This window comes from Felis catus, chromosome B1, assembly GCF_018350175.1.
Source record: "Felis catus isolate Fca126 chromosome B1, F.catus_Fca126_mat1.0, whole genome shotgun sequence".
NCBI classification, from domain to species: domain Eukaryota; kingdom Metazoa; phylum Chordata; class Mammalia; order Carnivora; family Felidae; genus Felis; species Felis catus.
The window spans coordinates 149407526-149551704 of record NC_058371.1 but is presented as its reverse complement, the minus strand read 5'-3'; the positions used below and the strand labels follow the sequence as shown (position 1 = coordinate 149551704).

Below are 144179 nucleotides of genomic sequence, written 5' to 3'. Positions count from 1 at the left end.
TTTAGTTGACACACAATGTTACATTAGCATCAGCTGTACATTATAGAGATTCAACTTCTCTATCATTATGCTGCGCTCGCAACAAGTGTAGCTATAAGATGGTTATTTATAAACAGTGTTTTAAACATGTCAAGGCATGTTTAGCACATAAAGATGGAAACAGTTATAAGTTTGTCTTGCCTTCAAAAAATTAATCAAAATTATGTAATAGAATAATGATCATTCAAATTGAAAAAGGATTAACTTAAAAAATAAACTATTTAATATCCTCCCTAGTGCATTTAAAGCAATTTCGGTTTAAAGCTTGTTTTTTTATATCTTACTAGGTCATTTTCTTACGTGCGACAGTTTACTTCATGATCGTTGACAATTTTGAGTGCACAATGTATGCTACTTATTGCAGAAAAATACCACTGGTACATTTAAAATACCTGTCTAATATTATAGCCATTACCCAACTGTATCAAAATTCACATATTAAAATTAATGGGTGTTATTTATTTCTAAGCAAAATTTTCTACTTTAACAAAGTGAGCCAAATAAGAATAAATACAATAAAATGGTAGGGAATTGTTAAAATAAGTTATCAGGGAAACATTCTGTGAGGAATAGTAAGTTATTTCCAAGGAGCCCATATAGGCATGGCCAATTATTATTAATAATAATTTTTCCTCTTACAGAGTGTTAAATCATGTATCCATTCAGAGATATTTCATACTTTTGGGAAATAGTAAACCTGGGGATAGAGAAACTCTAGCGGTATTTTGAATTTTAGCATTTGATTTACAAACATCACAGGGATATTCTCGAACTTACAGCTGTTCAGAATGTGCTCTGCTTGTGCTTCATTCATACCTGGAAAAAGCAAGATGATTTCTCAGCAGTAGAACAATTATAATTTGGAAATACTATGCCTACATGACATGAATATTTCTGGTTGGGATGAGCTGAGTTAGTCAGGACATTCTTTAATTTTAAGGCAGTAAAATGAAATCCCACCAGAAGAAGAGACCTGGGTATAAATTAAACCCTTCTTCTAACTCTTTATGGACTCTGGGAAAATCCTGGGTTATGATTTTAAAATCATCTGCATAGAGAAGGATATTATTTTACTTGAAGGAAGACTACATATAATTAATTTAGCCATAGTAATTTATTAAAATGCAAGTCAAACAGAAGAGGGTCTAGGACTACTTTTACATGTGTACTGTTATATGGTGGGCACCATTTCCTTCTGTCCTCATTCACACATTAGTGATATGGTAAAGGCACTCAAAGCATCTTAGATGCCTGACATCTCCACAGAGTCTCCCAGTAGAATAAAAGTCCACCAGTGTACTAATGAATCTTCAAAATGTGTTAGTCATTTTATCATAAAGTAAAATAGAAGAAATCATGATCAGTGACTGCTCCCCGAAATTATATGAATTGTTCCTCATGCCAGATAATATAATGAATAATCCAGATCCACAGTTTTGTTAAGTTGAAAACTAGTGTGGAGTTCTGGTAAGCCTGAAAAATTAATGCATCCTTCAGACTCTAAACTCAGATTGAGTTCATCAGCAGGGAACTAAGCTTATGTTTATTACTGTTTATTAGAATAAATCCCTTTGAATTGGTTTTGCTAATAATTCTCTAGTGGCTTCCCTGATCTTTATAACTGAAACTTCCTACCTGGATCTGCATGACATGGTCCCTATTTATGTCTTTGTTGTCATGTTGAACTGTTCTTGCTTTTAGCCATGACTCAGTGGTCACCCTGGCCGTTCTGTTTCTTGGCTGTGCCAAGGTGTTCATACAGTCTTTATTCTAGTTGTCCCCTGCCAGAAATGCTCTTCCCTTGGCCATTTTTATGGTTGGTTCCCTATTGTCATTCAGAAATTAACTTAAAGTCTTCTCCTCAGACAGGCTTTCCATGACAAATCAAAGCAACCTCCCATTCTCTATTCTCTTTATTGAATATGAAAATTCAAATTATTTGATATAACTTTTGTTTACTTATTTTTTAGTGGGCCATTGTCTTTCTTATTCCAATTACGATGTTCTATGAGGAGAGGTAATTTCCTGGCACAAATAGGTTCTTAATAAATACTTGCTAAATGAATAATGAGCAGTTATGATAACTAGTAATTTACTGAGTCCTATCTACTAGGGAGTGTGACAAACATTGCTTATATCCTCCCAATAGCAGTATGAGGCAAAAGTATTAAGGACATAATTTAAATACTTCTTCAGGTATAAAGCTTGTTCTACAACCATTTCCCTGTAAGGTCAATTATAGTCTAGTGTCACCTTCTGTAGGAATGGAACAATGAGAGGAGTGGAATTATGGTCAATTCATGAGTAACTAGTCTGGGCTTATTTCTATCTGCGGCAACTACTGAGGGACTTCAGAGAAGACATGAAATCTCCTAGGTGAACGTTACCCAGAAGATGTGCTCCACCTGCAGGACAAAAGTTGAATAGCTCCAGTTTGGGAACAAGACTGTAGACTCCCTTTTCTCAGCCCTTCTCCTATAACTAAATACAACTAAATATATTGAAAATCATCTAGCAGATAACGGTAAAATAACTCTTAAAGCTGGAAGGAGGAAGGCAAAATGGCTAGAGACTACAGTATTTGAAGGACAGTGTGATGAGCTTCCTAGTTTTGTTTTCATCTCACCTACATTTGGACTGGGGACCAAGAAAGGCCTGCAATCTGAAACCATCCATAGGCATAGACAAAAAAATCCTAAGAAAAGTCTGCTGTCTCTGGCCAAATACTGGGAAAGAAGAAGCACAACAGAGGCCTAGTGAGGAGCCCAAATCTCCTGTTTCACAACACAGGGCTGGCTATCTATTTTACTAGCAGCAGTGGCAGTAATAAGCCCTTGACCATCCCAAACCCCACTTCCCAATCAGGGCACCAGCTTGCAGACTGACAACCACAGGGACAGCATCAACCTTTATCTCCCCTGTGACATAAGTAGGTTCAAGCCCACCACACCCCTACACAGAGGATGGCCAAGGGATACAAGGCAGCTGAGAGAAGCCTGTTTTATTCCCATATATGTTGCTGGCAGCAGGAATTGAGAGGATGTTCCAGAAGACTAGAATAAATACTGCAAGGACTCTGCAAACTAAGTTGTTATTGAAACCACAAAAGTTGGTGAGAATCTATACTCCAAACCTAAACAAGTTGGCTATCTGCCAAAATAAAAGAATTAAATAGGATCAAGAGTCTCCTAACATAAACTGAAATGTTCAGAATACAAACAAGTTACTTGCCATACTGAAACCCAGGAAAACCACACTCTGCATGAGAAAAGAATATCAACAAATACCAATACTGAGATGAATAAGAAGTTGGAAGTATCTGATATGGATTTTAAAGCAGATGCCAGAAAAATAATTCAGCAGTCAATTACAAATTCTTTTGAAACAAGTGAAGGAATGGAAAATCTGAGCGAAGAAATAGAAGTTACAAAAACCAATTGCAAAATTATAGGACTGAAAAGTATAAGTAATAATTATTATTATATTTATACTATTATATTTATATATAATATTTTGTAATATGTAAATATTATTTACAATAATATTCATATTATTATATTTATTATTAATTATTATTGTTATTAACCCTGCTGGGTGGTCTTAATAATGGAGAGTGGACCTGGGGGATAGAGTCAGTAAACTTGAATTAAATTAAATAGTGTTTACTCAGAAGAACAGAGAGAAAAGAGACTGAAAAAAAATCAAGAAAACATCTGAGATTTGTGGGATGATAGCAAAAGATTTAACATTCATATTATCAGAGTTCCAGAAGGAGAAGAAAAAGAGTGTGAGACTGACAAAGGATTGAAGGAAACAATGGTTGAAGACTTCTCAAATTTGGCTAAAGACAGAGATCTGCAGATTCAAGAAGGTGAGAAAATCTCAAATAGGAAAGACTCAAGTCCACACCAAGATCCATTATAATTAAGTTACTAAAAACTAAAGACAATGAAAAATTCTTAAAAACAGAAAAATGATATATTACCTATAAAGTAACACCAATTCAAATAACAGCAGTTTTCTCATTTGAAACTGTGGAAGACAAAAGAAAGTGGCATAGCATTTTTCAAGCTCTGAAAGAAAAAGCTATTAACCACGAATCCTATATCCGCTGAAACTGTATTTAGAAAGGAAGAGGAGATGAAGGTATTCTAGGATGAAGAGAAATTAAAAGAATTTGTTTCTAACAGACCTACTCTTGGAAAAGGGCTAAAGGAAGCTTTCCAAACAAAAAGCAACTGATAATAGAAGGCTAGCACCTTCAGAAAGGAAAGGAAGAGACAGAATGTGTAAACACAGAAATAAACATAATACACTATTTTTCACTTCATGGGTTTCTTTAAACATATTTTATGGCCAAAGTAAAAGATGTGACACCATCTCATGTGCTGAATGTATACAGAAGAAATACTTAAGAAAAATATATCTAAAAAATGGGGAGGGCACAGGCCACATGGAGGTAAAGTTTTTATATTTCATTTGAAATGTTGACATCAGTAGGTTGTGGCTAGTTACATGTGTGCATATTAATACATAAAGCAACCACTAGGACAATTATACATAGTGATAAACTTAAAAACATTACAAATAATCAAAATGGAACTCTAAAAAAATATTGATGTTACCCATAGGGAGGGAGAAAACAAGCAACAGAGACATAAGGCACAGCACAAATAGAAAGCATTTATAATAAAATGAGAGACTTAAGCTCTAACATATCAATAATTACTTTAATGTGTAAATAGTTTAAATACATCAATTAAAAGAGAATGGCAGAGTATAATTAAGAAGAAATGGCTCAACTATTTTCTTTTTACACTGAAATATCTAAATTGAAAATAAAAGGTTGAAAAAAGATATATCACACAAATATGAATCCAAAAAAAACCAGTAGTGGCTTTATTAATTTCAGATAAAGTGGACTTCAGAGAAGAGAAAAATTACTGGGGACATAGAGGGACATTACATAATGATAAAAGGATCAATTTACGAAGAATATGTAGCAACTTTGTGTGTTTACAAATAGCAGAGCTTCAAAATACATCAAGCAATAACCAAAAGAGCTGAAAGAAGGAATAGACAAATTCACAATTATAGTTGGGGCTTCACCATCCTCTAATATCAACAATTGACAGGATTACTAGCCAGAAAATCAGCAAGGATATGGAATTAAACAACATCAACAACAAGACCTAATTGACATTTATAAAAAACTCCATTCAGCAATAACAGAAGGCACATTCCTTGCAAGCAGCATGGAATATTCATTAAACTGGGCCATATCCAGTGTCATAATCTTCTGCATATTAAGAGAATTGAGATCAGATTATGTTCTCTGTTCATGGTGGGGTCAAATTAGAAACCAATAACAGAAAGGCAATGAGAAAATCTCCAAACACGGGATTAAACAGCAGACTACTAAGTAATATGGTCCAAGAAGTCCCAAAGAAAATAAAAACATTACATAGAACTGAGGGAATATGAAAATACAACATACCAAGTATCGTGGGATGCAGATAAAGCATTACAGAGAGGAAAGTTATAGTACTAAATGCTTATGTTAGAAAAGAGAAATAATCTCAAATCAACACTCTGAGTTCCTAACTCAAAAAAACTAGAAAAAGAAGAGCAAAGTAGGCCTAAAGTAAGGTAGAAGAAGGAAATAGTGAAGAAAAAAACTCAATCAAGATCAGAATTTCAATCAAGAGTTAAAACAGAAGAATAATATAAAAAAATCATTGAAACAAAAAACAGTGGTTGTAAGAAAAAAATCAATCGAATTGATAAGCTTCTAGAAGGTTGATAAAGATAAAAATAAAGAAGACAAAAATCACCAATATCAGCAATTAAATGAGGGGATATCACAAAAGAGCCTGCAGCCCTTATAAGTTAATTAAGGAATACTTTGAACAACCTTACATTCATAAGTTTGATAATTTGAAAGAAAAGGATGGATTCCTTGAAAACCATAAACTACTAAAATTCATCAAAGATGGTATGGATAACCTGAACAGTCCTACTGTTAAAGAAACTGAATTTGTAATAAAAGATTAGAAAAGAATCCTTAGGCCCAGATGGCTTCACTGGAGATTTTGGCAAAACATTCAAAGAATTAACACCACTTTTACACAATTCCTTCTAGAAACTATAAGAAATGAGAACATTTCCTAATTTATTTGATATAGCCAGTATTATCCTAATACTGGAACTAGATAAGAAAAGAAAGCACACTAATATCTGTCATGAATTTAGATGCAAAATTCTCAGCAAAATTTTAACCAATTGAATCCAGCAATGTATGTAAAGAATAATATGGAGTGATGAAGTGGGTTTATTCCAGGTACGTAAGGATAGTTCAATATTTGTAAATCAATTAATGCAATCTTCCATACCAACAGACTACAGAACAAAATTATATGATTATGTCAATTGATCTAGAAGATATATTCAACAAAATTTGGCACCTGTCACACCACCACACCCATCTATCATAGTCACAATAAAAACATTTGAAAATAACAAGTGTTGATGAAGACTGGGAAATATTAGAACCTTTATACATTGTGGTGAGAATGTAAAATGATGCAGCCACTGTGGAAAACAGTTTACAGTTCCGTAACAAGTCAAACATAGAGTTACCATATTGCCCAGAAATTCCACTCCTAGGTATATATCCAACAGTATTGAAAACTGATATTCAAATACTATACACCAATATTTATAGCAGTACTATTCACAATAGCCAAACAATGGAAACAGCACAAATGTCCATCAACTGATGAATAGGTAAACAAAATATAATATATGTATAAAGTAAAATATTATTCAGCCATAAAAAGAAATGAAGTATTGATACATCCTAAAACATGGATGAACTCTGAAAATATTATGCTAAGTGAAATAAGCCAGACACAAAAGTAACATATTATATGGACTCATCTATATGAAACATCCTGAATAAGTAAATCCATAAATACATAAAGTTAACTAGTGGTTGTCAGGGGCTGGGGGAAGGGAAAATGAGTGCTTAATTGGTATAGGATTTCCTTTAAGGTCAGGAAAATGTCTTGAAACTAGGTAGAGATAATGGTTGCACAATATTATCAACTTAATGCTACTAAATTGTACACTTTAAAATGGCTAATGGTTAATTTTATGTTACATAAATTTTATCTCAAAAAACCACACCCATTTATGATAAAAACTCTTGGTCCATTAAGAGGTATTTTCTCAACTTCTTTGATGAACATTTACAAAAAACCTATTTCTAACATCATACTTAAAGGTGAAAGATTGAATGCTTTCCCTCTATGATAGGAAATAAGGCAAGAATATCCACTATCATCACTCTTATGTAACATAGTACTGGAAGGTCTAGCCACTGAATAAGATAAGAAAAACAAATAAAAGGCATATGCATTGGATAGAAAAAATGAAAACTCTCTATTTGAAGATGACATAATTGTGTACATAGAAGACTCCAAGGAATCTACCAAAAAAAAAAAAAAAAAAAAACCCACCCACAACAGCCTAGAATTAACAAGTGAATTTAGTAATGTTGCAAAATACAATATCAATACTCAAAAATCAATTGTATTTTTATATGCTGACAATAAGCAAGTAGAAATCAAAATATAAAAACATGTTTACAGTTTCTCCAAAGAAAATGAAATATTCAGTTATAAATGTAACAAAAATGTACAGGATTTGTATGCTGAAAGTTAGAAAATGCTGATACTCGACATAGTAAAAGAGGTCAATTTGCCCCTAATAGATCTATAGGTCTAGCAAAATTTCTATCAAAATCTGTTAGGGGTTTTTTTTGTAGATATATATAAGATTATTCTAAAATTTATTTAAGACCTAAAGTATTTAAAATAATAATGATAAAGAATAATAAAGTGGGAGAATCATCCTTCCCAATGCTAAGCTTGCTATAGAGCTGCAGCATTCAAGAGAGTATGATCCTAGTGGAAGGATAAATCAATGGAATAGAATGGAGAACCCAAAAATAGATCCCCACAAAAATGCCCAATTAATTTTTGATAAAGGAGTCAATGTAATTCAGTGAAAGGTGGGCAGCAAAAAAAAACCTCACAGCTTACACAAAAATGAGCTCAAAATGGATCATAGACTTTAATATAAGATATAATGTAATGTGAAGCCTTCAAATTTTATAGAGATATGTATAAAATGTTAAAAAGTATAAGTGTAAAATTACAAAATTTAGAAAAGAACATAGGAAATAATTGTCAGAGACCCAGGACTAGGGGAAGATTTCTTACCAACAACATAATCCATAAAATGAAAGTTTGGTTGGTTGAATCTCATCAAATGTAAAACATTTCCTATCTGTTTATGGGATGAAAAAGCAAATGTCAGAGTAGTAGGAATTATTTACAAATTACATATCTGGCAAAGACCTTGCATCTAGAATACATTAAAACCTTGCAAAATTTGATATTTAAAAAATAAAAATCAACTCAATTAGAAAAAACTTGCACATTTTGCCAAAGAGGATGTATAGATGACAAGCAATTAAAAGGATTTTTGCTATTATTAGCTATTGGAGAAAATAAAATTAAAGCCATAATAAGATATAACTATACACCTATCAGAAAGGCCAACATGAAAAATAGTGATAACACCAAATTCTGGCAAAGATTCAGAGAAACTGGGTCACTTATACATTGCCAATGGGAATGCAAAATGTACAGCCAGTCTGGAAAGTAGTTTTGTAGTTCCTTTCAAAACTCAAAATGTTTTTATAAACCCAAAAAATATACTCTTGGATGTATCCCAGAAAAATGGAGACTTATTCTTATAGGAACATATATACCAATGTTCATAGCAGCTTCATTGTAATAGCCAAAATCTTGAAACTACCCGAATGTTAGTCAATGGATGAGTGGTTAAACAAACTGTAGAATACAATGGAATACTACTCAGCAATGAAGGAACAAATGATTGATACACACATCAACATGGATGAACCTCAAGAAAATTACACTGAGTGGAAAAGATCAAGTTCAAAATGATACAAAATGTATAGTTTATGTGACATTCTTGAAATAATTATAGAGATGGAGAATAGATTAATGGTTGCCAGAGGCTAGGGATGGGTGGAAGAGATGGGTATAGTTATATCTGTGTCCAGATAACACAAGGACAACACAATAAGGTACAGTTGGATATATTGATGGTGGTAGTGGTTATGCAAGGCTACATATGTGATAAAATGGCATAGAGCTGCACCTACACATACACACACACACAAATGAGCTCATATATAACTATGATACCTGAATAAGCTCTATGGGTTTTATCTATGCCAATTTCTTGCCTTTGATGTTGTGCTATAGTTGTATAAGATGTTAACTTTACCAAAGGCTGGGGGAAGGGCGCAAGAGCATGAGATTTCCCTATAAATTGCTTTGCAACCTCCTGTGAATCTACACTTATTTCAAAATATTTTTAAAAGTCAAGCATCCCAGTGGAAAGTCTGAATTACTTTTCTATTCTTCTTATAGAATATTAAAAACATTGTCATTTGAAGAAGTAATCAGAGAATAAATATGCAGTCAAAAAAATGTACAGGGATAACAGTGAGGTATTACAGAGGCATACCAAGAAACTGATTAATAAAAATAATGTCCTTTTTTTTCTGGATTCTATATGTAGTATATTAGCTTTTTAAAATTTGTGATTTGTGATTTCTTTCTTATTCTAACTAAATATTCACTTTCCTACCTAAAATAAAATTTATTTCAATAATGGGTGAGATATTGGATCTGGTTAAAAAAGATAATATAGTGTTTGATTAGAAACAAGGCATGAAAGGGGTTAAATGAAATATTACTGATAAATCTTCTGGTTAACTTATTATTATGCTAAATAAAACTGCTATGAAATAAATACTAAATTTAGAAGGGAAAAGCCCTACTGGCTGAAAAAATTAAGATCAGAAAACGATTTTAAAATGTTAAAAATTTTTAAATTACACTAGTATGAATGAATAAAAGTGATATCACATGCTATTTGGCTTTGATCTGAGATAATTCACAAAGAGAGGCGAAGTTTATGCATTTTAAAAGCAAGCAAAAAAACCCATAACTGACCTAAATGATTAAAAAAAAAAAAAGACTACCACTTACATCCTCTCCTAGAGTGTGAGGAGCATCAGATTATGCTAGCCCAAAATATGTCACTTTGGTATATGAGTTATTTTGAATCAAAGGTAAGTGAGAAAAAGCAGATACAAGAAATTCCTCTTGCCCTTCCTCTATTTGCCTAAAGGCAGGACGTAAGTTTACAAAGGTGTCCCTCTTCTTCTCTCTACCAGGAAGGAGAAAGGTTAATTCCTAGAGGTAATTTTAGACCCTATCAGCCTGGAGAAGGCACCAGAAGAATCTTTATAACACTTTTACTAACTAGCCCTTATCTCTGTCCTTGAAAGCCTAAAACTGCTCTCCTTTGTTCTCTCATTTCTTCACAAATTTGTTCCTTGATGAAGATGCTATAAAAGCCAAATTCTAAGCCACCTACTCATTTTCCCCTACTTATCTTCCATGTATACATCATGTTAATAAACTTTTGTTTCTTTTTTCTTGTTAATCATCTTTTATTACAGTAGTCTTTTATTATAATCAAGAACTCAGAAGTATGAAGGGAAAATTATTTTTCCTCCCTACAAGTAAATTCCATGAATTTTTCTTTATATTGTATATATTTATATGATGAAAAGAAACAGAAATAGAGGCATAATTAGGGATCATAAAAGAATTAATAATTTCATGAAAGGTTTAGAGTAAAATCAGTGACTAAAAGTACACTTTCTTGAGACACTGGCAATATTAGCTAATTCTCTCTTCCAACTAATTGTTTTCCCTTCCCTCCCTCCCTCCCTTCATTCCTTCCTTCCTTTCTTCCTTTCCTTTCCCTTCCTTTCTCTTCCTTTCCTTTCCTTTCCTTTCCTTTCCTTTCCTTTCCTTTCCTTTCCTTTCCTTTCCTTTCCTTTCCGTTTCTTTCCTTTCCTTTTCTTTTTTCTTTCCTTTTTCCCCCAAAATCTAGTCACTAGAATCACTGGAGAGTATTCTGACTTGTATAAAATGAGAAGAAATTTTCATAAGGCTATAAATTTTAGAAAAAAATTCACCAAATTAGGCATGAGCACTTTAAATTCTGCAATTTTTAAAATGAGATATACATAGATAACTATTTATCAAACTTGTACTTTATTAACTCTGAAAGCTACACTCAAAGCTTCCCCTTGAGCTTTATTGTGATCCTGTATAAATTACTTTTATAAAATTAAACAATATATTTCTGCATTGTTTTTTCTTTGTTGGACTCAAGATATTAGCCAACTAACTCTTCTAATATTTGTGTTTGGGGGCTATGTGTGTGTTTTAGCTTTCCAGATACTCTTTTCAAGAGATAAGTTAATCAATTCCCCAACTTCCTAGGATCAGTGTTGCTAAAGATACCTGAGAAAGTCCATAAAATAATACATTACATTAATATGTTTATACTTTTCAAAGCATTTTAAAGTTTTTCCAAAGGATAAATTTCACAGTTGCTACTATTTTCATTTTGCAAAATAGGAACTGAGACCATTTTAGCAACTTACCCAAGGCTGCACTACCATGGTTATCGCTGGGACACAGGTCTCCTGACTTCTAGTCTAAGGTTCTTCCCACTACCACCTGCAGTGTCTCCTAGAATATATTCCATGCATTTTTCTTTTTACTATATATACTGAAATGATTTCTCTTACCCTATGAAACTTAGCTTTTGTTTTTAAAATTTTTCTGTATTTCCATGCAGTTCTAAAAGTCTATGTGGAAAAAGGAATGATTCCAGTTTCCTCAGTGTTCTGTGGTGATTGTTGACTTTAAGACTGCTTCTGTTTCATGCCCACTTTCAGGAGATTGAGTTAGTTTACACAGTTAAAGATAGAACATTTTACAAATACCAACGTCCTGCCCTATGCTGAGTTCTGTGCTAATCTTGGGTATGTGGTTGTAACTACAGAAGACACATTTCTAATATTCAAGAATGTCAGTCTTTTGCAAAGATAGATGAAATAAAACATGTGCAAATTAATTTCTAAGCACCCTCGGTAAACACAGAAGTCTCAGGATGAATGATGAATCTGAGAAGAGTTTTGCATGGGAATGAGGATTTTCTTAAAAATAACTTGCTTTGATAGGCAACTGAAGATCTGGTGATGGATGGTTCACCAGGAGATCCCTGAATAGACCAATCCCCATCCTGATCCAGCAACACTGCGAAGGACCTAAGTGCCCTAACACCACAAAGTGGGGGTCGGGGTGGGCAGATAGATCCAGAAATGATGGAATTTAAATTTCTAACATTTGGCTTCATGGGAGCTCAAGATTAAGTCACATTTTTTAAAAAGTCAAAATTTCACATGTACCTATATCCTTAACAAAATGTTTTCTGCAAGAAGTCTTGTCTCTGCTATCTAAAGCCCAGCACATTGGATTCAGTCTACTCTGTTCTATGTGCATGATAAACAGAACTGAATGTTGGCCATTACTCACAGAGACTCAAAGTTCTTCAAGCTGTTTTTTTTTTCTTTCTGACTTTTGCCAAACCAAATGCAAGTTTCTCTTCTGTTAGTTTATTATAATGTATCTGCTCTAGTGCTCTGGAACAGTTTGGTGGTGGGGGGGGGGGAATACCAAGGGAATACTTATTAGTAACTTAATTATCTGTCAGCCTTAGAGTCTCGTATCATAGCTTACATAAGTTCTTATAAATATGACAACTTCAAAGTTAATATATATGAGGCTAACAATAGCCTTGGAATTATGATGAGCTTTGTTTAGTCTCATACTCCAAACATTTATCACCTAGTTCCTTATGCCTGTGTTGCAAATGATATGGTGCCTTTATGCCAGAGGCAGGTATCATCAGGGCCTGACATTTTTCTTATTCTGTTTCCTCTATGGCCCTAGGCCAGTCCTATCCTGCATGCTATAGGAAGGCTTATTGTAGTGTCAGAAAAAGAGCCAGGTCTCCTTTCACAGGAGCCCAAATTATGTTTGTGTTCCACATATCATGATTTCTGTGTTCATACCACTCTTACATTCTGGATTCAGATTGAAGAAAATATTGCAACAGAAAGAGCCAGGCACTATAGATTACTGTATCAGTAGCAGAATGTAGGTTTTTATCTCATACATGCTTAATTAATTCAAACAATTCCACCAAGAACTTTAAAAAAATTATATTTGGGTTATAGTATAATTTATGTTTCATAATTATTTCTATACTAACCAAAGGAAGATAATATTTGGTGTCGATTGTGCGGGGATTTGTTTATTATTAAGTAAAGGAGAGATTTAAAAATGAGAAGTGGTTTCATTTTATGGTGAAATAAACTTTTCTCTGTAGTTGAGAATATTGCTAAAATGATAAACTCTAACAAGGGAAGGAAAATGATATTTCTTGCCTCTAAGATGAGGTAATGAAGTATCTGTCTTCAAGAAGCTGTCATTTAATATCAGCTTCTGATGCAAAATGTTGTCAGCTTGCCTTTTTATTGTGTCTGCATTGTTAGAAACAAACTGAAATTTAAGCAATACATCTGTTTTCAAACCATCATTACTTGACCTGAAAAAGAAAAACACCACAATGAGTGAAGTCATAGCAATAATTGTGATTATTTTATACTTTAGTATTTAAATATTAGTTATATCTTCAAGAAAATCAACATAAATATTTTATGTATTTTATTCTCATGGATTTTTCCTCCTTCCTGTGTCATATAGGTGTTAATACCTGAATTATTCCCTCCTTGTGTAACTTGATCATATTCAGAGAAAGCTGAGTATCTGAGAGTTCTACATTTTTTTTTCTGGAAAAATACATCAAAAAACACTTGTTAAATCCATCAACTTTGTGTATGTTTTCTTGATTTTTAAAAATTCACAATATCTATTTATTGTTAAAAAATAAAGCAAGCAAAACTGAGAAGAGTATTTAAGGATTGTAAGTATTTTTAACTAAAATGCAAGTCTTTAAGAGGACAACCAGTAGAATATATTGTATCAATACCCAAACTAAGAAATTCTCTCCCTATAGGTACTCTATACAGAAAGAATAACAATTAAATGTAATAATATTAAAAAATTTGTGCTCTTGTTAAGTCTGAGATTTTTAGATCCTGTCCACAAATGGAACAATTGAAAAATAACTAAATAATACAAATTGTTTTTTCATTATAAAAATTAATTAGTTGTGATTACCTGAGAGTGACAACATGAGACTTGATGTAATAATGATTTAAACTGGATCTTCGAAATATCTGATCTATCTGAAAAAAGAAAAAAAAAACAACAGTAAAGAACTTTTAAAATATGAATTCACACATTTCAATATATCACAAAAATGCCTGTGTAAAATCTGCAGTTATAGCATTTACTTCTAAGTTTGCAACTATCCTCAGAAAGCTCATTTGGGCAAAATCCTGGTGTCATAAAGGTCATCCTTATAAGTGGATGCTGATTTTTGAACAATTTGTCACATGATCAAGGATGGCTGATATAAAGAGTTGAATTAAGCTAGATATTTCAGTAGCCAATATAAAATATACATAGGGATGCAGGTGCTGAGACTGAATTTCTTTGAAAATTTGATGTGTATAGTCATTATCATTAAAGCTCAGCTATCATCATTGATTGAAGAATCAGTTTTGTAGGCTTTAGTGAAATTTTTAGGCCATGTTTTGATCCTGTGGCAAATGGAGGAGAGGTGCAGAATGTGTATTTATCAGGTACTTCCTAAAAAAATATATTCATCAAGAAAAAATGCATGAAATAATTACTTAGAAAAGACAAGACTACATATGCCATTTGTATGTCATTTTAGACTTTTCTCTGTGGGATAATTTCTCTGTACTATAAATTCCTAGAATAAATTATTTCTTACTAAAACCACAGCTTATTAAAGAATCTATGCTTTTACAAACCTGTTTATTATCATTAACTTGTCAAGTTGGCTTCTTGAAAAAAAAGACTGACCATATGCCAAACCTTAAGTGAACTTGAGTCTCAATAATCAGTTTCCCAAATCAAAGGTGAAGAGCTGCAAATATTGAAACTGGGTCTGTGTTGAACAAATGCTTTTCATGCAGTTAATTTATCAGTTCTTTTCTGGCGAAGTGCCATGCCATATCATATTGGATGGATTAGTGAGCATGTTTATTGAGAAATCAATAGCAAAAAAATGAATGACCATGTGTCTTCCTACTAACTAATTATAAAGGGAAAATTGGTTTTTAAGGAAATATTTTTATAGCATACATACATTTATAGCATACATACATTTGGTTTTTAAGGAAATATTTTTATAGCATACATACATTATTTGAGAAAACAAATACATATTCATTGTAAAAAGTTATAAAAAGCAAGCAATACAGCAAAAAGCATTAAAATAATTTCTAAGTCACCATATAGAGAACCTGCTATTTGTATTTTTGGTTATGTACTTACAGATTTTCTATATACATTAATATGTCTTTATATATGATACTTGCATATCTTATATATAATCATAAATTTTCTGCTTGCCTCCTTCCATTCTCTTTCCAATTTCATTATTTTTTCTTGTTTCTTTTGAAATCACTGCTTTGTGAACCATGTATTACCCATGGTAATTGAGCATATAAACAATTTAGATTATTGAACTCCACAAAAAGTTTCTAAAATTCATTTTAGGCACTGGTTTTAATAATTTCTTTTAGGAAAATATTTCCTAGAACTATAACTCATAGTGTAAATCAGGGGTCAGCAAATTACAGCCTGTAGGAAAAATCTAGACAACCATCTAAGAATGGTCTTCCCATTTTTTGAATAGTTGAAAAAAATCAGAAGAAGAATATTTTGTGACATCTAACAATTTAACAAAATTCCACTTTAAGTGTCCATAAAGAAGTATTACTGGACCATAGCCATACTTATTTGTTGTATTATCTTATGGCTGCTTTTGCACTCCAGTGACAGATTTGAATAGTTGCCAAGAGACCACATAACCTGCAAAACTGAAAATATTTACTATCTGGTAACTTACAGAAAAAAATTGCCAACTTCTGGTCTAAATTACTGTACTTCCCTTAATTATGTTGTCTCCATTCATACTCTAGAGGAGAGGGCCAATTCTAGTGTGTTATTTACTAGTCATCTCCTTGAAGTGTATTTTTATAGTCCTACTACATGACAGGCACTGTTATAGGCACCAGAAATATAAGAATTAGTAGACTTAGCCCCTCACAAATTCAGAAGGACAAAGCCATACAAAATAATAATGTTGTAACAAGGTGATAAGCGCTTTAGCAGAGGTGTATAAAAAGTTCTGTGAGAGCACAGGAAACAGATGCTAACATTTATTTGGACATAACTTTTCATACTTTTTATCACAACATAAACCAGTCTTCAGAATAACTGAGGGAGGTAGGTGAAATTATACCTGTTTTGTAGTTAAAACTTTGACGGGTCAAGGAGGTTTATCAAAGCTGATAGGCTGTCAAAAATTAAAATTTGGATATGAATATCGATGTCCTGACTTCAATGCTTAGACTGTAATTTAATATTTTGCTTCCTATAACAAAATATACCCTGCCCTGATTATTTTTTCTTAATCAAAATTTCCTTATGATATGTTTTTGGAAAGACATGTCAATCCCACTCAGTTGTAACCTTCAACTCATTTCATCAGTTTTTACTTTTGGTTGAAGAAATGAAGAAAGAAATATGTCTAAAGCTGGCAAAATGATCTATCATCTTTGGTCAATGCTAGGCACAATAGAAGCTGTGTACACAACTGAAGTCTTCAGTGGAAGAACTGGTCTGTATGTTTCTGTGGTGTATTTTCAGGAATAAATGTTTAGTATAACTTGCCTGGTGGGAAATGTACGAGGCTCATAAATACATTAGGTGGTTAAAAATTGATACATGGTAATGTTTGTGTCTGAATTATTGAGTTATGTTTCCAGATAACTCTAATAATTTCATTTTTTATGTTTGAGCTATTTATTTTTTCTGTTGGGCTTCTATTATTTAGTCTTTGATGCAATTATTCTTTGTCCACGATATTTTTCCAATTTTCCTGTGAAAATGTCGGTTAGAGTTGCCAGAGTTAGCAAACAAAAATGTGGTTACATTTCAACTTAAGGTATAGGCATGTTTAAAATATTGAATGAAATATATTTTCAGGAGGATATGAAATTAAAATTTAACTGAGCATTCTGTATTTTATCTGGCAATCCCAGTATAGGTTCAATCATCTCTTAACTTTATTTTAACCTTCTTCACAATAGTATTATTGGTAGAAATGATGCCAGACTTACCTCATTATTGACTTTTTGTTTCAGGTCTGTTCTAATTTTTGAGTGCTCAACTGAAAATTCAGGATTATATTCAATACTGGGGATCTGGAAGGAGGTTTGGTAATAGTAATATTTCTGATCTGGAAGGGAGAACAAAAATGGACGTTTTTGCTTTAGTTCATTGAGTTGTATAAATATCAGAAGTAGAGGGGATAACATAGAAAAAAAATCCTATAATTGATGCACTATTGGGAATTAAAAATTCAATAGCTGTGGCCAAAACCTCTCTCTAACCTTTTCTTTTCTTTCTCTTTTTTTTTTTTTGAAGTAAAATTGGCATATAATATTATATTAGTTTCAGGTGTACAAGATGATAATTTGATATTTGTATAAACTCCAAAGTGATCACCACAATGTCTTGTTATCATCTGTCACCATAAAATTGACCCCCTTCACCCTTTTGGCCCATCCCCAACTTCCCCTCTGATAACTTCTTCCTCTCTAGTAACCACTAATCTGTATTATGTATTTATGAGTTTTGTTTTGTGTATTTGGCTTGCTTTTATAGACTGCCCATAAAAGTGAAATCATATAGTATTTATCTTTCTTTGTTTGACTTATTTCACTTAGTATAATGCCCTCAAGGTCCGTCCATATTGTCTCAAATAGCAAGAATTCCTTCTTTTTTATGGCTGAGTAGTAATCCATAGTGTGTGTGTGTGTGTGTGTGTGTGTGTGTGTGTGTGTATCTGTATCTATATAATCACATCTTCTTTATTCATCCATAAATAGACACTAAAGTTTTTTGTGGATTTTGGCTACTGTAAATAATTCAGCAGTGAACTTGGGGGTGCATATATCTTTTTGAATTAATGTTTTTGTTTTTTTCAGATAAATTCCCAGAAGCAGATTAGCTGATTCATATGGTAAATCTATTCTTAATTTTTTGAGGAACTTTCATACTGTCTTCCATAGTGGCTATACCGATTTACACTCTATCAGTGTATGTGGTTTCCCTTTTTCCAAATCTTTGCCAATACTTGTTATTTTATGTCTTTTTATTTTTTTTAATTTATTTTATTAATTTTTGAGAGAGGGTGCAAACAGGGAGGGGCAGAAGGAGAGGGAGAGGAATCTTAAGCAGGTTCAGTGCCCAACACGGAGCCAGACGCAGGGCTCATCTCACGACCGTGAGATCATGACCTGAGACAGAATCAAGAGTCAGATGCTTAACTGACTGAGCCCCCTGGTTACCCCTATTTTTTGTCATTTTTATAATAGTCATGCTAGAGGTGTGAGGTGATATCATGGTTTTGATTGCATTTCCCTGATGATTAGTGATGTTGAGTACCTTTTCATGTGCCTGTTAGCTATGTGTATGTCTTCTTTGGAAAAATGTCTATTCAGGTCTTCTGCCCATTCTTAAATTGGATTGTTTGGCTTCCTGTTTTCGAGTTATTTGAGTTCTTTATATATTTTGGATATTACCCCTTATTGTACATATGAGTTGCAAGTATTTCTAACCTATTTTTAAGATCACACATTCTCAGAGTTATGTGGTTGTCAGTTGTTTCATAATAAAATTATTACCTGTTAGTAATAATTCATACATTTAAGCTGTTAATTAGATACTGACAGAATATAATATATCCTCATAAGTTAACCTTGAAGTCAGAATTGCTACTAAAATAAATTTTACCCTCAGTACATTAAATATTATTAAGCAATATAATAATATGTATTGCATTGTTCAAGAGATAATATTATATGAACCAGTTCAAATTTTAAATGCTAGAAATAATTTTTATACATAAAGGATAATCATTTCCCAAATGTAGATAAGTTTATGCAAATTAATACTGCTTCATACGAAGTATGCATAGATTTATGAAAATTATTGTTGCAATTAAAATTGCACTCTATAATATTAGAAAATACTAGGCTTTGAAATAAACTGAGTGGCTCTTGAAATTTTCAAAATAATACAATGAGGTATATTCTTACCAAATGCCAAAAAATACACAAGGAGACCGATGATTATTGATAGAACCAACACAACAGCTGTGACAATAAGGGCAGTCATCCATGGTTTCAGTGAACTTGTCCTTCTACCCAGTGTTGCTGGCCTTTTGAGAGAGAGTTGTATATTAAAGTCAAATAGAACTTAAGTACTAAAATCTTAGTTTTTCATAGTTTTGATATAGAATTTTTTTTCTCTAGAATTCATGGTTAGCTTATATTACATTTAGTACATTAAATATATTGTTCTATAAAAAATCGAAAAAAATACTAAAATACTGTTAATGAAAAATATAACTGATTGACATTTGACTTTATATTTTGATTTTAGAAAGTCAGAATTTTACTGCAATTGACTACTGTTTCATATACTTCCTGGCCCATCACGCTAGATTTTCTGAAATATGTTTTTCTTTGTTAAATGAACTAAAAACATATTTCACTCATGTGGTTCACATCCAAAAAGCCTCAAATAATGAGAGCATCTGGGTCACTCTTCTGATTCTAGCATAAACCCAACAGAGGCTCAAAGTGGTTACTAAAGGCTCAAAGTTGGATACAATCAATGATATGGTAATAGCAATGTAATGGGACAGATGGTAGCTATACTTGTGGTGAACATAGCAAAATGTATAAACTTGTCAAATTACTAAGTCATATACCTGAAACTAATATAGCACTGTGTGTCAATAATACTCAAATAAATAATAATAATAATAATAATAAAACCTTAAAGTTGGGTGTTGGGGGAACTGGAATTAGGACTTTGGCTTTGGGGGCTTTTTTCAGACCTCTGTACTTAATCCCATAATCCTGATTTATATGACAAGTAACCTGTAATGCATATGAAGAATATCTAGAATAGGACAGGTTGAAGAAAAACAATAGAGCTATAAGGAAGAAACAATAGGTAGATCAAAAAGAGATCATCAATATAATGAACAAATAAATAATTATAGCTCAGGACTTTGGACCCGGGAGCTTCATGGTGTGAGAACCACTGGTTTGATGAATATCTATTTCATAGGGCTTTAAGATTTCAGACCTGTGATTTTTAATAGATGATATTGGATAAAAAAGGCCATATTTACTTGAGTAAATAATCAATTTAAACAAAAATATTAAGACAATAATAGTACCAGTAGTATGCAAATATGGCAAAAAGCATGAAAGTGGTATGCAAATGACTGATATTTCGGAAAAACAGTGTGGAGGCAGAGGGATGTGACAAAATTCTGTCCCTATCCCAGAGTCAGGGCCCAAAATCTAAAGGCTAAATCTGGATAATTACAGAATTGAGACAGTCTGGAATAAAACTGGCATGGCTTGTCCAGGAGCATCTGATTCATGGGAGAACTAGGCAGGAATATGTCTCTGAAGGTTAAAGGTACTGGTTCTTGTTCTGTTAAAATTACACATGTAAAAGCAGAAGAAAGAATTACCTTCCCTGGATCGGTGGATGGTTGTGGTAAAGTGGAAAGTAGATCAGCACTAAATAATTGAAGATATCACCTTGGGGTACCTTTTGGCATCAACAATCTGGAAAAAGTGGGGATATTTCTGTATCCTTGTATCTTCACAAAGAAGTTAGAGGCAGTTTCCTCACCCAAGAACCATCAACTTGAGCTCTAATAAGTATCTCAGGTAGCACTGGTTCTGAGTTTTGTTGTGTTTCTGGAAGGAGCTAAAGTTACTCTGGCTTGCCACTCTTTCTTTGGTTGGTAGCAAGACAAGAGTATTAAAATCTACAAACATCTGGGGCGCCTGGGTGGCTCAGTTGGTTAAGTGTCCGACTTCAGTTCAGGTCACGATCTTGCGGTCCATGAGTTCGAGCCCCACGTCAGGCTCTGGGCTGATGGCTCAGAGCCTGGAGCCTGCTTCCGATTCTGTGTCTCCCTCTCTCTCTGCCCCTCCCCCGTTCATGCTCTGTCTCTTTGTCTCAAAAATAAATAAATGTTAAAAAAAAATTTAAAAAAATCTACAAACATCTGAGGTATCTTTAGAAGAGCTGGGCAAGGAAAGAGCTGATGAAAATATTCACTGCCTTTATTAATAGAAGACCATGGGCAATCATGAAACTCATTCAGTTAACATTTACCAAGTTTCTTCGTGTGCCACTTTCTGCTTGGGATTCAAAAGTGAATAAGCCATAGTCTCATCTTCAAGAATGTGTAACCTAGCAACACATTAAGTAACTACTAAAATACAAGAGATAAATACCATAATGGAATTATGTCCAATAAGCAATGAGAGATGAGTGTATACAAATGGTTTTGCCTTAGAGAACTTATCCTTTGAACAGGGTCTTGGAGGCTGAGGAGGAGGAACTGGTGAGAATGATGTCTACCACAGGCAGAGGGAACAATATAAACAAAGACAAGGATTTCTCAAGGCTATACATGAGAAAGTAGAATTTATGAATGAGAATATAGATATACCTAATTAATGCATGTATTAATGCATGTATTCATTAGTTAACTCAGTGAATATTTATTGAGCATTGTTATGTACAAAACAGGGGAATATAATGAAGAATATTCAATAGATCTTCCTCTCAAGGAACTTATAGTCTTATAGAGAAGGATGGCATTGTACCAAATTGCTCCTAGAGCTGTAGAGTATTTCTAAGACAATTTCAGAGAAGGACTAATGATTTCTCTTTGGAGGAAACAGTGGTTGAAAAATAATTTTTATTTATTTATTTATTTTAACCATGATAATTTTTTAAAGCTTGAAAATGCTGGACCCATCTTTCCCCTCCTCTGAGTCAGATATGGCAAACCATTCATAAGGAGGCAATTTAGTTTCAAAACAAAGTTCTCTTTGAACTGTTTTACTTCTAACACCAGAAACACCACTAAGAATGAATTATAGTCTTACATATGGGTCATATTGAAAAATTGTGTGGGTACATTTTCTTTTTTATTTAGAATTTTTTTTTAACATTTATTCATTTTTGAGAGACAGAGACAGAGCATGAGTGGAGTGGGGGGGTGGGTGCAGAGAGAAGGAGACACAGAATCCAAAGCAGGCTCCAAGCTGTCAGCACAGAGCCCGACACAGGGCTCGAACCCACAAACTGTGAGATCATGATCTGAGTGGAAGTCAGACGCTTAACTGACTGAGCCACTCAGGCACTCTGAGTACATTTTGTTAATTATGTAGACATGCCCTAAAATGTATTCTTAAATGTTTTTTTAAAAAATAAAATAATTTTTCTTCCTGATTTTTTTCAGTACTAATCTGATTTTAACTTAAAAATTGATGAAATATCACTGGCTGTTCTAGATTGGTGGAGTTTGTACCTCATAGGTACTTGGCAAATATTCGTCTACTAAACAAAATTATGTGTCATAAAAAAGCAGGCAGCCCTAAACTATTTGTGACAAAAAAAAAAAAAAAAAAAAAAAAAAAAAAACCTAAAAAACAAGAAAACACTTTTCAGCAGAAAGTCTTGCAAGCGATTAATTTCTTCAAATATGGTAGGAGGAGAAATGATCTTAAGCATTTATGTGGGGTAGAGATACAATTATAAATTTTGCACTTAAAAATCTCTAAAGGACAGGGGCGCCTGGGTGGCGCAGTCGGTTAAGCGTCCGACTTCAGCCAGGTCACGATCTCGCGGTCCGTGAGTTCGAGCCCCGCGGGCTCTGGGCTGATGGCTCAGAGCCTGGAGCCTGTTTCCGATTCTGTGTCTCCCTCTCTCTTTGCCCCTCCCCTGTTCATGCTCTGTGTCTCTCTGTCCCAAAAATAAATAAACGTTGAAAAAAAAAATTAAAAAAAAAAAATCTCTAAAGGACAATGCTTTCCTTCTCTTGCTTTCCTGGCTTCTCCTTCCCCCTAATCCTTCCAATTCAAAGAATTGAATTTTGGTCAGACTATCCCAGCCAGATGACTAAACAGATTCAATGTAGTGTAGGAAAATCCAGCCTTAGAGAAACCTTTGACATTCAAACAAACAAAAACACTTAAAGTGACCTCACCTTTGAAGTGTTTATGCCAAAGCAAAGATGAGCAGTGACAAAAGTTACTCATTCAACAGGTCAATCACAAAAAGTCAAAGCATTTTTGATACCTCCCCTCCCTTTGGTTACATTCTGAGTGGCTCATTATCCAGACTGTCTCATGGGGAGGTATTTCTTAACCAAAGCTCAGCAGAAGGGAATGAACTCTCCTTGCTCTTATCAGTGTCAGCCATTTTCTTTCAATTTTCTAACAATTTTTTACCAAGGTACATATTCAGGTCCTTCCCTTTAGGTAGCTCTCCTACCATCTACTGTTTTCCTGGAGCTTTTAAACATTTTATATAACCATAATATTGTCCCTCAGTGATTCAAAGATGAGAGATAAAGGGTTTTCTTTCTGCCACAGCCATGGCCACATGACTTGAAGGGTTCATGGTCTCTGAAAGAGGTTATTCATTGTAGTTAAGGATGTGGGCTCTGCAGCCGGCCTACCTGCTTTCTTATCCTGGCTCCTCCTCTGTGGGACCTTGGGCAGTCCTTCGACCTCTTTGTGCCTCAGGTTCCCTTTACCAAATGTAGGTAATGATACCTATCTTGTGAGATTATTGCAAGGATTAAGTGAGTTAATGTACCTAAAGCACTTAGGATAGTAACTAAAACCTAGTGAAGACTTAGGAGTTTTGATTATTTTATTATTTTTATTATCAAAAGCAGCAGACAAAGGATATCAAGCAGATATCCTTGTACATAGATGAGACGGGGTGAACTGGTAGAAAATATGTGCTGGATGGTAGATGTGCCCCTCATGAAGGAAAGAGGTGAGAATTGGTGCCCAGGACCTTGGAATCTGAGTGACAACACTGGCCAGAAACTATGCAGAGACTGGGAAGCCCCTTAGGAGCCTAGAAAAGCCCTGATGATCTCCAGGGAGAGTTCCAGCAGATAAGAGTCTAAGCTTGAGATAAGGGGGGCTACCAGAGCCTTCAAGAGTAATCCCTAGTTTCAGAAGTGGGCATTATCAGATGAACACATTTTGGAGAATCCATAAGGGGAAGAATTACAATAATGGATATGAGAAAATTTCAGACAAGATAATTGAATCACCTGGCTGGGGTTTTAACCCATTGCCTAGGGAAGACAGAACAGTTCTGGAAGAAAGTTGTTGTTGTGTAAGTATCAGGAGGTGATGGTGTTATTATCATAGTAACAGTGGCTTAGCAGTGATGATGATGATTTTAATTGTACCACCAGATATGATGAGACTTGCATAAAATCTGTGATGTGAGTAGAAATACTACAAGTTGTAAAAAAGATTAAATGGAAATATTTGAGCTTTCTTTTATCTTTCGTGTTCTGACAAGCTGTGTGTCTTGTTTCTATAACTCCACATTATGCAAATAAGGTAGACATAATGTCTTATAAGTGAAAAGTTGACTAATGTCATAATTAACTGGTATTTTAGCTGATAAGAGTTCAGAAGGGGATAATTAAGTTCTGTTCATGAATGCAAATTTGCATGAAGTTCTATAAGAAGCTGTTTCTTGAAGGAAATTTTAATTTTTTTAAGTTTATTTGAATTGAGAGAGTGTGTGTGTAAAAGTGAGTGTGTGTGTGTACATGTGTGCATACACGCGCGAGTCGGGTAGGGGCAGAGAGGCAGGGAGAGACACTTCCAAGCAGGCTCCACACTGACAGAGTGCAGAGCCCAACGTGGAAGTCAAACTCACAAACCATGAGACCATGACCTGAGCTGAAATCGAGAGTAAGATGCTTATCAGGCTGAGACACCCAGGTGTCCCCCTTGAAAGAAAATTTAGAGTATTGAGGCAATTAAAACCTGATGAGAACCAAAAAGTTGCATAGGCCATTGGCTTATTGGGTTATTGAAGAGAAGGTGATTGGCCAGAGAAGTACCACACTACTTTGGCCAACACTGGTTCAGTTTTGTTGGTACATTTTCTTGCTCTTATTAATATTTTCAAGTAAGCATCATTTATCCTTAATCATCTCTCTTCCTACTGCTGTTTAATGACAAATTTTGACCTCCACAAGAAGGCAGGGATTGTTTTGAACATTGAAGCATGCACAGATGTATTAGCTACAAATATTTTCTAATGAACAAGTTCTACTGTCACTGTATCTAACCACAGGGAAATATTTGTTTCTAAAAATTAAATTTGAAATGTGAAAAGAAAATGAGGTAAAGCCTTTCTTGAGTCAGAAAGAACTATTGAAAGAAAGGTTTGTTACTGCTAGAGAAGTCACATGAGTGCCAAAAGGGGAGAGTAATGATAGGTAGGTAACTTTGACAGCTTTAGTGAATAACTGTCAGGAGTTTTTACATTTAATCAAAACACACTTTGAGCTGCCAGAGCCTTTTGATGCCTTCCTTCCTTCCTTTATTTCTTTAGCAACTTTATTGAGATATAATTCACATACCATACAGTTTACTCATGTAAAGTGTAGAATTCAATGGTTTTCATTATATTCACAAAATTAACTATCACCACAATCAATTTTCAAACCTTGTATTACCCCAAACAGAGACTCTGTACCCATTAGCAGTCCCTCTCTATTTTTTCCTAACTCCCTGACTTTAGGCAATGACTAATCTACTTTCTGTCTCTATTGTTTTGTTTATCCCGGACATTTCATATAAACAGAATCAATCATATAACAAATGTCTTTTGTATTTGTCTTCTTTTGCTTAGCATAATATTTTCAAAAGCTATCAATGTGATGGTATGTATCATTTCCATACCGTTTTCCATAGTGGGAGGTAAGACTTCATTTGTTTTCTTTTGCCAAATAATATTCTATTTTATGGGTATGCTATATTTTATTTGTATATTCATCAGGTGATGGACATTTGGATTTTCCCTACTTTTTGGCTATTATGAATCATGCTTCTCTGAGCATTCATGTTCACATTTTTGTCTGGAAATGTGTTTTCATCTCTTTTGCATGCATAGCTAAGAGTGGAATTTCTCGGTCTTATGATAACTCTATGCTTAACATTTAGAGGAACTGCTAAACTTCCCCAAAGTGCCCACACCATTTTACATTCCTATCAAGAGTGTAAAAATGTTATAATTTCTTCACACATTCACTAATCTTTTCTTTTTTCTCTTTGCTTCTCCATAGTGGTTTTTCTTTCCGTTTTCTTCCTTCTACTCATTTCTTTTGCTTTGTTCTTATTGTATCACCACCCTCTTTTTAGCTAAGTCTGTACATTTATTATTACACTCTTCCTTTACTTCCCTTTACTTTTTTAAATAACGTTTTTAAAAGACAAATATATGTGTTAATAAGATTATTCACAGTTTTCTAGATTACCCACTCTCTGAACCTTGAAATCATAGGACATCTCCCTCTGCACAACTGCTTCACATAATCAGTCTACCTCTGAATTTTCCTTCCCATTTGTCCCCTTCTTTGCATGTCCTTAACATCATCATACTTCAGGCATTCAATGTGTCTCACCTGGACAAACACAGTAGCTATTAATAGATCTCTTCATGCCCAGATAATTTCCCCTCAAATACATTCTACTGTGTTGCTGCCAAAATTATCTTCCAATTATACACTTCTAATAATGTGATTCTGTCATTCAAAAACCCTTGAATATTTCTCATTGTGTGTGCTATAAGCTCTTTGGGTTAGTATTCATTCATTCGTTCAATCATTCATTGAGGATATATTTATAGAGATCCCACTATGTGCTAAAACTGATTCTGCTGCTGGAAAAACTGTGGCAAAGACCGATAAGTTATCTCCTTTTATGGAGCTCACAGGCTAGTGGAAAGAGGCTGAAAATAAGCCAAAGAATAAGTTTCATCTCATGAAAACAAAGTATATTAATGAATAGAGAGTGGATGCCTAACTGAGTAGTAAGGAGTTGTCCCTGCAGAGATGCCATTTCAGCTGAGAGGTGAATTGTGAAGAAACAGCTTCTAGAAACTTTACTTCTGAGTAAAGAACAACTAGGTGGCAGCAAGTTCCTAAAGCTAGAAAAAGAGTGTGAGCTTGTTGAGTTCTTGAAAGAAATCAGGCCAGGGTGCTGGATCATGATCGGTCCCAGAAAGAGTAGAAGAGGTTCAGCCAGAGGGACAAACAAGTATCAAGTCATGGGGCCCCTGAAGGCAATGCCAAAACACTGATAATTCAAAGTGTCATAGGAACCCACTGGACAACTTTAAATATAGGAAGAACATGATATAATTTAGATTTTTAAGAGTCTTTCATTTGGTGTGTCTAGCTTAATTCTGGGTTTTTAGTGGATAGTACTTCTCTTCACATGTGTTATTCTGTTTCTTACATTCACCCATTCCTGTTTTGCTCACAACACTTCCTCTGCCTAAAATATCCTCTCTTCCCCTGTATTTCTAACCTCCTCTTTCCACAGCTGCTAGTATTTCCATTTCTGGAAACCTTTCGATGTGCTACTCCAATGCCTTCTCCCTCCTCTAAGGGCCAGTTCCTTTCACTGCGATCCTACTCCAGTTAGCAGCCACCTTGAAGTTTCCTCTACTGCGTTGTTGCTATTTTGTTGGGTTGGTTGTGTTCTATTTCATGTTCTAGTTATTTGTGTCACTTTGTCCTTCACCCTACCTCAGCTGTCCAGCAAGATTATGTTCTATATCTTGTTATTACCAATAACTTCAATTTCTCCACAATCTAAATTTTAATCAACCAGCTCTGCAACTACCACCACTCTTTTTTTTCCAGCTCATTACCTTCGTACCCTGACTTTACCCCCACTGGTACTTACAATACATGGATCCTACTATCTTTTCACTGTCTCCCATCACCCTCATGGTGACATTGCTCTCTTACTTGGCATAAATCCCCTGGTCTCTAATTATACTCATTCCTGGCATACATCTTTCATCCTGTAATCTTCTCTCTGTCATAATCATCTAACAAAACTCCAACCCTGGTTAAATACAACTTTATACCTACTCTGTGTTTATACAAATATGGCTGGGAAAAAAATACCCAATTTTGCTGATGAGTCTCATTGTAAATGCAGGAGCACTAACCTCAAGTTGGCCTCGGTGCTTCCTTGCCATAATACTCATTTAGTTATTCTTTCTTTCTCCCAGTGTGAGAAATAGATAATTATTCATACCTTGTCTTTTCAAATCTTCAATACCTCCTCCTTCATCCTCACCCTCAGCTAGTGGCCTTAAAACAATTTCACTGAGGAAATAGAAATAATCAGAAGAAAGCATCCACCAACACATCTGCCACCCCTATTGTGCTTTTTTATCTCTTATTTCTGTGCCCATCTGTGTTCTCTGCCTTTCTTCTTGTTATAACAATACTGTTTAACACAGTGTTTGGCCCAAAGTGGGCAATAAATTCTGGTTTATTCATTGAACTGTTCTGTTCAAAACACTGTTCTGTTTTCTGCAGAGACAATGAAATTTAACTGAAGGGCATATGGGATAAGGAGTGAAAACATTGGGTTCTAGTCTTATCCCCCTACAATCTGAGAGAATCACTTGAAAAGATGAAGTCAAGAATTAAGACAATTATCTAGATAATTTCTCCTAATTGCCCAGAGAGTTTTCTCAATATCCCACTCAGCTGTATAATCTGGTCTGTATGTGATCTGTCACATATTTGAAAGTTCTCTGTGTTGCTGTGGACTCATGAGGAAGAAAGAAGCTGACAGTAGCATATTTTTTGGATTGTATCTTAATGCATGTATTGTGCACTATTATGGGTCAGGCTTTTAATAAGATGTTTGAAGACAATACTGTGTTACAATATTTTACACATTTTTACATGATATTCCATCTCTTCTAGATAATTCTGCATGTCTCACACAGTCTTCAACAGAAAACAAGCAATATTTCTCACATTACTTTTTTTTTTTAAGAGATTGCTTTGGTCACAGCAGCCTTACCAGCTTTCTGAAGAGAGGTTGCATGTATGGGGTGGAAAGAGCCCAGGTCGTTTTCAGACAAAATGCCTTTGCTCTCACTAGTCATGTGACCTTGACTCATTTATTACAGCCTGAGTTTATTAATCTGGAAAATGCAGATGACCCCTACAGAGATATAAGAATGAAGAGCTAGTAAATTCTCACTTGATATTAGCTCTTGCTATCAGACTTGGATGAGGAAGACTGGTTGACCCTGCTGAACAAAATGGGATGGCTTAAAAAGTATAAAAAAAAAAAAAAGAAAAGAAAAGAAAAAAGAAAGAATGAAAGAAGAGAAAAATATAAACACTCTGTTCTGACCAAGGCAGTCCAGCCACTGCGTAGAAGTCACACTCATTTGGGAGATTCCTGTCTATGTGATAACTGAGTGTACAGACAGTTCTCTTGTCCCCAGTTTCCTATGACTCATCCTCACATTTCAGTGGCAAAATACCTGCCACAGGGTGACTGTATTACTTCAGTTAAATATAAATGGCATTTGTATATATATGATAAGCTATCTTAATTGTTGGGAGTTCTTTCTGTCTGTGTTTGATAAATTTGCAGTGTAATCAGAGCCTCGTGGGGGTGGTTCTAGAGAGTCTTAGGGCCCCTGAGAAGATAGGGAGTGGTCCTTTAGTCAAGGATGCCCCACCTTATTTCAAACAGGTTTGGGAGAGTGGAGGGTGAGGTAGAGGGTGGAAGGGTGAAGCACAGGTCACCCTAACAATAATAATAATGATAATAGCTTTAATTTATATAGCACTTTATAGTTTTTAAAGAGCTTTATCATACCCCGTAACACTTGATCTGCACCCCCATCCCATAACTTTGTAAAGTTCACATGGTATGATTTGCCTATTTTTCAATTGAGGCTATAAAGATTTACCCAAGAACATAAAAGTACTAACTATTGGAGCCCACCTAAGTTCCTCGTCTTCTACCTATGAACATTTTTCTCTGTGGAACACAGGTTCTAATCCAAAATTACGACAGCAATGACCAGTAGGGTATGTGAGAAAAATAGAAACCTGGGAAAAGGAAGGGAAATTTTGTTGAGCAGAACTGTATGAAAAAAAAAGCAATTTCATTTTCAGCCCAAATCCAAGGATCTGGAAGAACACCAAGACTCAGAAAAATAGTACATGGCAGCACTTAAGAGCTTCTAGTATTTTGCGTAGTAACCAGGGCAACCAAAGCCTTACAGTGGAGCTGTTCAGCAGACCATGTGGGAGAGGCATGCCTTAGTCACATGTCTTACGACAGTGAGGTCACCGACTATCTGGGCTATGACCTTCAGGGAACCCAAAAAAGCAGTAGAGGACAGAAAATGATTTTTCCTGTTGGAGGGAACTAAAATCCTTTGTGGAAGAGACTTAATTTGCTTATAAGTGGGACATTTATTGGCCATTCTATGGAGTCTATTCTCAGAAACCTAAGTAAGAATCTAAGTCAAAGAAGTATAACAACCCCCTAGAAAATCACCTAGTCATTTGTTACACATGTGTGTCTGGCATAAGGGTCATGATCAAATAAATCCTAACACACTAAACTGTCTTCTAATTGGCACCTTCACTGGGGTCCATTAGCAATGATAACCTTTCACATTTGTAATCTTTTGTAGTTTTCATGGTGTTTATCTGAAATATTGGTACAGCAATAAAAACAGGTCTTGTGTATGGTCCAAGGACACATTGCTATTAACTAGAGGAATTTTCATTTAGGTGTCCTGACTCCGAACCCAGTGTTTCTTCCCTGCTATTTGCTCTAAGCTGCTATTTATTTTGTAAGGGGAACATTTCAGTAATCTGGATTTTAATTTATTAGTTCTTCATGAAATAGAGATTATTTAGAGGGCACAAGAATGTTTTGCCAGAGAGTTGGTATTTGAGCTTGAATTGCAAAAATTATAGAAGATTCCATTTGATAAACTTGAAAGGACTGGAAAATTCAGGTAGTTACAATCAAAGCAATATTTAGCCATAGTAATTATAAAAAAGCATCAACCATGAAACTTAAAAATCAAAATTTCCCCTGCTGTGTTTATGATTTTATTTTTATGTATGCTGAAGTATATAAGTAACCTCTATAATAAACCCATAATGAGCATGTGTTTTAAAAAGTAGGGCTTCTGGGGCGCCTGGGTGGCGCAGTCGGTTAAGCGTCTGACTTCAGCCAGGTCACGATCTCGCGGTCCGGGAGTTCGAGCCCCGCGTCGGGCTCTGGGCTGATGGCTCAGAGCCTGGAGCCTGTTTCCCATTCTGTGTCTCCCTCTCTCTCTGCCCCTCCCCCGTTCATGCTCTGTCTCTCTCTGTCCCAAAAATAAATAAACGCTGAAAAAAAAAATTAAAAAAAAAAAAAAGTAGGGCTTCTAATTTGCATTTTCTTGAGGATTTCAATGTGGTCAAAGCTAAAACTTAACACCTATTACATTAACTAAATAAGGAGGCTTTCTGTATTGTGAGTCTAACGACCCCAGTCTACAATTGCCACTTCCCTATGTACATAAAATGTACTCATCTTCAAGAACTCACTCAAGTGCTGTGTTTGCAGTGTTCATATTCTGTCCTGCTTAAAATTCATTGTTCTTTTTTTGAATGATTTTCAAATTTTAGTTGCAATCATCACAATTTTTTTTTGCCATAAGCACTAATATCTCAAGGTAATTTCCTTACATTTTTAAATGAACTCATTTTTAATATAGCCAATCCCTAAGCAATAATATCCACCAAATGCTGAGTTTGATATAGTAGCTTTATCTTCTCTATCATACATTAAAATAAATCCCACCTAAAGTCATTTCATTTGTCACCAGCAGTATGGGTACTGGTCTTTCAGGTAATTTTGCTGAAGTGCATAGATTATACTTGTACTTAACATTTATTCAATTTTAAATTGTATTATATTCATTACTATTTACTGTTCTTCCAATCATCCCCTTACCAGAAATCAGGTTTCCTTTATTCCCCTACCATGTACCCAGTTACAAGTCTTGTCCTTGGTAGGAATTGAGTACATTTATTGTTATTGTTGAAATAAACTAACATTGAGCTCATCTTATTATTACTTAGATCTTTTGTTTGCATAAGAAATTTTCTCAGTATCCACTTACTATGACCCCTGTGTATGAGTCTGAAATTCTATGTGGTTTATTTACCAAAACTGAGGATTAAGCTTGCATTTTAACTCAGTAATATGCCAATATCTAGGAAATTTGGAAGGGTTTTTTTCTTAGATGGCTAATGAACTGGGAAACAGAAAAACTTTGCCGTGAATCTGTGAAATAAGATTAATTGCGGATGGACTGGGCAATAGTACTTTCAGACTACAAACTTCCCTTCCATAAGTCTATAAAATAAAATAATTATTGCACACTACTTATTCCTGTAGGGACATTTAAAATATTGTACTATGCCAACACTGTAAAAAATAATGAATAAAAACCCCCCAAAATAAAAAAAAACCCACTTTGTGTTTTACTTAAATGCCACACCAGGAGGAGAACTCTTCTTTTAAAAACTGCCTTGTTTGTATAAATTGTGTCTTTTTCACTGTTTTAAGTTATTTGATACCAAGCATTGATAAAAACTTGATACCTTTGCTTGCAAAGTTCTTGGAGCTAACAGATTAGATAAATCAGTATCACATGATCTTAGTTTATTTTCATGTTTTGCTTTTGCATTTTTGCATGAGATATTCACTTCCTAAAAATGGCATGTAGACATCATCACAGGAAACACTAAATAATTTGATTACTTTTTTTTAAAGGAGAGGAAAGTGAATAATAATAGATCAAATCTTCTATTTATCAATTTTTCATAAATAAAAGGAAAGTCAAATGGCAAATTTTAAGTTATATGTTCCAAATATGAAAAGGAATAGGTAGGTTGGCTTACAAACATGAATTTAAAACATTCAATATGCATTAGCAGTTTTACTTTACCATTTAAAAATGATTATTAAGTTTATACTTATACCAGGTACTTCTGGTAACTGAGATTATGGCAGTGAACAATCCAGGTACTGTGTCAAATTCATTATTGTACTTTTAGCACATGGAATATGGTAGGTGGTCAATAATTTTCTTAATTGAAATAATAGGAAGAAAGGAAGACTCAGAGGAATCTTAACAAAGACTGACTAACATTTAAGATATGGGCAAAGAATGAAGTCTGAAAACCACAGAGGAAAATAAAGAGGAAAGTAAAGTGTGATATGATGATGAAAGAGGATATTCAAGGAAGGATTGATCCACAGTGGCATACACTGTTGAGAAATCAAGTATGATAAAAATGTAGAAACCCATTGGGTTAAGCAGTAGTGAATCACTGGTGACTATGACAGGAAAAGGAACAGAGTAGTGGCATTATAAACAAAATGTCAGTGGATTTGAGGATAAATTGGGAGTGAGGAGACAGAAAGGCAGATGTAAACGTTTTCCCCCCATGAATTTGACTATGGATGGGGAGATAGTAAGTCATCAAGGCATATGGGTTGCTGGAGGATTTTTTCCCCCTTGTGAATGGGACAGTTTTGAGTATGCTTACAATGGTGTCAACAAGCCAGCAGAGACCCTGAGGTTGGGTGGATATTTGAAGGATCCTGGATTCTAAACTCTTAGGTTCCTACATATAAAATTGCTATTTGTGGAGGTCAAAAGTGTTCATGTATTGACCTTTTCATATGGCTTAACCTAGAATGAAGAATTTGGACACACTGTAGGCATCCAGCTAGAGTATGAATGGATGTAGGTAGGTTTGTTGGTTCAATGTCAGGAAGTTGAAGGAATTCTTTTCTAATTGATAAATCACATTCTCTGTTTGAAGTAGTAGACACATGAGAGGACAGGTGGTGAGAATTGGAAATTGGGAGAGGCTGGAGGAGGTGGAAATAGCAGTGGAAAATGGGAGTACAGACTAAGGGAATGTAGTAGGAATGCTGGAGAGAGCTGAATCCTAGATGAATTGGCACCTCTTGTACATTTGTGAATTTTCTGGTCTGGGCAGGGGTGAGCCACTGTTCAGACAATTATATTCCCCCCTGAATTTATCCAGGTGTGAATGATGAAAGAAAAAAAGGACAATAGAATTTAGTGGAGTTTGCCATCATTAAAAAATTTATTGAAATGATAAATATAAGGATCACAAGCAAAACAAAAACGTGTGTGTGTTTGCACACGCACGTGTGTGTGTTGGGGATGGCAACTAATAGGTATGAAGAATTCACAGATTAGAAGAGCCAATGAATAAAAAAAAACCCTTATGCACTAGAAATAACTAAGACTTTAAGAAGGAAGGTTAGAATAGAAATAGTTGTCCAAAGTTATGATTCAGAAAGGTAATTCCAAGTCATGACCAAGTCTAGGGTGTGGACATGAGAGTAGTATTTGAAGACAATATTCTAGAGATGAGAAGATCGAGGAAATAAATGACCAGGATGTTGCAGATGAAGCACAAAGGTAGTGATGTTACCTAGAGTAAATGTAGGACTTGAAGTAGAGGAAGAGATGGGGAAGCAAGTGCCGGGGTGCCTGGGTGGCTCAGTCAGTTAGTTAAGTGCCTGACTCTTGATTTCAGCTCTGGTCATTATCTCATGGTTTGTGGGTTCAAGCCCAGCGTCAGGCTCCATGCTGACAGCACAGAGCCTGCTTGGGATTCTCTCTCCCCTCTCTCTGCACCTCCCTTGCTTGTGCTGTCTCTTTCTCTCTCTCAAAATAAATACACTTTACAAAAAAAAAAAAAAAAAAAAAAAGGGAAGCAAGTGACAGTCTTCAGTAAAGAGGGGGCATACTCATGGGTCCATAAGGACCATGATGAGAAAAGAAAGAGGGCAGAGAGCAAACTGTGTGAGCCTCAGAAGAAAAAGGCAGTTTTCAAGGGTGTTTACAAGGGTGTGGAGAACTATGGTCTGAGGTGGCAGTAAAGAGTGAGGAGGACCAAGACTAAATCTTCAGTAATAAACCCTTAGTTGAGATGGTTGTAAAAAAATAACGTGTCTTGAGGAAAGAATTATATTTCAGTTTTATAGGGATATAGAGAATACACAGAGAAAAAAGAAGGTTAGGATGTAGAGCAGTTTGTTAATGAAGGGATGGCATTCCAAAAATTGTGAAAATGCACAAGATAACTTATCCTAAGGAAATAATTTCAAATTGTGCAAAAATTATCCAGAAGGATGTTCATTATTACAGTGTTGTTTATGATATGTGTATCCATTTTACTATGACTGAAAAATTAAAAAACAAAAACAAATAGAGGTTTAAATTAGAGATAATGTATCATGACATCATCCTGTAAAAATACTTAGCTATAGAAAAACAGATGTTTGTATCTCATTAAGTCTTATTTTTTAAAAGTGTTGATAAAAAAGAAAATACAAATGTATATCGATGTATAATGTGAGTGTGTTCTGGTAAACCTAATTTAAACTTGGAATTTTGCTACTTCAGATATACTAATTACTCTTACTCAGTTTAGGGGCCATCTGTCTTCTCTCTCTCTCTCTCTCTCTCTCTCTTTTTTTTTTTTTTTTTTTTTTTTTTTTGGTATCTTGTCCTAGCCCTACATTGACAGTCCTGAATTCCTAGAGTCCAAAAGATGAGGCAAATTACAGAAGATAAGGGAAATATGTTGTTTAAATGGCAAGCTTGGTTTCCAAATTAAAAATCACCGGAGGGGAGCCTGGGTGGCTCAGTTGGTTAAGCATCAGACTTCAGCTCAGGTCATGATCTCGCAGTTTGTGAATTCGAGCCCTGCATTGGGCTCTGTGCTGACAGCTCAGAGCCTGGAGCCTGCTTCGGATTCTGTGTCTCCCTCTCTCTCTGCTCCTCCCCTGCTTACACTCTGTCTCTGTCTGTCTGTCTATCTGTCTCTCTCTCTGAAAAATATTTAAAACACAACAACAAACCTTGACAGAGTCTTTTTATGCCTATTGTTATAAAACCCAAACTTGATTTTTTTTTTATTATTATTATTTATTTTTCGGACAGAGAGAGACAGAGCATGAACGGGGGGAGGGGCAGAGAGAGAGGGCGACACAGAATCGGAAACAGGCTCCAGGCTCTGAGCCATCAGCCCAGAGCCCGACGCGGGGCTCGAACTCCCGGACTGGGAGATCGTGACCTGGCTGAAGTCGGACGCTCAACCGACTGCGCCACCCAGGCGCCCCATAAACCCAAACTTGATTTTTACAATCAATGTGGGAAAGAACTTAAAATCCATTGGTGGGTGTTACTACATGAAAAGAGACTCTAGGTGGTTGCCAGAGGCAGTAAGGGAGGGCAGAAGAAATGAATGAAGTTGGTCAAAAGTGGTCAAACTTCCAGTTATAAAATAAATAAGTCATGGAGATGTAATGTATAGCAAGGAGACTATATTGCCTATTTGGAAGGTGCTAAGAGAGTAGATCTTAAAAGTTCTTATCACAAGAAAAAAAATTGTAACTGTATGGTGATGGATGTTTACTAGACTTATTGTGATCATTTCACAATATAGACAAATATCAAATCATTATGTTATACACCTGAAACTAATGTAATATTGTATGTTAATTATGTCTTAATTTAAAAAAAAAGAAGAGACTCATATGTCTGTGAGGCAAAGAGAAATGTAAAATTATTCAGAGCCTCATTGTAGGAATGTGATAATCCAAGGAATCTATTTCATAGTTACTCAGTTTTAGGAAAGAAAATAAGGACTAAAAATTATAAATCTATTTACACCTGTTTATACCACTATATCTAAATACAGAGTGGCTTACTAGAAAAGTAAACAAAATTTTCTGTGTGAAAGAGTCTTTGAAAGTGATATGAAATCCAGCTAAGTCAAATGGAGAAGTTCCAAATAACCAAACCTGATAAGTTGTTAGTCCCATATAAATTTGAAGAACAATCAAACAGCTCATATTACATATTACATGCCAAGCACATATTACATGCCAAGAATTCTACTAAGTGCTAACATGTACAACAAAGAATAGGTATATTTTCTTCACATTACCCACAGGTGACAAAAACTAATAAACATTTACCTGTATATTTCAAATGGAGAAAATCTTCTGAGATTTAACTACACTGAGGCATGGATTTCCAAAGGGAAGAACAGAGATAGTTTTTCAATACCTCCCCCACCCATCCAAACACCCATACCCCTTATTACTCCTGGGAGCCACAAAACTAAGAAAAACCAAAACCAATATGGCAAAAATCTATACAGTAGATATAATCATTTATCTGAATATGGATAGGGGCAATAGAATTTGTAAGGATTTTGGACTTGGAGGGATAATTTTGAAAATCTTAAGAATATACAATAATAGGAATGGAGAGTTCTAAATGGTTTCCTGGTCAATTGATCAGAGGTAGGTCTTCTGCTTTTCCTAGATTTTTACTTCAGCTTGTTGTTCCTGTCTCTATCCCTTTATGTCACTTTCATTTCTTTATGGTAGGTTTCTTTAACCAGCCCTAATACACAATTGACATTTACATAACCCTTAAAAGAAGCAATTAAAACTGTGTGTTTATTCATCCCTATGCCTCTGATGTCCCAAATGGTGACTAGTACATAGTAATTCTTGAATAAATTGAGGACTATTAATTGAATAGCATATTGAAGAGCAAAAAATAATAATAATAATAATTAATTAATTAATTGGATTATCTTTATCATATGGAGTCACCACTTTTCCCCCTACAGAATGGAGAAAATTTTAAGTAAAAATAAAAATAATATTAATAATGATCATCGTCCCACTTCTATTACATTCCATTTAAAAAGTGAATCCTAATGTGTGCCAGTTCTAGAAATAAGATCAATTAAGTGTGAAAAGTTGTTTTTATTCATTTCATGTTGTCTTTTAACAACCTAAAGTTATTAATGTGTAGCTCTATGGGGAGCAGGCAGAAAGATGAACATTTTGAATGACTATTGAAAATTAAATCTGTTGGGAGACTGTGATCCAGAAGTCCATGTGTGCTTAATTGAGTTTTATACACAATATTCAATTATTACCAACAAAGGAAATAGTGCAACTCTAGAAAAACAGTATTAGGAAAGATATTTGTAATTCCCTCATTATTTTGAGTAATTTGTACTAATTGGCTCATATTTGCAAATAAATAATTAATGTTAAAAATATAGAAAAATGCCAAATGGATTAGACAGGGGAGTGGGAACTAAAAAACGTCTAAGATTTATTTTCTATAGACTTCCTTTCAAATCTATTAAATACAAAAATATTAGGATTATTTTTTTGCTCTTATTTTATATTCTTGTGTATACATTAATTTTATATTGTTCATTAACTTTTTATTTTAAAAAGCAAAAAGAGGGGCGCCTGGGTGTCGCAGTCGGTTGAGCGTCCGACTTCAGCCAGGTCACGATCTTGTGGTCCGTGAGTTCGAGCCCCACGTCAGGCTCTGGGCTGATGGCTCAGAGCCTGGAGCCTGTTTACGATTCTGTGTTTCCCTCTCTCTCTGCCCCTCCCCCGTTCATGCTCTGTCTCTCTCTGTCCCAAAAATAAATAAACGTTGAAAAAAAAAATTAAAAAAAAAAAAAGCAAAAAGAAAGTCTCAAAGGACGTTAAGTTTCCTTTTTTTTTTTTTTTTTTGAGTTTCAATGATGATGATCAATTTCAGAATGGGGGTAAAATACAATACTTGCTCTACAACTTGTATATTTCCTGTATCTTCAATGTGTCAACTGAATGCATGATTTGGAAAGATCACAAACAGCATTAGATATTCTAGAGTCTGGATACATGCAAGAATTGCCCCATCCTTTCACTCATACAAATTTACACAATGTTACGCCATACTCTGTTTCTCCTTCCTGTCTCTGTGACTATCTCATTTTCACATTAAAATTTCCAATAAAAATCCAATTTGTTAAACCTTTCAAATCCTAAATATGAAATTGTTAGCATGGTTTCCTGAAATAAAAAAACACTAACACGACCGTATTGTCTTCAACAACAGCCAAGGAAAAGAAAAACCTATTCAATTTCCAGTTCGCGATAATTTTCAGAAGTAGAAACCACAACCTAAAACAAATATGTCAAACATGAAATAAAGTTAAACTTACCGATACATCATACTCTGCTGAGAACACAAACTTCTCCACCTCCGTGTTTCTTAAGATTTCTTCTCAAATGAGTAGCATCCTGGGCATTCTTTCAGACTTGTAAGCTAACTAAAGAAAGAATGCTTAAGGATTTAGAATAAACTAGTTTAACAAGTTGGGATGGGTACATTTTAGCCAATAGTAGGGTTTGAAGTGAAGAATCACTTGATAAGTCTTTGTTGCAGGAAGTAAGAATTTCCTGGCTTTGGCTAATGAAAATAAATGAGAAACAGTATCGCCTACAAAACCTAAGCAACACCCTTGAAAACTTGGAGAAGTTTTGTATTTGTCTTTCAAGAGGTGTCACTCTTCCTTCTGAGTCACTACAGGTCTAGTCCTCAGGCCCTGCTCTTCCTCTCTTTCAGAAGCAATCGTGAAACAAGACCAAAGGTTTTTGTAAAACATTTGATAGCCCTTGACTTTTTTTTTTTTCTCAGTGCGATGGTACCTGTACTCATTATGCCTGGCCCAGTGGTTCATTTGTGTGTATTCTAAAGGGGAATCCAGCTTCAAGGTAGAAAAATGAAAATATATTTGTGCCAACCGCCATTTTAAAAGGCTTCACCAGCTGATCATACTCTCTTTCATATGCTCTTTGTAGCTACGGCTGCATCTGCCTTCTTTGACTTTGAGTTTTCGTTTCTGTTTATCAAGTCCTTTTTTTTTTTTTCCTATTGTGTCTTTGCCCACGTGCCTAAAATATCCTTTCCCTTCTTTCTTGCTCTCAATTCAAAATCCACCTCACTGTAAGATTCAAGTAATTTAATTAGAATCCGTCTACACAGAGTCCCGAGACTTTGAAAGCCTACATTCTCGGATGACTCCTCCAGATTTCCCTGGCTCTCACACTATCTGAGCAACCCCTCACCCATGCTTTCCCTTCAAGCTGGCATCTAGTTTTACTTTTTCTTATTTTCAGGTCTATGGATCCATCTCTCTGTTAAAGAGTGAAACATTTGAGGCTAGGAACTTTGATGTCTTTGAATGCAAATGCACTTATCAGCACCTCTGCAAACACTTGGACATGTGGTACTGTCTTTCTTTTATAACATTGATTTGACAATCCACATTCACTCACATTTCCACCCCTCTTTTGTTTTGAAAAAAAATTTTTTGGCAAGACAGGAACACACAATAATTACAATTGATAAGTGATATATGGACAAAATGTTCAAATTAGCTAATAAATAAAAATTCTATATCTTTGCCAATTTTTATATTAATGAGTAACAAATTCCTATAAACTTAACCACTTAAAACAACAGCCATTTGTTATCTGTTTTTATTCTGCTGATCAGAAGTCTGGGCGAGTTCAACTTTGTTCTCTGCTTTCTGTCTCATAGGTGGAAAGCAAGGTATGAGCTCAGCTAGGTTCTTTTGTGGAAGCTATGGAGGTAAATCATGTTCCGGCTCATTCCAGTCATTGGCAGAATTAAGTTCCTTGCAGAAAGGCTAAGTTCCCTGTTCCTTTGCTGCCTGTCAGCTAAGACTGCTCTGCTCCTAAATGCTATCTGCAATTGATACACAGTTCTTTCCATCTTCAAGCAAGAAATAGTGTGTCTTCTCATACTTAGAATCTCTGACTTTTCTTCTACCAGAAAGAGAAATTCTCTACTTCTAAAAGATTAGATTAAACCTACCTGGAAAACCTCCTTTTTTATTAATTCAAAGTCAACTGATCAGTAATCTTAATCATATCTACAAAGTTCCTTTTGCCATGTAATCTAACATTATCATGGACATGTGTATCTCATTTTATTTACAATGAGATTAGGACAGAAGATCTTGGAGGACCATTTCAGAATTCTGCCTACCTACCACAACATTAAAATAAAATATTATTTTCTATCCTTTAACCTATATGTTTAATAATGTTAGTAGATTTTAGTGAAAATTTAACACCATATACTCTGGGAATATGGTCAGTTGGTAAAACAGTTTCAGAAAGCACACTTGCTAAAATGATGGGGGTGGGGAAGCTTCTATGCAAAAGGGTTCATTTGCGATGCAACATTACAGCCTATTTAAAGGACTAGCGGTACCTTTTTAAAAACTGAAGTGAAGAATGGCAAAAGGAAGAAGCCAAGATGGGAGATTAAAATGGAAAATAGGAAGAGTATAATCATGAAATTTTTTAACATCAAGAAAATGGATTTTGTTTTTTACTCTATAGGTCAAGGTCTCTTAATTTCTTTTAATGCCATATCTATCTTTGGCTGTGGATCCCTTCTCCTAAAAATGTGTGTTTTTTTAGATGCATAAAATAGAATACACAGAATTATAGGGAAACCAATATATAGTAGTATAGTTATGGGAAAATTTTTAAATTTGTGACAGAGTAATAAATATGTTTTTCCATTAACATATTAAATCACAGGATTTAGCAATGTTGAATAACATAGTTTCAAAGCTGCGATGAGCATAAACATATTTTGATAAGTATGTAACAACGTTAAATGTAGTAAAAATATCTATAATCTCTCTTGGTTACGAAGTCACTGATATAACTTATGTTACTATTTTTATTTTTGTTTTTTGGGTTTTTTATGCCTATTTTATAATAGAAAGAAATAGCAAATTTCTGTTAAAAGTTAGTGAAAATAAAGTTAAGATTTTTTTTCTATCCAAGTTGGGCTCTAAATTAAGTAAGTATCTCTTCTGTAGGAGATGGAGAAATTAGAGGTAATTGAAACAGAAGTGCAGGAGAATGGACTAGAGGACATGAAGTTGGAGAAGGAAGATCATTTTGGAGTTCTTCCAAAAATCTAGGCAGGGGATTATGGAGGCGGGGTCATTTGGAAGTTAGAGTCATTTGGATTTATGAGTTCAAAGAATTGAAACTAAGTGTGGATTATCCACTTGGCTGTTGAAATTGACTACAATGAAGACAGAAGTTAGGGAGAGAGATCTATTTTGAACAGACACCTAGTAAGTCAATAATTGTGAGGAGTGATCAAGAGGTTGGCAGTAATTAGGAGGCACAATGTGTGGAATAGTTAGAGGTATGAGCCTATATACTAAAAATATTACATGTTTTATACTAGTGTGTAGCAGTAATTGTTGGAAGGCTACACAAGTATTTAGAAGCTTGTAATTAAGAGTTGGAGGAATTCTGACTGAATAGTACACTCAGAGAAAAAGGACAATCACTTGGAAAGCCTAAAATGAAAGGATATGTTAGATAGGGGCATCCAGATTTTGGTAAGCTGGTGGGGGAGCATTCTGTGAAAAGGTTGAGGGTCTAGGAATATTTTAATAAAAAGAAGCAAGGAAGACTCAGTGGAATCAGCTGAGAAAGAGGGTAGTAAAGAGGTTTTAAACCAAGGAGGGAAGAAAAAGAACAGTATGAGGAGGAAAAGAAACCATAAGCATAATGGGAAAGAAGCAAAGGTGGAAAGGGTAGGTGATTACAGGGCTCTTCATTTGGTGCAGGGCTAGGGGATTCATGGAGTGAGGAAGGGAAGGATGCCTAGGTTATAGCTCATGACCCTAGTATAAAATTTGGTTGACAGTAGACTAACCTGTCATTCTGGGCAAGGTCTGTGTAATGTAACAATTTGATGTAGCAACTCAAAGGTAGCCCTGAAAAAATACTTATACCAAACACGTAGTCATTGAAAAATATATAATGTGATCTCAGAAAAAAACCCATAATTTTATATATGCTTTAACGTCAACTTTGTAAAATATACATAAGGATTAGAAGATAAAAACAGAAATAGTTAAGCCAATACAATTGTGTGCACTCTCTCAAAAAGTATAGTTATAATGTTCCTATAGTATTTTTTCAAGAGATAAATCAATCATCCCTTTACTTTAAAAAAATATTTTATTCAGTAGTCCAACTATTTTTTTTTCTCTGAAACTTTTATTAAGTAGCTGGTACTTAATATTTGTCTTTCCAATGGCTTCCTTTTTACTTTCAGATTCTTTTGATCTCTCCTCTCCATTTTTACATTCTTTTCTCCATAGTGCACTTCAGCGTAAGTTCATTTGGTTTTCTAATTCTCTTTCCCTGAGGATTATCACTTGTAGGACAAACACTAGTGGAGTGAATCCCAGGAGTTCAGTAATCTCCACTTACATCTAAACAAGAGGATACAGGTTTGAGGTTCGGCAAAAAGTGCTTGTTTTGAATACTGTGAAAGATTTCAAAGGTAAAGTAAGCATTGCTAAGAGAGTCATTCAAAATAGGGTTGGGAAGACCCTGAGGAAGCAGTTTATGCATGCCTCTTTCCATTTTTGGAGCGCCACGGATTTTTTACTTTTGTCAGCGGCAACTTGTCCATTACACGTGGACCGCCTTCTGGAACACATCCTGTACTTCGGACTAAAATAGAGATAAGGTCCCATCTATTAGCTAAGTAGCCAATAAGTGTGTTAGATAGTTTAACTCTGTCAGCACCAATCATAATTCCATCGAAACAAGTTGTGTCACCTTGTGGTTTTTGCCTTGGTAACTCTGCACTCCCCGCTTGCACCTCCAGAGCACACTTTTTAATTTCTGTCCACTCTGTCTCCTGGATTGCAATCCTTAAGACCCCAAGTCAACACTTCTGGTTGCTTTACAGCCGCTTTGCCTTGGTTGACAATACAGACAAAGGGGGTTATTAAAACCATTAGGAAGGCAATCCCATGCATTTATGAAATTTCTCTTCCTGGAAATATTTAAAAGGGGGACATCTGAGCATCTCTTACAGACAATACCTAGGTTTGGGGTTGAAAGAGAAGAAAGATCCAATGGGATGATCTCCTTATTTATGAAACTACATTTTTTAAATAAAAGTAGGGATATAGATTCTGACAATGGACCAAAATATATAAAAATAGAACTTCAAGGAAAGCTATGACAACTGGTTAGCTTACTCTTTATTGCATACCTTTGTTAAAGAATTTTTAATAATCCAAATATAGACTAACATATTACAAAGCAGACTCTTTAAAGTATACTTTGTTAAATGCTAATTTTGGAGTGCCTTTGATGTTTTCCACTGTCAACTACACAATAGCTTTTAAAAAGTTCCCAGCAGAGGGGTGCCTGGGTGGCTCAGTTGGTCAAGTGTCCGGCTCTTGATTTTGGTTCAAGTCATGATCTTGAGGTTTGTGAGTCTGAGCCCCTTTCAGGCTCTAAGCTGACAGCGCAGAGCTTGCTTGGGATTCTCTCTGCCTCTCTGCCCCTCTTCCCCTCCCCTGCTCTTTCTCTCTCTCTCTCTCAAAAAGAAAATAAATAAACATTTAAAATCAAAATAAAATAAAATGTTGCCACTAGATTGATTATAGAGTTCTCTAACATGTTATAGTAAAATATGCTTTAAATGAAATGAATTTGGATTATAATCATTCTTAAAGCTATCAAGTGAACAACAATTTAATTTGCCTATTTTTCTTTTTGCAATAAATTAACAATAATAATACACATGAGTTGGATTATATATTATTTCTTTTCAAGAAAATGCTAAAGGGGCACCTGGGTGGCTCAGTTGATTAAGCATCTGACTTTGGCTCAGGTCATGATCTCTGAGTTTGGAGTTTGAGCCCTGCCTTGGGCTCTGTGCTGACAGCTCAGAGCCTGGAGCCTGCTTCAGATTCTGTTTCTCCCTCTCTCTCTCTCTCTGCCTCTCTCTCACTCACATTCTGTCTCTTTCTCTCTCAAAAAGAAATAAAACATTAACAAAAAGAAAATACTAAATATAATTCAACAAAACACTGGCATTTGCAAAATACACAAAGCAACTAGTATTGATAAACGAAAATGGTAACACTGTATAAAAATTTATGACAATCTTAGTGCAAGTTTGGCATCAGCCATGCTGGTATCGGTATCCAGCAATAAACTTTGCACTTTTCAAACAGGTTTTAAATATTCTCTGATTTTTAGATGGTATTATTCAACAGGAAAGTTTCATAAACATCATGAGGTAGGTAGATTAATGTTGCATTTCACAGATTGAAGCCGTTGGAAGCAAAGTTTTTAATTTTTATGACATGATTTTTAATTTTATGACATGATTGCATTTCTTATTAGCCATCTTAAAACTTTAAGGCAAGGAAAATATTGAAATCTGTAGAAGAATGTTTATTGTAAGTATTTACAGAAACAGCTTAGGGCACCTGGGTGGCTCAGTCGGTGGTTTGTCTCTGTGCTGAGTGTGGAGCCTGCTTGGGATTCTCTCTCTCCTCTCTCTGCCCCTCCTCTGCTCATGCGCTCCCTCTCTCTCTCTCAAAAGTAAATAAATAAACATTAAAAAAACCCAACTCAATCAAAAATTTTAATTTGCTGAATTTTAGTGGGCTTTCTGTGTTTTATCTATTCATAAAACAGATTTTCTAATGAGGCAGTGAAAAGAGCAAAGAGAAAGACATTGGTTGTTTTAGTAGAGTTCAAAATCTTTTGCTGCTCGTTATTTAAAAATATAATCTAGATTTTTAATTTATACCATATTAAGGTTTTAAATTTGCTGCCAATTTACCTAGCTCTGAAGCTTTGCCTCGTTAAAATTATCCTCCTTTCCTTAGGTATAGTTGGATATACTTTTGTTGATTGTCTTAACAGTAAAACTGTTTTGGTCCAATGAAATTTTGCTGAATACTATGTGAATTTAATTTTCCTCACTTTTTTTTTTTTTTTTTTTTTTTTTTTTTTTTGCACAAAGAAACATTAGCTGGCAACAATCTAATTCCTGCGACTTCTAGAACTGTAATGTTCCTGGCTAGTGACAGCCACATAACAGATGAGAGTAGTGGGGGAAGACTAGACTGGCCACAAGGGTTCCAGTCATTTGTAACAAGGTTATTTTTCACTCTCATGAGTGCATGAAGGAATGCCTTAAATATATCCCCTCACCCTCAAACAAACATATTAACAAAGTGACAGATTTATTCAGTTGAAGAGGGTAGATTCCCATTGATGTACTTTTACTCTTATTGTTGAATTGTGAATTTCATTGCAAAAATTTTGGTCCATTGTTGTTCTAGCATTAAAAACGAACCCTTTAGTTCTCATGGCACCCCAAATGCCATCAGGATTCCACAGGGATTATGTGCTGTATTGTTTACTGTCAGTTTAGTGGATTTGACCTGTCTTTCAAAACAATATGTCAAGCAAATTTTAGTAGTTTTTGTTTGTTTGTTTTTTTAAGATGAGAGTATTACTATAACATTTACAACACAGGAGGCAAACCCAGGTTTGTTTGTTATTTGTTTTTTTTTTAACCACAATATTTTTGCAAAATTCACAAGGCAATACTATTTATCAGTAAAAATGTGAACACTATTTTAAAAAATACAACCTTTTTTTACAATCTTAATGTATTTGCACCATCATCTGTACTGATATCAGTTTACAATAACACACTTCACATTTGTTTAGCAGGCTTTAAACATTCTTTGACTTTTCAACTTATTATTCAACAGGAAAGCCTCACAACAATCCCATGAGGTAGATAGTTAATGTCCCATTTGGTAGATGGAAAACATGAGGTAAAATACATTGCATGACTCCTATAATACCACTCAACAGATCAGGTATCAAACTAAAAATAGGACATATGAATCCTGTTTTAAAAATCCACTTTTCCATTTCTCGGATTTACTTATGGCCTTTTGTATTTATTGCTCTCATTTGTGTTAAAATGTCACTGAATTGAATTTGAACTGAGCATTGAATCATTTAAATCAGTGTGCAGTTTCACAGGCACTTCTATGCAAAAAAGCTATCAGTCTTATGAAATGTAAATATAGTTACACAAAAGCATATATTCATTGTTAGAGAACTTACACAGTAGAAATTTATTGATTTTGTAGACAGGTTTGTTTTCCTCTTTCTACAAAAGACTATGTTTAGCTTTAATATAAAAAGGTCTATTATGAATCAAATACATCTTAAATATGCTAAATATTCTCTAGGAAGCTTTTGTTTCTCTGCATAGAAGGAAGTATAAACATTCAAGTTTTTACTCTGCTTCTTCTATTGATATTTAGTTATTAGCAGTCATCAACTCAGAAATTTGGTGACATTTTCCTTTTAAAGGAGAGTGTGAGATGACCCTTTTGTATCTCAATATTAAGATGTAAATGATAACTAGGAAAGTTTTTAAGTTATATTTATCTTGTTTACATATATTACAGATAAACATACATACATGTAAATTAACAAAACTTTGTCATTAAAGAAATAGAAAGGCTAGATTTTTCTCTGATATATCAGAACAAGAAATCAAGCACTTTGGTCATACAAGTGAACCCTGAAGATGAATACTGCTGCATCTCTGTAGTCACAACCCCGGTGACTGATGACCACACTCCCTACAACTATGTCTATAACCAGACATAGTCCTAAACATATTGAGATATCAAAACATGATTTTGAAAATCCGGTAGATCCCTTAGGGTTTTTTTTTTGCAGTGTAATTTAAGCATTCTTAAATAAATTACATGATTTTAAAGAAGGGACTGCTTTTAAAAAGTATACTGTTTTATTGAGTCCAAAGCACATTAATAATAATTGAGAGTAGCTAGTTCATATTGAGAGACTACTGTGTGCAGACACTGTTCCAAGTGCTTTACTTTTACTAATGCATTTAATCCTCATAACAACCATGTGAGGTAGGTATTATTTTTATTCTAATTGTAGAGATAAAAGTGCTAATGCACAGAGATGTCAAGAAACCTGCATCAGGACACACAGTTCATACGTGGCAAAGCCAACATTTAGCCTGGGCAGTCTGGTTCCAAAGGCTGTGCTCTCTGCCATTAGACTCTGAGCTGTATTTAAGTCCCAAAGCCATTCACTCATTCGACAAAGTTAATTTATCTTAAAACTCATGGAGGCATTCCTTTCCTCCACATACAGGAAATATCCACATAGTGCTCAATATATGTGAGGCACTGTCCGAAGTGCTTACGCAAATCAATTCTCCCAACCTGATAGATATCTGACCTGGCAGAGAGCTGAAGACTTTACAATTCTATGCTTACAAAAGCACCAGTTACTGTATGCTGCTGTACATATTTCTAAATAAATAATTGGATAGCTCATTCCACCGAAAATCTAAGGTGTGTTTTTCTTGCTCTTAATCATTTGAAAGCAACTCAACTAGCCTATGTCCCATCAGTTCTTTTTATCCTCCTCGTACACATGGAAAAATGCTCCCAAGATTCTTCTTTTTCTTCTTTCTGGCCTGACTTCAATTGATATATGGATGGCAAGATACTGTTAAAGAATAAATCAGAAACACTTCTTCACAATACAGCTTTTATCCTGAAGCTAGTCTTTGTGTATAGTGTTAACAGCAAGTTCAGGTACACCCAAACATCTTCTAAATCACAAGTCTTATTAATGATAATGCTTTGTATTATTATTTAGAAACACAGGTTAGAGTTCAAGTTATATTGTAATTCCATGCTTCTCCATTCTAGCCAGTGAACGTCCAGCCATCAGTCTTTGAATGTTGAAGCTCTGAATTCTCAGGGAAGACAGCTGTTTGATACAAGAGTCACAGGTGCTCCAGGATATACTCTGAGTAAGTTTTTGGCAGCCCTGGCAGCTCATCGTATCCTGTGAAAAATGATGTTCCTTGTCTTCCACTGGGGGAAACCATTATAAATAGTCCTCTTATTATAAGTACCACAGTTTCCCTTGTGAGGAGTTGGTGCTATTGCCATTTGCTCTGTCTTCCTCCCACAGGGTAGAGAAAGAGTTCGGTCACTTGTGTGCAAAGACCACTTCATGATATTACATAGGTCTGAGTCAGAGGATTTCTTGACATCCAGAAAAAGCACTGATCCAAACCGCATGAATATAAATAATATACAATATGCAGGAATTTCAGCTTCATATGCCATGCATATAATTCATAGACAATTCACACTAGATACCAGTCTTTGAGGCAATCCATCCTCGATACTGAGTCACTCGTGTATAGACCCCAGGTTTCTTGGGAAGAGCACATGATTGTCCCCAACTTACTATACCAACTAAGTACCAGATGTCATGATTATCATAAACCAGAGGACCACCAGAATCGCCCTTGAGAAAAAACAAAAATATATTTAGAATTATAAACTCTTACTCGGGAGGTAGGTCACTGCAATCATCTCCCTTCCACAGACAAAAAGGAAATTGGCATGCAGAACATGCAGCCAGACTAGAGATAGATTATATAATGTTTCTCTGAATTGACTTAAAATTTTATTCTAAACTTTAAAGTGCAATGGTTACATTATTTCTGGTTCAGCATCCTTGTTTTTTTTTAAGTCCTAGGTTTTTTTTAAGTTTATTTATTTTGAGAGAAAGAGAGAAAGAGAAAGAGAGAGAGCATTAGCATAAGTTGGGGAGGGGCAGAGAGAGAGGGAGAGAGACAATCCCAAGCAGGCTGCACACCGTCAGCATGGAGTCTGATACAGGGCTCAAATTCAGGAACCATGAGATCATGACCTGAGCTGAAATCAAGAGTTGTACGCTTAACCAACTAAGCCACCCAGGTGCCCCCTTGCTAGTTTCATTAGATGCTTTTTGCATGGGTTAGTAAGTATATATACAAAATATTAAATATGAAATTAGTATATAGGGCAATAGGTGGAAAGTTTTGATGATCTCCGAATATTCTTAGCTAGACTCAATGTTATAGACTGATTCTTGGTCTCCTTGGCTTTCATGCACCTAATTATAATTATGCTTGCTTGCTGAATTTTATATAAACACTCCTAAATCTGTTTTGGAATAAGGACAGTTAAGTACATAAACAGATATACATGTAGAGGTTAAAAGTGTGGTCTTGGTATTTGAACCGCTTATGTTTTAGGATTAGCTCTATCAATTACTGGCTATGTGATTTAGGGTAAAATATGTAAGCTCTCTGTGCCTGTTCTACCTCATTCATTTATTCTTTTGTGAAGTACTTAATAAGTTCCAGCTATGTGTCCCAGGCTCAGGCCTGGAACCTGCTTCAGATTCTGTGTCTCTCTTGCTCTCTGCCCCTCCCCACTCATGTTCTGTCTCTGTCTCTCAAATTAAATTAAACAAGCCCACAAATAAATGCAAGGTGACTACTATGGTAAATGCTATGGAAACATACATAGGGGAATAGGACTGGTCAGGGAGGTCAGGAAAGTTTTCCTTGATGAGATGTAATTGAGCTGATATCTAAAGAATTTAACCTTTATGAAAAGGGAGGTGGCTATATAACATGTTCTAGGCAAAGGGAACAGTACTGCAAATGCTCTGTGACATGAAGAAACCTGGCATATGCAAAAGCCTGGGGCAGCGTGGATAAAAAGGAGTACTGAAGAGAAGGTAACAAGGGGGCAAGTGACTGTGATGAGTCTGTAAAGGTCAAGAAAACTAGTCCTGGAGAAACCCTGAGGGTCTTGCTTAGAAGTTATATTTTCTATCTTAAGACTGAAGGTAAACCACTGGAGTGTTTTAAGAAGGAGGCTTACAAGATCAGATTAACATCTTGTAAATCATCCTGGCTTTCATTTGACTAATGGACTATAGGAGCATAAGTGTGAATATAAGGAAATGAGCTAGATGAATAATTCCTTTAGATCGGGGAGTGTGAGGAAAAAGTAGGGAAAAGGAGGTAAAATCCATGGGATTAGGTAATCTGTTGGGTATGGGGGAGGGAAAGAAAGCTAGAATGTCTTCTAGTTTTCTGCTTTAACAGAGTGAAAAGGGATGCCATTCACAGAGACAAAATAAAGGAAGAGGGTCAGGTGGGGAGGGAAAAAGAACAGAATCAGGTGCAGCATTTTGAATTTGAGATATCTTTGAAATATCCAAGGGGAGTTGTCAAGTAGGAGTTGAATATATAAATCTGGAGATAAAAGGGGAGGTTGGGGCTAAACGTATAAATTCATGAATCATCTGTCAAAGGATGGCATTTGAAGCTAAAGAGGAAAATCAGATCCTCTAGGGAGAAAGTATAGAGTAAAAAGAGGAGCAGACATAGAATAGATCAATGGCTGAGATTAAGAGAATGAACCTGAAAAGGAAACAGAGAAGAAGTAGACAGAGGTGCAAGTTGAAAATCATTATAAGCCAAGGAAGACAAGAAAGAGGGAGTGGTAGGCATTATTAAATGGTGCTAAGAGGGGAAAAAAAGGAATAGGACAAAAATACATTTACTGAAGGGCATTGGTGGGTTAGTGAAAACCTCAGGAAGAGCTATTTTGAAGTGAAAGGGCAGAAATCATACTGAAATGGTTTGAAGAGTTAGTGAGAGGTGAGAAAATTGAGACAATGGATATAGACATTTTCCCAAATATTTCACGGTAAAGAGATAAGATGCAGTGCTAGCTGGAGGCATTATAAGTCAAGAAAAAGTTAGAGGTTTTTCCCCCCTAACTTGAGAGATATGAGTAGAGAAGGAGCTAGGTATAAGAGAAATGTTAACTATGTTAACTATGGGTTCAGATGAAGGCAGGTCTGCATTCATGGTGTTGGAAGATGAAGCAATTCTTCACTTACAATTTCTATTTTTCTTTGAAAACTGGGAAGCAAAATTATCAGTTGAAAATAAAGAGGTTGAAAAAAACCAGAAGTTAAGGAAAGTGGAAAATGTTGAGTAAGTTCAGAGAAAGGTAGATTTGGAAAAAAAAATAGTAGGATTGTCACTTTTGTTATCTGAAACCTAAAGTGGAACCAATGTGTTGTGTTGTATTTTTTCCAGGAGCATTTGACATCCTTGGTGCAGGCAGAGAGAGAGAGTAGATTGTAAAGTTCTTCCGGTTTTGGGACTTTGTCAGACAGAAACACTGAAAAGACAGATCAACAAGAGAACTTAGGATATTAGCAAAAGTGTTCAAAAAATGATTAATAGTGAAATCTAAATTGGACAAGTGGACAATGGAAGAAAGGATTAATGGAATGTGATAAAGCAGAGAAGCGATGGTCTATAGGTCTTTATGAAGTTGAAGAAAAGTGGTATTTTATTTGGCCAACAAATATCTGTGCCAGACACTGATTTAGGTGTTGTTAATACAATAGTGAATTAAATAGACTCCCCCCCCAAATCCGTACCTTCTTGAAGTTTATATTCTAGTTTAGTGGGAGAGACAGACAATAAACCATCTAAATAAATTGTCTGTTGGATGGCAATAGAAGGTGAAGGTAAAGATAAAACAAAGAAGGGACATAATGTACATTTGTGTAGGCTGTGTAAGTTGGGGAGTGAGGATGGGTAGACAAGGGTATAATATAAAGGGTATGGCCAAGGGAGCAGGAATAGCTTGACATGCAGGCAGGAAGTTAAATAGGAAGATTGGGGAATCAGTGTTCTTAGAGATGAAAGGCTCAAAATGTGGCCCTAGAAATGTGGCTCAGAAGTGGAGATCAATGGGAGTAGGAGGTCTAGGAACTAAGGATCCAGCATTTAAATGAGCCAGTGTTAATAATGCAGGCTTGGGATGGACAAGAAACCTGTTTCAGGTGTTAACATCATTAATAGTGGGAGGGACACAGACACTTGGAGGCCAGGAGATGAAAGTAAGATACATGAGATATGATGCCAGAGCTGAAGAAGGTGATCTTCAGAGGAGAGGTTTCTCTGTCTTTTGTTTCCAATTCTGTTTAAGAAAATAACAATAGAACAGAAGAGTAATTGTTTGAACCAAAAATAGGGAGCAATAGACTTTAATCTCCCAATTTGTAAAAATCGTACCTCTTTGATTTCACTATTTTAAATGAAATAAGCACTTGGCTTGACATACAGTAAATACTTAATACAAGAACTTTTTAAATTATGATTATTAAATAAGCTGAATTCTTGGTGAAATAGATGACTTTTATCTGCTAGGGGAAATGTATGCCAAATTTATAAATAGCTAATGGGAATTTTCTTTTCAAAGTTTTGAACTTGACTTTGGACTTACCTTACACGCATCTACTTTTCCTTCCATGAATCCAGCACATAGCATTCCTGAAGTTATCAGGCCATCATACACATCCTTTCTGTTACACACATCTGTGCTTATGGTTTCCACCCTGGCTTGCCGAAGTTTGTTTTGCGTGGGTCCTATTTTATAAACACACACATACAAACACACACACACAAGCAAAAATATGTTCTTTGAATATAACTGTATCTAAGACATGGAATAACTATGTGTTGTATATTTCTAGGAACAAAAGCACAAAATCAAAAGATTATTTTATTAACATTAATTATAATTAATTATTGCCTTATTTATGTTCTGTATCATAAATGTCTAAATTCAAGGAACCATGCATATGCATACCCCAATATTATATCATATCTGTGAATCTTCAAGCCATTAGAAATCCTTACAACTGGGGTGCCTGGGTGGCTCAGTCGGTTGAGCGTCCAGCTTCAGTTCAGGTTATGATCTCGCGGTCTGTGAGTTTGAGCCCCTCGTCGGGCTCTGTGCTGACAGCTCAGAGCCAGGAGCCTGCTTCGGATTCTGTGTCCCTCCATCTCTCTCTGCCCCTCCCCCACTCATACTCTGTCTCTGTCTCAGAAATAAATAAACATAAAAAAAAGGAGAAATCCTTACAACTACATGTAATAGTGTGTGTGTGTGTGTGTGTGTGTGTGTGTGTGTGTCTACACTTTTTTTCTTTTTCATGAGGAGAGGGTTCATCACACTGATCTTGACTAACCAGTAGCCTTTTATGTATAAGGAAATCAAGGCTCAGGGAAGTACATTGATTTTCTGAAAGATATTTAAGTAAAAACCAGTACATGAGCTGCACAGAGCTATGTTCCCTACTCTGTGCTGTAGCAAATTATTTAGAGGTGCCTTGAAGCATGGGAAAAATAACTAATGCCCACAATATGCCATAAATGTGATGCCAGTACAAAGTAAGACTGGATTTTAGAAGAAGGTAAATAGCATATGGTTCCAGATTGAAGCTGCTGATGAATAGTCTTAGACTAGTGATAAGAGAAGAGAACACAAAAAGAGACTTATAACAACATCTCACAAAGTCACGCTAGAGATGCATAGGGCATTTGGGAAATTTCACATATAACAGAGTTCTGTCAAGAAAAAAAAATCCAGATTTAAATATTAGCAGGGGTGCCTGGGTGGCTTAGTCTGAGTGTCCGACTTCGGCTCAGGTCATGATTTCGCAGTTCATGTGTTCGAACCCTGCATCGGGCTCTGTGCTGACAGCTCAGAGCCTGGAGCCTGCTTCAGATTCTGTGTCTCCCTCTTTGTCTGCCCCTTCCCCGCTCATGCTCTGTCTCTCTCTCTCTCAAAATAAATAAACATTATAAAAAATGTAAATATATATTAACATTTGTCTCTTAATTTTTTCAGGATATCTTTGACAGAACCTTAAATATTTATTTCCAATTTTATTTTATCTGTTTTTTTTTTAAGTTTATTTTGAGAGAGAGAGTATGTGAGTAGGGAAAGAGAGAGGGAGAGAGAATCCTGAGCAGGCTGCATATTGTCAGCACAGAGCTCAACACAGGGCTCAAACCCAGTAACCAGGACATCATGACCTGAGCTAAAATCAGGGGTTGGACACTCAGCTGACTGAACCACCCAGGCACCCCTTATTTCTCATTTTAAAATATTCAATTAATCTCTCTATTTAGAGTGAAATGAACTGGTACCTAGAAATATTAAATTCTGGTCTTCAATTTATAATTTAGAACTGATGTCTTTGAACCAACCAGGAGGTGACAGGTGAAAAGAAATGTATGTTAAATTAAATAATCAAGATGAAAATTCTCAAAACATTCACAAAACACTTTTATGTTTATGGTCATCATAAATCCCATTAAATGAGGAAGTACTGAAAGAAAGAAAAGAAAGAAAGAAAGAAAGAAAGAAAGAAGAAAGAAAAGAGAAAGAAAAAGTTATCAGTAAGACTGTGATCTGAAATATATGCTAACTAGGAGCTTCTACATTGGGAAATATACAATTCAGAATCATTTACTCCCTTATAGTCCCATAGTATTTTGTCCCTTCTTGTAGCACCTAAAGTAGTCTGATATGCTGTTCTCAGTTAGCCTCACCCCTTTTTCATCATTGCTCCAATTAATTGTGAACTCAAGGAATGGGACTTGATTCCTTTGTAACCTACAAATTCCTATTCTGCTCTGGGCTGTACACATTGGAACCATCATTATTTTTATGAAAAGTCTAAAGAGAGATTCTCTAGGACAGCTTGTGTACTAAGTATATTAGGTTGAACCACTCACCATCATCTACAATGGATCCAAAACCTGTGACAAATACACTTGTTTTAGGTGGCAACTTTATAGATGAATCTGGGAGGCAAACTCTCTGGACTATATTTGAAAACTCAACTCGGTTGGTAAGCTGAGCCAAGGCAATGTCATTTTCATTTGTTTCCCTATGGTAATTTTCATGAAGGATAATTTTCCCCAGGCTTCGTTGCACTGCAGGTGGTGTAATAGTTGTACCAAAAGTAGCAATCCATTGACTTGGGTCTTTATTTCTGCAAAGAAAATCACAGGGTAAGATTTGTGATGCTTACCTGTGTCATCTAAAAAAGATGGAGACTGTATTTCTCGCAACTATTGGGATTATGCTCCTGAAAAATCTCTCTGGTGAGAGAATTTGCAGTTGTTGGCCTTAAGGCAGAGAGTTTAAAATATTAATGAGACAAATGCGAGTGCAAAAGCTCTTGAAGATATTTTGGAATTTCCATGCTTTGTTTAGATTAATAATAGTAATGGGTATTTTATAATTAATTGTCAATCTTCTAATTCCTTGTTCATTAAAAACTCTTCAGATTCTCTTTCTTCTATAATTTCAATGAAATGTGTAGAAAATCATTTTGTTTTGGGTAACATGGGTAGTAGGAGGCATTTTCCCTGTGTATCAGATACTTCATCCATTCTAACTTTATGACTCACTTGTTGGCTCTTGTTTCTGGGTCTTACCATGATCTTTGGGACAAAGTATAATCTGGCCTGCTTCACAAACCCTCATGTGTATACAGGTTTGTTTTTTTGCCCTCTGCCCGTACACAACCCCAATATTCAAGGGCTAAGCAGATTTAACTCCATGTCAGGCTGTTAGGGGTTCTTTCCTACCCCCCAATCCCTTTGATCTGGCTTTCTCAGTCCCTCTTAGTATTTTTCAGGCTCTCCCTTCACACAGAAGTTTTTCTCTCTCACGAGCTTGTATTACAAGGAAATTCTGTCTAGTCCTATTATCTCTTTACCTCCCTATTTGTCCTCAAAGTCCAGTTCCCTCTTTTTCTAATTATTCCTGTGAGGAATGACTAGAAATACTGTATATATAAACTTGAAATTCTCTATGTAAAGGGAACTTATGTAGAAGGAAATCACACAGAGGAGAACTCATAAAGGGGATTTCCTCATTCAGACAGGATTACAATGCTGGTGAATCATAAACTTCTTAGTGAAAAACAAGAAAGATCAGTGATTTTCAAAGTACTCTGCACTGCTTCAGGATGAGCAGGACTGGTGGGTGTGGGAGTGGGGAGGGGGAGGAAAGGGACATGGTGGGGAGCTGGAGATGGGGAAGGCTGTTGTACTTATTTATACTTTAAAGGAATGTTTTATTTGATGCAGAAATCTTAGGGCTGAAGATTTCTTTTGAAAACTAGAATTCTGGTAGATAAGAAGACATATGTGATTTCAGTCCTTAAGGAACTCATAAACCAATTGAGTAGATCAAATAGAGATACCCTATCCTGGGAGGCCTGAGTGGCTCAGTTGGTTAAGTGACTGATTCTTGATTTCAGCTCAGATCATCATCCCATGGTTTGTGAGTTCGAACCCCACATTGGGCTCCATGCTGCCAGCACAGAGCCTGCTTGGGATTCTCTCTCTCTTTCTCTCTCTGTCCCTTTCCTACCTGATATCTCTATCTCCTTCTCTCAAAATAAATTAGTGAACATTAAAAAAATAAATTATAGGAATACCCTATCACTCCATGCATTATGTGCCAGAAAGGAGACCTCATTTAAAAGGCCCAGCTCAATCCATACTTCATGGATAAGGACACTGAAAATCAGAAGTTAAATGGCTTGCCCAGGTATGTGATAGATCCAGCTGGTTAGTGTCAGAGAGAGATGGCCTGGGGCCCCTGACATGCTGTCAAGAACATTTTCATGATGTCAAGGACATCCACACTGGTTCACAAAGGTTGGGATAATTTTTCATGAACACCAAGGTACAAAGATTTGTCTTAAACACAATTTTTAAGATTACACTATTTCTGTAGAAAAAATACACTTATAAAATTTTAAAAGCTATTTGGATAATTGTAATATCGTCTTCAAAGTACACTGTATTTTTTCTTCACAACAATATAAGGCATTGTGCAATTACATGAAATTGCACTAGGGAAAGACTCCCAGCAGCCTCCAGAACTTACTTGCGGAAGCAGTGAGCTGCTGTGAGCAGCCACGTGTTACTGATGAGGGTGGCTCCGCACTGATGGCCAGAACCTATGAGCTGGAGGCTGGCCTGCCATGGCCACTCGCCTTCCATGGCTGTTTCCCTCCCTTGGACAATCCTCTCAGTAGAGGAGGATGCTGGTAAAGGCATGTTTGAAGATGTCATCCTTATTCCGCAGCCTGTCACAGAAATGTATGTTAGCTTGTTTTCGTGAAAAGGGAGAGAAGAGAAGCATATCCTGATTTGCATAGGGTGCAGATGCTTTGGTAGTCCATTGTGCCTGCTCTTTTTTTTCTTTAATTTAAATCCAAGTTAGTTAGTTAACATATGGTATAATAATGATTTCAGAAACAGAATTTAGTGATTCATCACTTACATATAACACCCAGTGCTCATCCCAACAAGTGCCCTACTTAATGCCCTTTGCCCATTTAGCCCATCCCTCCACACAACACCCCTTCAGTAACCCTCAGTTCGTTCTCTGTATTTAACAGTCTCTTATGGTTTGTGTCCCTCTCTGTTTTTATATTAGTTTTACTTCCCTTCCCTTATGTTCATCTGTTTTGTATCTTAAATTCCACATATGAGTGAAATCATGAGATTTGTCTTTCTCTGACTGAATTATTTCACTTAGCGTAATACACTCTAGTTCCATCCACGTTGTTGCAAATGGCAAGATTTGATTATTTTTGATCACCAAGTAATATTCCATATTCCATATTCCATATACTACATCTTCTTTATCCATTCATCAGTTGATGGACATTTGGGCTCTTTCCATACTTTGGTTGGCTATTGTCAATAACGCTGCTATAGACATTGGGTGCATGTGCCTGCTGTTCTTTAACCCTTTCCCAGTACTCAGTGTCTGAGGTTAATCTATAGGGATCTTCCTGATCCTGTTGAGGTTCAGAAGAAATATTTACTAACATGTCGAGGCATCCAGTCTAGGAATTAACTTCTGTCTCTCTATATTAAGCATATATGGATGGATAGAGAGGTAGATAAAAATTTTATTGAGCATCAAAAAAAAAAAAAAGAGAGAGAGAGAGAGAGGTTAGAGTGGGAGAGAGCCAAAGCATAAGAGACTCTTAAAAACTGAGAACAAACTGAGGGCTGATGGGGGGTGGGAGGGAGGGGAGGGTGGGTAATGGGTATTGAAGAGGGCATCTTTTGGGTTGAGCACTGGGTGGTGTATGGAAGCCAATTTGACAATAAATTTAATATATTTAAAAAAATAAAAAATAAAAAGGATTTTACACCATGAAAAAAAACTATAGAGAGAGATCCTCTGCTAAGTGTTTTAGATTTATTTATAGCAAGCCACTTTTCAGATGAGGAAACTGAGCCTTGGAAACAGATCATAAAGTGCTAGAGGTCATCCAGCTGGTAAGTGAACGAGTTGGACATAAAATTAGGAGGATCTACATCAAAGCTTGTGTTCTTGCTCCTGAGAGAGAGCCTAGTACCAAATGCAGGTCATGATTCTCCCTTGACATGAATTTATACACAGTCTTTGCAAGTCCTGAATTTAAACAGTCTTAAACAATAATGACCTTTTTTGGTTTTCTAAAATTTGAAAGACTAGTTTTAAAAAAAATACAGGAATGCCTAGGTGGCTCAGTCGGTTGAGCATCCAACTTTGGCTCAGGTCATGATCTCATGGTTCGTGAGTTTGAGCCCCATGCTGGGCTCTGTGCTGATAGCTCAGAGCCTGGAGCACGCTTCTGACTCTGTGTCTCCCTCTCTCTCTGCCCCTCCCTCACTTGTGCCGTCTCACTCTCTCTCTCTCTCTCTCTCTCTCTCTCTCCTCTCAAAAATAAATAAACATTAAAGAAAAATTTTTAAATCAGATTCCCTGACAAGAAACCCTCAATTTGTTAGAGTTCAAATCAACCTTAAATAAGACTAGAAAGCATATTGATATATTTTATTAATGTGTCTTTCTTTTTTAATTTTAATAAGCTTTCACCCAAGTTGGGGCACAAACTCATGGCTCCAAGAGTCACATGCTTTACCAACTGAGGCAGCCAGGTACCACTATTAATGAATGTACTTTTCAATTATTTATATTTTTATTAAAAATACTAGGTTTTTTTCAAAAAGGAATATTTTTTCAGAAACAGGTTAAAAATAGATGCCTGTAATCATGTTTATAGATTCATCATAATTCCCTCTGAGTTAAATAGCTCCAGTTTAAGGTCACCATGAAATTAAACAGATGGGATTTCTAGGCTAATATATTGGTAGTACCTAACAGATACTTCCTCTCCCAAATTCCTCTTAAAATATGCATGAAAGTAATGCTAATATAAATACTATGTAGTAGTTGTAAGCCAGGCCCTTTATGTACTGTTACATATATTTTCTCTAATTTTCTCAATTCCTATGCTAGGTGTCATCCTCATATTGCAGATGAAAAATCTGAGTCTGGTATTTTTTCAAAGGCAACAGAGCAAAATCACCACAACATAAGGAAAAATAAGAAAAAAAATATATAAATTCTGGTAGAAACTCCAATAGCCAGTGGGGTTTGAGAGCAACTTCTTGGACTATATAAGCTCTAGCTTGTGAACCAGAATGGTGTGGAGAATCCTGGTAAGATGACAAAGCCATTGTCTTACTGCTATGGGGATTCCCCAGTCCAGGAAATTAAGCTACACTGCACTTGTTCCCAGCCAAGCAGATACTATAGGTTAAGCCATCCCACTGTGACTCATAAACTCTTTTCTTCCTATGTATGTATGTATGCAGAAGCCACATTTCTGGCACACCGTCCAGATGTGGAAAGATGAGAAATTCTATGAAAATGTAGTTAACCTCATGCAGTGGTCTGAATGTGAACCTGTCAAATTTATGTCAAAATCCTAACTCTTAGAGGTGATGGTATTACTAGGTAGGGCCTTTGGAAGGTGCTAAGTCAGGAGGGCAGAGCCCTCATGAATGGGATTAGTGCTTTGGAAGTCTGGAAGTTCTCTGGAGTTTGGAAGTCTCCAGAGAGATCTCTAGCCCCTCTACTCATGGCATGATGATTCTTTAAATCTGTGAGTTGGAAGAGGGTCCCCACTGGAGCACTCTGGTACCCTGGTCTCACACTTCTAGCCTCCAGAATTGTGAGCAACAAATTTCTGCTGTTTATTAACTACCCAGTCTATGATATTTAGTTACAGCACCAAGAACGGGCTGAGATGCCTCATAAAAAGTATTTAAGCAGTGAAAGGAAGAGCACTGGCATCAGCGAATGCTACATTTGGTGGTGCAAAGGGGGAGACTGATGTAGTTTTCATAAACTCTGCTTGTAAGATCAACCTTAAGCCTGCATCTTACTGTATAGTATGGTTAGGGACCCCCAAATCAGATGATATAAAAACTCAGAAGACAGACATATTTCTGAAAGTTATCTTCCACAAAAAATTTTAGGAAACATGTTTGTTACCAGCCAAGTTGTGCAAGTAAACATGATCTTAATGTAACAAAAGCAGCCAAACGTAAGAGGGAAAATATGCTGCGAGAAGAGTACACACAACAAAAGAGCTGTCGGTAATCAAATAAAATTCTAGATATCACAGGCATATCATAGCAGATATGAAATCCACATGGAAGAGGAAAAGTAACACCAGACAACTGAGATAAGTGGTTTGGGGGAGTACAGAATTGAGAAGATCTTTCGAAATGTGGAGGAAAGTGACCTGAACTGTAACTAGAACTAATGACGGATATGGGGAGCAGAAAATGGAATTCAAATAAATCATTGGTGTTCCTGAGGGAGAAGAAAAAGAAAAATTGGAATGGAAATCAATCATAAAATGTACAATGGAACATTTTTCCAGAATAAGAAAAAAAAAAACAGTGTACAGATTGAAAACATTCATAATGTCCTAGTCAAAATTCAGTGCAAAATATAATTGTCTAGATTTCTTGACAAAAAATTTAGGATAAAGATTTCCTACATTCATCCAAGAACAAAAAAGTTAACCTATGTAAAAATAAAAAATGCAGCAGCCTTAGACTTTTCCTCTACAACAAAACACTAGAAGAAAACGGAATAATGTGTATAGAATTTATAGGGGAAAGTGTATGACCCAATAATCCTATAAGAAATTGAGATAAAGGAAATTGAGAGAAGGCAGAAAGTGTACACAGCAGATATTTTAACAAAAATGAAAGAAAACAGAAATTTAACAGGAAAAACCCTAACTAGTTACCACTTTAAAACATTCTCTTGAATTTGAGAGAATATTAAAATAGAAATATTTAAAGAGAATATGAAAATACAATGTTAGGTGGCGTCTGGGTGGCTCAGTTGGTTACGTGTCCAACTAGGTCTCAGCTCAGGTCCTGATCTCACAGTTTGTCGGTTAGATGCCCATGTGGGGCTCTGCACTGATGGCGTGGAGTCCGCTTGGCTTTCCTCTTTCTCTCTCCGCCCCTCCCCTGCTTGCATGCACACTTTCTCTCAAAATAAATAAATACACCTTAAAATGTTCAAAATACAATGTTAGAAATATAGTCACAAAAAGCATAATATCAAGAAGCTATGAATTTTCTTTTACTATGTTCTGCAAGTCATAAAACTTAACTGTATTTGGTGTAAATTTATAAACTTAAATGTTTTAAATATTAAAAATAACCAGCAATAGGGGTGCTTGGGCTGCTCAGTCAGTTAAACGTCCAACTTCAGCTCAGGTCATGATCTTGCAGTCCATGAGTTTAAGCCCCACATCAGGCTCTGTGCTGACAGTTCAGTGTCTAGATCCTGCTTTGGATTCTGTGTCTCCCTCTCTCTCTCTGTCCCTCCCACACTCACGCTCTGTCTTTCTCTCAAAAATAAATAAGCATTAAAAAATAATAACTATTAATAAAACACTAGGTGGTTTACAAAAACGTAAGATGAGCAAAAAGACTTGATGAATTCTTCTAACTTTTCTGTGACTTTGATTCATTATCTTTGTTATGAAATAGACAGTGGTGGGTTTTGGAACTTACGGCTGTTGAGAAGATTCCTCATCCTTTTGCTGTCGATAGCTGCAATAAACAAAAATTGAATTAGTTGGTCAAAGAATATGTTCTGTTTATATGTGATTTTGTTCAAATTATCACTAGAAGAAATGCTTATTATCCATCTTTCAAGAGGGCATAAGATTTTTCAGTCAAGGAATATATACATAACTCAGATCTGATTTGGTCCAAAATGTATAATTTTACTTAGAAATGAAAAGAGAGCATTTTTGTTATTTTCTGATTTTTGCTATGAAATCTGCAAAGGACATTGGGAAAGAATGGTAAGGATAAATATCCCTAATTGCCTTCTTTGAGAGCCCTAGCGTAACTGGAAGAGGCAACCTCTGATTCCCATGCAGCTGGTGCTCTCTGTATTAGGTGCACCAGACCATGCGTGTCAGGCACATGCCTGGTGGCCAGTGTAAAGGGGCAGCTCCAGGGAGCCAAGGGCATCACAGACTCTTCACAGCCCCATTTTCGGCCCTGGTCTATAAACAATAGGAATTCAGTCAATACGAGTTGATGGTCTTCTCTCACTGGGGATTCTTCCTCCTGGTGAGTATTGTAGAAGGTTGCTGCTCAGGCAGCAGGAACTAGAGGCATGAAGAAGCTCTGATATACAGCCTGTCCAGGGACACTCTCCCCATACCACTTCATGCCTCCCTTCTGTGACATCTTTTTCCCTTCAAACTTTTCTTCACGTTCTTTTAAGTTCAATTTCATTGCATTTTTTTTGGTTTGATGTTTGTTTGTTTTATTTATTTGTCAGAGAAAATTGAGAGGTATATAATGATTTCCTCAGGAACACTGACTTCTCCACAAGAAGGGATATGAACCCCAAACTGTACTAGAGGTTTCCTGGGCATTTCACTTCTCTTTATGTAACAGGAGATATATATGTGGCAGAAGAAAATGTTTGTAGCAGAATTTTGGTTATGGAGTATGGTTATAGAATATAATTATTTGATATTAAAACAATAACCCGTAGGGTAAAAAGTCAGTGTGCATGACCAAGAAGTCTGAAAAATTATTTTTAAAAATATTGGAAAAATTATTTTTTAATTGTAAAAAAAAATCCCTTTGACATGTCTTTTATGATGGATATTTTATTTTAGCATATATGATCATGCATTAGGAGAAATTATATTATCAGGAATTGAAATTTAATTTGAGATTGCCCTTTATGGAATGCTGAAAAATATCATCTTTTACTTTGGAATATAATTGATTAACACTTAAGATAGATAGTACACTCTTCATTATATCTAATTCATGAAAGTTGTCATTACTGTGTGTGAGGATTCTATCTCAAAATGGATTTTAAGGGGGGTTCCTGATTTCTAAAAACAGAGAAATTAACTTTAAATAATCTTTTTCTTAAATTCAGGGATACTTTAACGGGAACAGACTTTCTGGTCCAAAGGGCAAATCAGGAATCTCTGCCCTTGGTGTACTTAATCAGAACAATGACCAGAACCAGAGCACCTACCGCATGTGAGACATCTGTTAGTGTTTGTGGGGAGGGGGTAAGGAACTAAAAAGCCACAGTACTCGACCATGAAACTTATCATTGGAACCCCATGGTTATGCATCTCAGTTTAGATTCCAACTAGCTAAAGGTAGTTTTAATTTCTTAACATCTTTATTTTTGTCTACTTTTGGGGGAAAACAAAATAACTTTTTTGATTTTATTTTGTGAGGAATAAAGGAGGAAATGAACAAAACATTGTTTTAAGTTGGAAATGATCCAGAGAACTTCTTCATAGATCATGGCAATGGTTCTTCCTGCAGTGGTAAACCTTTCTAAAGATGTTGGTTTTCTTGATACTATAGGCGCTCATCCCCAGAACTGACCTGTAAAGATCTCTGGGAGTCAGAACACCTGTGCTTTAATTTTAGCCCCCAAGGCTTGCTAATGCCCTATCTTATATCTTCCTTGAGGCTCAGATTCCTTACAGTGGTGAAAATAATACTTTCCCTCTCATGCTTTTGCAAAGATCCAACATGATACATGGGAAAAATTTTAGAAACCTTAGCAAAACACCTAATCAAATATGAAAATAAATTCCAAAATTAAAATTTGCCTTATAGTGAATTTATATTTTAGATTTACATTGCTATATCAGTGGTGAAGTCTTAAAATGGGAGAAGACATTGATCTAAATTCTTATGAAAAATAAAGAGGATTGCCAAGGAACCACAAAGATGATAAAAAGACTTACATGTGAGCGTGAATGATGATTTGTTTATAGTCAGAGGCAACTGTTTTGTCTTCAGACTTTGATATAAAATCCTCTCAATTTTTTTCTTGATTTGCTCAGCACTATCAGTAGATGGGTATCGAAACATAAGCACCATGAGGATGTTCATACCTTGTTCATCTGGACTAAAGAGCAAAAAAGCAGATAAATAGAGATAATAACCACAAAGCCACCTCTCTAATTATTAACTATTTTTACCTATTAAGATTCCCACTAAATTTTTAAAAATGGATGAAATATGTGTGTATCAGATTTCTAAATTATCTCCAGAAACGCTGAGTAGGTACAGAGCTGGAAAAAATTGTTCTCTCTCCTTAATTAGGTCACAGTCTGCAGGCAGTAGTGAAAGGAAGACATGTTCATGAAATCATGCTTTATATGCACTTAAACAATTTGCTTTTGAAGACATTATAAGCCACGGTAACCAACACCATTTTTCAGTAGTGGTGTGGCAGAGACAATGCTTTGTGCCCACGAAACCCAGTTACCTTTGCCTCCTGACCACAGGGCTAAATTTCATTCCCTAGCCTCCTTTGCAGTTTATTGTAACTCTAGTGAATTCTGTGGGCAGAAATGATGTATCCCACTTCCAGCCTGGCCCCTGAAAACTTCCCATACCACACTCCCTGCTTTCACTCTTCCTGGATTTGCCAACCAGATACCAAAGATCTAGTGGGCAATTCCATTCTGCAGTCCCTCCCAGTACCCATGTCCCCTGTGGCCACTTCTGACTCTTTGGACTACGTCATGGAAATGAAGTAAACCTTTATTGTGTTAAGTTATTTATGTTTTGGAATTTGATAGTTTACGTATGTTTGGTAAGTGGATAATTAGAGAAAGCACTTATTAAAATAAATGTTTTGATAAGAGGTTCAAAGATATGCATTTATACCATGTATAGGTCTAGAAAGCCTCTAGTTACCTTTTGAGAATGAATTTCACCTTGAAACGTATAAAGAATCAAAGTAGGAAGGAAGGAGAGAGAAAGTAAAGTAAGAAAGGAGCAAAAGTGGAAGAGAGGAGAAGAAAAGGCAGGTTCTCCTTAACCACAGGTATTTTTATTGTCAAGAAATGAAGCAGACTACTAAGTATTACATGTATTTATATTTGTATATTGATTGATAGCCACCGAAAAATTTTAAAATTTTTCACCAAAATGGGTAGAAAACAAGATACATTATTTCAGTAAATGCTAAGCCTTTTGGACATCATATAAAAAAATATATACTAATTGTTAGATGGATTCTAATAATTTGTTTGAGACTCATAACATATGTATGTTTAATTTATGCATACTGCCTCTCATCCAAAAATAAAAATGAAAAGGTATTAGAGATAATAATAAAAATGCAATGGCTTTAAAGAAAAATCTTACTGCAGAGAGAGTCATAGTCTGATTATTGGATAGCCCTACAAAGAGGATAACCAAAAAGAGCTCATCTAAATTCTACTTAGCCCAGTACCAGTGCCATTCTTCCCCTTCCAGCGTCTAATGACTGGCATTGCCTCCAGACATATTCCTGTCATGACTGGGAAATGTCTGTGCACCATAAGCTGACTACTCAGGGTTTATGAAATCTTTGTGTTCCTGTAAAGATTTTCCCAAGGGAGCTGGGCAGTCATGTTGATCCAGTACTTCTTAAGGATACTGGCTTGAAGTTGCAAACTACGTATACATACCTCAGTCTGATAACATGAGATTTGATAAACCGACCTCCTCCAGAAGAACGTCGAAATATCCTAGACATCTGATTAGAATAATTAAACAATAGAAGTATTAGTCATAAGAAAAATGTTACTCCTTTGTCTTTTCTAGAGAGTTGAGGCAAAAATAAGAATTTTGTTTTTTTCCCAGACGGGAACTGGTTTATCACAGTGGTAAGACTAAAAGAGGTTCTAATTTTTGCAGAACTGAATAACTTTAACAAAACTGTATACTTTTGTTCAGCTTCTGTAAAACAGGATAACAACAATATCTACCTCAGAGTTGTTTTGAAGATTAAATGAAATAATGTTTCACACATTTCACACCTTGCCCGTCATATAGCAAACTATTGATAATGTTCATTTGATCATTGTCAAATGAATTTAAGTATCTGTGCTATTTTTAAAGGAAGCATCCTCACTTTTAAGAAAGCCCATCCTAAGTTTGTGGTATTTCCAAATATGGCATCCAGTCCATTGTTTGTTTCAACTCTTTGCTTTCTCTTAAGATTTTTTTTAATGTTTATTTACTTTTTGAGAGAGAGAGAAAGAGACAGAGCCTGAGCTAGGGAGGGGCAGAGAGAGAGGGAGACACAGAATCCAAAGCAGAATCTAGGTTCCAAGCTGTTATGACAGTACAGGGCCCGACACGGGGCTCTAACCCATGGACCATGAGATCATGACCTCAGCCAAAGTTGGATGCCCAACCGACTGAGCCACCCAGGCACCCCTCAACTCTTTGCTTTCTTAAATAATTATCCCATTACTAGAGCATTTGACATAATAAGTAAGGATGTGTCATTTGACTCTGACACCCTCACTTGTTAGTCATCTTTCCGTGGCAGGCAGGCTTCCAACTGGTACCAGGTTCGGAAATAAGTTTCGCCACACTCCATCCCATCAGCATTTTATTACTCAGCTTCTCCAGCCTGAGCCATTGAAGGATTTGAATGTTCAGTGAGCTGATTTCCTGGGACCTAATTCCCGAAAGACTGTTGAGGCACTGCCTCACAGTAAAAAGCACTGGACTGAGCGTCAGAAATCAGAAATTCCAGGTCTACATAAGTTTACAGAAGGCCCACCACCATGGTAAATCTTTCCCCTCAAATACTACATCCACTGGGAAGAGGGGATATTGTCTCCCCCTCCACAAGATTTCTCCCTCTCCTTGACGCCTTTAAACTAATAACAATGCTCAATAGATTTTACCTACTCAATATTGAATCTCTCTCCTTTCCTCCAACTCCACGGCTGTAGTCTAAAATCAGCTCCTTTGAAACTTGTGCCTGGGTCTCTGCAGCATCCCCTCACTGGCACGTTTATATGGTTCTACTCTGTCTTTTCTCCCCTCAGTTGTTCCCCCACAACAGTACCAACCGGAGTGATATCCCCAAAGTGCAAATTTGAGGATGTGATCCTCCCACTTCAAGCCCTCTGTCTCCCTCAGCATGAGCTCTGCAATCTTATCCCTTCAGTGGCCCTTGAGCCATCCCTACCTTCAAAGCCTATTTTTTCATCTACTGAGTTACTTGCTCTGTCCTAATCCCACTAGACTGATTCACACCTCTATGGCTTTGCACATTTCATTTCCCTCTTTCTACAATGCACTTTTTCCCTCTGCAATTCCTTTAATTACAGTTCTGATACTATTCAGACTCTCTAGTGACAAATAAGTTATCTTTGACTTGCCCTCCTCAAAGTTTAATACTCCTTTATTTGGGCCACCCCAGCAACTTGCACATGAGGCTGTTATAGCAATTATCACACCCATTTACAATTGTGGCTTTCTCACTGTAGACTGTGAGCTATATGATGGTAGGGAGTGTGTCTGATTCATCTTTGTATTTCCAGTGTTTGGAACACTGCCTGGCCCACAGTAAACACTCAATGCATGTTTGATGAATTATGGTGAAAATCCATGAATGAATAAATGAATTAAAAATCAGCAATATGGTAAAGGGAAGAAGAGAATAGCACATTGTTTTGTTTTATCTGCAAATCTTATTGCAAAGTAGAAGTAGAAATCCTTTGAGGCACCGGGGTGGCTCAGTTGGTTAAATGTCCGACTTTGGCTCAGGTCATGATCTTGTGACCCGTGAGTTGGAACCCCATGTCGGGTTCTGTGCTGACAGCTCAGAGCCTGGAGCCTGCTTTGGAGTCTGTGTCTCTAGCTCTCTGCCCCTCCACCACTCAACTCTGTCTTTCACTCTCAAGAATAAATGAACATTAAAAAAATTAAAAATTTTTCCAAAAAGTAGAAATCTATGGGAATATAAAGCAAGGTGGGAGGCAGGAGACTCTAGTGGTGACCCCCCTTTTGTATTGTCATCCCAAGGGTTTGGATCAGTTTTGAGTTATGTCACTTATGATTTCACTAAGCTTCTCTGAATTCATTTTATTTTCCTATATCAAGTAACCTGGAGAAAAATATGATTTTAAGGTCTGCAACAATTTACATAAATGTCCCCTGAAATTTTGAACTGTGCACATAATGGCAGTAGGGAAAAGGATCAGGATTCTGTCATATCAGACAGATATAAGAAAGTACTAAGAATCTGTTCAAACTAGAATGTTATTGTTAACAAGCCTATCATCTCCTGAGGAGTTGACCTCTGTTTAAAAATGGGTACAGTACAGGATTGATGTGACCACAAATAATAATTTACATGTACTAAAGTCCATACATACTACACAGTATACATTGACCCAATTCCTTTGTTTAAACCTCACACCATCTTAGGAGTAAAGTATTTTTAAAATTCTCATCACCCTTATTTTGAAGATAAAAAAAAAAACTGGATGAGGACACTTAAGTACACTGGTCTGAGGTGGCATAGGAAATGCTGATTCTGGCATTTGAACTCAGGGAATCTGGCCCTAGATCTGGTGTTCTCAAGTATATTAAGTAACACTGACAACTCTGAGCGATTTATATAGCTGATCACAGATGTTCAGGTTGGTGGAAGTAGAGAGGTCCTGGGGCAAGAAACTTTTAAAGAAGACCTCAAATACATCTTTTATGTCCTGAATCTAAACCTTATAAAAGATCATCTCTTGGGAGGTTGCTTTTTTTTTCTGCTTCTGAAAAACGGTTCCTTTTCAGACACCTAATCATTATTGTAAGCAAATTCTAGAGAAAATTAACTTATGTTTATATTTTTCTACTGAGAACTCAGTAATACTACATTTAGTCCAAATTACAAAAACAAATTGTATCTTTCCCTTTTCATGTCCAAATCAAAGAATAGTTGTTGTTGTCGTTGTTTTTTAGAGATTATTCTATTTAAAACAAGATAGAGGTTAAGCTAAAATGGGGGGAAAGTTCACCTTAAAATCAGATCCCACTTGTGGTCCTTGGCTTGAACTCCAGCATCAAAAAACAAAATGACGTGTTTGAAACAATACGTGTGACTCTGACTAATAGGACGTCCAGTTACTATCTTTCACAAGCTTGAGCTTGCACCTTCCCTCTGGCTGGGAACTGCATTCAGATTAAGTCCTCATAAAGATCAGTAGTTACTGGATGCCACCTAGGGAATCCCTTTCCAGGTCCACCCACGAAAATAAGTCAGGCAAGTTTAAAGATTTTCTGCTACTGTCAGGGGAATATATAATAACAGAGGGTGAATACACCAATAAAACAAATCCTTTGTCCCTTTCCTCTCCAAGAAAACTTCCTCTTAGCTTAAAAGAATTTTTCCTTCCTCTGAACTCCTAGAATACCTTTCATTCACATCATATATATTTGACAATTACATTCTGTACTGTGGAAGCTTTCATATTACCAAATCATCTTCTTGTCTAATTTTTCAGTTTGTATTCTTTTACACGCACAGAATTTTATACATAAACTATATTATAAACTACAATAAGCAAGAGACTGTGCTATTCAAATCTTGGCATTCTTCATAGTCTTATACAAAATAGGTACACAATAACATTTTCATTAACTGATTGATTCTCCAGCTGTGGTTAATCATAAACAACAGTGTGAAGAAAAAAAAATGCTGGCTTTTGCATCTCTTCATGTCTTTTTCACTATATTCTGTCCCCTTCCTTTTTTTTCTCATTTACTTATTCATTCAACACAATGGATCAAGAGTTTTCTATGTTTAAGGCACTGTGACAACACTGGATAAAAATTAGTAAATGAGGTACCTGGGTGGTTCAGTTGGCTAGGGTTCAACTTTTGATTTTGGCTCAGGTCATGATCTCACAGTTCATGAGTTCAAGCCCCGCATCAGGTTCTGTGCTGACAAGGCGGAGCCTGCTTGGGATTGTTTCTCTCCCTCTCTCTCTGCACCTCCCCCTTGTGCTCGCTCTCTCTCTCTCTCTCTCACAATAAATAAACATTAAAAATTAGTAAATAAAAAGTTGTGGTCCCTGAACTCATAGAATAGAGGGACAGCAATAAGCAAAAATAAATTAATTACAAGAGGCAACTCATATAGTTAAGTAAGATAGTTTTATGGTTGGAGGGTCTATAATATGTAAGGGCTTTCCAAGGAGGCACATTTAAGTGAAATCTAAAAAATCAGAAAGAGTAAGCAAGAGCAAGATCATGGGACAATCTTCCAGGTAGAAGAAATAGAATGTGCAGAGCATCCCCCACCCCTCAAAAAAAAAAAAAAAAAAAGTCAATATGATAGAGAACAGTGAGAAAGGAGGAGTGTAGAAATTGGAGGAATAGTCAGAGGCAGAGCATTAAGCTCCTTAGACGACTTTGTAAAAAGCTTGGATTTTATTATAAGTACATAAAATGACTTATTCTAAGCCACTTATGAAATTTTAACCAAAATAAAACCTATTGTATGGGGTTTTTAGTTTTTTAATTTTATTTATTTTGAGAGAGACAGAGACAGTGTGAGTGGGGGAGAGGCAGAGAGAGAGGGAGACATCCTCTGCAGGCTCCGCACTGTCAGCACAGAGCCTGATGGGGGGCTCAAACTCATGAAACCATGAGATCATGACCTGAGCCTAAACCAAGAGTTGGACGCTTAACCAACTGAGCCACCCAGGTGCTCCTAACATCTGGTTGCTATGTAGACAGATATTAGAGGTTGCTATATAGACAGATATTAGAGGGAGCCTGAGTGGAAGCAATGATTATGGTGAGCTGGCTATATGAATGATTATCTAGGTCCAGGATAGAGATAGTGAATTAGAAGTAGAAACATCAAATGTGAATGGATTAGACATGAGGATAAGGAAAAATATTATTCTAGCAACTAGACGGACAGTGATGCCATTTGTTGAGTGGAAAAATGTAGGAAAGAGAGAGTGAGAAGATAACAACTTTCAAAAACTGGATTTAGTTATAACTTCAAGATGCCTGTGAGAAATCCATGTGGAAATGTCAAGTAGACCATTGAACGTACAAGTCTAGGGTTCAGAGATATCTGGGTTAGAGATAAAAATTTTTAGAATTAGAGTTATTGTATACCCATTGGTACTTCCCCTTTTTTTTTCTGCTAAGAGATCCCTGCTTGCCTACAGAGAACTCATTCCATATGATCCAGTTGAAATTAAACTTGCCCCTTCTCCCACCTAACACAAGGTGGCACAGGTTTACTCTCTTGGTCACAGTGATTAGTGAAGGGTTGAGGAGGTATTCCAACTTTAGCCAACTATATTGATTCTTCAAAATTTCCTTCAAGGACTATTACAGAAAAATTTCTTTTCTTGCTTCAGTTAATAACCTGGTAACATGTGAATATAGAATAAATGTAAGCTATTTTGTCTGCCACATGGAGAATAATAATAATAGCTTGAAGACATTGTTTGAGCCTCTGAATCCCACCATATCTGAAGTCAAATGAATCTCTAGGTTTTCCCAGTCTTCTCTCCCTCCCTCCTTTCCTTCCTTCCTTCCTTCTTCCTTCCTTCCTTCCTTCCTTCCTTCCTTCCTTCCTTCCGTTTGACTTGTTAATTGGGTTTCTGGTACTTTCTACCCAAAGTGTTCCATTTATTATGGGAGTAGGAATTTACAGAGCAACAGAGCAACAGAAGAAGAAGAAGCAAAGTCAGGATCATGTCTCAGATGATCTGGAGGCCTAGCCAATGGGAATTATATGTCTATAATCACTTACAAGCAAATATTTTTTTTTCCTCTTTCTTAAGGAGTTTCTTAAGAAGCTGAAATCACTTACAGATGATGAATTGTGGTAAAAGATGAAATGTAGCATACTTGTTCCCTATCTAAACTGCATTTACTGGGAAGGTGTACTCATAATCCAGCTTCTAGAAATATTGATTGGTAACAGCTTACACCTGTACCTCTCCAGAGGCCTGCCTTGTCTAGCCTGAGCACCTCACTTATTGATGTCTGGGAGCTTATGCTCCACCTTACCTGGACAGCTCTAATTGGTATAACATAAATAGACCAACCCTCTTACCTCTGGGTGCAATCACCTGTGAAGTAATTTAGTAATGATCTTTTGGATTATTCTGAGCATTGATTTTCAAAGTGAAGCTAATGATTCATAGAGGATGTGAAAAATATTAGAACTTTTATTTATATTTATTTTTCAATTAAAAAAAAAACAAGTTTTCAGAGCACTGGCCCTAAGGTGTGGAATCTTTCCAAGAGTGCACTGATTAATTACCTAACATCTCCAAGGGGAAAGTGAAGATCAGTCTGTGTTAGAATATCTAGCTGAGTGCTAGTCTTAGAAAAGGTACACAGTAATTCCTTGCTGCATTGCATTGAATTAAATAGTCATTCTTCAGTGACTTTTTAACATAATTAAACTAGCAATTCTTAGAATGAAAACAATTATTATCTTGTTTTAATTACTATTTTTGTTATTTTTTAAACTCTGTCAAAAACAATGGAGCCCACGTCAAAATATAAATCTGTTTTCTAAACAAAACAGTTTTGTGGCAAACCCTACCACACATCTTGCTCTGGCATTTCAGATGGGCCTTGGGGCAGAGAATGACACTAGAGAAAATAACTATCTTAAATTTTTTTTTTGCTGAACCTAATATTGGAGCACCTAAATATATAAAATAAATATTAACAGAAATGTAGGGAGAAATTAGCAGCAATACAATAATAGAGAATTTCAATAACCCACTTGACACACTGACTAGATCATTCAGTCAGAAAATCAATGCAGAAACAGTAGAGTTGAACACAATAAATTAAATGACCTAAAAGACATATACAGAACATGCCCTACAATAACAGCAGAATACACATTTTTCTCAAGTATGCATGGAACATTCTCTAGGATAGATCATATGTTAGGCTATAATCAAATTTCAATAAATTTAAGAAGATTGAAATATCAGTTATCTTTTCTGATCACAATAGTATAAAAGTAGAAATCAATAACAATAGGAAAATAAGAAAATTCACAAATATGTGGAGATAAAACAACACATTCCTGAGTAAGCAATAAATCAAAGAAGAAATCAAAAGCAAAAACATTTTTAAAAAGCAAAAAAAAAAAATCTTGAGACAAATTGAATATTGATACACAACATACCAAAACTTAAGTGATACATAAAAAGCAATTATAAGAGGGAAGTTTATAGTGATAAACACCTACATCAAGAAAGAAGAATCTACAATAAAAAACCTAACTTTATACCTCAAGGGACTAGAAAAAATAAACAAATAAAGACTAAGCCCAAAGTTAGCAGAAGGAAGGAAATAGATCAGAGCAGAAATAAATGAAATAGAGACCATAAAAATAATAGAGAAGATCAATGAAACCAAGAATTGGCTTTTGGAGAAGTTAAACAAAATTGACAAACCTTTAGTTAAACTAAGAAAAAAAGAGAGAAGACTCAAATAAATAAAATCAAGAATGGAAGAGGAGACATTACAACTTATACACAGAAATAAAAAGGATCGTAGGAGACTGCTATGAACAATTACAGGCCAAAAATTGGATAACATGGAAGAAATAAGTATATTCCTGCAAACATGCAACCTATCAAAACTAAGCCATGAAGATACAGGAAATCTTTAAAGACCAATAACAGAAAGGAGACTGAATCAGTAAACAATAATCTTGCAACAAAGAAAAGTACAGGACTAGATGGCTTTACTGGTGAACTCTACCAAACATTTAAAGAAGTAAAACCAATCACCTCAAACTCTTCCAAAAAATTGAACAGGAAGAAATACTTCTAAACTAATTCTATGAGGCCAGCATTACCTGATACCAGAACCAGAGAAGACTATAGGAAAAGTACAGGCTAATATTCCTGATGAAACATAGATGCAAAAACCCTAAACAAAATGCTAGCAAACCAAATTCAACAACACATAAAAGGATCATACACCATGATCAAGTAGGATTTATCCCTGAAATACAAGAATGGTTCAACATAAGTACATTGATAAATGTAACACACCACATTAACAGAATGAAAAATAAAAATCATATGATCATCTTAATGGAGACAGAAGAAGCATTTGATAAAATTCAACATCCTTTCATGAGTAAAAACTCTTAACAAATTAGGCATGTACCTTAACATAGTAAAGGTCATATATGACAAGCCCACGGCTAACATCATATTCAGTGGTGAAAAGCTGAAAGCTTTTCCTTCAATCAGAAACAAGACAAGGATGTCCATTCTCACCACTTCTGTTCAACCCAGTGCTGAAAATCCCAGCTATTGAAGAAAACAAAAATCCCAGGTAAGAGAAACAAATAAAAGGCATCCAAATCATAATTGAAGACGTAAAATTCTCTTAGCAAATGACATGATCTTACAGTAGAAAACCCTAAAGATTACACATGTTTCCTCCCACACACCTCACAAACCTGTTAGAACTAATCAATGAATTCATTGAAGTTGGAAGATACACAATCAAAATACAAAAGTCAGTCACATTTCTATACACTAATAATGAACTATCTAAAAAAGAAATTAAGAAAATAATATAATTTTCAATAGCATCAAAAACAATAAAATATGTACTAGTAAACTAGTAAACTTAACCAAGGAGGTGAAAGATTTGTACACTGAAAATGATAAAACACTGATAAAAGAAATTGAAGAAGACACAAATAAATGGAAAGATATCTTGTGTTCATGGATTAGAAAAATTAGTATTGTTAAAATGTCCATTCTACCCAAAGCAATCTACAGATTCAATATAATACCTATCAAAATTACAATGGCAATTTTCCACAGATAGAAAAACAATCATAAAATTCATATTGAACCACAAAAGACCCTGAATAGCCAAAGCAATCTTGAATAAGAACAAAGCTGAGGGCATCACACTTCTTGAATTCAAATTATATTACAAAATTATAGTAATCAAAACAGTATGATACTGGCACAAAACCCAATATGTAGACTAATAGAAAAGAATAGACTACCCAAAAATAAAACCATGCATATATGGTCAACTAATCCTTGGCAAGGTCACCTAGAATACAAAATGGGGAAAGTATAATCTCTTCAATAAATGGTTTTAGGAAATGGGATGAAAGAAAATATTTGCAAATCATATAGTTGATAAAGGGTTAATATCCAAAATATAAGCAATGACAAAAAAAGAGCTTTTACTATTAAATCTAACCAAAGCTGAATAAGACCTTTAAGAAAAACACTTTAAAGCTTTATTGAAATATAGTAAATATGGGTAAATAAATGAAGATATCAATTATTTCTCTAAATCTCTCTATTTGAAGCAATCTGAATAAAAATCCCAATATAAATGTTTGTATGTGTGCATATGTGTGTATTATTTGATATGAAAAGAAAAGGGTTAAGAATAACTAAGACATACCTGAAGAAGATGGTGATAAATTCAGGTGTACTGGGTTGAATGATGGCCCCCTAAAAAGATATGTCTAAGTCTGGGAACATGTGAATGTGATCTTATTTGGTAGAATCTTTGCAGATCCTATGTTAAGGATTTCAAGATAAAACCAATGTGGTTTTATCCAGGAAAATCCTGAATCTAATGATTTTAATTTAATAATCCAATGCCTTTATTGGAGTGGAGAAGCACAGAGCAAAAGGTCAGATGAAGATGGAAACACAGATTGCAGTTATGTAGCTATGTCAGGGAATGCCTGAACCTACCAGAAGCTGAAAGAGGCAAATAAAGATTCTTCCCTAGAACATTTCAAGGAACCCAGCCCTGTTAATACCTTGATTTCAGATTTCTAGCCTCCATAACTGTGAGAGAATAAATTTCTGTTATTTTAATCCACTAGTTTTTGGTAATTTGGTACAGCAACACTAAGAAACTAATATAACCAGTATCAACACTTACTGTCAAACCGCAGAGGTTAAAACATGGTGGTACTGACACATTGCAAAACAAGCTGATCAATGGAACAGATTAGAGAGCCCAGCAACATCCAGATTCACATATGGAAACTTGATTTGTGGCAGAAATGGCATGGCATATCAGCCAAAAAAAAAGACTGCTCAATCAGTGGTGCTAAGAGAACTGCTTACTCATATGGGGGGGGGGGGGATGGAAATGAAATTAAATCTCTAAATCAAACACATATGCAAATATCAACTCCATGTAGAATGAATGCTTAAATGCAAAAAGGAAAAAGGATTTTTTTGACAGTGACATAAGTATCAGAAAGGATTTCTTTTACAAACACAGAGGGCACTAATAACAAAAGAATGATGTACTTAACTATATTAAAACTGAGAATACTGTTCATTAAAATATGTTATAAAGAAAATGAAAAGGCAAGCCACAAAATGGAAAAAAGGGTTGAATTGAAAGAATTTTTCAATAATATAATGAACAAAGTATTCATTTCCCAAAAATGTTTCTAAGAAAAAATTAAAAACCAAAAATACAAGAAGACATGGTCATATTACACTGTATGTTAACTAAAGAAAAAAGAAAGAAAAAAGAAAAGTAATGGGAAAAAAATCATGAGTAGATATTTATAAAAGACAAAATACAAATGGTTGCTAACCACTGGTGAACCTTATTAATAATCAGGAAAATGCAAATTAAATCCACAATGAGTTACCATTTTATACAGATACCAGTTTGGCAAAAGTCAATTTTGTACAAAATTTTGGTGAGTAGGAAGGGCAAGATGAACTTTCATGCCCTGCTGGTGGTGGTGTAAATGTCTACAAACCCCCTGGAAAACCATTGATAAAAATCTGCTAAAGCTAAGTATTAGCATAACCTATAACCCAGCAAACCATCCGCTTGGTTCATGACCTACAGGAGGCTCTTGCACATGCACTAGGAGTACATGCGCTAAACTGAAAGGATGTTAATTAGCTGCATTATTCAGAATTAAAAAGTAGCTCAAATGGTTGTCAATTGCAGAATGAATTAATAATTAGTAGTATATTCTTTTTAGGGCATTCTACACTGAAGTGAAAATAAATGAGCTATAGCTACATGCATCAAAATGGGAAAAATCTCAAAAATATAATGTTGAGTGAAAGAATGAAATCACAGAAGGATATAATATGATTACATTTACATAAAGTTCAAAAGAGGTAAAATTGCATACTATGCTATTTGAGTATGCATAAATAGGTGATAAAACCACAGAATTATTAAATCCAAATTCAAAATAGAAATGTTTAACTATGAAGAAGAGAGAGAGAGAGAGAGAGAGAAGAACATATAGAGGTTTCAGAAGTACTGGTAAAGTTCTGAAAATTGGTGGTGGGTTCTTGGATATTCTTTGAAATGTTTTACACACTTTTTAAAGTATGATGATATCCCAACAAAAATGAATGAAATATCAAATATCAAATACCAAGACACATCATTATGAAATTTTAGAAAACAAAAAATAGAGTACAAAATCTTCTAGAGAAAGAAGACATTTCCTTAAAAGAAACACCATCTCTCATCAGCTGCATGTGATAGAATAAAAAAAAAATGAAGCAAGGTTTCAGATGGTCTGAAGAGAAGTGATTTTCAATTTAAAGTTTTATATTCGAACTGTTGCTTGAGTGGAACATAGGACTTTTTTCCAACATAAAGTAATTCATAAATGTTACCTCCCATGCACTTTTTCCTTAAGGAAGGTGCTTGAGGACATAACCCACCATATCAAGGAAAATATGGGATTCAAGAAGCAATGGATCTCACATGCTAGAGCAGTCCTGTTTTGACCCAGGTTACCTCTCTGAAGTGGACCTAGAAAGCAACCAGTTCAAATTGAAGCAGAAAGCACAAAGTTTTGAGAAGAATGAAAGAAATAAAGAAATATTGAGACTTTGGACATATCTGAAGATATAGCAAAATGGTGGAGAACTTTAAAAAAATAAGTGAGTTGTATTTAAAATTGCTTCTGGGAGCATTCTTCTTTGAATAGCATAAGAATTGCTGCAACATGATTATTATAAACACTTGTTAAATGACAAACACTATTTAAACAACTATCGAAATGAAAAATACTTTCATTGGTTTTCAATAGTTAGAATCAACCTACATATAGATACATAACTAAATAAAATGCAAATACTTTCCCACATTGTTAATAAATCAGAGAAAGGAAAGTAAAATGAGTGAAGGGTTGGAGTGCTAAGGTCATCTTTTAATTGAGCTAGTATTTACAGCTAATCATAAATAATCATACTAATTCAATCTCCTTTCTACAGAGCTATTGCTCTGTTGTTCCAGAATAACTCTCCTAAGCATTAAGGAGTACACTTTAAGCTAATATACTGGGTTTTGCTAAACAAATCTGTGGTCTCCGTGGACATGCTTTTCATGGGACAAAAAATAGAAGACTATTCTATTTGACTTTCTACTAGGATAGGTAAAGATCTAGCTTGTCTTATATACTTTAAAAATTAGACATGCCTTGATAAATGTGTAAATTTTCAAGGTAAACCAAAATATTTGAGGGGCAGAACTAGATTTGAGATTGGTATCAAAAATTGCCAACATACATCCTCGTATGTGATGCTTTACATAATTTTAAAAGCAAAATAAACAAAATGATAAGGCAAAATGGCAATCCTATATTCTTATGTTGAAAAAGATTATGGAAAATGAACCAGGAAAGAAAATCAAGAGTTAAAAATAGGAAGAACATCTATTTGACTCATCGGGTTTTTTTGTTGTTGTTGCTAATTGGTGGCCTACTGTAATCTACATACGTTTAATGGTACATAACATTATTCTAAATATTTTACATGTATTAAGTTATTTAATCCTCACAACCATATGATCTATATATTATCTACAGTTCACAGAAGAAGAAGTTAAGGCAGGAAGAAGCTAAGTTCTTATAGCAACCATATTGAAAGTGAAACAGAAAACACACTCATAAACTTTTAGAATTTCTATTGAACTTACCATTCTCTCAATCTGATGACTCCTTTCTATAAACTCTCTTGAGCTTTTCATTCCATAATTTTCTTTGTATTTTATATTTGTTACTTTAAAAGAGGCAAGGTAATAGAATGACTTATCATCTGAAAGGTAAAAATAAATAAAAGGTCCATGCTTAAATATAATCAGTTTTGTGTCCCCAACCCCAGGAAATAGATTTACATAGTGCAGTTTATTTCTTCTTGGTGCAAAAATTATTGTGGACATTTTTCAAATATTTCATAATTTTATCATTGTACCCATCTAAAATCGAAAATTCAGGCCTCCAAGTATACTTTCAGAATACCTCATTTACAGTGTTTATGCATATCAAAATTTTCATACAATTGGACATGTAACATGGAAAGTAAATATTGAAAGTGACTACTGAAAGTCATATAAAAATTATCAATTTCCTCAAAGAATTGTAGCATAAGTATATCTTAGCTGAGCTGTATTATGAAGATACATTGAAGAGGCTATCAGTTTTTTCCATGCTATTAATAGGTACTAGTATTTATTGTTTTCACTTTCTTTTTGCCCATTTAACTCTTAATTCTCTGTAATCTACCCTTGACACACCAGTGTAACTGCCATTGTCTAGGACAACAGTCATAATATCTAAGAGCCACCTTTTTGGGGGTCTTTCTTCTTTTTAATCTTGATTTCTTTGCCGCCTTAATCATATTCCTCGAAACTCCATCCTAGACTTTATGGAGACATCTTCTAACTATCTTTCTGCCTGGCCACTCCTTCTCAGTTACCTTGGAGAGCTCTTTATTTTTACTTCTATCCTTAGCCACTTAGCATTTTATCCTTGTCCTGGTCATGTTAATGTTAGTTAACTCCTTCTGGGTGATCCTAATGGTGATGGCCTCAAACATCAAGTATTTGTTGATGTTGAAAGATCAACTGGGGGACATTTACATTTGCAAGGGTTTATTTGAGCAAAGGGAGATTCCAGTTGGGCAGCATCAAACCAAGTGATTAAGATCCCTCCACTGACAGAAGTGAAGGGAAATTTGTATAGACAGGATGTAAAAGAAAAGCAAGGAAATCATTTGATTGCCTGTAGCTTAAGCAGTTGCCTTATAAAGGAAAGCCTACTGAGCTGTTTGTGATAGTTGTTCTTAAGTTTCATTTTCTGAGATTTGAGTGCACTGACTCTGGTTTAGGTTTAGGTTTCCTTACGTAGGCTACCAAGGCATTAGAGCCACCTTAGTCCAATGACTTCCCTGTTTAATTATTTTAACAATTGATGACCCCTAAATTTTTATCTTCAAGCAAGATCTTTGTCATGAATTTCAATTCTCTATCAAATAAGGAGACTATTTGTTGGACATCAAATAGGCACCTTAAAAATAATATTTCCAAATGGAAATAATCATTTACTTCTTCCTGTACCCAAGCCTGCCCCACCTCCTACATTTTCTATCTTCATTAACAGCTCCATCATCCACAGTCACCCCAAACTTAGCTTCATCCTCATTTCCAACATCCAGCCTTTCCATCTTTCAGTTTTATGTATTGAATCTATTAATATATCTCAAATCCTTTCTCCCACCCAGAGAAGCTACATCCTTAATTCAGGTCCTCATCAACCACCTAGCTAGTATCTATCCAAAACAAAATGACTTTTTATTAAAAAAGAAGTAGCCCATCTAGATTGTCTATCTTAAATGCTATCATCATGATGATATCATTACAACCAGACTAGAAATCTTAGACATTAAAAATCTTGATTTCTTTCTAATTAATCAGCAAGTTCTGACAATGTTATCTAAATTTTAAAAATCTATCTTCTATTCACATGTTGTACTGCTACTAGTGCTGTAGTTTATTTTATTTATTGTCTAGAAAATGTAACAACTGGGGCACCTGGGTGGCTTGGTCAGTTAAGCTTCTGACTTCGGTTCAGATCATGATCTCCTGGTTTGTGGGTTTGAGCCCCATGTCAGGCTCTGTGCTGACAGCTCAGAACCTGGAGCCTGCTTTGGATTCTGTGACTCCCTCTCTCTCTGCCCCTCCCCTGCTCATGCTCTGTTTCCCTCTGTCTCTCAAAAAATGAATAAAAATGTAAAAAAAAAAGAAAGAAAGAAAATGTAATAGCATACTAATACCCTGCCTCAAGTTCTGTTTTTCTCAAATCTATTCCCCACATAGTAATCTTAAAATTGAAAATTTGACAAGATGACTTCCCCAATTAAAATGTTTCCACTTTTCTCCGTTTCTTACGGGAAGGTGTCTTTACTATGATCTCCAAAAGTTTTCCTTGACCTAGATCCTACCTGTGCCTTTGAGCATATTCTTTGCAACATTCCCCTTAGGATTTATGTTGAAACTACGGCAAACTGTTTGCATTTGTCTACATTTACCATGCTGGGTATTTGTTTCCCCCTAAGATTTTGCTTCTGTAAACCCTTTGCTTGAAATGCCATTCCAAAGGCATTTCCATGCATAAATTCTACTCATGACATTACTTCCAAATGGGGAAAATGTCTGGAACATTCAGTCTTAGTTAGATAAGGACTTCACAATTGTGCCACTATAACCATCCTGTGAAGAGCTCTATTTGGTACTTGCCACAATATCATAATAACCTATAGATTTTAGTCCACTGTAATGTCAAGTCTTTGAGCAAAGTATTGTACCATTTTTGCATTTGAAGAGGAAGTACCATTTTATGTAATATGAGTAAAAAGAACATACCTTAAGCTTTTTACAAGTGAAGGAAAAATAATTATTTCAATAGTCAATATTTCTTAAGTATATAATAGATCAGACTCTGTGCTAAGCATTCTAACTTTTAATTTAATTTATTTTTTTAAATTTTCAGACTATAAGTGCTTTATTAGAAACTCTGAAATGAACAGAAGTATATAAAAAAGAGTAAAAGTAATCTATAACCCTAACATCTAGAAGGAACTAATATTAATATTTTGACTTATGTTTCTTTTTCTAAAAATATTGTTTTCATTGACTGCAACTTAGTGAATTAGGAAAGTACCCTGCCAAAATGACCCAGCTAGTATATGACGGGCCTGAGATTAAAACCAAGGTTTTAATTTGACTCTAAATCCCATGGGAGTATATATTCCCCACATTCCTGGAACTGGAGCCAGTCTTGTAGAATGGGAAGACAAATGATGCTGTTTCAATCCAGACTTAACTAAGAACACTTAGGTTTTCAAGAAGTCAAAATATTAAAAATAGCTTTAGAGGAGTGCCTGGGTAGTTCAGTAGATTAAACATCTGACTCTTGATTTGGGTTCAGGTCATGATCTCACGGTTGTAAGATTGAGCCCTATATCAGGCTCCTCACTGGATGGGGAACCTCCCTTTCTCTCTGCCCCTCCCCTGCTTGTGCATGTGCACATGCAAGCAGTCTCTCTTTTCCCCCTCTCTCTAAAAAACAAACAAACAAAAAACTAGAATATTGAGTTTCTGGATTTTTTGAAAATATAATTCTAAAGGCAATTCTTCAAAATATTTCATGGAATTCTTTATAAAAGATATGTTTTTACCCTATAAGAAAAGATATAAGTAATTCTAAATAATTCTGAAAAAATTAATCTGGATAATGAAACTATTTGTTGAAAAATATAATTTACTATATAATTCTAGGTACCTTAAAAAAAGACAACTTGAAAACCCAGTGTTTGAATTTTTCTTGTTAATATTTCATCTGAATGGTGGTGGTGATGATTTTATTAATATTAAATTATCCTCACACAATTATGAAGCTATCATTATATTTTTGGTATTTTTCACTGATATTTGATATTTTTCATTGGTTGAAGATATTTGCAACATATTCAATAGATCATGGATATATATATCCAGAATATAGAAAGAACTACACAAATCAATTAAGGACTTCAATAAAAAATGGGAAAAAGATTTGAACAGGCATTTTACAAAAAGAGAAATCTAAATTATAAGTTAATACATGGATAAGTGCCTGGTGTTATTGGCAGTCATCGGGCAGATACAAATTAAAATTATAGTATGTAATAAGTCAGATACAAATTAAAATTACAGGGGCACCTGGGTGGCTCAGTCAGCTAAGCATCTGACTTCAGCTCAGGTCATGATCTCGAGGTTTGTGAGTTTGAGCCCTGCGTCGGGCTCTGTGCTGACAGCTCAGAGCCTGGAGCCTGCTTCGGATTCTGTCCCCTTCTCTCTCTGCCCCTCCCCCACTTGTGCTCTGTCTCTCTTGATCAAAACTAAATAAATGTATAAAATTGAAAAAATTTTAAATTACAATAACACTACAATCTGTACCAAATTAGCAAATATATAAAGTATGGCAATAGCAAATGCTGGTGAAAATACGGAATGCAGTGGGAACTCCCATACAGGACTGATAGAAAACAGCTTGGTTTTATCCATAAAGTTCAAAAAGCATATGCCAGTGATGCAGCAACTCTACATCTGTTTATGTTCCCTTGATAAACTTCGCATATGTGTACCAATACATATGCATAAGAAGGTTCATAGCTGTATTGCTTTAATGTCTAAAACGTGGAACTACCCAAATGTCCATGAACATTAGAATAGATGAGTATGGCATGTGTAAGACAACAGAATATTAGTCAATATTGAAAATAAATAGACTAAAGCTAACTACAAAGTGGATGACACTTATAACAATATTGAGTAGCAACAAGGCTCAAAATTATGTATAATTTACTATTCAATTATGACTTCATTTTTAAATATTTAATTTACCTTCATTTAAATAAAAAGGGAGGATCTAAATCGAAATCTCAAGGAAAAATAAGAATCCAACATTTCATCAGTCTTTTTATCATGATGAGTAACAAAAAGGTAGCTACATTAATTCTGTTAGGCACTTAATATTTAATTAATAACACAGAAATTTTCTTTTAAAGGGATACCCAACAATTTATGGAGTTGTAAATATAAAACCTGAGAAAGAGGAAAAGTGGCTCCTGACATCTAGGAACTGGCCTGATACTATCGCCTGGGCCCTGGTATTCTGTTACAATTTTGTAGAACATCAACATTAGACAAGGCCACTCTGTGACAATATAGGTGATGACAAAAATGAGATCATCTATAGATATATCTGAGCTCAGACAAAAACACTGTTCAAACAAATAATCAAACAAGGCAGAACATTCCCTTATTCTGGCTATTATAAATGAGTGCTCTTTCAACAGTTAACAGTGTTAGCCCCACTTCATTGCTGTTGTCGTTCAGGTAAGATTTATTAAGATACCAAATCACAGCATTATTCCAGCTCTCTGACAGCATCCAATGAAGGATGCATCCTACTTCCTTGAACCCTCCCCAAATCATTTAATACACCGTTTCCAACAATCTCTGACTGCCTCATGGTCCCCCATGGTGTATGTTCTCCTCTGCTACAAGAATAAACCCACCTTGTTCAAATGCAACTGTAATTTTGGCGATATTTAGTTGGAGGGCACTGACAAACCATTCATATTCTACAAGTCACTGGATTATTTTATAATCCTTATTTGAAAATTTCCCGTGTGTTAGGGAGTAGATGATTCATCAGAATGATAATACAGTGAAAGCTAATAATTCATAATTATTGAGATCCCTAGGATAAAAATAGCTTCCTCAAATATACTTCTATCCTAGTGATGTAAATTTTATCAAGTATGCTAAAATCCTTACTTCTGTTTTGATTATTTCATATATTTCATTTTTATTTTCCTGCCTTTTAGATCCATTTGTTTTCACTCTTTAAAATTATTATTTTTTAGATACTTTTTCTTCTTGGTGTTATCCTGGTCACTATACTGTGATTTCATTTCACTTTTATTTCTTTATGCTATAAAAATATGTGTATTACTTTTTTGAAATGTGTCTATCATCTTATCTTTTGAAATGTATATGTTATTACCTCTATCTTATTCCTTGGATTCATTAATCCTTTGTCACAGACTATCTTCTCTTTTGTTTTACTAAATTTCCATCTATAATGATGCAGCTTTCAATTAACTGCAGGGAAGTTCCATGTAATAGATTTCTGAAATTCTTGAGTATTAACCTCTGTATTAGTTTCCTGTTGCTGCTGTCACAAATAACCACAAATTCGGAGGCTTAAAACAACACAAATTTATTATTTTACTGTTCTGGAGGTTAAAAGTCTGAAGTGAGTTTTATAGGACTACAGTCAAGTCGTGTTTTCAGGGCTGGTTCCTTCTGGAGGCTGTAAGGGGAGAATCTTTTTCAGCTGCCTTTTTCAGCTTCCAGAGGCTATCCTCATTCCTTGGCTTATGGTTCCATATCACATTATTCCTTTTTGCCCCTGCTTCTGTCATCACATAGCCTTCTTCCTTCTTTGACTTGCTTGCCTCCCTTTTATAAAAACCTTGGAGTTACATTTAGGACCCATCTAGAAAATCCAGCATAACTTTCCTTTCTCAGAAACCTTAACTTAATCACATCTGTAAAGTATTTTTTGCCGTATAAGATAACATCCCAGGTTCCAAAGATTAAGACATGGGTAACCAAAGTGGGAAGGGAGGCATCATTCAGCCTAGCACAACCTCTATGACATTTTAAAAACACTATAATGCCATTATTTTTATTATCCCTTCATTTTTTTTTCTTTTTTGAACACCTGCAGTATTGGGGATGGAGGACATTTTACACACAGAACTACTTTACTCCTTTTTGACCTGGGGATATATTAACAAGAAAGACATAATTACAGAGGACAATTTTGTTTATCCTTTTTATTTCATGAAAGTCAAAAAAATTGATATTTTCAATCCCCCAATAAAGTGGGTAGGAAGGTAAACTTAGCATGTTTGACAATATTTCATCACTTCCTGATCTTTCAAGTGTGACTTTATTGTTGTGAGTCATATGATTCTGGAGAATTTTAGTCAGTGACTCAGTCACATGTGTTTATAAATACACATGCCAAAGTAAAGGTAAATGAATATTGGTTGACTGTCATTGGTTTAATTAGTATTATCCATTTTTGCACATCATGCAAAATTGAGTTTTCCTTTCTTCCTCCAGTCATGAAACAATCTCTTTTTCCTTCAAAGATAATGTTTGATTTTTAGCCCATTAAAGATTCTTTTTTAGGTAACTTTTCTCTTATCATCTTTGCTTGGGAAACTCATTAATATATTGTTTTTGAAAAACGAAAACATATTAAACTCAGCACATGATGTGATTTGTATCTATTCTAAAGATTAAGCTTTCATTCTTCTTTCTCATTTTAAAACTATTGCTTTTAGATGTCTATCCATGTGATAAGGTATATTGCAAGCTTCACTGGCTGGAAATATGTAACCCTGAACTCAATAATGGAACAAACAATAACTTAACATCAATAAGAAATTAGTAATTAAAATTTTAATATCATGCAAATAGCATTTTTTTGTACAATAGAGAATTTCAAGATATTAAGTCATAGAGCACTTAGGCAATAAAAATGTGACCTAGATACTTACCCTCAACAACAAAATGAGTAACGATACCAATTGCAATTCCTATGATTGCTACAATTGCCAATGTGAAAAGAGCTAGACGTATAGGATCCCAAAATTGTTGTCTTCTTTGATATTCAACTTGTGGGTAATCAACTTCTGAAAACTCAACTGGTCTGTGAAAACAGAAAGAAACAGTAAAACAATTTAAAAAGTCATTATGGTTCTACTTTATGTCCATTTGTTATGTTCCTCTAAGAAAATCCTTTATACTGCTAAATAATAGGATACTTGGATCTTGAAAAGAAGACAAGGCTTTAATTTGCATACCCTCTCCCAATACCCGAATCACAGCATAAATTTTGGTTAAAGTTCTACCAATGTTGTCATTCAAGTGAGAATATTTTCTCACTGCACTTTGTCTGACATATTGGCAATTTGAAATTTGAATGGGGAAGTGCAAAGACTCACTTAATAAAAAGATAATTTATAAATAACATTTCAACATTTTAATAAGAAGTTTCTAGCAACAGTTATATAATAATCTCATCAGTTCTGCTTGATTAAAAATAAAAAAATAATATTAATACTTTTTAATGATTTGTTTTAAAAGTGGCAACACTGCTTTAAAAGACCTGATCATGGTTCTTTGAATATCATTAGCACCTCCCAATGAAATCACCAATTGTGAATTCTTCTTGATAAGACTCCAGTTCCCAGGAAGAATGTTTATTTCCACTTGACTTTTACCTGTCTCTACTCATGCACTGTTTCCCCACTCAAAATATCTTAAGCCATTGAAATTATCTTTCTCTAACTTGAAAGTTGGCATTTATTTATTTTCCAAATCCCTGAATAGCATTCAAAGTTTAATATCTTGCAAGTGAGATATTTTTATGTTTTTATATTTTTTTAAAAATTTTTAATGTTTATTTATTTTTGAGAGTGCTGTCAGCACAGAGCCTAACGTGGGGCTCAAACTGATATCATGACCTGAGCTGAAGTCAGACACTTAACCAGCTGAGGCACCCAGGTGCCCCAAGTTTTTATATTTTTAACTTTATCTAACAATATTTATTACAAACTTTATTCATTAAATGAGATACAGAAAGTTCTTAGAATAGTACCTACCACATGACAAAAATGTTTCAGAAACAGTTCTAGATCCCTAGAGATATGAAGATTTTAAGATACGCTCTTTGCCTTTAGGACGTTCACTCTTTAAAAGAGGATACTAATGTGGAAACAAGTAATTAATATATAGCATGAAATGTACCAGAATAAAACTTTGTGCAAGAAGAGAAAACAATTAACTTTTTGGAGGACTGTGTCAGGAGATTTCATCAAGAAGGTGACACGATTAAATTTTGAGTGTGAATAGGGATATGTTCTGAAACCCCCAGTGGATGACTGGAATTGTGAATAGTATCAAACCCTATGTTTTTCCCTATACATACATAAGTATGATACAGTTAAATTTATAAATAAGGCATAGTAGGAGATTGACAGCAATCTCTGATAATAAAATAGAGTGATTGTAACAAGCTATTGTAATAAAAGTTATGCAAATGTGGTCTCTCAAAATATCTTACTGTACTGTGCTCACCCTTCTTGTGATGATGTGAGATGAATGACATAAGCATTGGGACTAGCGTTAGGCTACTGACTTTCTAACAAGTCAGAAGGAGGATTATCTGCTTTAGGTTGACCACAGGTAACTGAAATCACAGAAAGTGAAGTCTCAAATAAGCAAGGGGTGGGGGGTGATGGTACTGATGTAATTAGTACTGGGATTGAAAATATATACATGCTTTTGTCCTCAAAGAACTTACTATGGTCTCCAAAGTATGTTCATGGTTGCATGTTTTCTCAGCACTGCTGTACTAGAAAGAGGATATGCTAAGGCTCGTGGGCTGATCAGCTCATGAGGAGTTCCGTAACCCAAAGTAAAAAGTTTGAAATTGACTCTGCTGAAGATGGGGAGCCAATAAAAGTTTTAATCAGACTGAGAATTTAAGATAATAACAGGATGGGGATTAGAGCAAGAGTGCAGAGAGAAAGACTAGTTTAAAGGTTATTTTGAAGGTCCCAGAGAAAGATGGTGAGGACCTGAGCCAAGGCTGGAGCAGTGGGATGGAGAGGAGGAGATGGATTTAGTCAATTCTTGACTTTTGCTGGCTGATTGCTTAGCTGTGGGATAAGCCATTAATTAATGGCTCCCTTGTTTTAATGTTTAGGTAAATGATTGTGTCTCCTGGCAAGATGAGAAAGATTAAAGGAAGAGACAGCGATTTCAATTGAGACATCAATGTTGTTAGTAATGAACAATGTGCTGTCCTTACATTTGGTTCTAAGCCAAATGGAAAGTCCTTATTTTATGCCCTTTTCTCTTTGACTCATTTTAGTTTAGTTGTGTCACTGATACCTGTTTGCATGCCTCTAATAAAAGCCAATGTTAAAGTTGGCACCACAGAACCAGAATAAAAAAAAATGATTAATATCCCCATGTGCAATACCTTCTTCCTCACCCATAATTGAAGTTTCCATATACAAGATCTTTGACATTAAAAATTCTTGATTATTTATTTTGTGGATATTTTGGTTGCTGCGGTTTTTCTCACTTTCTTTTTTCCTAAGTTTTATCAATTTGCTTTGTTGTACCTGACCCCTTCAAGATGCAAGAAATGGCCAAAAACAAATTCTGTCAAATTTGTGGGGATTATAGCCATATACTAAGCCATGATAACATTGCATCATGGTGAAGATTTTTTGAATCATGGCCGTATTTAATTTTAAAAAATTTAGTCTAGTGATCAGTTATTCTCAGTCTGATGTAACTGAGATGTTGACTTTTGTCTCACAGAAGTTGAAGTAAGTTTTACCAAATACTCATTTCCATGTTTTGAGGTAGAGCTGGCAGAAACATTATGCAGATACCAGCTACGTACAAAGGAAGTGGTCTTTAGCCTAATTGGGAAAATAAGTTTATAAAACCCAACAAAGCATTCAAAAAAAATTGTAAATTTGTTGGCTAGTCTGTTGTAAAACGTTTGTGCTGGGCATAATAAGCAAAACAAAACGCATTCAAGTCTTAAGTATGCAATAACTAGAATTTGGCTATGAAAAGTTAGAAAGATATTTTAAAATATGTAACAGGTTCAAACTTTGAAAAAGATTGTTTTATTTTGATGACATTTCAAATCCCTTTGTATTTTCCTATATGTTTATTCTGATTTGTACATGACAATTATTTCTTTAAATCAGAATATGAGTCTGATGCTAAATGGAACCTTTTAACCTTTTTATGGGACTTTGTATTGTATTTATTTCAAAGAGAATTAAGCCTTTGTTCCCTTCATTTTTGAGGAGGAGGGTTGTTTGTTTTGCCTTGTATTATTTTCTTCATGTTAAAATAAAATTAAAATTAAAATTGGGAAATATCTAAGTGGAGAAGGAAAATGCAACTCAAATATATTCCTCCATTGAAGCAAATTTTTTAAAGTTAAATGGAAAATGTTGGTACATGCTCCAAAGGGGTAACTACTTTTTTTATGATGGACATAAACCCAGATAAACTGGATTTAATCCTGGTTTTGCTCATAATAGCAAGTTAGTTAAATTCTGAAGCTCAGTCTTCTCACCTGTAAAATGAGGAAGCATTTTATGGCTTTGCTAGGATTGAAAACAGTACAAAAAGATCAAGCTTTGAAAACCAGCAAGGTTCGCCTCTACCAGACTCACAGATTTGTAGCAAACTGAGAATAGCTCTTAAAGGTTCCCAGGAACTCACCTGCCCCAGCGCCTAGCTATTTCATTCTTATGATTTAACTCAGGTAGATATAGCTGACTAACTACAGTATCCCAGACCAAAAAGATGTCTGTAAGAAAGTTCAGTCTATGCCTTTCTCTGCAGACAGTCTCACAAATGCTCTGATGAAAAGAGCAAACATAACCTCTCCTCCAAAATGTCATTTGTTTAGATTAGCAATTAAGTTCAGAGTTATGTCCTCTTTTAGAGGCAGGTTCTTTGGTGACAAGTGCTGTAATCATACCTAAATAAATAAGTGAGAAAGCTTGCCTCTCTCAAAAACTAGTTGTAATAAGCTCTATGATTACTGTATCAAAGATGGCTGACTGTTGGACATATGATGCTTACCAGAGTTCAGTCATGCACTTTTAGAAAATTTATTTAAGCAATTGAAATTGAGTTGCTTTTCCCCAGTTTCTTTTACAGAACTTTTCTTAAAATGGAGGCATTTATAGCAAAATAATTCAGATTCTAACTAGTGTAGTGTAAGTAGAAGTATGCAGAAAGAAGCATATCTTTGTGCATTAAATAGCATGTGTATTTTTCTTCTATGTGAGGCACAATGGGGGAGATTATTGTATGATTAAGATATCTCTCAGTCCTTCAGATCTCAGTCCCATATATCTTTAGGTTATAGATCTTAATATGAGAATCATTGGAACAAAGCTGTTCAAAATCCATGAAATATGGAAAAATTATAGTATTTTTTACCAGATTCAGGAATAATGAATTAGAAATGTCATGAAAATGAAAATAGCCTATTAGTGCCTAAATTACTCTTATTCCAGAATTCTCAAAGTTAATCCATTTGTATCCTTTTACAGAGTTAGGGGCAGCTGGGTGGCTCAGTCGGTTCAGAGTTGGTCTGATGCTTGATTTCGGCTCAGGTCATGATCTCACAGTCATAAGATTAGGTCCCGTATAAGGCTCCACACTGGCATGGAGCCTACTTAAGATTCTCTGTCTCTGTCTCTCTCTGTCTCTCTCTCTCATTCTCTCTCTCTCTCTCTCTCTTCCTCTGCCTCCCCCCACTCACACACACACTCTCTATCTCAAAAAAATTAAATAAATAAATAAATAAATAAATAAATAAATAAATAAATAAATAGAAAAATAAAGAGTTAATTGAAATATATGTAAGCCTATATGGTTCAGGGGGATTATACCAGTCACAGAGGATACTCACATGATAGACATTCCCAAGCTACAGTAAAACTTTCTTACTCAGCAAACATAACTACTAGATATTATCTAGATGGAATAAAGAGTCAGGTGGCAAAAAGGTTAATTTTTAAATTCGTATTTGGGATTTATCTTCTGCCTGTCATTTTGCTTGATAGGACTTAAACCACTAATTTGAGACCCTCAATAGCATGTATTTTGGTACAGTACCCTGCCTCTTTTTAAACTTTAATCTGTTTTAGTTAATTCAGTTATAAAATTGGGATTTTAGTTAATTCACCATATTTCATTACTGAAATATACTGGCATTGCTTTTCCCATTTCTAGACTTCCTATTATAGTTGTGTGTGTGTGCGTGTGTGTGCGTGTATGTGCGTGTGTGTGTGTGTGTGTGTGTGTGTTTGATTTTCTAAGTTTATATCACTGGAAAACATTTATGCTATTATTGAATAATTATTTCTTGGTTTAGCATTGGTGTTGGTATTAGTGTTAGCATTGATAGACTAATTCTCAGCTTCTCTGAACTAATTACTAATTATAATCTTTTCAGGTCATATATATATAATAAGCATTTAATAATAACTAGTAGAGATATAATTAAAATATCTGTATTATTTATACTATAGTATTTTATTTGTAGATGCTGAGGCAAAGCTTGGTTTGTGCTTTGTAAATGTGGCTATTATCTACTTTCTCTGAACTCCACATAGACTAGAAGTTTTTTCAATACTTTTTTTTTTCTCCTATAGTCTTACTATGCGATTATTGAGTTCATGGTAAAAGATCCCAACACTATATTATCACATTACCATAATAATATGACAATTAGTTTATTGATGTGAAATATGTCAAGTGTTTACCTCTAGACAAAGTTCTGCTACTACTGAATTTGGAACCCAGATACATGATTCATGATCTGGCCAGTGGAACCACTATATGTCCTTTTGTTATACTTAATTCAATTCTATTTAAGAAACTTATTATGTGCCTAATATATTCCAGCATATATTCAAGAGGCTTATGGTAGAGTAGAAAGATATAAAATAATAAAATGAATATAGTGTCATAGGAAAAATAATAGATTTACCAAGTACAGTGATAAGGAAACATGGAAGATTGAATAATAAAGGTGTTTGGGAAAGGGATAGAGAGGCATACAGGAAAGACATCTCAGACATGACAATTGAGCAGGCCCTTGATGGATCAAAGGAGCTCTCCAGCATGTGATATGGGTTAAATACATCCTGCTCCTGTTTACTCCTTGCTTGCAAGCAGAACAACTTCTCATTATTATAAAAGCACCTTTTTAAACAGGAATATGACTACAGACTTTATTTGGAAGTCAAAGAAAACTCACCAATAAATGGTATCACTCAAATGAAAATTGATAAAATCAACAAAAGAAAACAGACATAAGGTGATATTTCATTGTAGTTTTGATTTGCATTTCCCTGATAATTAGTGATGTTGAGCATCTTTCGTGTGTCTTTGGCAATCTCTCTTTGGAAGAATGTCTATTCAGGTTCTCTGCCCATTTTTTAATCAAATTTTGGGTTTTGTGGTGTTGAGTTTAGAAATTCTTTATCTATCTTGGATATTAAACTCTTATAAGATATATAATTAGTAGATAAGGAAGATATGGTGTGTGTGTGTGTGTGTGTGTGTGTGTGTGTGTGTGTGTGTGAAATGGAATATTATGCAGCCATAAAAAAGAATGAGGTCGTGCCATTTGTGACAGCATGAATGGAACTAATGGGTATTATGCTGAATGAAATACATCAGACTGAGGAAGACAAATACCATATTATTTCACTCATATGTAGAATCTAAAGAACAAAACAAATGAATAACTACAAGCAGAATCAGGCTTATAAATACAGAGAATAAGCTGATGGTTACCACAGGGGAGAAGGGTGGGGGCAAAATGGGTGAGGGGAGTGGGAAATACAGTCTTCCAGTTATGGAATGAAAAAGTCATGGGAATAAAAGGAATATAGGGAATATAGTCAATGATACTGTTGTAATAGTGCTGTATGTGACAGATGGTAGCTACACTTGTGGTGAGCATAGCATGATGTATAGAGAAGTTGAATCACTGTATTACACACCTTAAATTACTGTAACATCGTATGTCAACTATACTTGAGTAAAAAAATTACAATAAATAAATAAATAGATAAATAAATTCAGTCATCTAAGTAGTAACGACACTGATATATTCATGATGAGGCAAAATTTGCTTCAGACTTGATAAAAATTTTAAAGACTAGGAACACAAATCAAGGGACTCTAGCAAGAAATGCCCCTGGTTTTTTTCAAAAGGCACATGAAAGCATATTCTAAAAATGTGATGATAATAAGTGACTACAGTAGCATAAAGAGCTAGCAAAGTGATGAGAACCTGGGGGGATTTCAAGTATGAGTTAGTCATAAAATTGACTGGTTTGGCAGGTAATGGAAAAGGGCAAAGTTGCAGACTGGGCAGAAAATGGATAGCAACCTGTTCCTTTATTGTAGTGTGGAATAGTTCTGCACATTGCAGGAGACAGGTATGTTAATCCTATTAAATCCTATTTACATAATGCAATGTAACATAAAAGCATATAGGACATCCTAGGATATTGCTGATAAGAATTTCATGTACTTTCCAAAAATGCTTTTAAAAAAATTCTTTTAGACCTATGATTTTTAGATCCAACATGAGATCTGTCCCCCTTCTAGCTTATTTTCAAAATCATGATTGCCATCTTCTAAGCACTCAAAGGCCACCTTCTCCCTTGCTATAATATTATCAAGGTCAGCTACATCTCTGTGAAAGCAGCTACAAGAACAACAATATTTAGTAATTTAACTTAATTCTTACACATATGGGTAACATAGCTATAGTTTTCATGTGTCCCTCAAAAATATATCAGGCTCTTCAAAATCTTTTATTTTCTGGATAACTACAAAATTTGCATTAGAATGATCACAATTCCTGCATGGAAAAGATCTTACGGTTATTATGATTGCCAAGCATACCATTAATATGCTTTGACTTCATCCTGTCAACATATGTTCATTGTCCACTTGTTTCAGGCACTATTTTAGTAGTAGGGATATAGTAGGACTGAAGGTATATTCTTTGCCCTCATGTCTCCTGGTGAGGAAAAAAGGCAGTGAACACCACATAATCTATATATAAATGTAAAATGTCAGGTAAGAGAATAGAGAATGAATGGAGGTGGGTGGGATTAAGGCGATCAGAGGAGACTTCTCTGCAAAGATGACATCCAAGCAGACATGAACAAAGTGAAGGATGGAGTCGTGCAGCTGTCTGAGGGGAAAGTACTACAAGCAAAGGGAACAGAGAAGTATGAGTGTCCTGAAGTGGGGGCAGATGTGGTGTGTTGGCCGAAGAGCGAGAAGGTCACTGTGGCCAGTGTGCAGTGAGCAAGCAGAAGAGAAGACGAGGTCAGAGAGAGTCACACAGCAGATCATAACCTAGCAAGCCACCATAAGGACTCCTATATGTTATTCTGAGTGAGAAAGGAAAGCATCATGGAGTTTTGATGGGTGGAATGTAAGGGTCTTTTCAAAAGGATCACTCTGTAGAGAACACATTGTGGTGGAGGGAGGGGGTAGCGTGAAGGGTAAAAGCAGGAAAACTGGTTAGGGGACCACTGCAGAAGTTCAGGCTGGAGACGATGGTGGCTTGGACTAGAATGTGAGCAGTGAGAAGATCAGAATATATTATTGGATTCAGAATATATTTTGCAGGCCTTGCTGACAGACTTTGTTGATGAATTGATGCAGAATGTGAGAGAAAGAGTTAAGGAGGATTCCAAGGTATTTACCCTAAGCAGGGAAAAGAAACATGTCCAAGGGGGTGAGAACACTTTTCTCAAATTAATGCTTACATGGAACTCTACCGTAGAACACTGATTTAAAACAGAGCTGTTCTGGAACGGAGAGGATATATAGAACTCTACTAGTATGTAATCTCCTCACTGAGACACATTCACAAGAATGAACTGCTGACTTTCACACTGATGTACAAACTCTTTAGCATAATCCTGAAGATGCCCCAAGATGGAGCCCACTGTAGCCTGATCTGTCACACAGCCCCTAATCACCTTCCTCACATTCAATTCGCAGCCTTTGCCTGTCGTACACCCAAGGAGAACCTTTTCAAGGGGCACCTCTATAAAGTCTTTTCATCATAGGAAACTCCTGAACTGGAGCCGGCTTTGACCTTTAAGCAATCAGCAGGCAGGTGGTAGACACAGACGTGAGTCCTTTATTCCCTCTCTGTCGTAGGGCCTCAGAAGAGGTAGGAAAAGCTGGGATCTCGAGAGAGAGTCTTGATAAAGGGAACTGCTTCCTATGAAACTGGTTGCAGATACAAATGTATCTGCAAGTATGGGGGTAGGGATATGAAGACCTCTTTCTTGATTTTACCAAAGAACACATATAGTTTCTCAAAATTCATGGTTAAATATAACATTATTAATCCACTTCAATCACCAATGCTAAACTCTCTTTTATTATGTCACCACTATAATGTTTTCCAACCCGTTCTTTTTTTTTTAATTTTTTTTTTAACGTTTTTATTTATTTTTGGGACAGAGAGAGACAGAGCATGAACGGGGGAGGGGCAGAGAGAGAGGGAGACACAGAATCAGAAACAGGCTCCAGGCTCTGAGCCATCAGCCCAGAGCCCGACGCGGGGCTCGAACTCACGGACCGTGAGATCGTGACCCGGCTGAAGTCGGACGCTTAACCGACTGCGCCACCCAGGCGCCCCTCCAACCCGTTCTTAAAACCCTTCCTTCCTAATTCTTTGAGGAAGCTCCTTTTACCTTTAAATAACCTTACAATGGTTTTAAGGAATGCATTCCTAAAGTTTACATCTATTACACTAGTTATCTTTCCTTAGGTTCATATAAAATGGATCTAATCCTTCTGCCACATGTAATTTATTCAACAGTTTCTTATTGAGCACCTACTGTTTGTCCAGCACCATTATAAGCACTGGGTATTTGCTGACTAACAAACCTATCCCCATAGTGTCACATAAATTAAAATCAGGTGAGCATGTCAATTTCTTCCACCTGTGGACCAAACCAAAGGGTTAAAGCTCTTTACTGCCTGGGAAAGACATGTTGAGAAAACATTTCCCAAACAACTTTCAAGAATTAAAGAAAATATTGGGGTGCCTGGGTGGCTCAGTCAGTTAAGCATCTGCCCACTTCAGCTCAGGTCCTGATCTCACAGCTCATGGGTTCAAGCCCCGCATCAGGCTGTGTGCTGACAGCTCAGAGCCTGGAGCCTGCTTCAGAATCTGTGTCTCCATTTCTCTCTGTCTCTCCCTTGCCTGCACTCTGTCTCTGTCTCTCTCTCAAAAATAAATAAACATTAAAAAAAAGAATTATAAAAATATCAACAGGAACTATATATTAGGTGAATATAAATGATGAAAGCACAGGTCCCAGAGAACTTTGTAAGTATGCTTTTTTTTTTTTCATTAAGAATTTAAGGCTTTGCCTTTGATTTCAAATCAACCAACTAAATGATGCCTTTCAAAATTAGAAACAGAGCCAAGAGTTTATGTTGAATAAGGTTAGTTTGACTTAGTAACACAAGGGAATGAGAATGAGTTGGCTAAGGGTTTATGCACAAAAGAGAAGTTACTTTGTAATGATTATATAAACATCCTTTAACAGAGTATGACCAATATTATTCAAAACTTTTTGATCACTCTCACATAACTTCCTCATTGGGCATATTTCTGTGTTTGTTCTTAATGCCATTAAAATGTTATAAAGAGACTCTGTACAATTAATTTGAAGTGGATGAAGTGAATCCATAGATAGCCGGTGCCATCAGAATGAGAATTTAAATATCTGATTATCCTTGGTACTAAAGAAATGTGAATAAACCAGCTTAAGATAAATGATGTACACTCCTCAATGTGCAGCATTATTTATTTGCTAATCAGGTGTTCTCACAGCAGCAGCCCCAAGGGAAAATTCTTTTTATGTCTTACACATGTCTTAACGTATTTGTATTCAACCTGAAGCACAGATACACATTAGATATTCTGTTTGGAAACAATTCTCTCTACTTCTTGCCAAAAAGCCTTCATTTCTGGTAATGCCTGTGATTAGTAATACCTCTTTAATAACATGGGTTAACTGAGGTTAACAACCTCCCCTAAAACACACACGTAGTGATGCACACATGTTAATGGAGAGAAACAGCAACAGAAAACAAATACAATATTCATTTTTTTGGGGGGGGTCAAGGTTTTTTTTTATGAAATTTATTGTCAAATTGGTTTCCATACAACACCCAGTGCTCATCCCAACAGGTGCCCTCCTCAATGCCCATCACCCACTTTCCCCTCCCTCCCATCTCCCATCAACCCTCAGTTTATTCTCAGTTTTTAAGTCTCTTATGATTTGGCTCCCTCCCTCTCTAATTTTTTTTCCTTCCCTTCCCCCATGGTCTTCTGTTAAGTTTCTTAGGATCCACATAAGAGTGAAAATATATGGCATCTGTCTTTCTCTGTATGACTTATTTCACTTAGCATAACACTCTCCAGTTCCATCCACGTTGCTACAAAAGGCCATATTTCATTTTTTCTCATTGCCACGTAGTATTCTATTGTGTATATAGACCACAAGTTCTTTATCCATTCATCAGTTGATGGACATTTAGGCTCTTTCCATAATTTGGCTATCATTGAAAGCACTGCTATAAACATTGGGGTACAAGTGCCCCTATGCATCAGTACTCCTGTATCCCTTGGGTAAATTCCTAGCAGTGCTATTGCTGGGTCATAGGGTAGATCTATTTTTAATCTTTTCAGGAACCTCCACACTGTTTTGCAGAGCGGCTGCACCAGTTTGCATTCCCACCAACAGTGCAAGAGGGTTCCCATTTCTCCACATCCTCTCCAGCATCTATAGTCTCCTGATTTGTTCATTTTAGTCACTCTGACTGGCATGAGGTGGTATCTGAGTGTGATTTTGATCTGTATTTCCCTGATGAGGAGTGTCATTGAGCATCTTTTCATGTGCCTATTGGCCACCTGGATGTCTTCTTTGAGAAAGTGTCTATTCATGTCTTCTGCCCATTTCTTCACTGGATTATTTGTTTTTTGGTGTGGATTTTGGTGAGTTATTTATAGATTTTGGATACTAGCCCTTTGTCTGATATGTCATTTGCAAATATCTTTTCCCATTCCGTTGGTTGCCTTTTAGTTTTGTTGATTGTTTCCTTTGCCGTGCAGAAGCTTTTTATCTTCATGAGGTCCCAAAAGTTCATTTTTGCTTTTAATTCCCTTGCCTTGGACAGGAAACCATCAAAACCCTAGAGGAGAAAGCAAGAAAAAACCTCTCTCTTACCTCAGCCACAGCAATTTTTACTTGACACAATATTCATTTTAAATGCAGTTTCAAGTCTGCATTCCATCCACATCCAGATGGCCAACAGACACATGAAAAGATACTCAACATCACTCATCATCAGGGAAATAAAAATCAAAACCACAGTGAGGTACCACCTCACACCAGTCAGAGTTGCCAAAATTAACAGCTCAGGAAACAACAGATGCTGGCGAGGATGTAGAGAAACGGGAACACTCTTGCACTATTGGTGGGAATACAAACTGGTGCAGCCACTCTGGAAAACAGTGTGGAGGTTCCTCAAAAACTTAAAAATAGAATTACCTTATGGCCCAGCAATAGCAGTGCTAGGAATTTATCCACGGGATACAGGAGTGAATCATAGGAGTACATGGACGCCAATATTTATAGTAGCGCTTTCAACGATAGCCAAATTATGGAAAGAGCCTAAATATCCATCAACTGATGAATGGATAAAGAAGATGTGGTTTATATATACAATGGAATACTACTTGGCAATGAGAAAGAATGAAATCCTGCCATTTGCAGCAACGTGGATAGAACCGGAAGGTATTATGCTGAGTGAAATCAATCAGTCAGAGAAAGACAGATATCATATGTTTTCACTCATATGTGGAAGTTGAGAAACTTAACAGAAGACCATTGGGGGAAGGGAAGGGGAAAAAAATAGTTACAAACAAAGAGAGAGGGAGGCAAACCATAAGAAACTCTTAAATACAGAGAACAAACTTAGGGTTGATGGGAGCACGGGAGAGATGGGAAATAGGTGATGGGCATTGAGGAAGGAACTTGTTGGGATGAGCAATGGGTATGGTACGTAAGTGATGAACCATAGGAATCTACCCCCAAAACCAAGAGCACACTTTATACACTGTATGTTAGCCAACTTGACAATAAATTATATTAAAAAGAAAAACACTAAAAGCAATAACGGAAGTGGTTATGTTAAGGAGATGACAAAAAATAATAAAAAAATACAATACTTAAAAAAATACAATCTAAATAAATAGATAGACAGAATTACTTTACACACACAAAAATAAGTAAATAAATAAATGCAGTTTTGAATGCACAAAGATACCTGTGAAACAAATATCCATAGACTTAGACCCTTTCTCTCTAGTGTTTAGCCATGGATATAAGGTACAGTGAAATTAAATCCCCAACAATGGCCTTTCATTATGGTCTGCTCTATGGTTACTTAAAAGGCATAAAGTTTGTTTTGAGTGATTTGAGTTGAGATATAGTATATTGTTCAGAAGCACCCTCTGGAGTACAGCTATTTGCTTTATATCCCACATTAATGCTTATCAGCTGTGTTACGTTACAGAAGATACTTAACTTTTTTGTGCTTTCAGTTTTGTTTTGTTTTGTTTTTATTAGCAAAATGGATGTGAGAGTATCTACTTCATAAGTTTTATGGAAATAAAATGAAATTCTATATGTAAAGTGCCGTGAATGCTATAAATGAGCTTGCTATTATTAAACTTCCATTAGCTTGCTAATTTTTATTTAAAAAAGAACACAGTGTTTTGTTAGGTATAATTGAATCCAATGTCTTTCCTCCCTTACAGTATGTTAATTTAATTTTGGTTCTCACTCCAGTAGAATATTTTTCTGTATTCTTGTCAGACTTTCTTGCCTCAAAAAAGAAAAATAGCTCTAGTAGGGGTCCAAGGACAGGAATGAAGAGTAATAATTCTTCAATCATTTTTCAAAGAGACTATTAAGTCACCTCAAAAAAAGAACTAAGACCATCATGCATTTGATCCCATGCCATGTTTTTTTTATGCCTCACTTAGGTTAAAGCTCAACAAGTAGAGGAGGTTTCTATATGAATTCTGTGTTATATTAGGTGTGATACTATAATATAACTAAACCTCAGCACTGTAATTCCAGAACACAGCTATTTTCCCTTTCTTTACCTTCATTGCCTAAGTCCACATTTTACAGTTGAAGTTTACACATCTATCACAATTTTAATATTTCTGAAATTATTCTGTCACTTTGAATCTCTAATAAACACATTCTCCTTCCAAAAATTTTAGGAATATTCTTATGACAACTGAGACATTCTTGCCTGCTATATTAAGAGAACATGAAACAGATTGCCTAATACTTCCAGCTGGCAGGTAACTTTTTGATAAAATGGGGATAATGGCTTTAATTTTATGGACTATATTAAAAGATAATATAAATTAAATGCTGAGGCACAGTGTCTGACATATAATGAGTAGTCAATGAAAGGATGGTATCCCCCAGATGTCATCTTGAGGGAGGCAGATTTGTTTATTTTCTACTTTGCGACATCTCCTCTCTGTCAGTCATGGTGTTGGGCAGTTGATACATCTTATCTCAAATTTTCCAGCAATTTACCATGTAGTTACTAATAGCCTCATTTAACGATGAATTAGCTAAGATTTAGATTAATTTGGGCAAAGTAAAATTGGCAAAGTTTGGGATTAGGATTTGAATTCAGGACTATGATTCCAAATCTCAAACTGTTTCTGTATTTTACACACCTACCTTTGACAATTGAACCCACAAATAATTAAACCCAAAGATTTGGGTTAAGTTCTGCGTCCCTATGTCCTTACTGAACAATCATAATAGAGTCTAAGCTGTTCTCTTTGTTTTCACTTTTTCTTTCTGATAATCTATCTAACACCCTGTGAATAGAGCTATTTATAAAGTACTTTTCTGATGGTGTTTCTTCTGCTTAAACATCTCCAGATGCCTACTGTCTACGGAATCAAGAACAAAGGGATAGAAAATGATATGTGTATAATTATATTTTCAAATATTTTATAATTCAATCTGTCATATCTCCCAGTTATTCTGGCCAGTTATTCAGAGTAATATTTTACTCTGGGTCATTAAAAAAATTAAGTCTGCATCTTTGCATTGAAAAGTCCTTTTGCTTAAAATATTACTCCACCAGACATCTGTATGTCTCATGCCTTTATTTCATTCAGGTGACTGCTCAAAAACCATTTCAGAGAGGACTTCTCTGATTAACTTAAAATAGCCCATATCACTTTCCAAGCAACCCTTTTATTCTGCTTTGTTTTGTTATTTCTGTTGTACTTATAACTATCCAAATTATGTTATATATTTACTTATTTTCTACCTCTTCTGGTAGAATATTTTAACTTAATTCTTGACACATGGTAGCTATCAATTAACCACCTGATAAATAAATGAGCTTAACATTTAACTTAACAGTCATCTTCCCATAAATGATCATTATTACTGTTATTGCTCTTTTAGTATTTAGTAACAGAAACCTCTATCAAGTTGAACTACAAGCTTGTGTCAAAGGTGTATTCAGCTGTTTTCATTATTTTTCAAATATGCACACAGCTAAACAAGAGACACACCCACATAGTGTACATTTCTCAAGGGAAGAAATCAGGTCTCATATTGATTTAACATAACATTCCATTTTTTTCTTATTCACTGCAGTGAATCAGCATCTAGGGAAATAAAAGCCCTTATAAATTCACCCAGACAGATAGATTTTAATTTTAAAACTTTACCTGGAAGCAGCTTATGGATTATCTGCATCACAGCCTTTAGTTGGTATTAGAACAATCCCAAGGAGAGATAGTCATGACACATAAAAGACTTTTCTTCACAGAGAGAATTTCCCAACATAGTTTTATCACCATTAATTTGTATTTAAATATCTTAAAATCTAGCATAAAGGGTAGAAAAGATTAGTAATAAAACTATTCATTCCATCAATGAGCATTTTAGTAAAATTTTTGTTATAAATTAATAGTTTCAGTTTCACTTGATGGAACTACAGATGGAAATAGGTTAGTCATGGTAATATTAACATTGAAAACTCATTCTTTCAAAATCTATCCCATAGACTTGTAGTAACAATTAAAGTAATGTCATTTTGGTATTTTTAGATATGCCTCCATTTCATTATTAAAAACAGAGTCATGCAAATAATGTTCCATTAGTATCATTCACCATCTTTTTTATTGAGTAGTCACCTACTGTGTGCTATAGGCCTAACAATATGTCAGTCATCAAAACAGATAACCCTATCCTCATGAAGCTTACAATGAATGTTCTAGAAGAGTCAGACAGAAAAATGAGTAAAAAATATATAGCATATTGGATGGTACTAATTCTTATAGGAGGAAAATAAAGCAGTTTAAGCATAACAGTGAACTAGGTTGCAGGAGTAAAACATTTAATAGAGTAGCCAAGGAAACTCTCACTGTGAAGCAAGACCATAATAAGTAAAAAAAAAAATGATACATACACATGGCAGGGAAAGATAACCTTAGGTAGAGGCAACATCTTGTGCAATGAGTCTAAATCAGGAAAATGCCCCATGTGTTTAAGAAGTAGTGAGTGGTAGATAAAAGACAACTTCATTATTTTTAATTGCTTCAAAAGATAATTGTATAAAGCAAAATTAGTAACCACATATTGTGGGATTTTTATACATTATGGGATTTATAACATACAAAAAGTGAAATGTTTTCCAGGAATAGCTCAAAGGATGGGAGAAAGAAACTGGAAGAATACAGCATTAACGTCTTATTCTATATGAAGTGGTATAATATTATTTGAAAGTAAATTATAATAATTTAAAGATGTAAATCATAGAAAGATACTTAAAACTTTTAAGAAAGGGTTATAAATAAAATCCAATAGTAGAGATAAAGTGGGAAAAAATACATAATTTATTAATCCAAAAGAAGGCAGGAAAGAGTAACAGGGGAAAAAGAACAGATGAAACAAATATAGAACAATTAGCAAAATGGTTAGATTTGAATACATTGTGATGAACATTGCATGTTGTGTGTAGATGATGAGTTACTAAATTCTACTTCTAAACTAGTATTACACCATATGTTAACTAACTAGAATTGAAATAAAAATTTGAAAATACATGCATGCATGCATGCATACATACATACAACCGTATCAAAATGACATTAAATGTAAATTATTTTAAAAACCCAAATTAAAAGGCAGAGATTATCAGATTGGTTATAGAAACAAAACCCACCTATATTCTGTCTATAAAAAACCTATTATACATATAAAGACATAAGCTACAAGTAAAAGGATAGAAAAACTTTCTATTACACAAACACCAATCAAAAGAAAGCTGTAGTGACTCTATTAACATTTGACAAAATTAGACTACAAATTTAAGGAATTTATCAAGAACTAAAGAAGATAATGAATAATAATAAAGAGGTCATTTCACCAACATAACTATGATATAACAATCATTGCAACTAATAACAGAGCTTCAAAATACCTGAAGCAGATACTATTAAAATCAGAGGAGAAATCCACATTTATAGTTTGAAACATCAACATTCCTTAGTAGTATATCCTTAGTAGTATACTTATATACTCCTTAGTAGTATATACTATTTATAGAATAGGTAGACTGAAAATCAGTAAGGAAGGAAAATACCTTAGGAACATTATCAACCATCTTGCCTTAGTTGACATTTCTAGAATACTCCACCCAACAACAGCACAATATATATTCTTTTCCACTGCATATGGAACATTTACCAAGAAAAACCACAATCTGGTTACACCTCAACAAATTAAAAATAAATCTTAACAGGAGAATTAACCTACAAATTGATAACTGGAAGATGTCTGGAAAATCCACCAAGTATTGAGAAATTAAATAACCACCTTCTAATGGCTTATAGATTAAAAAGAATTCACAATTAGAAATACTTTGCATTGAAAGAAAAAATATCTACCATATAAAAATTTGTGGGATACTCTTAACACAGTGCTTAAGAGAAAATTTTATAGCTTTAAGTTCTTTTATTAGAAAATAAGACAATAATTTGGCCTCTACCTGAAGTCACTAGAAAAAAGAAAAGCAAAGTAAACCAAGAAAAAGTCAAAGAAAGGAATAGCAAAGAGCAAAATAGAAAACCAGTAGAAAAAAAATAAATCACCAAAACCTTGAAACATTCCAAATATCCATCAGCTACTAAATGGATAAAGAAATCGTGATATAGCCATGCAATGTATTCTTTCTCAGCAATAAAAATGAACACACTTATATATGCAATAACATAGATAAATCTCCCAATGATTTTATGATAGACACACACACACACACACACACACACACACACACACACACACACAACTAAGAAAGAAGCTGGGTACAAAAGACTAAGTACTATTTGATTCCATTTATATGACATTTGAAAAAGATAAAATTATAGGAACAAAAAACAGCCCAGTGACCATCACAGACTGGAGCAGGAATAGAAGATTGACTATCAATGAGCACAGGTAACTTTTTAAGGTAATAGATATAGTCTTGATTGTATACATTTCTCAAAACTCATAGAACTGCAAAACTAAAAGAGTAAATTTACTGTAAAGGAAAGTTAGGAAGGAAAATCTCATGAATATAAAAGGCCAATCAATCTTCTGTAACACCATGTATAATAATTACAGTGACTGCATTGAAGGAAAATGCTAATGGACACAGAACAGGCCCAAAGAAAGGAAACTAAAATGACCAAGGGGCTCCTAGAGTTGCCATATGATCCTAGAGTAGAAATATTAAACTCTAATCTGGAAAGAGTAAGAGTGAGCAGTGTCATTATCAAAAACTCGTTTAACAAATCCCAAAGTGTTAAAAAGAGTGAGCATCCTTTTAAACTAGAATTAAGCCAAATGGAAACTGGGATGTCTGAAAATAGATAATAAATTTATGAAACTTATTCCAAGAGGTTGTGCTGATAGGAAACATGGTGGAGAAAAAGAGAATTTGTACATGTTTATAAATACTGAAATGATAATGGCAACTAAAAAATGTTGCAGTATATTTAATCTCTAGTGTTGATAACAGAAAGGCAGTGCAGATTATTACATGTTACACTTCCTGAGGTTGGATTGGCAACATATTACTAGGCTGGATGGGCTCCTCTGAGTGAATTTCATGGCCAGACAAACCTTCAACAAAAATTATTTATTTAAATGTAAGAAAAGAATAAGAGTTAATTTTTTTCTGTAACAAATATCTTGGTGGGGTCCATGTTACTGTGGCACGTATTCTTGGAATATTTTGCTTGCTATTTGTTCCCGTTAAGACTCTCTTCAACTAGGACTCCCCGCCTTAGTAAGATTATCACTGGGTGAAAGGTTCAGCAAGGCTTAGGCCATTCCACATCCACATGCTAAACTATAACAAGGGGGGAGAGAGAAATCATAAAAAAAAAAATCACTTCACTTAAATCTTACACTATGGCCTAAGAACTTTTCAGTGTTTATTACTTTGAAATGTCTATTTTAGAGAGTAGAGGAAACCTATCACTTTCCCAAATAGAGAATGGAATTTTGTACTTAGGAATTTTTATTTTTCAATTATCTTGAGTATCAAAGGGTGTCCCTTGAAGATCCCTTGACATTACTCTCAAGAGGAAAGAAACAGTATTCACATAATGTTCACAGACTGAACAGTAGAATCTTCGTATTATTCTGTTAACATGTTGGTAAAGAAAGGTGATTTCTTGAAATTTTGAACAAATATTTGGCATAATAAAGGATAAATGTCTCACCAAAAAAGGAATCTGAGTACTAATACAAGTAATATCCAATGATTATTTAATGTTATCTTGAGTAGAAAGTTGGGCATCCTCACTGAAAAACCTTTCTAGTTCATGTTTTTGCCTCTTAGAATTCTCAATCTTCAATTCACTGAACTATAAAAAGAACTACTAATTACCATTGATCCTTGGGCAAAAGTTCTCTTAAAGAACATCCCTACATTTATTTCACTCCCGTGTAATTAGTGTTAGCTAAACTAGATGGTTCTACCCCCCTGACCAATGGTTGTTCAAGAGTGGACATGTCAATTCAGTTCTGGCCAAGTATATGGGAGGGGAAGTTGGCTGGAGGACTGCTAGCAAAGGCTTCCTTTCTTTTAAGATAGGTCAAACCAGGGGTGCCTGAGTGGCTCAGTCAGTTGGGCGTCCGACTTTGTCTCAGGTCATGATCTCACAGTCTTTGAATTCGAGCCCCATGTCAGGCTCTGTGCTAACAGCTCAGAGCCTGAAGCCTGCTTTGGATTCTGTGTCTCCTTCTCTCTCTGTCCCTCCCCCACTAGTGCTCTGTCTCTCTCTGTCTCAAAAATAGATAAGTGCTAACAAAATTTTAAAAATAAATAAATAAAATAAGTCAAACTAAGAGATCATTTCTTTTCTTTTCCTCTGCACATCCTGTATCAATCTGACACATGGGACTGCTATAGCCATCTTGCAACTCTGAGAGAAGCCAACCTGAGGGCAAAGCTGAGTCACTAAAAACAGCCTAGGGGAGACAGAAGGAATCTGGATCTTACCTAACACATTTGAGCTGCTATATCAAACAGGACTAAGACCAGCTCTGCTTTTAGAAATCCTGTTATGTTAAGTAATTTTTCTTATTGTGTAAGCCAGTTTGAGGCTGGATTTTTATTTATTTTATTTTGTTTTATTTTACTTTTTTATTTTATTTTATTTTATTTTATTTTATTTTATTTTATTTTATTTTATTAATGTTTACTTACTTTTTGAGAGAGAGAGAGAGAGAGTACAAGCCGGAGAGGGGCAGAGAGAGAGAAGGAAACAGAGGATCTGAAGCAGGCTCTGCTCTGTCAACACAGAGCCCAAGTCAGGACTTGAACTCACGAACAGTGACCTGAGCCTAAGTTGGATGCTTAACCTACTGAGACACCCAGATATCCCCAGAGGCTAGGTTTTTAATTGATTGCAATTGAAAACATCAAAACTAATACACATATTTAAATGTTAATTCTTCAGCCTCAGTATCTTCCAAGAATATGGAAAGGATGTTTTTTGTTTTTTGTTTTGTTTTTTCCCAAGCTTAAAGATTTGATTCAGGCTCTATTGTAACTCTATTTTGGATAGTTCAGACACAGGCTCTCGTATTACATGCCTACAGAAATATTTAAAAAGAAAATTCTTTTTAACCCACTGCTTTGTCTGTATTTTATGCAATTTGGAAGTACCCAATTACGAATCCTTGGTATACTAATTACAAATATTTCTAGCAATTCTTTGAAATCGGGTCTTCAGGATTTTCCTTGGTAAGGAGTTCTGATATTTATATATTCATTGAAAAAATGGTTCTTGAAAATTTTTACTGTTTGGGGTAGAATGGTTAAGCAGACATATTCATAGAGTTTATAGCCCAGGGGGAAATGCAGACTTAAAAAATATTATAAGAATATGTATATAATTACCATAATGAAAATGCTAGGAGAAATGCAAGGTGCTCATCTATGTGTATAATACAAAAATTTGATCTAATGTAGGGGATCAGGGAAGATCCCCCCAAGAACATTTAAACTAAAACCTGAAGCATTATCTAATTAAGTGAAGCTTAGAAGGAAGAGCAGCATAGGCAGAGGAAGCAACACACGTGGGTGAGTTGAAGTTTGGCAAATTCAAATACTAAAATAAGACCAGTGTGGATGAAACACAGTGAGTGTGAAAGAGAACAGCCTAAAGTCACTGCAAAAGATAAACAAAATAATTCCACAGATGTTTTTGTGTATGAGTGAACAAAATTAGTTCCACAAATCTGGACAATATTTTTATCATAAAAAGTTAATTAATGAATAAAAATAAAAATATACAGAGCTCATCATAGTACTCTGAATATTTGTAAAATTTAGTCATGTAAAAATGTTAGAAAACCAGTATTAACATGGATACCTTATAGGCAAAAGGTAAACAAATTACAGAAATACTACCTGTGATCATTAATATAAACATCCTAGTGTATTAACATTCTTCTGTTTTTTTCTACCTATATTTTACAGTGTACTGCTCTATTCAGCCACCGGTTACATGCTGATTTATTTTTTGCTTATGTGTATAAAGTTTACTTCTCTAAGATTATAAACTCCTAAAGCATCAAGGTTTGTCTTCTGCTTTCATATTTCCAAAAGGCTCCTGCATGCAATTATTTAGGAAGTCTGGTTGACTTGAAAAATTTCAAATATGAATAAGTCACAAGGAACCCAATCCACAAACTTGCCAGTATTTCCTGAAGACAAGGAAGACATAAATCAATATTTGACACAAAACAATTGAGAACAACCATAATAACTTCCCAGAATCAAATCAAGAATCCCTGGTCTGAGGTTTTAATTTTCTCCCCTGAAGCTTCAGAAAAATAATAACACATGTTATCTAATAGTAAGAACAACAAGGTTTTCCATTAAGGTTTTGAACTTCAGGTCAGGTAATAGGCAAGGTGTTTACTTTTTTCCTCAGGTATGATCCTGGAATTCTCTTTTAAAATATGACATACGAGAAATTGAAAAGAAAATTCCTAAATTACAAGAAAGTGAAAAAAATTATAAGAAAGTGCATATCAGCCTCACCTCCCCTTCTATATAGCACATCCAGCTGACTGGATCCATACTGGAGCCATACCTCCTGTGTCAATTCCTTTTTAAGTTTTACGAAATAGCCCAATGAACTCTCAACAAATTTTCTTTTTAACTCAATTCCATTTGTTTCAACGAAAATAATTTTACTCATCTTCACTTAACACAGCATAATATGCTTCCATTGAAATCACATTCTGCTACTTGTGACTGAATTTGGGAGAATATCTTAGAGGACAGAATTAAAATGGTCATAGTGACTGAATAATTTCATAAACTGCTAAGCATACACTCTCCTGACAAATATTTTGTGTATTTGTTGATGTGAAACATTTTTGGATGCCAATCTTAAAAAGCCTTCAGTATGTTGTCTACCATTCAAAAAAAATTTTTTTTAACGTTTATTTATTTTTGAGACAGAGAGAGACAGAGCATGAACAGGGGAGGGGCAGAGAGAGAGGGAGACACAGAATCTGAAACAGGCTCCAGGCTCTGAGCTGTCAGCACAGAGCCTGACGCGGGGCTCGAACTCACGGACCGTGAGATCATGACCTGAGCCAAAGTCAGACGCTTAACCGACCGAGCCACCCAGGTGCCCATGTTGTCTACCATTCAAAGACTAAATAGTTACGGAGTGCTGTTAGTTACAATAAATTTGGATTTGCAATGTATATATATATATATATATATATATATATATATACACTATATCTCACAGATACCAAACAGAATGTGCTATTGATTTGCAGTTTTTGGCAAAATAAATAAATGCATATATGCATGTATATGTACTTTTAAAATGCAGTTACTTTCAGTAAGCAGCCAATGTTCTTTGCTTAGCTTCCTGTATGATTGATATAAAGGTTTGTATTTCAATGGTATTTTGCAATCCAGTTCAGTGGGAGGATGTATGATTAAGATATAAATGTCCTAGATAAAGGACATCAACAGTGTTCTCATTTGCAATTAATATAATCTGCATATTAAATAAACAAAATTAACATGTCCCAGAATCTTTCTGTCACATTTCTGAGGTGTCATGTGTGAAAGAGGTAATGAGTAGGTAAGAGTGCTAGACTGGATACAGAGTTTAAGAGCTTCTCATTCTTAGAATTTTCCCCTCAAATGCTCAACTGCCTTATCATTGATGAATTTACTAAAATACCATGCAACCCAAATGCTATTTCATTAGATTTGTATTTTTTTCAAACAGCTATTTTTTATGTTTTGAAGGTCTGAGTATACATTAAATGGCTCATTGATAAATTTTTAAAATATTTATTTATTTTGAGAGGGGGAGACAGAGAGAGAGGGAGACAGAGAATCTCAAGCAGGGCTTGAACTCACAAACCATGAGATCATGATCTGAGCCGAAATCAAGAGTCAGAGGAGGCCTAACCAACTGAGCCACCCAGGTGCCTCCACTGATAATGAACTAATTGCTATAGTAAAATAATCTAAGTCCCAGTGGTTTAAAGAAACACTATGTAGCTATGGAATCACATAAAATAATTGGATTTGAACTTCTGAACTTTTAGAGAGATCCTACAAACTATGTATAAAGTTTAAACAGTGTAAATATTAAATTTTGTTTGGACTCCATTTTTGTAGGACTCCATTATTGAATTTCATATTCTGATAGATTCTACTTCTATTTTTATAAATGAATCAACAGAAATTTACTTCTATATTTCCATGAAAGTCCATTAATTGACTTATCATGGTATTACATCTGGCCACAGATAAAACTCTGGAAAGGAATTAGAGTCAGAAAAAAAAGTTTATTTCATAGCTATGTGAATAATAGCCATATTTCATTATAATTATTGCAGAATTTGGAATTCAGCTTCTATATATCTTCTCCTATGCTATTAAACAATTAAGTATTATAAATACAACATTAATTTATGAATCAAAGAAAATGCAATTCTGGTAGGTAGATTCCACTCTAAATAATGCTTATTTCATTTACTCTAATGAATATGTAACACATAATTGAAGCAGAAAATCCCATTTCAGGCACCTAGAACAACTAATACATCAGTCTTGAATCAAACTACATTTTATTTAAAATGCATTAAATCATTTCCAGAAAGACAATCATGAATCTAGCACCCTTTATCCTCATTAGTTTAGAGATATGCAGTGTGCTCCCTGAGTGCCTGATCCACTTAAAAAACTTTTTTCTGAGGGAATGTAGGTTGATCCTTGAACCTGAATTCCAGTTTACTAATAAAAGGGGTACGTAGCTTAGCTTATTAGAATTGTGTAGTAAGAATACAGTCAGTTGCCTTTGCTATGTTCCTTGATAATAAACTGCAACTCTACCTCAGCCACGCAAATTTCCAACTAATAGAGAGCCTTGAAAGAGTCAGGACAAATCACACAATACAAATAGGTGTACACAGCACTACTAAAAATTTGATTCAAAATCCAGAAGTTTGTGAACGAAGTCTTTCTCAGCTAATAAGCTATATCCTTCCCTGTTGCCACAGGGTTGTTATAAGCAATGTTTAATATTCTTTTTTTTTATATATGAAATTTATTAACAAATTGGTTTCCATACAACACCCAGTGCTCATCCCAAAAGGTGCCCTCCTCAATACCCATCACCCACCCTCTCCTCCCTCCCACCCCCCATCAACCCTCAGTTTGTTCTCAGTTTTTAACAGTCTCTTATGCTTTGGCTCTCTCCCACTCTAACCTCTTTTTTTTTTTTTTCCTTCCCCTCCCCCATGGGTTCCTGTTAAGTTTCTCAGGATCCACATAAGAGTGAAACCATATGGTATCTGTCTTTCTCTATATGGCTTATTTCACTTAATATTCTTTTAAAAGCTGTTGTCAGCAAGAGAAAGATGGCAGCTGACCAGTTAAATAAATAGCAACAAAGGAAAATGAATGGTTTTACCAATTTTAAAGAAGTAGTAAATACTGACTAAATTTTTCCTGCTCTTGTTGGACCAAAGGGTGAAGGACACAGGAGCAGTCCTAAACAAGAAGTAGTTGCTCCAAAAAAAATGAATCATGAAAAGCGAGGATTCTAAGTTTATGTTTTCCTCTAAAGAGGGCATATTTCTTCAGTTAACCTTATCAAAAATGTGAACAGGTGATGGTACTTGTCTGAACCATTTTATCTGATGATAAACCAAGTACCCAATCACAATATCCCATGAGTTACATTTTATCTGATGATAACCCAAGTACCCAATCACAATATCCCATGAGTTAATATGTTCTTAAAAGTGACATGATATATACGGAATGGAATAATACATTGATCTTTCCTCTCTCTTGCCAGTAGCAGAAATGGTGGCCAGTACCACCAAAGCAACTGAAGTTTGAGATTGAAAGTAAAGGTATAATCAGAGGCAAGTAACCGTCAAGGAGAAAAATGATTATGGAAGGATGAATGATAAGAGGGAGGAGAAGTTAGAACATAATTGGGCAGGAAATGCTTCATTGACATAGTAGAGAGGAGAGATAAAACGAAAACACTGATGTAGTTTCGAGGCGGTGTCTGGGCTAATATGCCCAACACTATCTTTAACAGACAACTTGTTCATGTCTGCACGTATGACCAAAATCAGGAGTTGAGTGTGTAAGATGGGAGTAACATAACTGACCTGATTTTTAATCTATCTTTAAAAACTTTTATCAAGATAAAGCTGTAGATTCTTGCTTTATATAGCTTCTCTTATGACTTGACACTGCCAGGTTGTACTAAACGTCTCATTCATTTCAGGTCCTTTTATTTATTTCGGTTTATCTGGTTGATTATGAAAAGAAGCAGTGCAGAGCATATGCAAAAATCTGTCAACAGGTGTAAAAGGGGGACATGTAAGAGTTGTTGACACCTTGTAGATTAAATAAATAACTGGATTCCCCCCCCCCCCCGTTTGCTTACAATAGTGTATAGATACACCCTACACTCTGTTTTGCACTGGATTTTTTTTTTCCAGGAGTTAATTTTTGTCAGCTCGCTCTACCTTATCTCACCTTTTGGGATGTGTATTCAAGTTTGTTTTACATTCTAGTATCCAAGTCTGTGGTTTTTAGATAGTATGGAGGATTTTTCAAATGTTGTCTTCATAGTTTTTTAAAATCATGGAATTTTAAAGTTGTGTCAGTCATTCTATATGTGTGTTTATATGTGTGTATTTATAAACAAAATAAGACCTGGAAGAGATTTGAGTAGTTTGAACCATGTGAAATTTCTGGCTCAGTCATTTTTAACCTATAAAAGGGCAACTTCATATGGTTCCCACTAAAAGATCACACTACTGTATATGTTCCACAGTTATATTTTAGATTAATTCATTTTCATTTTATATAAAATGCCAAAGTTGTGGGCTGCTCTTTTCACCCAATGCCTCAAAGTAGCCTGTTTTCAAATAGTGAGCAGTAATAAACAATTAATTATAAAATCTTAAAAACTTTGTAAAATAATTCAAAGACAAAAACATTTTAATACTGGCAACTACAAGGAATCAGTTAAAAGTCAAAGTTTAGTTGTATACATTATTGGAAGAAAATTTAATGTACAGAGTCTAAAACAGCAAATGAAAACTTCTCTCATATCTCTTTGAATTGACATCTCAACTTGGATTTTGAAGTGAATATTCTTGAAATGCTAAGGGTTCGAATGCTTCATAAATAATGAAACCATATAATAAATATATGATTCAATAGCATGAAAACCATCTTGCTATTTTTCCCAAAAATCCATCCATTACCCTACTACATCTAACCCCACAGTACTCCAAAGACACAATATCCTTTTTTTTAAACTCCATCCTTTTGTTAATTTTATTTATTTTCCTTTTCATCCTGTTTTTAAATTTAAGTTTCAGTTAACATACAGTGCAATATTGATTTCAAGAATAGAAGTCAGTGATTCATCACTTACATACAATACCCAGTACTCATTATAACAAATTCCCCCCTTAGTATCCATCACTCATCTAGTCTATCCCCCACCCTCCTCCCTCCATCAACTCATTGTTTGTTCTCTATCACTAAGAGTCTCTTGTGGTTTGTTTTCCTCTCTTCTCTATTTCCCCCCATTCCCATATGTTCATATGTTTTGTTTCTTAAGTTCCACATTTGAGTTAAATCATATGGTGTTTGTCTTTCTCTGATTGATTCATTTCACTTAGCATAATACATTCTAGTTCCACCCACATCATTGTAAATGGCAAAATTTCATTCTTTTTGATGACTGAGTAATATTCCAATACACACACACACACACACACACACACACACACACACCACATTTTCTTTATCCATTCATCAGTTGATGGACAGTTGGCCTCTCTTCATAGTCACTGGGGTACATATACCCTTTCAAATCTGTATTTTTGTATCCTTCGGGTAAATACCTACAATACCCTTTTTAAAGACTACTGCAAACAACTGCACACAGCACTATCTTCTTGGTCAAGATACTGGTTTCCATGTTGTCTTTCTACACTTGTTGAAGAATGTTAAGAGGCCCTATTTAGATCTTCACAAGGCTTTTTTAAGTATATAGGAAAATATTTAATATTTTCAAATGCATTTCACAAACTTAGCTTTCATTTATTTGCAGATAAAAGTAGGCTGTAGAGTGTTATCATATAAACTGAAAGTCTATTTTTTAAAAAAGCCAGCAGTTATCACTGCCAACATTATCACTGATTCCAGAAATAATTGAAAGAAATAAAGTGAAGTATAAAAAACTTTTGGAAAAAAAATTAGCTCATACTTATTGTATTTGTCTTTCATAACCATTTGTTTGTTTAGTTTAATATGGTGTCTCCTCAGGTTATAAACACCAGAAAAGTAGAGAATGTTTTTATATTCCTGTATGTGTCTATGTGTACGTTTATGTGCATATGATACGTGTATATATGCAAACATGATATATACTTACAATGCATATATAGTACATGTATATATGTGTCTATATTATGTGTGTATATAATGTGCTACTGGTACACTATAAGCTAGAATAATAGGCATTTGTTGAATTAATGAATAAATGAAACTTTAAAATCTAGTCTGTAGGCATTATGTGATGCTTTCATCTCTTTTATAATAAATCCCCATCAGCATCACAACACAAGTTTTCTTCTCTCCACTGTTTGGCTTTTTGTTTACCTTCTGAATTACTCTACCTCAAATATCTCCTAGGCCTTCTTGAATAGATATGTAATGAAAAGTAACCTTGAAATTTTCATTGACTCCAATCGTTCCTCCTGTCTCAGTCTCTGTTCTTTGGCTTTAGGCATACGTTATCATAGGTCACCAGACTAACGTTGAGGGTCTCCAATGGGCCAGGCAATGTGTTTGGCACTGGGAATATAGAGAGCTGTCTGTTTGACTGGGGGCCATAATTGTAAAATACTTGACCATACAGAGAAGTGACAACAGTAGCATATACAATGTTTATGCGAGTTTTTAATAGGATGGCTGTGCTTCAGGAATAATTAACACATAAAATGTAAAGTAAGAAAAAATTCACAGCGATTTTGATTAGAATCTTCAAGGAAGATATGGAATCTCATCAACTGTGAGAAGGAACATTCATTTTAGACAGAAGAAACAACCTGTACATGGCAGTCTCCCTGCCGTTCCCTTCATGCACATGTGTATATGTGTCTATGTGCATGTGTATATGTGTATATGTGCAGTTCTGCAACTACACCAGTAGAGCCTCCCTAGACTGCTCTGTCTACCTGAATGGTTCTCAATAGCAAGTTTTGTCATTCCTTCCTTGTGCCTAAAGTTTTACTCAACTCTCATAATACAGCTCAGTGATTTTCATCTGGTACAAAATGTCCTTCATCGTCTGACCAATTGCTCATTTCATCTGATAATTTCCAACATCCATTCACCAGTGTATGTCAAGTCTCATGACCTTTGCAAGAGCTGTGTTCGACCAGTCCAGAATCCTGACTTCCTTCTCCTCCAACTGATTCTGAAGGTTTTTTTTTAGCCTAAACTCAATCATTATATGTTCAGAGAGGCCTTTATGAGGTAGAGTGGGTATCCCTATAGCATTCTGTTTATACTTTTTTTTTTCACACTTGTCAGATTGTGCCCTCAGGGTGTGGCACCCTGCCACTAAAGTATCTGTATTGCAGGTAGCCATATCTCATCTCTGCCTCACCTGTGGGAGGCACCAGATATAGGGACTAGTGAAAAGAAAAGCTCTACTCTGGGATAATTTAAGTGGTTCTCTAGTGCCTTAAGAAAGTTAATGTCCTCCATATTAACTAGCTATTAACACTTTTGAAATCATGGAATCAAAAGACTTTAAGGCTAATGCAGTTTTTTAAAATATTTTTTGCCATGACCCACAGTAAGAAATGTTCTGCATCATAGCATGGAACACACACATAATCATGTATCTAAAACAACAGTTCCACAATTCAATGTCTAGACTTACTAGGTATGATATGGTAAAAATATAACAAAAACCCCAATATCAGATATTACTTCACAATTATTTAATTTAACCAAGAAAAAAACCCAAGATAAATAATATCAAAATAAGCCAAATAATAAATAAAATAGCTTTGTACTTACCCACCAAAAAATGATTTCTAGTCCCATTAATAGTGACAACTACTCCCCCATTTCTGTTAGTGTAAACTCTCCTCACATTTTACACATAAAGGGAGTGAAGTCTTGAGAGATAAGTGACTTGTCCAGACAATGCGTCCAAAGCTGGATCTAGGACACGTCTAAATGTCAGGCTAGTGCTCTTTCCACTACACCACAGTGAGAAAGACGGAGCTGCTGTGAAGAAGCTATAGCATCTAAGTCATCCATTCTTTGAGACAGACTCTTTGCCCATAGGCAAAATACCCGTACTAAGGAAGTCAATAAGCCTGCTGTCTACCCTTCTTACTTTTGTGGCACAGCCCACATTTTTGAAAGACTATCTATGTTAAAAATAATACTGATATAGAATCCAATTAGAAAAGATACTTAAAATCCTCAGAATTATAAACTCTGGGTCAGAGTTGATGAGGTTTCAATATAGAAATTTGACGTGTCCGTAGTGATACTTTTAGAGTGGGAGAAGGAGTGAAAAGAGATGATACCAGAAGTTGGGAAGAGAGGAACCAGGCTGACAGAAAAGCCATACTACAGAATTCTGAGCAAAATGAGAACGGGAGAACTTCAAGTTCTTTGTTAATTGTTTACAACTGAAATTGTGAGCATAACATGTATTTGTGAATGTTTATTAAATACAAAACTAATTTTTCCTACTGCACATTTTGTCTTACTCTGTCCTTATCGTGGTGAATTAGAAATAATACTTTCTCATATTTAATAAGAAGTACACCTCTCATATTTAATAAAAAGTACAGATAATATGCTGTATCAGGCTGTCCTTAAAAGGCCTGTGGGGAGAAGCTTTATGCATGAAATAGACAGTCTTCCTCAGGCTAAGGCTTTTATTTCAGAGTAATTTAGGAAGGGCAAGAACACTCATTATCTAAGAGCACCAGAGCCTACAGGCTTAAAGTACTATGTTTCATTGAAGACAAAATCAAATGACTGCACAATTATAATTATCAAAGAATCATGGTTAAGTCTGAAACATCAGTCAATGCAAACCTTGTGGGAAATTGGTGTCTGTAGAGGGGTCAAGAATCTCTTTGAGAAGCAAGGTTAGACTAAGCAGGTGTTTGAATGAAATCACTCACATAAAATATTAGTTATTTATATCTGAGTCTGTTAAACAATAGCCTGAAATTACCTAAATGTGTATATATATACATACATACATACATATATATATGTCCATCATGACAAATGTCACATAGTCTAGATTTTGTTAATTCAATAATTATTTATATATGAATTTTAATTTTCATCCTTCATATATACACATATATATATAATCTTACTGCTACCATATTTCTATTATTTAGAATTAAAAATTGAAATTCCAATAAACTCTCCTCTTATATTTCAAATCTTCCCAGAATATACTTCACAAAGCAACATAAGACAAAAATTTATTCCAAGCTACTGATCATACCAAAGAAATTAACTAAACTGTATTATAGATTACTTTTTGAAGCATAGGTTTTTCTAAATGTTTAAATATAATATAGTTAATATATTACTGCATATCATTTCTATTTCTGTTATTTAGAAAGAAAGGATCATATTGGCTCCTTTTGTTTTAAAAAAATCTTATATTTAAACATAGCAACAAAATAAAACTTTAACAGAAAATATAGTAACACATTTTTTTTAAAAAACCTCTTAGTTTTAAAGCACCGTCCACTAGCCGTCTGTCCTGCCCATCTCAAGAGTTGTGAACCTCTGTCCCTGTTGAAAACTCTGACTGAGAAAAGCTGCGTACTTACGCGTACATCATGGATCCAGGACTGGGGCAGCTTCTATTCAGTCACCATCTGATCTCTATCAGCCAAGTCAAGGCTGGGAGGCTGGAAAATAATAAGAGTCACTGGCAACAAGAAAGGAAACGAGTCCTGCAGGTTTACTGACTGAGATCTGCTGTCCTGATGCAGCCTGATAAGAACATGATCAATTTTGTGCCAGCCAGTTCAACACAGTGAAGTAATTATTAATACTTCATAGCATAGAGAAGCTCCAAGCAGTGGACGGCACAACGTGCAACTGCTGATGATTCAGAAGACCATACTTTTCCGGTTGGGGAGGTATGATCAGGATTGAGGTGTGGTTCCAATTTGTTTAAAAAACAACAACAACAAAACATTAGAGCACCTCAATGGTACTTTTTCCTTCTTCATGAGAATTGTTGTGTCTCTTCCCTTTAAGAGAAACTTTATGGTGTTGTGGTGAGGACCTGGGCTATGGGCCGGGGTGCTTATCTCCACCACCGTGGTAGTATGACCATAGGCATGGTACTTAACTCATTGGAACTATTTTGATCATAAGTAAAATGACAATACTTGTGTTAACTTTTTTGTGCATTTTAGCTCTAAAGATTATATATTTTATGGAAAAAATTTAATTATCCCCCAAAAGGCAAAAGAGGAACATTAAAAAAAAAAAAAAACAACAAAACAAAACTTTTTTCTTCTTTCTCATCATTAAGAACAGCTTAGTTCATCTTAACTGGGTATGAATTCCTCAGTGTTTATACTCACTTTATTTTTTTAATTTTTTTAATTTTTATTTATTTATTTTGAAAGAGAGAGAGTACAAGCAGGGGAAGGGCAGAGAGAGAGGGAGAGAGAGAATCCCAGGCCGGCTCCACGCTATCAACACAGAGCCTAATGCGGGGCTTGAACTCACAAACCATGGAATCATGACCTGAACTGAAATCAAGAGTCAGACACGTAACCAGCTGAGCCACCCAGGCACCCCTATTGTCACTTTAGATAATTGCATTCGTTCACAGAGATTCTGGTCCCAATATATGAACTTCTAATGAAGATCAGTAAAGTTTCAGAATGGATATGACAATTTTAAGAGCTGCTTTTAAAGGCTTAGAGCCAGGAAATATTAAAGGAAAAAAAATTAAACATGCATTTTTGTTGTTCATACAGAATACCTTTATCTAAAATGCTACAAACAATATCAATCTAATTCCAACATTTTTATTATAATATTCCACATAGTCATGAATATGAAATATATTTCTCAAGACATATTATGAATGGAAAAACTGGCCAAATTGTCAGTTTGTGTAATCAATTATCAACAAAAAAAAGACATGTGACAATAGAATTTTGAAAAGGAATAAAAATTTCTGAATAAATAATTCAGAAAAGTTACTGAATCACTTTACCTATATTGAAAATTATAACTTAACTTGGCAGAAAGTAATTTTGTTCTTTGGAGATTTGATTTTTTTCAAGAGTGAAAAAAATCATAAAATTATAACCAAAAAAAGTACTAGAAAAATTATACTAATTTTAATATACAATAAAGACCCATTATTGTTTCTGTATTATAGTACCATGCTAACTTGAAATTAGTGGGGCATCTGAGTGGCTCGGTCAGTTAAGTGTCAGACTTTGGTTTGGATTATGGTCTCATGGATCATGAGTTTGAACCCCGCTTTGGGCTCTGTGCTGACAGCTCAGAGCCTGGAGCCTGCTCCAGATTCTGTGTCTTCTTCTCTCTCTGCCCCTCTCCTGCTTATGCTCTGTCTGTCTCTCTCTCTCAAGAATAAATAATCATTTAAAAAAAAGTTTTAACTTGAAATTAACATCATACACATATGCTTTTAAAATTGCTTTAATGTTTACATTAAAATATTTCTCATTAATAAATTAATATATTTGCACAAATTAATATTATAATATTAAAATATTCTCAGTTCTTTTTAAAAATTTTTTTCTTAAAGTTTTTATTTATTTTTGAGGCAGAGAGAGACAGAGAATGAGCAGGCAAGGGGCAGAGAGAGAGAGAGAGAATCTAAAGCAGGCTCCAGGCTCCGAGCTGTCAGCACAGAGCCTGATGCGGAGCTCGAACTCACAGACTGTGAGATCATGACCTGAGCCGAAGTCAGATACTCAACCGACTAAGTCACCTAGGCTCCCCTCAGTTCTTCATGTTAGTAGATAATACAGAGAACACAAAGTCTGGCTTAAATGGAGGAAATTTTTCTGTACAAGAACCTTGTAAGTACAAAAATCCGCTTTGAGGTTTCTGGAATGAGACATGTGGTAAGCATGTATTTCTTACATTCATATATATGCAAAACTAGAGGTTCAATTGTTACGCTCAGGAATCTTTCTTTCTATTCCATTCTCTCAAATTATCTTCTGATTTTAAATGTTCTATTTCTTTAATTGTTTTCGTTTTTTCCCCCTCCTTCTACTTTCAGTGAATATGTAAAATAACTCCATTTACTCTCTGAGGTAATGTCTTTGCCATGGTGCGGTTGCAGTACCCTAAGCTTCCAAGTAAGATGGCTGGGTTCATTTCCTGCTGCTGTCATCAACTAACTGTATAAACTTTAGGAAAAGTCTTAAACTTTCTACATCCCAGTTTCTCCCTCTGTGAAGTGAGGATAGTACTTGTACACAGTTTAAATGAAATAATAAATGTAAAGGACTTAAAGTAATGCCTGGTTCATAATAAAGCTCACAAAAATATTAGGCACACTCTTCTCTCCAACTCTCATTTTTTTCTAAGATTAGTCCTATATTGCTAATTGTTTTCAACAGACTTCAAAAGTGCTGTTTCCAAACTCTTCTGTTTATATGGTTCTCTTTTCAGCAATATATATTGTGTCTACACAATTTTTTTTAATTTTAACTAAATTAGTTTTACTTGTAATGCATAAAGATATTGATGTATTGGATTCTAATTAATGTAGCATATGCAGAGTTTTTAAGTTTATTTTTGAGAGACTGCGTAAGTTCAGGAGGTGCAGAGAGAGAGAGAGACAGACAGACAGAGGATCTGAAGTGGGCTCTGCACTGACAGCAGAGAGCCCAAGACAGGGCTTGAACTCACATGAGATCATGACCTGAGCCAAAGTCAGATGCTTAATGGAATGAACCATCCATGCACCCCACATATGCATTTTTTAAATAAATATTCCCTATAAGGCTGAATAACTATCAGCTAATTCTGAAGATTGGCAGGCATTAACAGTTTGTACTGTAGAAGTGAAATTACTACATGTGAGTTTTATTTAATTGGTTCTCAGCACCCTCAGCACACCTTGCTACATGTGTGCAGGCACAATACTGGTTTCTATTACTGCAATGTTGATTGATTTATTATTGGTCAAAACACAATGAGTGTATGTTGCAAAATGTCAATGGGGAAAGTCAACAATAAGATGACATTACATCATGACATCAAGGGGAAAGTTAAGATACTCCCAAACTGATCATGTTTCTTCAGTGTCCAAAATAAAAGAAAGGAATAGAAAAAAGAGAACTTTTAGAGTAGAATCTATAAAAGGTTTTTATACATTTCCCTGTAGTTGCAGATTTTGTAATAAATTAAATTTATGAACTTAATAGAATTATTACATACAAATAAATCAGCCTCATACTTGCTAACAGCTTAAGGTTTGAGAAGCGGCCTTAAGCTTTATCTTACACTTATTAAGACAATTTTAATTCAATTTTACCACTGAAGAAAGAACGTAAGGGAGTTAATGTACAAGCACTGCCAAAGGGTGATAACATGGAAGAGGCCACCCTCAAAGGAGACAATGAGTTCTTTGGACTAGAATGAATGTATCACTGACCTAAGGAAAAGAACACCAAATTGAATGGCCTCTCTTTAATATATATAAAAACTAACAGATATCATTTGCCCAGACAACTGAGGTGACAAAAATTGGAGACACTCACTCTAAGATCAACTCATTTACATGTATCACTTCCATGTGTTCATTAAATCATGGAACTGAGATCAAAAGATAATATATGAGCTTTTTTTTTTTTTTTTCATCTCAAAGAATAGATCTTGGAGTTTTTGAGCCAATGTTCAAGTCAATAGTTTTTTTCTTCTCTATTTTGGAGAGAGAGAGCACGTGAGTTGGGGAAAGGGACAGAGAGAGAGTGAGAGAGAGACCGAGAGAGAGAGAGAGAGAGAATATCTCATGGAGGCTCCATGCTCAGTGCAGATCCCTGTCTGGGACTTGATCCCACAACCCTGGGAGCCTGACCTGAGCTGAAATCAAGAGTCGGACATTCAACAGACTAAGCTACCCAGACGCCCCTAGAAAACGTTTATTTGTAGGCAAAATATATATTTTACATATAAGAGAAATTATTTTATTTCAATACAAATAGCTTAATTACTTCATTATAACCATCTTCAAAGTTGTAGAATATTCTATCTTCATTCAAATATAAAATATTAAATGATTTCCTTGCTGTATTTATTTAAATATTTGTATTTATCTAAATCTATAAATCTAAAATAATTTATCAGTCTCTATATTTAAAAATACTGCTACTCAAATTATTTTACAAGTAATTATAAGATATATTTCTGCATTTTATATAGAGTTCTTTTATATAGAGTTCACTTTTTTGTGCTTTGTGATCCATTTATCATTTAGATAAATGTTGGGGAATAGAAGATATTTAAGTGTTTATATGGAAGGGGAATTGTCTAATATCAATAGCACTGCGATTGTTTCTAATAATCAAAAAGTAATTTATTTTCATTCTTTGGGTGACATTACTGGAAAATAGTTTATGTACAAGCTGTTTAACTCTTGGGAAAAAATTAGTAGGTTCTGTTGAGATAGAACACTTCATCAACTTCAACTCAAATTTTGGAAATTCTTTTGTTACACTTTCAGTATATCTATAGTTCACACATATCTTCTTTCATGATACTTTTAACTCTGGCTTTCTAAACTGAATAGGTCTTCTATGTACATAAATGGCTTAATAACATCTATATGAACTTTTTCACATGATAGGAAGTCTAAAAATGTATGTTCCTGGGGTGGTGTGGTAATAGTCTGTAACTACTGATTAACTAAAACCTGTGATCTGTAGAAAGAAAAAAAAAAACTTGACCTTGATCTCCAACCTGATAAAAAGTTTGAATGCTAGATGAAAGGGTAGTCTATAACAGAAAAATTGAAAAAATATGAACTTCTTAAAGCCAAAGATCTTTCCACCAAAAGAGTCTTTCTTTAAAAATTCTTTGGGCATAGGTATAGCATTAAAGTCAAATAGCCAAATGGCCAATAATATGATGCCAAAGCTATACAAGGAAGGATTTCCATGTGTCCCAACAGGGAGTGTGTATGCTTCTCTGTCATCAAATGATCAGATAATTAGTGCCCTGGGTCATTGGAATGGCCAAAGAACAAGGAATGACCAAACTCATGAAAACAGAAAAACAAAACAAAACAAAACAAAACAGCAACAACAACAACAAAGCCATGTTGAAAAGCTTTCTGGATAATATGTTTGATGTCATCATGCAATGCTATGAAGAGTATAGCTTGTAACTATGGGTGAGATTGCATTTCTTCCATGGATTTCCCAACATTAAAAAACATTTAAAAAAATAAATATATCTATGGGCTTTGGACCTAGTCCAAACACTGAAATTATCTATCTATCTATCTATCTATCTATCTATCTATCTATCTATCATCTGTCATCTATCATTTACCTACCTACCTATACATTTATCCATCAAGTATATATAAAATGAGATCTAGAGATGTTATCTGCATTGTTCAGACACATAACTCTGAGATGGCAGTCAGTTCTGTCATCAGGACACTTAGCTTCCTGATCAAGTTTTTTTTTTTCTATTCCTTATCCTGGAAAGATTACATAGACAGATGAGTGGTAGGGGGCAGTTGTTGTTTATTTCTTGTCTTTTTTTCTTCTTTTTTGCATTCTCATAGTTCTCCTTGCCTTCTCTGGAATTCTCATAGTTGTTTTTAAGCAGTTACACCCATTGTGTTATTGAGTTATTGACATGTAGAGTATATATAGGCTAGTCTGATATAGTTTAGTCTCCAAAGAGAAGGGCTCACACTCTATAAGGTGGGTGAGGCACAAGGTCATTAGAAGAGGTATGGAAGGAAACTGCTAGAACTTATTTTACATGTATTTTTAAATCTACAGAATATTAAGAAAGAAGCAACACATTACTCGTGTTTAATTCCTTGATTGAGATTGGCATCTTCACTCAGCCTTGGATGTCAGGTCATTAGATGGCATCCTAGGCTAAGGGTTCAGTTAACAGTGACACTGGTATTTGTTGTTTGGCTTTTATCATATTTTGATGTATTGAAATTTCATGTATTTGATTAGGTGAACTTTTTATGAGTGAATATTTCTGGTTTTACAAACATTCCTCAAAAAATGGGAAAGGTTGAGTATAAATAATAAAGAAGTATGAAGTTTGACCTATTGGGAAAGTTAACTCTTTCAGAGAAGCATGGGAGGAAGTCATGCTCTTGTTTCTAATAATTTTAAATAACATATCCAGCCTCTTAAATATTAAAGATATGACTAAAGTCTCTTTGGATTAATACCTACTCTTCTAGTCTCTTTTATCTCCCCATACCACTCAGAGTTAACCACTGCCATCGTTTTGATGTATACCATTCTCAGATGATAAAACATGAGCTTAGAATATGATCTAACATTTTACAGTATATGCCACTTTTTTTTAAGTTTATTTATTTATTTTGAGAGAGAGAGGAAGGGAGGGGCAGAGAGAGAGGAAGAGAGAGAATCCCAAACAAGCTCCACACTGTCAGCACAGTCTTTCTTGGGGTTCAGTCTCATGAACCATGAAATCATGACCTGAGCTGAATCAAGAGTTGGATGCTTAATTGACTGAGCCACCCAGGCATCCCCCAGTATACACTTCCAAAAATTCATTAGAAAGATAAAGAGTTTCCCAAACAAAAACTAAAGGAGATTGTGACCACTAAACCAGCCCTGAAATTTTAAGGGGGACTCTTTGAATGTTGAAAAAGCAAAACAAAACAAAAAAGACCAAAAGAAACAAAGACTAGAAAGAACCAGAGAACATCATGAGAAACACCAACTAACTCTACAGGCAACACAATGATACTAAATTCATATCTTTCAATAACCACTCTAAAGTCAATGGACTAAATGCTCCAATCAAAAGACATAGGGTAACAGAATGGATTTAAAAAAAAAGACCCATATATATATTCTGCCTACAACAGACTCATTTTAGACCTAAAGACACTTGCAGATTGAAAGTAAGAGGATGGAAAACCATCTATCATACTAACGGATGTCAAAAGAAAGCCTAAGTAGACATACTTATATCAGACAAACTAGACTTTAAAACAAAGAATGTACTAAGAGATAAAGAAGGGCACTATATAATAATTAAAGGGTCTAACCACCAAGAGGAGCTAACAATTTAAATATTTATGCCCCCAACTCGAGAGCACCCAAATATGTAAATCAACTAATCACAAACATAAAGAAACTCATTGATAATAATACCATAATAGCAGGGGACTTTAATACCCACCCCCCTTACACCAATGGACAGATCATCTAAACAGAATATCAGCAAGAAAACAATCGCTTTGAATGACACACTGGACTGGATGGACTTAACAGATGTATTCAGAATATTTCACCCTAAAGCAGTAGAATACAGTGGACTATTCTCCAGAATAGATCACATACTGGGTCACAAATCAGCTCTCATCAAGTACAAAAAGATCAATAACATACCATGCATATTTCAGACCACAATGCTATGAAATTTGAGATCAATCACAAGAAAAAATTTGGAAAGACCATGAATACTAGGAGATTAAAGAACATGCTACTAAAGAATGAATGGGTTAACCAAGAAATTAAAGAGGAAATTAGAAAGTACATGGAAGCCAATGAAAATGAAAACATGGTGGGGCGCCTGGGTGGCGCAGTCGGTTAAGCGTCCGACTTCAGCCAGGTCACGATCTCGCGGTCCGTGAGTTCGAGCCCCGCGTCAGGCTCTGGACTGATGGCTCAGAGCCTGGAGCCTGTTTCCGATTCTGTGTCTCCCTCTCTCTGTGCCCCTCCCCTGTTCATGCTCTGTCTCTCTGTGTCCCAAAAATAAATAAACGTTGAAAAAAAAAAAAAAAAGAAAATGAAAACATGGTAGCCAAAACCTCTGAGATGCAGCAAAGGCAGTCATAAGAGGGAAGTATATAGCAATCCAGGCCTTCCTAAAGAAGGAAGAAAGGTCCCAAATATGCAACCTAAACTTACACCTAAAGGAGCTGGAAAATGAACAGCAAATAAAGCCCAAAACCAGCAAAAGGGAGTGATAAAGATTAGAGCAGAAATCAATACTATAAAAAAACAAAAAAACAAAACACCAGATCAACAAAACCAGGAGCTGGTTCTTTGAATTCTTTGAAAGAATTAACAAAATTGATAAACCCCTAGCCAGACGGATAAAACAAAACAAAACAAAACAAACAGGAAAGGACCCAAATAAGTAAAATCAAGAATGAAAGAGGAGAGATCACAACCAATACCACAGAAATACAAACAATAATAGGAGAATTTTATGAGAAATTATATGCCAATAAATTGGGCAATTGAAAGAAATGAAAAAATTCCTAGAAACATATCACTACCAAAACTGAAATAGGAAGAAACAGTAAATTTGAACAGACCCATAACCAAAAAAGAAAGTGATTCAGTAACCAAAAGTCTCCCAGGAAACAAGAGTCCAGGGCCAGATGGCTTTTCAGGGGAATTCTACCAAACATTTAAGAGTTAACACCTATTCTTTTGAAGCTCTTCCAAAAATAGAAATGGAAGGAAAACTTCCAAACTCACTCTATGAGGCCAGCATTACCTTGATTCCAAAACCAAAGACCCCACTATAAAGGAGAACTACAGACCAATTTCCCTATTTAACATGGAGGCAAAAATTCTCAAAAAGATTCCAACAAATTGGATCCAACAATACATTAAAAGATCTATTCATGGGTACCTGAGTGAATCATTCAGTTAAGCTTCCAGTTCTTGATTTCAGCTCAGGTCATGATCTCACGGTTCATGGGTTTGAGCCCATGTCAGGCTCTGCACTACCAGTGAGGAGCCTGCTTGGGATTCTCTCTCTCTCTCTCTCTCTCTCTCTCTCTCTCTCTCTATCTCTATCTCTCCCTCCCTCCCTCTCTTCCCCTCCCTGCCTGTCTTGAAGGAAGGAAGGAAGGAAGGAAGGAAGGAAGGAAGGAAGGAGAAAGAAAGAAAGAAAGAAAGAAAGAAAGAAAGAAAGAAAGAAAGAAAGAAAGAGACAAGGTAGAAAAAAAGAGAATTATTCACCATGAACAAGTATTCACCCTCAGCACAAGTCAGATGACTCCTCCTACCAGTGCCAGCTACACATCGCACCCATCGCTGTCCAAGCACCTCTTCATCATGCACAAGCTGAAGGAGCCGCAGCTGGTGTCCAAGCAGAACAGGGCCGGGGAGGAGAACCAGTAGGAGAAAAAGCCCAGTCATGAGGACGAGGTGCCCTATGGCACGGTGTCAGACCAGAAGTGCAAGGTGTGCACAGGGATGGTTCAATATCCACAAATCAATCAATGTGACACGTCACATGAATAAAAGAGCATAAGAACCACATGAACTTCTCCATAGATGCAGAAAAAGCATTTGATAAAATATAGCATCCTTTTTTATAAAAACCATCAAGAAAGTAGGAATAGTAAGAACATATCTCAAGATCATAAAGGCCATATACAAAAGACCCACAGCTAATATCATCCTCAGTGGGGAAAACACTAAGTTCAGGAGCATGACTGGGATGTCCACTCCCACTACTGTTGTTCGATGTAGTGTTGGAAGTCCTACCCTAAGCAATAACACAACAAAAAGAAATAAAAATCATCCAAATAGACAAGGAGGAAGTCAAACTTTCACCCTTCACAGGCAACATGATACTATACATGGGAAATCTGAAAGACTTCACCAGAAAACTGCTAGAACTGATACATGAATTTAGCAAAGTCACAGGATATAAAATTAATGTACAAAAATCTGTTGCATTTCTATATACCAACAATGAAGCAGCAGAAAGAGAAATCGAAGAATTGATCCCATTTACAATTGCACCAAAAACCATAAAATACCTAGGAATAAACATAACCAAAGAGGTGAAAAATCTATACACTGAAAACTATAGAAAGCTGATGAAAGAAACTGAAGAAGACACAAAAAAATGGAAAAAGATTCCATGCTCATGGATTGGAAGAACAAGTATTGTTAAAAAGTTGATACTACCCAAATCAATCTACATATTCAATGCAATCCCTATCAAAATAACACCAGCATTCTTCAGAGAGCTAGAACAAACTATTCTAAAATTTGTATGGAATCAGAAATGACCCCCAATAGCCAAAGTAATGTTGAAAAAGAAAACCAAAGCTGAAGGCATCACAATCCCAGACTTCAAGCTGTATTACAAAGCTGTAATCAAGACAGTATAGTACTGACACCAAAACAGACACATAGATCAATAGAACAGAATAGAGAACCCATAAATGGACCTACAAATGTATGGCCAACTAATCTTTGACAAAGCAGGATAGACTATCCAATGGAAAAAAGACAGTCTCTTCAGCAAATGGTGTTGGGAAAACTGGACAGCGACATGCAGAAAAATGAACCTGGACCACTTTCTTACATCATACACAAAAGTAAACTCAAAATGGATGAAAGACCTCAGCATTAAGACAGGAAGTCATCAAATTATAGAGGAGAAAACAAGCAACAATCTCTTTGACCTTAGCCGCAGCAGCTTCTTACTGGCCATGTCTCCAGCAGCAAGGAAAACGAAAGAAAAAATGAACTATTGGGACCTCATCAATATAAAAACTTCTGTACAGTGAAGGAAACAATCAGCAAAACTAAAAGGCAACCAACAGAATGGGAGAAGATATTTACAAATGACATATCAGATAAATGGTTTGTATCCAAAAGCTATAAAGAACTTACCAAACTCAACACCCAAAAAACAAATAATCCAGAGAAGAAATGGGCAAAAGACATGAATAGACACTTTTCCAAAGAAGACATCCAGATGGCTAACAGACACATGAAAAAATGCTCAACATCACTCATCATCAGGGAAATACAAATAAAAACCACAATGAGATATCACCTCACACTTGTCAGAATCACTAAAATTAACAACTCAGGCAACAACAGATGTTGGCAAGGATGTGAAGAAAGAGGAACCCTTTTGCACTGCTGGTGGGAATGCAAACTGGTGCAGCCACTCTGCAAAACAGAATGGAGGTTCCTCAGAAAATTAAAAATAGAACTACCCTACAGCCCAACAATTTCACTACTAAGTATTTATGCAAAGAATACAAAAATGCTGATTCAAAGGGGCACAAGTGCTCCAATGTTTATAGCAGCACTATTGACAGTAGCCAAAGTATGGAAAGAGCCCAAACGTCCATCAACTGATAAATGGATAAAAAAGTGGTGTATATACACAATGGAGTGTTACTCAGCGATCAAAGAGAATGAAATATTGCCATTTGCAACAATGTGCATGGAACTAGAATGTTCCATGCTAAGTGAAATGTCAAAGAAAGACAAATACCATATGATTTCAGTCACATGGGGAATTTAAGCAACAAAACAGATAAACATAGGGGAAAGGAAGCAAAGATAAAGTAAAAAACAGAGAGGGAGACAAACCATAAGAGACTCTTAAATACGGAGAACAAACTGAGGGTAGCTGACAGGGTGTTGGGTGGGGGGATGGGCTAAATAGGTGACAGGCCCTAAGGAGTGCACTCATTAGGATGAGCACTGGGGTGTGATATGTAAGTGATGAATCACTGAATTCCACTCCTGCAACCATTACTACACTATATGTTAACTAGCTTGGATTTAAATAAAATTTAAAAAAATTAAAAATCATTACATGTTTCTCATTTGTAATTAAGCAGACTGAGATATTCCCATTGTCATCAAATGATACTGGATCTGAGTAAGACAGACTAATGTATTTTTTACATTCTTGTGTATTAGTTACATGTCAGTGTCTTTGAATGAAAAAATACATCAAACTAATCAACACATCATAAGATCCCCCAGTAGGGTTACCTGCGAAAAGACTGTTTAGTGACACATGCACTAAATAAGCATTTATTTTTCTTCATAATTTCTAAATTGAAAGAAGTCCCATAAGACCTCAAGTAGGAGGTTTCTATACCAGGTCCTCCAGATTTTTTTTTCAAATCAATTTCTTTCATGAATTAATTAATTCTCATGACTCTATAGGACTCTCCTGTATTCAGACCATTCCTTAATCTGTATCCTCAATTACTCCCTCATTAAAGTTGTAGTCCTATAGATGCCTATTGATGTTTTGTTTCATTGTCTTACCATAACTATATTCAATCATATATTTTAAGAAATATTTTCTTTAGCAACTACTATGTGCCAGGCATTGAGCCCGTCAACTTGCTAAGGCTAAAATGGTAAATTTGATACCACCCTGCTCTCAGAGAATTTTAGTCTAGTCAGTTATCTCAAACTCAAATCTTTGTGCCTCCAAATTTCTCTGTCATTGTCAATGGCACCACCAAATGTCTCAATCAGCTACACTCAAAATTTGAAAGTTATCTTTGACTCAGTGCTCACTTTAATTCTCTGTATCAAGCCAATGATTTTGGTAATTATTCCCTCAAATTATTTCTTTGGTCCATATATTCCTTTCTTATGACTATTATAATAGCTTTCCAGCTGAATTTTATGACTTTTTCTCTTTTCTTCTTTCATTTCACCTTCATGCTCATTAAAAACTAATTGTTTATAAACATGACTTTCATCATGTCACTATTAAAAAAACCTTTTAATAGCTTCCTTATTTTCTACCTCATCAAAAATATGCTCAATGAAATTCTAAATCCTCCAAGAATCAAATTCATCCCACCTTTAATTCCCATGCTACATTGCATCATGAATTTTAAGCCTAATTAAGCTTTGTCATTCTTAAAATGTGTAATATTCATTCTGACTTTGTAATTTCTATTACTATAGACTCCTTCCCATTGGAGTGTTCTCCCTGTTATTTTCTGTCACTTAAGTATGACACTTTGTAAAAGCTCAACCCAATTACCACCTCCTTAACGAAATCTCTGACAGTTTAGGGTAGCAGTTTAAAGTGCAATTCCTGGGGCTTCTGGGTGGCTTAGTTGGTTAAGCGTCCAACATCGGCTCAGGTCATGATCTCACGGTTTGTGAGTTTGAGCCCCACCATCGGTCCAGGCTGGGAGGTGGGTGTCACCCCAAAATCCACCCCCCCCACACACACACCCTTGTTCTTTGGAGTTTCCATTTCCAAATCTGGCCCTGACCTGAGTACCTTCTCTCAATCTCTTCCTCAACCCTATTCCCCATCTCAAAACATACTTATTCTCATTGAACTCTGGCCAGTTTCTAGTTCCATTCCAAATTCACATAACACTGAAGTTCGTTAATCTCCATCCCTCTTTATACCATGTGTCCTGTTTTATTCATCTCCAGTGAGTGTACTAATTCCTTAGGTATCTCTATCATTATCTATGCATAATTCAAGTACTTCTCACCGGAGGAGTTATTATATGCCCATAATTCATTAATGAAACCAGTCATGATGCAATGTTGGCTGGCCAGGATTACTTCATGAAAACTATGGTTAGATGCCTAATTAACAGCAAGAGGAGAAGTTTATATTTAATGATACATTTCAAATATTACAAATTATTCTCCCTTATATACTCTTTGGTTTATGATAAACAGGGATTTAATCATTAGTATAAAATTTCCAAAAATGTATTCTAAACAGCTAAAATTTATGAAATATATTTAGATAAAGATTTTAAAGGGGATGATTTATTCTGAGTTCTACATAAATAACCATTCAGTTATTTTACACCATGTGAGAAAATGATTTTAAATCTGTTTCAGTAGGGATTGTAGGGATTGATTACAGATTAATATGCATACTTTTTTCTAGCTAGTATAAATATAGGTTATCATTTCTTCTGAGCCATGGTTTTTCCCATTGTTAAAATGAGGGATTTAAATGCTATTTAACAGTTTTCTGTAATGCTCATGATAATATGATATGACCACAATTATAAAATGACATTTAACTATTAAAAGGTTGCTAGGTAAATTAATATTTACATACAATGTGATTTTCTAGATAGAATATCGAAGTTAGTTAAGGATTAATTAGCTAATCTAATAAAAGCTTTCAAAGTGACTTGATTTGAAAAGCAAATATAGCAGACAATAACTTTATTAGTATTAGTCAGTTGTAAATAATAAAATCTTTTCACAAAAGCAAAACTAATTAAATGCAACTAGTAATAGCCTTAAGAAATGTGCAATACCCACATAAAGAAAGCTATACACATTTTATTTTTTTTATATATTTTTTTTTCAACGTTTATTTATTTTTGGGACAGAGAGAGACAGAGCATGAACGGGGGAGGGGCAGAGAGAGAGGGAGACACAGAATCAGAAACAGGCTCCAGGCTCTGAGCCATCAGCCCAGAGCCTGACGCGGGGCTGGAACTCACGGACCGCGAGATCGTGACCTGGCTGAAGTCGGACGCTTAACCGACTGCGCCACCCAGGCGCCCCAAGAAAGCTATACACATTTTAAAGAGAAAAAAATACTACAAAGATATACAGAAAAATATTACAAAAGAAAAGCTAAATGGATGATTTTTAAATTTTTTTTTAATGTTTATTATTTATTTTTGAGAGAGAGAGAGAGAGAGAGAGCCTGAGCGGGAGAGGGGCAGAGAGAAAGGGAGACATAGAATCTGAAACAGGCTCCAAGCTCTGAGTTGTCAGAACTCGATGCGAAGCTTGAATTCACAAACCATTAGATGGTGACCTGAGCTGAATTCAGATGCTTAACGGACTGAGTCACCCAGGCACCCCTCAATGGATGATTTTATACGTGAAAATTGATAACACCCAATTATTGAATAAATGGAATATTTTTTAAATGTGAAAATTCATATTAGATTTGACGACGAGGAAGGGGAGAAGTAGAGAAGAGAAAGAAGAGGATGGGCAGAAAACAATAAAAAAATAATGAAAATGAGAGAAAAAAACAGAAAATTAGTAGAGTTTAATGCTCAAAGTATAAACTCAGTATAAATGCTCAAGTATAAACTTCAGAATGTTTTCAGCTTGTGGCTCTTCAAATGCTTTTTATCTATAGTTTCTCAGAGGCTTCAGTTTAGTTATGTTACCCAAATAATTATAGTAAAAAATACATGTTTTTTACAAAGCAGGTATGGTAACAACTAGAATAATACTACCTGGAAAGTTAAGCTCAAGTTCCAAATTTGATTTTCATCATTGGATTTTTCCACCTCTAATTTAATACCTCAAAACATTAACTTAATAAAATTGGCCCTTTTAGTGGACTGAAGGAGTGGGTGAAAGTTTCAAAGATCAGCAATTTATGGAATTATGGTAACATCATAATTCAATATTTTGCACTCAAGATCAAATATTTCACATATCAGAAAGTAGGGAATAAATAGCAGTACAGTGAAAAGAATATTCAACTGGGAAACCAGATTCCAGTTCCAGAATTAGTCACATGCTGACCTTGTATGTTATTTATCCTGGTCTGGGCCTCTGTTTCTGTTTCTGCCAAAAGAAAGTTTGGACTACCTCATCCCATGTCTTTTTCTATTCTAAAATAATTATATCTCCATGATTTTAATCACGTGACCTATAACAAACCTAAGACTATTTATAGTAGGGTCACACAAAGCTCTGATCATCAAAAATATATCTTGTTAAAGATCCTCAGTGTGACTGTGGAAATGATTATGTTAAATGCTGGGGGCCAGGAGATAAGTATTAATTAAACAAGCAAAAAATATATATATCACCAGAGCACTAGAATTATGCATTTTAAAGCTTCTGATCTGCACAGCTTCTGATCTGCATATGTATAATCACTACGTTAAATATGTCATGGATTGAGTCACTGAATGAAAAAAGAAGAGATAACATAGATAACATTTTTTTGTGGGCTTATATATTTTTAAAATCTAGCTTCAAGGCTAATGAATTAGCACCCTACCATTACATAAATCTGTTATGGCTGGCTTCTCCCTTGCAAAAAATTAAATCAGTGGTACTCAGACATTTTGGTCTCCGGACCACCCCATACCCTTAAAAATTACTGAGGACCTTAAGCACTATGGTTTATGTGGACTATCTATCAATATTTAATGTATTATATATTAAAACTAAGAAACTTGAGACATTGTTTAAAATAAAAAAATAAGCCATTTAAATGACATTTTTATTTTTAAAAAAACTATTTTCAAAAAGTGTGAATTTTTTTATGTTTATTTGCTTGTAAGCTCACTATATTGCCATGTGTTGTTCTGATTGAAGTATTTTAGGAAAATTCTATCTCACACAGATGTAATTAGAAAGAAGGAACATTTTGATAGCCTTTTGAATAATTGTGGATATTCTGATTTTATGCTGAAACTTGAAAAATGGTCACTTCTTAGAGATTAGTTGTTGTCATGTAGAATCTGAGACCACATCAATGAAATTTTTGTACTTTGTTATGTTAAAATCCATCAGTCTCTGTCACACTTGAGTGGATCTCTTAATGTGTATGATTTTGTAATAGCTTGCTATTTATAAAGTTCTGATTCACTTAATTCACATAATCATGCACATCTCTCAAGTGTTGACACATTTCGTTATGTAATATCAAAAAAAGCCATATTTCTTAATATAACGCCAACCTCATTATAAAAAGTAAGTATATTGGAAAGCTGTAAAATTTAGAGGATTATACAAGTTTTTTAAAATTCTAATTAACACTTGTGAGTCTGAATTTTATCACAAACAACAAATTAGTGTTTTCTTTGAAGTGGCAGGCTTACTTTATTAATTTCACCTGCCAAAAAACTAAGTCTAAGTAACCCTAATTTATCATCAGTCGCTCTTTAAAGTAAAAATGGTACAATATGTTAAATAGTAGCTTTTTCAGTTTTTTCCAAATCTCCAAGAACTCTCCTCAAGATAACTGCACTTCAGTATTGCACCAGAAGTGTTTATGCAGGTTTTCATTTTGTCACCCAGCATATTAATAAAGCTCTGTACCCAATGGTCAAGACTTAATAAAATTAATACTTTTTATTGCTTCATCAATAACATTCTTAAGTGAAAATGGAATTCTTTTTTTCTGGAATTCTTGAAAGCAAAAATATGATGGCAGTTTGGTGCCATTGTCTTGATTCACACTGAGGTGCCAGCAGTTTTAAACGCCATTGCTTTTGCTTCAATCAGTACAAATGTCAACACAGCAAAACTACTAGTAGTACTTTAATTTTGATATTAGCAGTCCATGAGAGTTTCAGGAATTCCCAGGAGTCTTCAGTACATACTGAATTAAAGTTTTCAAACAAAATAAATGCCATTTTAAACCTCCCAAGATATTTTTAAACGACTGTAAGTACATTTTTACACAATAAGTTGAAATGCCTAATCATTCAAGGTTCAAGTAGAGAGAATAAAATTTGAACAAGATAGATTTAAAATATAAGCATAAGGAGTAAATTAAAAAAAAGCATGTCATAGGAAACTATAATAGGGCATAAGGAAGAAAGCAAATGGATTTTTACATATGTGTTTAATCCTTTTAACCATTGCTTCCATACCTTGTAGTTTATAGTCTGAACTGGTTTCATCATTAGAGAGTTTCTACTTCTTTGGCTGGCAGCTGTTGGAAATGGTCCTAGGATACAATCTGGAATCTTTTCTCTGACATCCGAAATATATTAAAGACAATGCAGAGTTAACCTCCTTCTCCCAGGACTTAACCCTTTAAATCTGAGTCAGACATGGGCCCAATTTCAAAAGGGCTCTTGCCAATTTGAAGCTAGTCACATGCCATCTTTCTTCAGCCAATCATAGGGCCATGCTAAAAACAACAGCTGGTTAATTGAGACATCATTCTAACACATCTATATAATCACCACTATCATTAACGCTGACTCTGTACCAGAGACTTCTGAGGACAGCACACCATCCTATCAAGACTAATAGCTTCCAACATGTAGCAAGAAAAAATTATGCTCACTCTATATAAGAGTTACGCAGTTTGACCTAAGCCTCACAGTAAGTCAGAAGTGAAAATATTGATGAAATAACTTGGATATGGGATCTTTATTTCAAGGAATACATTTCTTATTCATATTCCCTTTTTGCTGCCAAAGCAAATGAATAGGAAATATCCTCTACAGTAATAATTTTTAGAGTGTTCTTTGCTAGTATATAAAATGGTTTTGTGACTATTAAATATCTGCCAACAAAACATTACAGTATGAAACTAATATTTATTTGGCTCCTACTACTATAAGGCATGCTTTTAGGCACTAAAGATTTGAGTGGTTTGGCAGACATTATTATTACATAAATTAAATTACAGTACTTTTAGTGTTTGATTGAAACATCTAATTCGAAAGGTTATTGAACAATTACCCAAGAAAATAATTTGTAGATACCTTTTGGCTTTAAATTATTGCTAATTAATAATGAAAATGTGTTCAAACTACCACACGCCATGCTCTTAGTGCACCTGTGGCAGTAGTAGATTGTATCTAATACTTAAAACATGAATCAGCTAAGAGTTAGATGACTTCTCAACAATGGCTAATTACAGGGCAATGACTGAGAAACTTCTTGCAAAATCCTCCATTCTGTTCAACCGGTAAATCTTGCACGTTCTCAGGGCTCAGCCTTCAAATATCTTCTCTATCACATTTACTCTCTGACTTTTATGGTCTTTTTTTGTTTCAAATATACTCTCTGTTCATGATTCCCAAACTTATATTTCCAGTTCTGATACATTCTCTGAATCCCAAACTTGCATATCTAAATCTCTGCTGAACATACTCACTTGTATTTCATGCAGGCATCTTATACATAACATGTCCCAACCTTAACAGTTAGTTCTCCCTAAACCTCCTGACTGCTTCTTCCCACTCAATTTCAATCTCAGTAAATTGCACCATTACTCACCCAGTTGGTTGTGACAAACCCTTGAAGTGATCCTAGACTGCTCTCCACATCCAATCCGTTAGAAAATCCTAGAGTTTCAACCTTCAAACTATATATTCAGATCTGACTGCTTGTCACCATCTTCACCAATACCACCCTAATCAATAATTTCATCATCAGTCATCTGAAATACTGTATGACCTCCTAACTGGCATCACTGCTTCCATAATTGGCTCCATCTAATCTATCCTGTATACAACAATTAGAGTGATCTCATTGAAATATTAGATTATATTGCTCAAATGCCTTTTCAACACAGTTAGAATACTACTGTTTTATCTTAGCATACAAAGCCATATATAATCTTGCCCTACTAATTCTCTGTTCTTTCTAACTTCATTTTCACTCAGTTCCAGCCATGTTGTCCTCCGGGTTTGTAATTTCTTTTTTTTCTTTTTTTATTTTTTTTTTTAGCATTTATTTATTATTGAGAGACAGAGAGAGAGAGAGAGAGAGAGAGAGAGAAAGAGAGAGAAAGAGAGAGCATGAGCAGCGGAGGCGCAGAGAGAGAGACACAGAATCCGAAGCAGGCTCCAGGCTCTGAGCTGTCAGCACAGAGCCCGATGCGGGGCTCCAACTCCCAACCGGTGAGATCATGACCTGAGCAGAAGTCAACCGCTTAATCACTGAGCCACCCAGGCGCCCCCCGGGTTTGTAATTTATGTTCTCTCTCTCCTTTGAAACTCTTCCTAGAGATACTTACAAGTCTTGGTCCTTTATTTCTTTCACATCTCTGCTCAAATGTCACCTCATCAAAGGTAGTTCTCTGACCATGTTCTCTAAAATAGTGAATCCTTCACTCTCCATCCTCAACCTTTGCATACTTGTTTGTCTTAGCATTTATAGCTTGTTATCTCTATCTCTGTATACATATATATCACACATATATATATATATATGTACCTATATGCATATATTAATTCATCAATTTATTCGTAGATTGAAAACAGGGATTGTTGCCTCTTTAGTGCTTACAACAGTACTTGGCACATAGTTGTTAATATTATTGAAGTAACAAATTAATCAAGTACACATGCATAAGGACTTTGTACATAAACAGTGTACATAATATCTATTTTTTATTTTTAATTTTTTAAATTAATTAATTAATTTTGAGAGATACAGAGACACTGTGAGAAGGGAAGGGGCAGAGAGAGAGGGAGAGAATGAAAGAATCCCAAGCAGGCTCTGCACTGTCAGCACAGAGACCAATGCAGTGGTCAAAGTCACCAAACTGTGAGATCATGACCTGAGCCGAAGCTGAAAGTCAGATGCTTAACCAACTGAGCCACCCAGGTGCCCCATAATATCTAATTTTTGAGATATCTTCACTAGCTATACCTAATGGCCAATTCTTTAATAATAAAGTGCTAGAAATTAATGTTGGAACCACACTACATAATACATTATAAATTCCCTCTCTCTCTCTCTCTCTCTTCTCTCTCTCTCTCTCCACACACACACACACACACACACACACACACACACACAGAGTAATAAACAAAGACTAACCAAATGAGAACAGGTAAAGTGCATTTAATCAGAGTTTCTGTAGGAAGGGAGTCAGCCATTGTCATTTGTGTCTGGCAGACTCAAAGATAGGCAGAGCAGAGGAAAACTGTAGAAGGGTTAAATAAAAGTAAGGCATCCTACTTGATTGGATAAAGGTGCACATTTAGCTTCCTGTGATTGGTCCTAAGTTGGAAGCAGAGGAAAATATTAAAGAAGTTGTCAGCTATTAATTAAATTACTAATCAAATTCTAGTCATCTGGGACCAATTTCTTGTTGAGCCTCTTGGATTGATTGTCACAGATAGTGAGTTGGTTTTCTGGGCTGATTGCTGAAGGTAATGGGTCAGAGTTTTACATTTTTATATATAATCTGCCTATTGCCTATTTGTATATTCAGCCTATAACCAGGTAACTTTTAATAAGCTACATATAATTCATTATGTATTTTTAAAATATTTTATAATAACATTTTTAAATAGTCTCATTTAATATTTGCGTCATGTTCTAAAAGTCTATAAAGAACACCTCTAAGTATTGCTGTTGATAAACATCTAGAACAAATAAGGTTCATTTAGCAATGGTAGTTAAAATGCTGAGCCCAAGAATTTCTTATTTAAAAATGGCAAAGAGGATTACCTAAAATACCTATAAAGGTAAAAATAAGATGAAAACATATTCCATAGGATCTCATAAGGATATTATAGAGTGAGATAACATTATAAGAAATAATAGCCAAGAATTTCTAAGAACTAAAAACACAAATCTTAATAATAGAGAACCTAACAATTTGAAAGTAGGATAAAGTGCTTTTAAAAGTTCTCATCTATAAAATATTTCAATAAAATTTAAGAATATCAATAACCAGGAAAAAAATGAAATCAAACATATAAAAATACAGCTTACTCTTTTACAAACACAGGATGCAAAAAGAAGAAAAAAGAGCAATACTTTTAAAAATATAAGAAAATAATGTATAAGCTAGAACTCCATTTTTCAGATACATAATTATTTAAGGGGAGGAAGAAATTAAGATATTGTCATGCATCCACTGCCTATCTCTCCAGTTCACTTCCTCTAGTAACCTGACTCCAACAATTCTTGGACCCCACTCAGACCTTCAGTCCACTGAACCCCTTTACATGTCTTTCATCCAAATCAAATCTGATTTCTTTTGCTTATGCAGTTTAATTTATTTTTTTAAGTTTATTTATTTACTTTGAGAGAGAGAGAGAGAGAGAGAGAGAGAGAGAGAGAATCCCAAGCAGGCTCCACACTGCCAGTGCAGAGCCTGATGCAGGGCTTAAACTCATGAACCATGAGGTCATGACCTGAGCAGAAATCTAGAGTCAGATGTTTGTTTTTTTTTAATTTTTTTTTTCAACGTTTTATTTTTATTTTTGGGACAGAGAGAGACAGAGCATGAACGGGGGAGGGGCAGAGAGAGAGGGAGACACAGAATCGGAAACAGGCTCCAGGCTCTGAGCCATCAGCCCAGAGCCCGACGCGGGGCTCGAACTCACGGACTGCGAGATCGTGACCTGGCTGAAGTCGGACGCTTAACAGACTGCGCCACCCAGGCGCCCCTAGAGTCAGATGTTTAACCAACTGAGCTACCTAGGCACCAGTTTAGATTACATGGTCCTTCTCTATAAGCAATTTCCTGAATAAGCTTTCAACTCTCTTCTGTCTTTACATTCATGATGCTAACCTCAAGTAGCCCCCAAATGCTATTCAATAATCCTACCATACATCTCTATTCAATTCTTACACTCTCCTAGACAATTATTTCAGAACTTCTGTTCTTTTCAAATAATTCCTCCTCATTCTCACCCAACTGATGGTCTTATTACTTATTTCTTGAAGAAATAGGAGTCAAGTCCCACACTCATCTAGTGGCCTGCCTTCATCTGAATCCACACATTTTCTTTCTCTGACCCATGGATGCATGCATCAGTCGTTCTTATCTGAGACTCTTCCTTTTGGGCCCTAATGCTGACCTCCACTAGTCTATTAAGATGTCATTCTAGCAACTGATAGCCTTTCTCTCCTGCATCAATAATTTTTCTACTTTGTACTGGATTGTTCCTTTTAGTATACCAAAAGGTGAATACACCCATTTTTAAGAAAGAAAGAAAATCCTTGATAGGTTAAGCCATTGTCATTTCTCTATTTTGCTTTACAGCAAAATTTCTCTAAGCAACTATTACTTCCTATCAAATAAACAATACCAAAAAAGGAAACAAATGATCAAATAAACATGGGAGAAAATATGCAATCTCAGTAGGAATCAAGAAACTCTAAATAGAGATGTATCATTTGCACCCATTAAATAAGCATTTAAATATTTTGTAATACTAGACCTTAACACAGGCCATGGAGAAAAAGGTGGTCTCATATACTGCTGAGGGAAGCATAAACTTTTCCTAAAGTCTTTCTAAATGTTAACATGATCTTGATATAAAAATCAATTAAGCCTATGCTCTTCTCTTCCTTACTTGCTTCCCTGTATTCCTCCTTCTTTCCTTAATTGTTTCCTCCCTTCTTTCATAATTCACTTGAAAATCCATTAAACAGGGGTGAGTGAAATAGGTGTTCAAATGTGGCAGCTTAAAGAGAGCCTAAGTGGAATGACACATATCCATCCAAGGAAGTGGCAGTGGGAAAGTATGAAAAGAGCCCAAATGTCCATTGACAGATAAATGGATAAAGAAGATGTGGTACATCTATATATTATATATACACAATGTAATATTATTCAGCAATCAAAAGAATGAAATCTTGCCATTTGCAACAACATGGGTGGAACTAGAGTGTATTATGCTAAGCGAAGTAAGTCAGTCAGAGAAAGACAAATTTCATATGATTTCACTCATATGTGGAATTTAAGATAGAAAACAAATAAGCAAAAGGGAAGGGAAGCAAAAATAATATAAAAACAGCGAGGGAGACAAACCATAAGAGATTCTTAAATACAGAGAACAAACTGAGGGTTACTGAAGGGGTGTTGGGTGGGGGAATGGGCTTATGGGGCAAAGGGCATTAAGGAGGACACTTGTTGGGACGAGCACTGGGTGTTATATGTAAGTGATGAGTCACTAAATTCTATTCCTGAAATAATTATTATACCATATGTTAACTAACTTAGGTTTAAATTTAAAAAAAAATGAATGAATGAATGAATGAATGAATGAATGAAATTTTTAAAAAGGAGGTGGCAGTGGGAGCAGCCGAACTCAGGGTGGGACCTCACAGAGTGTGTTCATGTGGGGGCCCAGGATTGGGAAGTAGAAGGCAGAAGCAGCAGCCTGTCAAGGAGTCAGATTACTCAGTGGTAACTTGAGTAAATAAGTAAATATTTTGAGGATAGTAAGAGCCAAGCTTCTCACAATAGAAAGAAATTACAAATATTAAACGGGATAAAGGTTGAGTGAACCTTGTGATTTTTCTTTGACATTGGGCATATTGGTATGAATCCATAGTTTTCAATACATTGATAAAGAAATATATATGCAAATATGTACATACATATATATATAGTTATAGTTCAATAACTGTATATAGATGTGGATATACATATGCATATATTCTTTAGTTCTGTCCACCAAGAGGGCTTGGGAGAAGCAATACCCCAATAGTAATGATCACACCTAGCAGTCAGGTCTTGGTTTCTAAATACCATTCTTTATTAAACAGGGATTTGGAGAAATGATTGATTTCAAGGCTGACTCACACAAAGCCAGAA

General features: G+C 35.2%; 1 protein-coding gene across 1 annotated transcript; it reads right to left on the bottom strand.

Annotated features, from left to right (window-relative positions):
• Window positions 1–49297: 49297 nt before the first annotated feature.
• Window positions 49298–137635, bottom strand: LOC101099548 (transmembrane protease serine 11F). Its single transcript, XM_003985344.4, has 11 exons — window positions 137524–137635; window positions 119720–119800; window positions 87542–87693; window positions 80058–80176; window positions 66743–66810; window positions 65024–65187; window positions 62787–62825; window positions 57778–57979; window positions 55605–55864; window positions 53302–53444; window positions 49298–49456 (listed from the first exon to the last, which is right to left on the bottom strand). The coding sequence occupies exons 2-11, from the start codon at window positions 119728–119730 to the stop codon at window positions 49298–49300; spliced, it is 1317 nt and encodes a 438-aa protein (XP_003985393.2). The 5' UTR covers window positions 119731–119800; window positions 137524–137635.
• Window positions 137636–144179: the final 6544 nt, after the last annotated feature.

What these genes read in the sequence shown, in the direction of transcription:
- LOC101099548 (XM_003985344.4), bottom strand. An exon ending in GTCATCAGATTGAGAGAATG is followed by an intron (nt 66,811 to 80,057) that starts GTAAGTTCAATA and finishes TATTCTAATCAG; the next exon opens with ATGTCTAGGATATTTCGACG. An exon ending in ATCATCATTCACGCTCACAT is followed by an intron (nt 62,826 to 65,023) that starts GTAAGTCTTTTT and finishes TGTTTATTGCAG; the next exon opens with CTATCGACAGCAAAAGGATG.